At 36.7% G+C, this 144,179-nt stretch overlaps 11 protein-coding genes across 20 annotated transcripts in view; 6 read left to right on the forward strand and 5 right to left on the reverse strand.

Annotated features, from left to right (window-relative positions):
- Positions 1-5,676: 5,676 nt before the first annotated feature.
- Positions 5,677-39,534, reverse strand: LOC113111675 (neurotrypsin). Its single transcript, XM_026276656.1, has 14 exons — positions 39,152-39,534; positions 35,692-35,734; positions 28,806-29,048; positions 26,852-26,990; positions 26,256-26,434; positions 23,599-23,746; positions 20,461-20,639; positions 18,531-18,672; positions 17,899-18,110; positions 12,089-12,230; positions 11,653-11,934; positions 10,536-10,658; positions 9,460-9,740; positions 5,677-8,439 (listed from the first exon to the last, which is right to left on the reverse strand). The coding sequence occupies exons 1-14, from the start codon at positions 39,209-39,211 to the stop codon at positions 8,105-8,107; spliced, it is 2,508 nt and encodes an 835-aa protein (XP_026132441.1). The 5' UTR covers positions 39,212-39,534; the 3' UTR covers positions 5,677-8,104.
- Positions 14,926-16,562, forward strand: LOC113111676 (cannabinoid receptor 2). The gene has a single exon (XM_026276657.1). It carries the CDS (start codon positions 15,113-15,115, stop codon positions 16,055-16,057), a length of 945 nt encoding a protein of 314 aa, XP_026132442.1. The 5' UTR covers positions 14,926-15,112; the 3' UTR covers positions 16,058-16,562.
- A 4,932-nt stretch (positions 39,535-44,466) lies between the features above and the next one.
- Positions 44,467-48,081, forward strand: LOC113111677 (uncharacterized). Its single transcript, XM_026276658.1, has 4 exons — positions 44,467-44,624; positions 45,776-46,484; positions 46,819-46,948; positions 47,040-48,081. The coding sequence occupies exons 2-4, from the start codon at positions 45,845-45,847 to the stop codon at positions 47,449-47,451; spliced, it is 1,182 nt and encodes a 393-aa protein (XP_026132443.1). The 5' UTR covers positions 44,467-44,624; positions 45,776-45,844; the 3' UTR covers positions 47,452-48,081.
- Positions 48,082-48,829: 748 nt separating this feature from the next.
- LOC113112218 (rap1 GTPase-GDP dissociation stimulator 1) lies at positions 48,830-53,847 on the forward strand. Its single transcript, XM_026277652.1, has 5 exons — positions 48,830-49,149; positions 49,222-49,326; positions 50,771-50,893; positions 51,164-51,289; positions 52,698-53,847. Exons 1-5 carry the CDS (start codon positions 49,104-49,106, stop codon positions 53,171-53,173), a joined length of 876 nt encoding a protein of 291 aa, XP_026133437.1. The 5' UTR covers positions 48,830-49,103; the 3' UTR covers positions 53,174-53,847.
- Positions 53,848-59,273: 5,426 nt separating this feature from the next.
- Positions 59,274-67,097, forward strand: LOC113111678 (GRIN2-like protein). Of its 5 annotated transcripts, XR_003293345.1 has the most exons (4): positions 59,274-59,493; positions 60,248-60,437; positions 62,889-62,985; positions 63,241-64,446. XR_003293345.1 is itself a non-coding variant. In XM_026276663.1 (3 exons), the coding sequence occupies exon 3, from the start codon at positions 64,497-64,499 to the stop codon at positions 65,892-65,894; it is 1,398 nt and encodes a 465-aa protein (XP_026132448.1). In that variant the 5' UTR covers positions 60,325-60,437; positions 62,889-62,985; positions 64,484-64,496; the 3' UTR covers positions 65,895-67,097. The 5 variants fall into 5 exon arrangements, 4 of the variants coding, with proteins under 4 accessions (XP_026132448.1, XP_026132446.1, XP_026132444.1 ...); XM_026276663.1 differs by lacking the exons at positions 59,274-59,493; positions 63,241-64,446 and adding an exon at positions 64,484-67,097 and having other exon boundaries at positions 60,325-60,437; XM_026276661.1 differs by lacking the exons at positions 59,274-59,493; positions 60,248-60,437; positions 63,241-64,446 and adding an exon at positions 64,487-67,097 and having other exon boundaries at positions 61,370-62,985.
- A 2,473-nt stretch (positions 67,098-69,570) lies between these two features.
- On the forward strand, positions 69,571-72,316 carry zgc:112285 (serine protease). The gene is made up of 6 exons (XM_026276664.1): positions 69,571-69,711; positions 69,953-70,062; positions 70,145-70,239; positions 70,382-70,662; positions 70,937-71,100; positions 71,199-72,316. The coding sequence occupies exons 1-6, from the start codon at positions 69,591-69,593 to the stop codon at positions 71,376-71,378; spliced, it is 951 nt and encodes a 316-aa protein (XP_026132449.1). The 5' UTR covers positions 69,571-69,590; the 3' UTR covers positions 71,379-72,316.
- Positions 72,317-72,482: 166 nt separating this feature from the next.
- Positions 72,483-75,615, reverse strand: timm23a (translocase of inner mitochondrial membrane 23 homolog a (yeast)). The gene is made up of 7 exons (XM_026276665.1): positions 75,244-75,615; positions 75,053-75,111; positions 74,053-74,146; positions 73,886-73,970; positions 73,288-73,346; positions 73,065-73,175; positions 72,483-72,965 (listed from the first exon to the last, which is right to left on the reverse strand). Exons 1-7 carry the CDS (start codon positions 75,347-75,349, stop codon positions 72,853-72,855), a joined length of 627 nt encoding a protein of 208 aa, XP_026132450.1. The 5' UTR covers positions 75,350-75,615; the 3' UTR covers positions 72,483-72,852.
- A 6,339-nt stretch (positions 75,616-81,954) lies between these two features.
- Positions 81,955-113,410, reverse strand: qki2 (QKI, KH domain containing, RNA binding 2). Of its 5 annotated transcripts, none has more exons than XR_003293346.1 (8): positions 112,685-113,405; positions 103,299-103,441; positions 97,757-97,873; positions 93,682-93,825; positions 89,830-89,917; positions 88,778-89,068; positions 87,709-88,525; positions 81,955-84,328 (listed from the first exon to the last, which is right to left on the reverse strand). XR_003293346.1 is itself a non-coding variant. In XM_026276668.1 (8 exons), exons 1-8 carry the CDS (start codon positions 112,824-112,826, stop codon positions 84,312-84,314), a joined length of 1,014 nt encoding a protein of 337 aa, XP_026132453.1. In that variant the 5' UTR covers positions 112,827-113,410; the 3' UTR covers positions 81,955-84,311. The 5 variants fall into 5 exon arrangements, 4 of the variants coding, with proteins under 4 accessions (XP_026132453.1, XP_026132451.1, XP_026132455.1 ...); XM_026276668.1 differs by having other exon boundaries at positions 87,709-87,783; positions 88,778-89,065; positions 112,685-113,410; XM_026276666.1 differs by having other exon boundaries at positions 87,709-87,783; positions 112,685-113,407.
- A 19,006-nt stretch (positions 113,411-132,416) lies between these two features.
- On the reverse strand, positions 132,417-137,359 carry prph2a (peripherin 2a (retinal degeneration, slow)). The gene is made up of 3 exons (XM_026276671.1): positions 136,094-137,359; positions 135,042-135,288; positions 132,417-133,935 (listed from the first exon to the last, which is right to left on the reverse strand). Exons 1-3 carry the CDS (start codon positions 136,672-136,674, stop codon positions 133,726-133,728), a joined length of 1,038 nt encoding a protein of 345 aa, XP_026132456.1. The 5' UTR covers positions 136,675-137,359; the 3' UTR covers positions 132,417-133,725.
- Positions 137,360-138,203: 844 nt separating this feature from the next.
- Positions 138,204-139,502, reverse strand: tbcc (tubulin folding cofactor C). Its single transcript, XM_026276672.1, has one exon. It carries the CDS (start codon positions 139,484-139,486, stop codon positions 138,380-138,382), a length of 1,107 nt encoding a protein of 368 aa, XP_026132457.1. The 5' UTR covers positions 139,487-139,502; the 3' UTR covers positions 138,204-138,379.
- A 1,580-nt stretch (positions 139,503-141,082) lies between these two features.
- The window catches only part of bicral (BICRA like chromatin remodeling complex associated protein), a 10,443-nt gene continuing 7,346 nt past the window's right edge, over positions 141,083-144,179 (forward strand). The window contains exons 1-3 of one of the 2 annotated variants that reach the window (XM_026276673.1): positions 141,083-141,525; positions 143,988-144,033; positions 144,126-144,174. In XM_026276673.1, the coding sequence (XP_026132458.1) occupies positions 141,435-141,525; positions 143,988-144,033; positions 144,126-144,174 (186 nt within the window). In that variant the 5' untranslated portion in view covers positions 141,083-141,434. Of the gene's footprint in view, positions 141,526-141,547; positions 141,799-143,987; positions 144,034-144,125; positions 144,175-144,179 lie in introns of those variants that run through there. The other variant, XM_026276674.1, reaches the window with a different exon arrangement.

Genomic DNA, 144,179 nt, shown 5'->3' on the forward strand with positions numbered 1-144,179 from the left:
CTATTTTAGTGAATGTGTGTTAGTTTTAATGCTCCGAGTATAAGGTTGTTAGCTTAGCAACATAATGCTACATTCACACAATTACTTAATTACTGAACAACAACCAAGGGATGCTACTCACAGCTGTTCACATTGTCCATAGAATTATGTATTTCTATGGCAAAGCTAATAACAGCAAAATTTATCTTTTCATTTGAGTAGACAAAACAACAATATCAGTAAATATCTAATTTTACAAATGCAATGCCTTATTAAATAGTATATTTACTGGGACATTAGATATTATTTAAATCATTTACTAGCAGAATTAAGCTGCATTTTGTTATTTTATTTTTTTTATTATTATTTCAACATTATTAACAAGTCAATTATACAAATTATTAAACGGATACATGATGAAATAATTGCTTAACAACATTATTTGTATTTTAATTACAAAATTTACAAGTTTTAATCTTATAATTGCAGTAAGACGTGAAGTGAACACACCTAAACTTCCAGGTGCTTTGGGTACAAATAGATACTTGAGGAAACATGTGCGATTAAGGACAGATGACTATTCAACTAGTCATCCACACAACTCACAGGCCAACCCATTTTGACTGTACATAGTTTTGCACGTCCCTAACCTATATGAAAGCAATGAGAAGAAAAACAAGACAAAGAGCCACAGGAATGAGTACAGGCAGAAAAATGAAAATCCAACAAACCCAAAAAATCTATGGATTTCCCAGCAAATAAGGCCTCCTTTCAAGCGGACTCTTTCATGTCAGAGAGAATAGTTGGACCGGGTTGATGAAATGAAAGGACAAAAGCAAATACAAGAGCGAGAGAGAGCGGGAGAGAGTTGGAGGAAAAAGCACAGCACATTTTCCATTTTCCTCTGCAAGTAAAAAAGCACATGAATTATGGATGCGAGCAAGCCAACAGTGCGAGAATTTGATCCCTGACCAGACAGCTCTTGGCTCCCCGTGGAGCAGTCTGTCACCCTCCCCCCCACCGGCTTCTTCAACGTTACTACCATCCATTCCTAACTTCCTTCTCGGAGGGAGAGCGGCAACTCTCGGCTTGCAGACTTAGAGACTTCTGCCTGGGGACAGGACATGCTCAACTGGGAGACTTGAAGACACTACCTCTGCCTTCCTTCACGCACTCTATTGTTAGCATCCTGATCCTAGTTTAAACGGAGCTGACATTTTCACCTGTTGGTTTAAATGTGAATGTTCCCACATAGATGCTCATGATGTCTCTATCATGAGGGGTTTACAGCTCTGATAAAGAGACAAAAGGATTATTTGAGAGCAAAAGAAGTACCTTCAGCCATTTACAGAGCACAAATGTCATGGCTATAACTACAAGTTAAGAAATCCATGGTCAGATTTATAATGAAATGTCATATCTTACAGAAAACAACAGGCAACTAAAATCCAGACCGGACCTTATGGGTGATTTCCCTATTGTTTGTCATTTTCTAAACAGATCATACTGTAACTCAAACTATCAGTGTGTTTATTCATATTTTAAGTGTTATACTGATAGCCCTAAGATACAGATAGAGGCTCTGCTCCAAACCTAGCTGCCTTGCTGTCTATAGCCTAAGGCAGCATCCTAACTGAAATCGATCAGTTTGGATCCATTAATCAGTTAGGATCCGATTGAACCAAAAGTATTATATTTTGAACAGAATGCATTATAATTTAAAATTAAAGTTCTGAATTCCATAGCGCTTATACATTCAGTAGTACTACTAATACATGGCACTGTATCAAAAAATAAATGTGTTACATTAAGCAAACCGTGAATGCATTCACAGATTCTAAATATTTTACTATCAATATTACAGATCAATGTTTCCTCCACGTTTTAAACAGACATGACCTTTCCAACGCCACGGCTCAGCAACTCATTTATCATTCTAGAATTTATCTACTTCCTCACTTGAAATAAGATTTTGCTTGATCATTCATGTGCTCGGAACCCATAATTATGTTTTAACTCCACTTGAAAGGCACAAATGCAACAAAACACGTTGCAAAGCTAACAACACGAAAGTACAAATACATAGCAACAATTATTGGGTAAAAGAGACTATTTTGTATCCAAAATTACATATAACTATATTTACGATCAACATTTGTCTTGCTTTGTCCACAATCACAGATTTGTGTGCGGAGCATGTGCATTGTAACAAAGCCTTATCTGTACATTATGGTAATTCAGTGAATTCAACTGCCTTTTAGGCCTTTAAGAACAGAGAAGCAGAACCCAACAAAACGTCTTACAGTTAATAAATTCAAAACAAAATCAGTACTCTGTGACTCATAGAGCAACTCATTCGTTGTGAACTGAAGGAACGTTTTATAGGTATTGGTTGGGACTGCAACCAGCCATTGCAGCATTCTAAACCACAAACAGAACGCCAACACGCCAGCCCCCTTATAAAACCAACTCTGAAACAGTAATGAAAAAGCATTGCATAAATTCTAAACTATGGAACAACCAAATGACAATAGAACACTAAAAACTATTAGCAGACAATTGGTCCATTGTGGGTGCTACACCACTGCATATGAATTAATTTGACAAAACACAAACAAACGAACCACATTTTGTTTAGTTCCATTAAATATAGCAATTATTTATTAAGCATTCAGTATTATGTGTGCATGAAAGTGCATTACAAATAAGGTCATTTACTAATTTATAAGAGTGCGTGCATGTGTAACTGTGTGTAACGTGCATCCAGGGTATGACAGATTGAAGGAGGTGGTTGTCGTGAGCAGATAAGGTAGGTCTATTTACACAGTAAGCACGTAAACAGGTTTGGCTCCACTTTTATTGAGCACTGATTGAGCTCCTCATGAAGCAAAATGAAACCTACTAGCAACAATGTTTAATCATATCTGACTCATCAAGGACATCAATGAGGCACTCAATGACTTGTATTCATCTTCAGCTGTCTGACCAGCACTCATTGGGTTCCACAGTGGAGTGAGAGGCATTAATAGGTTCATTTCAAAGGAGGCGGAAGATCTTTTATTATTCTCTTCTCCTACTTCAAAAGCTGCCGAATGTAATTACTGAGTCGAAGCTAAAACGTCAAAAAAAAAAAAAACGACTTTCATAATTTCATTTCAAATGTGCCATCACTCCACCAGCAACAGTAGTCATTTCTTTCAAAACTTAGGTCTTTTGTGTCTTTCCTCTCTAGATTCACCCAACATTTCATTTTTATATGGAACCACGAATATCTTATCAACAGTACATTATATGAGACTTCATTTTCATTTGACTCATAATTTATAGCGCAGATTCACAGAAATCAATGTGCTTGGATGCACAGCCAGTGAACCTATCTAGGCGAAAACAGATGCTTTCCTAATCATACAGTCCAGCTATTCCCTCAAAACATAGAACTTTAAGAAGCATCTCAAAAGCAAACAGGCCTTGTACTCTGAAATATATAATTTAACTGATATTCTTATGTCAGAATGACAGTAAATATCAACCTCATCTGCACACCTCCCTATTTTTGCTCTAAAACATATCTGATGTGCATAACAAAAACAAAAACACATCAAGAAAAAACTTCCCACACACCTTGGCAGAATGTCACAGATTGCACGCAGACAATAACTCAAAAACAAAACAATTCCAGCCTGTACAAGTCATGCTTTAGAACAAAGAAATATCAACAGGTTTGTTTGTAATTGGAATTAGATGGAAATGACTGCAAACAAAGGGCTGTTGATTGACCGATAATTGGTTTGAACTATATATTGTAACCGATATCGAACCAATAGCAGTTCTTTTACTTTGGGCATTATATGCTCATTCTCTAAATAAGACCACCAACAATGGCATTTACAGGCAAAAATAACTTAATACATTATTTGTGGATAAATAAGCTGCAATTTTAACAACATTCATTCTCAAACAAAAATCTGTAGCTTAATAATTGGCATTAGAGCGAAACAATAATGAAAATTTGCTAACATTTAGATCACAAAACAGTAATTATTATATCATTTATCAAATTAATATATATATTTATTTAGTATTCTACTCATCATTACTGTCAAAAAGTAAAAATCAGTTTATTGGACACTTAACTAAATATAAAAATAATTGTTAAACGATCAAATAAATCTGTCAATCTGTGCTACAAACCATAATAAAAAACCTTCCCCTACATAAATGTGCTACAGCCTCTTCGTTTCCATTTTTAATTTATAAAAGCTCAATACAAACTATACAAATAGAAAACAACCCCATTTAAATGGCCATTTAAACATTTTGACAGGTCTCTCCTCTATCTTGTTCTGACAAGAATGTGGTCTCAAGGAAACAGAGGTGGAAACATTACAACTTTCCAAATAATAGCACCGCTTTTTCTTTAATCTACAAACAATTACATACCCAGTTGTTATTCGAACATGTCACGCAACACTCTAGTCCTCATGCATTGCTTCAGGCTGAAAGCGAGTTGTTCCTGCATCTGTCGGACTGCCACATTGCAACTGAAGTCAACGCCAAACCAGTGTGTTTGTGTATGTGTGTGTATGTGTGTGTGTGTTTCGAGAGAGAGGAAACAGATCTACACTTCGCACATGCAATACAGCACTCATCACGCATCCGCTTACCTTGTTTTTAAATGGCCACTACGAGAGCGGTCGTGAAAATCCGAATCAACTGAACGCCACAGAAAGAACTTTGATGTCTCGTGAGCGCATCCTGCGCCGCTCGCGCTGCTCCGCCATCTTCAGCCCGCGCCGAATGCGCGAGAGCAGCTGACGGGCGCGCGGGGAGGTTCTTCAAAACAGCCCAAAGTTCTGAGCTCCTCCATCCATGCACTACACCCCGTGATGGTGTACTGCCTACCAGCTGTTTTTACAGAATGACCAGGTGATTTTTTTAAATGAAACATTCTATCTGATGAATAATGTGTTTAGGTAATACATTAAAACAATTAAATAAATCGATTATTATTAACTTATCGATATATATTAATAAAACGATTACATATAAGTATAGATGTTTAATGTTATATATTATATAATGATTAGCCCACATATTAAATTTAGGTATGCTACTCTTAAAAAATATTTTTGTCCAGTCAGATGCTGTCAGTAATGCGCAATACCACCTGCAAACCAATCACCAAGTACAAAATCATGATTCATAGCTGTGATAACTAAATCCAAAAGTGCAAAATTACTGAATAAATACATTAAAAAAGGTAAGTATTATTATTACTATTATTATTATTAGAAAAATGACCAAATTAGGCTGAGCTAGCATCAGCTATTCATTGTTAGAGTCTTTTTACATTTTTTCCGAGTGACATAGGCACAGCTCATTAAAAAAAAAAAAAATAGGCTAGGTAAATTTGGATTACAGTATAAACCAGACAAAGGTTAAAACTAACAGACTCATATTGCTTTATGGCAAAGATTATTTAATTTTTTTTTCATCAATATATTTATTATGTGCCAAACAGCCAAAAAGAAAAGAAAAAAAGGCATTTTTGCAGCACAAACCAGTGGTAGCCTATAATATCTTATTATTATAATCAAATTCTAATTGTAATCCATTTCAAATATAGCAAATAATTTTCAAAGATGTATTTCTAATAAATATAAATAATAAAACCATGTGAAGCAATAGAATGCCACAAGAAGAGGTCACTTTATTTTGGCACTTGTCACAGATGAAAATATTCAAAGCTTTGTTTTTTTTTTTTGTTTTTTTTTTACAGAAAATCAAAGACTTGGTAATGATTGAGAACATCAACATACAAACAGATGCTTGCATGACATGCAACATACATCAGCCCTCTCCAGTGTGTCAGGAAGATGAGCTCCTTATCACGGCCCTTGATGAAGAATCCCAAAGCTCTGATGCAGGGATTGGCCATTTTAAGTAGTCTTCTGAGAGGCCAGTGTAATTTGCTTTTAAAATGGCTTTTGAAGATCTAAGCAGGCACCATCCAAAACACAGAAAGAAGTCAGTCTTTAGAGAGGAGGAGCACTCAGTTCAGTCCAGTTTGCATTTAATACATCTCCGCAATGTACCTATAAATAAATAAATAAAAAAGTGCTTTGAGATCTAAACCAAACCATTTTTTTTTCTTGAGAATCCACTTTGAATGTGTAGGCCTAATGGTTTTATAGCAATATAATGCTGTAGAAGTATGCAGGCCCATCGGAAGGCATGGTTCCTCTAACATTAAGAACATATGAATAATATATGCCTGTTAACTAATTTAGCAGGCAATACCAGGTTATTAGAAGAATTTGTAAGACAATATGCATTAATACTGAAGTAGGCTGAATATATTTTTTTTATGTTAAGAACTGGCTTTTATTTTAAATCTTGCAGTAAACTGAGTCAGTGTTTTAGGGAGCGATTCTTATTTTTGGCATCAATAGAGCAAAGTTTTAGCCAGTGAGATATACCTAAGTCATGATTTTTTTTTTTAAATGTCATAATACTTTTGCCCCAGCCATTTATATTTTACACAACTAGAAATAGTTTGAGTCCAAATGTGCAATTATTTTAAAAAAAAACTTGATTTACAAATTTGAATGTATTTGAAGCACTTGCCTTTTACATTTTCTGCCATGCATCATCATCATCTGTTATGTCACTTCCTATTTACATTTGCATATTGCCTTTCCTAATGACCAGTTTTAAAGAGCCCTTTTTACTAACATTTTTCTCTGCAGGGGAAATACTAAAATCTACCATTATTTGCATGAATATCACTGAAATTCTGTTCTGAAATTTTGATGAAGAAACAGTCAGAAGGGGTTTAAAATATGGAACAGACTGAATAATCTTTTCTAGATTCCTTTCTGCACAGAACAGATCTGAGAAAAAGAAAAGAAAACACAATATCGCCACCCACTGGATGAAAACACACAATTCACAGAACAAAGTACAGGAACAGTAAGAGATGCGACAAAATAAAATCTCATTAAGCTGACTGTCAAACAAAATATAGTCACTGTCCCAAACTTGTTATTTCTATGCATTAGAAATGAAAAACTCCTCGATTTTATCCCTTGCACAGACAAAACCCATTATCAATTGTTATACTGCATTTACATAAAGACACACATTGTATTGTAAATCACCATGACAAATAAGAGAAAAGTCACATTAAATGATTCACTATTATGAATATAAAATGCCATTTATGCCCTAAAACTTCTACTAAGTCTGAGACAAAACAAAACAACATATTGAGTCATTTATCTTAAGAACTGTGTGCATCAGCACTGATACAGAGCGTACTTGGTAAACCAATGCATCAAATAACATGATTTACTGTACATGATTAAAAATCAAAACTTCTAACTGCATTAGATGTATGACACACATAGAAGACACACGGCTTTAAAGATCACTTCGACTGTTGCTATCTAAAAAACCTAAGCGATTCATTTTATTTGGCTAATCCACAACACTAATAATGTTTCCTCGAAGATTAGAGGTGCAGTTCAAGCCTTCTGTTAAATAAGGATAGTAGAGGAATCCATTCCATTTCTTCCACCACCACAGAATAAGGAATAAACCTGCTTTCGCAGAGCTTATGCTACCATTCTCTACCCTGCAGAAGGCCTGGGCAGCTGCATCGAATGGCTTTTAAATACAATACATACATTGACATGCACTGAAGCCTCTGGACGGCACTACAAACATTTTAAATGCACATTAAAATCACACTCTTTTAAAGAGCCAGTTCACCTGAAAATGAAAATCCTATCATTGTTTAATCATCCTCACACGAGTTTGGAACTAAAAGATGACAGAATTTTGAGGTGAACTGTCCATTTACCATCACACTGGTCGTAGTATATTGTCCTACATGAATGAGACCTTCACAGATTCAGTCTGCGAGTATGGAAAGATCCTAATCTCTAAATGTTAAAGACATTAAATTGAATTGTACGGATAGAATACAGAGGAATTAAGATCCAGGGTGTTGAAAGCTTATAGCAGGTGTCAAAAGCTCTCAGGATCTTGTTTTTCTGTCATTGAGTCTTGGTTCTCTGAAGCATGATGGGGAGGGTGGTTTTCAGAGAAAGTGGTTGGAGCTTCAGTGCTGGAGAGGGGCGGTGCTGTGCGTCACCTGTTCGATCCAGGGCAGGTAACGGCTGACGCGTGAATACACACCTGGGTAAGAGGGGTCACCGCAGCCGTGACCCCAGGAAATGACCCCTGTCAGTACCCAGCGCCCTCCCTCGCCCTGACACACTAGCGGACCCCCGCTGTCACCCTGGCAGCTGTCAGCATGCTTTCTGAGGTCAGATGTCATACTGCCGGCACACAGCATGTCGTGGCTAGTGAAACGCTCGCCGTAACGCTTCTTACATTGCCATGAGGGCAGAAGAGGAACCCAGGCCTGAAGAAGAGTGCTGGGATGCTCAGTGTCTGAAAAATAAGCGAAAAACCGAAAAGGTGAAACAACATTTGCAATCCATTTAAAGGGACAGCTGCTCAAAAATTATATTTCTGTCCCAGTGTTGTTCCAAACCTATATGATTTTATGCGGAACCTATATGATTTTTCTGGAACACAGAAAAACTATCTCTATTATAACTTCAAAATGTAACTAATAAAATGTTAAAATAAAAAAAAAATCTTTAGATTAATATGGAATGAAATTTTCATATGTTTTTGAATGAAGTCTTTTATGCTTACCAAGGCTGCAAAGATTTGGTCATAAATACAGTAAAAACAGTAATGTTGTTAAATAATACTATAATAATAAATAAATAAAAACTGTTATTATATATAATATTTTGTAAAAAAAAAAAAAAAAAAAGGCAAATATGTATTTTCAGCAGCCATTTATTCCAGTCTTTAGTCTTCCAGTCTTGGATTTGGTACTTAAGAAACATTTCTTGATTCAGGATTCATATTTTCCAGGTTTCTTTGTTGAATAGAAATTTAAATGTACAGCTTAAATTTGAAATAAAAATCTTTTGTAACATTTGATCAGTTTAATGTGTCTTCAAAAAAAATCTTATTGGCCTAAACCATCGTACATTAGTTTATCACAGTTTCCATAAAAATATTATGCAGCAAAAACTATTTTTAAAATGGCAAATAATAAGACATTTTTCTTAAGCTCCAAATCAACATATTAGAATGATTTCTGAAGGATCATGTAACACTGAAGACTGAGAATTCAGCTTTGCCATCACAAAAACAAATTAAATGTAAAAATGTATTTAAACAGAACACGGGTCTTTTCAATTGTAATAATATTTCAAAACATTGCTGTTTTTACTGTATTCAAATAAATGCAGCCTTGGAGAACATAAGAGACTTCTTTTAAAAAAACATTAAAACATCTTAAAGATTTGAAAAGTCTGAATGATATTTTATATAAATTAACGTATATATATAGAATTAAAAAAATTTATGCAAAATTGTGGCCAACATTACCTGTCATTCCCCAGCCAGTGATGACACATGACGCCGGTCTCTTGCCCCACTTACTACCAGGTGCAGGCAGACAGGCGGCGTTAGTGTGAGGGTTAAAGGACACGCACTTCCCCTCGGAGCCCTTCAGTCGGATCAGAGCCACATCATGCTCCCAGCTCTCCGTTCGGTACTTCCTGTGCACTTCTATACGCTCTGGAGAGAGCACACGTTCAAAATCATCCTGCTCCTTCGTGTGATAGTCCCCGAGCTTCACCACATACCGTGAAGCATCACTTCCAAACCTGTAGAATCAAGACATTCATTCATATTGCAGAAGATGCACCACTATTTCATTCAACCCACTGCTAATTTAATTAAGTGTTACTTTAGTGTTGATTTACAGGAGCTGTCTCATGCTAATTATTCCAAAACTGAGCACGACTGCTGCATCATTACAGAGCAATGATTTGATCATTAACGTTCAAAATTGTGAAGTCTCTTACACCCACTAAGGCTTTTTTTATAATATTTGATTAAAAATACAGAATACAGAAATTAGTAATATTGTGAAACATTAAAGCAATTTCTATTTTAATATATTTTAAAATGTAATTCATCCCTATGATGAAATATTCAGCATCACTCCAGTCTTTTGTGTCAACTGATCTTTAATAAATCAGTCTAATATACTGATTTCCTTAACATTTCTTATTATAAAACGTTTCTTATACGACTTTTTAGAAATACCAGACTTTTTTAAACATTAAACATGTCTATACTGACAATTTTGATCAATTGAATTTGTCTTAGATGAATAAAAGTATTAATTTATTTCGAATATAAAAACACAGTAATTATTAGATAATTAAAGCTTCAATAAGTTTTCTAATTTAAATTAAAAGTAAATGTATTTGTGCCAGATGGCATCTGGAAGACATGTACACAGTTCACAGTGCTTCTAAATTGGCCTCTCTTTTTTGTGCTGTCTGTAATTTCAGTTCAATGTCAGTAAAAAATGATTATGAAGTCGGAGGTAGCTGAGGAGCCTATAGGTGTAGCAGCCAACAGCACTGGTGTCCAGCAGGTGTCTCTCTTACCGTTTGAAGCAGTGCGCTGCAGTGAGCAGCCAGCAGGAGTTGATGAGAGTGGCTCCACACAGAGGCTGATTCCCTTTAGATTGAGATCTGAGCCACAGGGACGCCTGCCAGGGCCACTCACCCCTGTGGGGTATACATATGCACATAAACATACACATAGAGACACACACACAATGGATGAGGTGGAGAAAGAGAAAATAAGTTTATAATTGATCTGAAGTAAAAGAACAGTTTTATACAACTGAGGGAAAAGTACAGTGTTAACACTGAATTTTAGCAATCAAAGAACTTATGAATAATTCGAAAGTAAATCATGTACATTTTGAGATACTTATAAATTTTTTGCTTAATATTTAGAAATAACAGTCAAAGTAGGCTATTTCTAGATCTAAAGAAGTCTGTGGCACAATTTCAAAAGCTATTTAAACACTATCATAGAATTTATGGATCTGGCGTTTATATGGAGTTAACTTCTATTTTATTAGGTTTTCGTAATTTTGTTGTTTTTATTAGTGCTTTATTTAAGTTGAAGTTTCTGTTAAATATTTCTATTTAGTGTTATATTTGGTACTTCAGCTTATTCCAGTTTGTTGCCAAATCAACAATTTTAGTTTTTCTTATTTTAATATTTATATTTCAACTTTATTTCAATTACCAAAATCTATTTTTTAATAGTTTTAGATTTGGTTTATCATAATAACACTGCTATGGCATGAGTTTGATGTGCGATCTGTTTAATTGACCAATGTGCGCTGTGATTTTTATTTTCTTGTAAATTAACAATATTTGTTTTACAAGACAATACTATTTAAAAAAAACTTGAAAAATGTAAAAATGTTTAATGTGTAACTTTATGTTTATTTGTAATTATTTGTGAAATTTACTAGCGATTTCTGAGTGAAAGTATTTTCTTCAGAGTGGGGGTCTCTGGAAAGCTTTTCAAATTATTTATATTCTAATTATAATTACAGTCATTTTAATAAATTCACTGGCTTGAACTAGTATACCTCTTAAATTAAGCATGACCTTTACATTATATGCAATGCAATAAAATAAATGTCCACAACATGTGTTCAAGAACTGATTGAACCGCAGTAACATTTAGATGACTGCTAACCTGAGAGATTTATATCCTCCCACAATCCTCTTGCTGCGTCTCTCAGCGCCGGCTCTCAAACCGCAGGTGTGTGTGCCCACCACTGCTATGTCAGCCTCTGGCTCCGGCAAATAATCACACACTACACCTGCATCCTGTCCATGCTTACAAGCGTGGCTGTCTTGTCCTTTAGAAGGGCACTCTCCGAGAAACGACTCCTTCCCAGTGCACCTCACGTTGGTCAGATGAATGGTCCCCTTCCCTGCTCCGAAATAACCCATCGGTCGTGCTTTTGACACCCCACTGCCACAAAGAGTAAAAAAAACACATTCAAAGAATTTTCTTCTATTCATCTATCTGCATTCAATGTGCTAGAGAAATAATAAATCATATTCCACAGTACTAATGAGATGCTTCTGAGCTATTTTGAGTTAAAATGGCACAAACGGATCCGTACGTGAATCCGAGCTGTCTGCAGACGACGGCAGCATTGACATCATTCCAGCCATGATCACAGACGCTGCCCCACTCTCCGTTAAGAAACACCTCCACTCTGCCTTCTTTTCTATTGTCTCCACCTGCCAGTCGCACCAGAGGCCCTGAAACCACAGAAAAGCAAGCAAAATAGAGAACAGAGCTTGGAATTTGTCACGTGGAGTACTGTGCATGTTCAGAAATAAATGTAAACCTAAAAAAAAAAAAATTATAAAGTTTTTCAGTAGTAATTTTCCTTATAAGCTAATTATAATGCAGGCAGTTACACAGAATGAACTGGAAGACATGAATGATTTAAGAAATTTGGTGTGATTGCAGACAATGAAATGTATTTTGTTTCAGACAAAAGAAGCACATCCTCCTCAGTCTTGTATAATGTATTAGGAGTAAAAGAAACAGGCACAGTTACTAGCAGTGTAGCTTAAACCACAACATGACATGTGGGCACATGCTTTTAACAGTCAGTGAAAAGGCTGAACCTCAAAATAACGTTTCTATTTTTAGAACGAACAGTAAGCATTTCATAGCATCAAATGAACATGAAATCAAAATAAACCTTTAATTATTTATATTCTTAATACACATTTATGTTCTTATTGTACATAACTCATCAGCGCACGTTACAGAAATTTCATTTTCAGTTATTGCCTTGAATATCTGTTATTTTATAACCCCTCCCTCCGTTCAATCTCTAATATGTAACATCCCATCTGTTACAATTCAAGCAACTCCTAATGGATAAAAGGCCTGCACTACAATACTTTCATTAAATACTGCATCCTAATTCACTCAGAAATGTTGCATGATGAAAGTATATTGGGTTGTGCATGTCTTTTCATGTAATGTTAAAATCAAATAAAAGAAACACATAAGTAACATAGCCTAACGTGGTTGTCAGCAGCAAAGAGTAAGGCATCATGTCAACAACCACACTAACCACAGATCTGCCACTTGTAAAAAAAACTAAAAAAAAAACATCAACCTACTTTAAAGCTTCTATCAGAGAGGAAATGAATTAGTCAACAGCTAAGAATGTATATGTCATGGAACAAGATACTAACTAATACTAACATGAAAAAGATTGTTGAAAAAACAAACTGAAATAAAATAAAAAATGTCAAAATAACGGAAAAACTCCAATTAAACAAACAGTTACTGAAACCAACCTGTCACTGGGGTTTAGACAAATTGTACAAAATCATATGAGTGAGGTCGTATGAATTCATACAATTTTGTACAAATTAGCAACCTTGTAATATAACAATTTTGCCATTATTGGTATCAATGTGCTCGGCATGACCCAAAGAATATATTGAGACCAGTTCTATTACAATAGCCCAATTTATTCAAACGTTATTAGCATTTTGGTCAATTTCTTTTAAAATTGTATAAATTTTCCTTCTGTGCCTTATGGATCAAAAGTTATTAGCATAAACATGAGTGAAAGTTTGGACTTTGTGTAGTGAAAGTAGTGGCGCTAGACAGTATGAGTTAGAGTCTCCAAATTTGCTATTTTTAAAGGGGTCATATGATGCACATGTCTATGTCATTAAGTGAAAATATTTACGTAATGCCGGCCAGATGTTCACGCAAAAAAAGAAGGCATGGTTTCAGTAGCCGCAGTTAGTGTTGAAGCAGCCATGTCTGGGAGACGCTGTGTGTATTTAGGCAAAAGCAAAAACACTTTATTTGGCCTTCCGATAGTAGATCCGTAATAATCTTTAGGATTACTTAACACATTATATGGACGACCGTTTCGGGAACCTTGGAGAGGAGGTAATTCTGACTTCGCGATGACAATCTGCCGCTTCTGAATCAGCTACTGTATATTTCGTTATTAGTTTAAATATTTGCTATTAAATGTTAAAATGCAGAGTTTTGCGCGTTGTGTGTGTGTGTGTGAGAGAGAGAGAGAGTCAGCTGTCTTAACCGTCCGTGGCTTTTGTACTGCAAACACCACGAGCTGAGCTTCATCACTGTGTCTGTCACGCGACTCTGTTCCTCGTCAGAAGAAAGGACTTTAAAGAAAACAACACGTTTGAGAGAGGTGTTGAGAGAGGTTAGTACATTCCATAACATTTACATATAATAATATATAATATATTTTATTCTTAGCTGACTAATTAATTTACTTTCTGATGAAAGTACAATCTTCATATTACTATTATAATTATTATTATTACATCTATCACATGTATTATTATTATTATTCATTGCTGTCACTGTTGTTAAGGCAGTTAGTTAGACTTTAAACTTTGTAGATATTTGCCCTCTAAAGGAAATGGAAAACCATAAAGGAAATGGAAAAAGATCTGATCTGCACAAATCTGCAATTTGTAAAAAAAAAAAAAAAAAAGAAGAAAAAACACTCAACCTGTTTTTGTAGCCGATGGGTTTGTACAGCTTCTGTGTATTAGGTTCGGTTTTGTTTTTCTTTTTAACGTGCTGGGTTAAATGTGACAACAGACCACACAAGGAAGAAGAACAATTCATAACAGATTCATACGGGTGAGTAAAACATAAAAAAAGAAAAGAAAAAACTACAAGACCCTGGACCACAAAACCAGTCTTTAGTCAATGGGGTATTTTTGTAGCAATACAAAAAATACATTGCATGGGTCAAAATTATAGACTTTTCTTTTATACCAATATCAAGTAAATTAAGTAAATGAAGGATATTAAGTAAAGATTAAGTAAAGATGTTCCATTAAGATATTTTTTACATTTCATACTATAAATATATTAAAACTTCATTTTGATTAGTAATACGCATTGCTAGGAACCTCATTTGGACAACTTTAAAAGCGATTTTCTCTTTTGTTTTTGGCACCCTCAGATTGTTTCTCGCCAAATACTGTCCTTATTTATCCAGCTTTCAGATGATGTATAAAAAGACTCTTATGACTGGTTTTGTGGGCCATGGTTACAATTGTGAAAATCTATAATGATATAATATACTGTATTTTCACAGACTTCCATCATTAAAATGATGAATATTTCCTGCAAAAATGTCTACACTGTGCTGAACAGCACAGAGAAGGTGGCCATTGGCACCATCTGTCTGGTGATCGCACCTCTCAGTCTCCTGGTCAATGTGCTCGTTCTGGTTGTCATAGTATGCTCTAGGAACCTGCGGCGACATCCGTCGTACCTGTTTATGGGCAGCTTGGCATTGGCTGACACAATTGCTTGCTGCTGTTACACCATCAGCTTCCTGGATTTCCACCTTTTTAAACCGGAAGACTCCTTTCACAAAACAGCTTATCTGTTTAAGCTGGGTGGCGTGACCATGGCGTTTACAGGATCTGTTGGAAGCCTGCTAGTGATGGCAGCTGACCGCTATCATGCCATATACAAGGTTTCCACCTACAAGGTGCTGCTGACATGTAAAAGAGCCTTGGTGTGTATTGGGACATTATGGGTCGTGGCTGCCCTCATTTCCTTCCTTCCTCTGATGGGCTGGAGTTGTCAGACTTGTCAATCATGCTCCAAACTCTTTCCTTATGTGGATCGTTACTATCTAGCATTCTTTGCTAGTCTTGTGTTGGTGGTGATCATCCTCATACTGCTAGCTTATGCTCTGATTGTGTGGTTGGCCCACAAACATGAAGCCAACATGTCCGCTGAACATCCAGAGGGAGCACGCATGCGTTTGGACATCCATTTGGCAAAGACTTTTGGATGCGTTATGTTGATTCTGTTAGTGTGTTGGCTGCCTGTCCTTTCCTTCATGATGACAGATGTAGTTCTGACAGAGCTTTCAAAATCACAAAAAAGGGCATTTGCTTTCTGCAGTACTCTATGTCTGCTGAACTCGGGAATCAACCCATTGTTGTACACCCTGCGCTGTCGTGAGCTACGTGTAGCGCTTATATCATTGTTAGAGGGTTTGAGGAGATGCAAGGGTTGTAGTTCACCAGCTAGTAACTAAGGCCATGTCCACACAAACGTGGGTATTTTCAAAACATAGCTTTTTCAATGCCGTTTGCCTGTTTGTCCACATGCAGATGCATCACATTTTTTTAAAACTGCCAGGGTGGATGGAGATTTTATTTATTTTTAAACGGAAGGAAAAACTCTGTTTATAAAATAACCCGTGTTGGATTGGACATGGCCTAATACTAATCTGTTTAATTTAACAACATCTGGCTAACGAACATAAGTGTTAGCTCCTCCTAGTGTTGCTTTCTAAACAACAACAGAGTTGTCAACACATTCTCTGTTTTCAGTTATCATTTCTTACTTACATTTTGATTAAATATTGAGAAAAATTTAATATAATGACCACTGTGTATTCTGCTTTCTGTGCATTTCATTTCTATCTGTAAAAAAGAGGTAACAAGGAAGCGGTCTGGGGATTGACAAATTCTGCATGATTTTATCATTTAATTTATTTTTTTTAATGAGTAAATGTTTACTTTGAAGCCTGTTTCTGCCTTCTGAGAAAAAATAAATTCTTATTAGTTAACTCATTAATGAGTTAATTGAGAGTCTAGAATAAGAAAGAGTTTTTGAGGTATACATTTACATTTTGAGACAAATAGAGGTGATTATTGTGAGATATAAAATCTCAATTGCGATGTTTGCATTTATGATGTATTATAATGATGTTAAATAAAGATGTTTTTATGACAAATAAAGATTTTTCAAGTTTGTTTTTTCTATACCATTCACAAGTTTGGAGGTGGTAAGATTTTAAAAGTTATCAAAAATACAGTAAAAACAGTAATATTATAAAATATTACAATTTAAAATAAAATGTTCTTTGGTAATATATTTTCAAATGTAATTTATTTCTGTGATTAAAAAAAATCTAATAATTAAGCAGCTATTGTGTCACATGATCAAGAAACATTTATTATTTTTATCAGTGTTGAAAAAAGTTCTGCAGCTTAATATTTCTTGTGGAAATGGTGACACATTTTTTTCAGGATTCTTGATGAGTGTAAAGTTCAAAACAATGGCATTTATCTGAAATCTTTTGTAACATTCTAAATATCTCAAATATCATTTTTGACTAATTTAATGTTACCCTGCTGAATGAACCCTTTGATAGAAGGATACTAGTGTAAAAAGTTGCATTTACAAGAAAAACTCATAATTGTGATATGTAAAGTCTATTAAAGCAAAGTGACAATTAAAGTACCTTTTTATTCTTTCCCATCAATGGCAGTAATGTTCTTTATCATATAAAAAGTCATTTAAACAAAAAGCTAACTTTTTTAGATTTAATAAAATCATGAATTTTGACATGGTTTATTATCTTTCAATGCTTAGATGAACATTATAAGCAACTATAACTACACAGCCACACACATCTTGATGAATCTTGCCATATGAACTTAAGATTTCAAACATACCTATTCAAACATACTCAAAATGTCATGGACTGGGAGCAAAAAGAGTAGTGATGTTATATGATAATGGAGTTTAGATTGAAATTGTGTTTGTTTAGTGGGGTAAAAATCATGTTTCTCTAATGTTACACCGTCAAATGTCAAAGGTAGCATTGTGGATGCCAAGGGCTACACAATTCTTTATTGAAATTCAAATGGAAGTTTTTATCAATAAAGGCAAGCGCTTGAGAAACAACAATGGCTGCGTTTATTCCTGGCCTCTGTCAACAAGTGACATTTAGATCCCCTCTGAATTTCAGAAAGGGTAAAATCGGTGCACACAGAGAAGTCTATCAGCAAAATGAATCTGCGCCTAACACTAAGCCTTACTCACACACACTGACGCATATGTTGGTGTGTGTTGAAAATATCTTACCAGTACTTTCTGGAGCCAGTGGGACCTCATTGTTTTCTACCCTGTGGCAGCGTATTCCAACATCTTCGCTATGAGAGCAATCGTGTCGACCCCACACACTATGTTTACACTCAAGCAAAGAGCTCTCGCTCCCCTCACACTCCACATCGTCCAGCAGAATCAGCCCTGCTCCTTCTCCAAACGCGCCAGCGGAGGCGACCTCCGCACCGCCCCTACATGGACACACACACACTCATGATAAATTCCCAATAACATAAAGCCACTTTAAATTCTTCCGCAAAATACTTAATGTATACATATAGATCCCATAGAGACACTCATACGCCCCCACATTGGGCTCTACTATTGTGTAGGACACTTCTATGTGAATTTGATTACTAAATCCCTGCAGCCAGTTGCAAAACAAACCCCTTTAAGCTAAAGTTTGATCTATTCTCTGCGGAGAACTGTAACTGTCACATGCACAAATCTTGTCAATTTTAGCAGACTGTTTTCTGAACTTTCTATTCATCAAAGAATCTTGAAAAAAAACTATCACCAAAAATTCTATTTTTTCTGACATATCATTCTTCAGTTTTAAGTAATATATCTAATGTATATACACAACTACCGACAGGATGAAAGAATAGCACCTGAATCCCAGCTGTCTGCAGACCACCTGTGCATGCTGCTCCGTCCAGCTGTCATCACACACCGTGCCCCAGTCCCCGGAGTGATATACTTCCAGACGACCTTCCCATGGGTTATCACCATCTACCAGTCTCACCACGCCATCTGAATGCATATGCAAACACAAACGATATACACACATTTTCTCTCACAGTTTCTCTATTGCCAATGGAAGTAGTAACTGAAACAAAGTATTATGTTATCCTGAAGGACTTTATTTTTCCATAAAACCTGCTTGCTGTAAATCCTAAACAAAATTATAAACACTTTTGTTTTGCCCTAATTTTTCATGAGCTGAACTCAAATATATAATACTTTTTCTATGTTCACAAAAGGCCTATTTCTCTCAAATATTGTTCACAAATCTGTCTAAATCTGTGTCAGTGAGCAATTCTCCTTTGCCGAGATAATCCATCCACCTCACAGGTGTGGCATATCAAGACGCTGATTAGACAGCATGATTATTGCACAGGTGTGCCTTAGGCTGGTCACAATAAAAGGCCACTCTAAAATGTGCAGTTTTACTGTTTTGGGGGTTCTGGGAGGGGGTCCAAAAATCAGTCAGTATCTGGTGTGACCAACATTTACCTCACACAGTGCAACGCATCTTCTTCGCAAAGAGTTGATCAGGTTGTTGATTGTGGCCTGTGGAATGTTGGTCCACTCCTCTTCAATGGCTGTGCGAAGTTGCTGGATACTGGCAGGAACTGGAACAGTCCAGAGCTTCCCAAACATGCTCAATGGGTAACATGTCCGGTGAGTATGCTGGCCATGCAAGAACTGGGATGTTTTCAGCTTCCAGGAATTGAGTACAGATCATTGCAACATGGGGCGATGCATTAACAAGCTGCATCATGAGGTGATAGTCGTGTATGAATGGCACAACATGGGGCCTTAGGATCTCATCACGGCATCTCTGTGCATTCAAAATGCAATCAATAAAATGCACCTGCATTCGTTGTCCATAACATACGCCTGCCCATACCATAACCTGACCGCCAATGAGACCCCGATGATGAGCATGCAGATGAGCTTCCCTGAGACAGTTTCTGACCGTTTGTGCAGAAAGTATTTGGTTATGCAAACCGATTGTTGCAGCAGCTGTCCGGGTGGCTAGTCTCGGACGATCTTGGAGGTAAAGATGCTGGATGAGGAGATCCTGCACTGGTGTGGTTACATGGGGTCTGCGGTTGTGAGGCCGGTTGGATGTACTGCAATATTCTCTGAAACGCCTTTGGAGACGGCTTATGGTAGAGAAATGAATATTCAGTTCACAGGCAACAGCTCTGGTGGACATTCCTGCAGTTGGCATGCCAACTGCACACTCCCTCAAAACTTGCAACATCTGTGGCATTGTGCTGTGTGATGCACATTTTAGAGTGGCCTTTTACAGTGGCCAGCCTAAGGTACACCTGTGCAATAATCATGCTGTCTAATCAGCATCTTGATATGCCACACCTGTGAGGTGGATGTATTATCTCGGCAAAGGAGAAGTGCTCATTAACACAGATTTAGACAGATTTGTGGACAATATTTGAGAGAAATAGGCCTTTTGTGAACATAGAAAAAGTCTTAGATCTTTTAGTTCAGCTCATGAAAAATGGGGACAAAAACAAAAGTGTTGCATTTATAATTCTGTTCAGTGTACATGTCTACTTACCAGATAAATAATAAGTGGACATGAAATATTGATTAGAGTCAATATAATTATTTTTTAATGTGAGAACACAGAGAACAAGGAGTGATACATAATGCAGAAAACTGTTTGCTAGGGAAAACTAACTTTATTAGGGTAAATGTCACAGAATATTGTGAAAGACCAATCAGATTCAGGTATTCCAAAGAACTGAGGCTGTCATGTTTGTATGTGTGTGTCTGTGTATAGAATGAGACCTGTATAGGGATTGCATGACACCCCAGCATCTTCCATATGGTCACAGTTGTGTTGTTCCCATCCACTGTGACGGCACTCATCCAGAGATAGCTCATTGCCTGTGCACTGTACTGCATCCAACTGGATCGCCCCACTGCCCTGCCCGAAATGTGCCCATGACCAGGCTTTAGGGATGCCCCTGGACACACGCAAAGACATACAGTATATACAGTCAGAGGAGATATAAGTGCCCTGTAAAGTGGACCTTTGTCATCTTAAGTACGATTCAAATCCAAAGAGAGCAAACATGTTCAGTCCGAAGGGTACTGCAACAACATAGGGGATAAGGGAACATCAATAATTCATAGGAAATGGAGAAATGTACCCACCAGTTATTGCACATCACCCTGAAACCACAAAAAAGCTTTACCAAAATAAATGCAGTGAAATCCCAACTCATTTCTCAATTAGTTTAATTAGTCAAGATTATTGAGCCAGAGCCGGATTATCCATAAGGGCACTTGGGCCAGTGCCCAGGGGCACCAACCATTCACAACAACTAAGGGGGCACCACATGACTCAAGCTTTAAAAATATTTTTCGTAAATTGTTTTATTATTAACTTGAAATTCTTAAAAGACCATACATAACTTGTTTATGAACACTAACTTAGCAACAATAATAATTATAATAATAAATTATAAAAAATAAATATTACATGACCACTATCAGTCAGTCCCCCCCTTCCGTCCCTGTCAGAGTTGAGTTGGTCCACAACAAGTACGCGCAAATGTGTCATTTTTTTAACGGCTACAGAAAATGAATCAAAATGGACAGACGTCAATGGAGTGGTTTTGCAAAAAGAAGGTTAAAGAAAGACAAGGATGCTAGACGTTTAGCTACAATTAAAAATGTTGCTGGGAGCGAAAGTTTTTTTTTAAAACGAGTGAAGAATGAGCTCAGGACGACAATAAGACAGAAGCGATTGACTGCACTGTCGCTTGCTCTCCCTGTTTACCATTGAAGTTAAAGTTAAAACATTACCGTCTACAGCCGCGAGAGGGCGAAGAGCAAAGAAGCAATCTGCATATATGCAAAAAGTCTCTGAGAAACACTGCTTCTGTTATGAATATTATTCAATATTTTTATTTGAAGGTCATATTGAAATTAATGCAGTTATTAAAGTAGTTAGCATAAGCGCAGCTAACACTAATATAATGAGCATTAGAATTAAGTATAACATATATGTAAATAGATTAACTATTTAATGCTCCTATAATTTTTATTAGGGTAAAAAAAAAAACAGGAGGACATGATATTTACTATTTTTACACACCAGAGGCTTTTAAATTAATTGTGAATCTAAAATGCGTGTGTTAGAAAATTTACAAATGGTTAACATTGTTTGTGTCATGTCAGTCCGAAAAGCAGTTCTGGGCTTTTTTATTTATTTTTTATCTAACTTAGATATTATTCTTTGCTGAATAGCTCTAGAAGGTTAACAAAAGCCCTTTACAATTAAATATGTACACAGTTTGGATTAAATGAAAGTATAGCATGTTTTTGTGTTGTGCTTTGGTACCGAAATTGGTACCAAGAACAGTGGATTTTCACTGGTATTGATACCGAATACTGAAATGCACGCTTAATAAACAAACTCCAAAATGATCCAAAATGCAGCAGCTAGAGTTCTTACTAGAACCAGGAAGTATGACCATATTAGCCCAATTCTGTCAACACTGTACTGGCACCATATTAAACATTGTATAGATTTCAAAATCTTGCTAATTACTTATAAAGCCCTGAATGTTTTAGCACCTCAGTACTTGAGCAAGCTCTTATCGTATTATAATCCTCCACATCCGCTGCGCTTCCAAAACTCTGGTAATTTGATAATACCTATAATATCAAAATCAACTGCGGCGGGAGATCCTTTTCCTATTTAGTGCCTAAACTCTGGAATAATCCACCTAACTCTGTTCAGGAGGCAGACACACTCTGTCAGTTTAAATCTAGATTAAAGACCCATCTCTTTAACCTGTCTTACACATAACACACTTACACATTTCTATAATTCAAATCCATTAAAGTATTGTTAGGTTGCATTAATTAGCTCAACCGGATACACAAACATTTCCCATAACACTGATGTACTTGTCACATCGTAAGAAGAATGTTGCCTCTGGTTTGCTAAGCTGGGGGAACCTTAATTTCCAACGATACTGTCGACTTGATTGCACATATACTATTTAACCTTAACTGAGTTGGTCAATAACAACACTGAATTCTGAAAATTGAGTGTTTACTGTTGTCCTTCGCCACTGACACACTATTTTCCTATTTGGTACTATAAAGATACCAGTGTTACATCCTACTCTTTTTTCAAGAAACGCAACTGGGATTTTTACAGACCCTAGACAGTCATAACCCTCAATTTAACATCTTATCAGAAATACAGTGCCTTTTTGCTGAACTCTGTCCCCATCACTGTTGTAGGTCATTAGGACCAACAAAGAGCTCAGGGTGCGCAGCATCTGCTGGCCTCACTAACACCTCTTCAGCAGCAGCCTTAATCTTAAACTTCCCAGGTGGTCTCCCATCCAGGTGCTGACCAGCCTTAACCCCCTTTTTATCATCGGAGGAAATTCAGGAGGCCCTGGGAATGACTGAGTACAGTATCACACAAAGAAATACACAGATAATGCTTACAACAGATTCGGTTTGAAAGCTAAGATGTTCTAACTATAACCGACAAACACATTATTCAGTTGCTTTAATGCTGCAGTAACTGAAGTCATGCATATCATCTCTGCAGCAGTGGCGCGAGGCTGCGCTCATGTGCCATCTCACAGTCTTTATTCTCTACAACTGTTACATTGACATGATAGAGATGGTGTATGAGAGCAAAAAATACAACAGCGCAAAATAAATAATTCAATCGTCCTCTCATCGAGATAAGAGCACTCAGGAACGAAAATACGTCACAAGAGACAAAATGTGCTACTGGTTCTTTAAAACCTTGCCAAGATATTTGCAAAAGGCATTTTAGAAAACATAGGAGTTAAAAGTATGATGTATTACTCTGAAACCATCCACTGTATATTTATGACAGGGTGTGTACAATGAGTATTTGATGTATTAGTTCTACATTGGACTCACCCCAGTCCGAGCTGCCTGCAGACCACCTCAGCATCCATGTCATCCCACTGATCATCGCAAATGGTCCCCCAGCGCCCATCATGGAAGACCTCAACTCGTCCCTCAAAGTCCTCCTCCCCACCGACCAACCGCAGCGGTGGTCCATTACCTGATCAAGCAAACCAGGAATCATGACCCAAAGCCACAAACACATCAATAAATGTAGTGACAACCAAAATGTACTGCATGCAATACTCTCTCTCTCTCTCTCTCTCTCTCTCACTCTCTGTGTGTGTGAGATAATCCAACAGTTTTTAACTAGTGGGTTGCAGGTATTCTCTAATAGGGCCATAGATGGCAGTGGAAAAACGTATGCAAATACAACTAACCATATAATTATGAAAATAAAAGTATTATTATTACTGTATATTTTTTGACTGTATTTTCAATCAAATATATTCACTCTTAATGAGTGCAAGGTACTCCTTTGAAAAACATTTAGAAATCTTACTCACCTCCAGACATTTTGAACAAAAGTGTAAGTGTATTTGCATATTGTTGGTTTCTATGCAATTATATAATTTTAATCATTATAATTATGTACAATGAACAATTGGTAATGTGTTGGCTCCTCAAAACCACGCACTACAATCAGATACATGCACAGTTGCTGCTAATATTTCATATATGAAAATAATAATTCATATCAGGAACACATTATATGCAGCCATTTTTTCAGTTGAAGGACTATTATACATAATTTGCTGTCCTGGTAACCCAGCACAGTGCACATCTGTCCATGTGTCCTCAGATTGTGTCTTCAATAAAGCTCTCAGCAGGCAATCACGAGTTCAGACGCCATTAATTTGCTTTTTAACCTCTTTTCTTGTTTTTTTCCCCCATTTGTTACTTTCTACAAAAGAAAGTATGGCTCCTTTGATTCCACCAAAGAAAGTATAAGCCCCCACTGAAATGTTTCATTAAAATTTCTAATCTCAGTAAGCACCAATTTAATAAGTCAATATGAATTGACAATATAAGCAGCAATAACGGCAATTCAAAGATAACATAAAATCATCCTCATGATGTTCCATCACACACCCTGTGGTTTTCTGTCCTAGTATTCATGTAGATTAGACATACTCAAATGATGTCGCTCGAGGGCCACTTTTAGAAAATGCAGAGTGAGAAGGGAATAAATAATAATGGCTTTAGAGTAAAATGTGCAGAAATAGACAATTACATGTCACAAGTCATGAGCAGATCCAGACACTTTTTTAGATCTTCAATGCTGTTTTAGGGCAAGGTGGCCCAGTAATGTTGTTGTGCTAATTTTTGTGTGTTGTTGTGTTAGTTATTTGTGTTGTGCTAATTTTGTTGTGTTGAGTCTTGTTTCCAGTGTTTTTTTGCCTTATTTGTAGTGTTGCAGCTTATTTCTTTTGTGTTATGCTAATTTTGTTGTGTTCCGGTTTGTTTCCATTGTGTTGATTTGTTTTGTGGTGGCTTGATCCTTTGTGTTGTACTAATTTAGCTTTGTTGCAGCTTATTTCTGTTGTGTTGTGCTAATTTAGTTGTGTTGCAGCTTTTTTCTGTTGTGTTGTGCTAATTTTGTGTGCTCCGGCTTGTTTCCATTGTGTTGATTTGTTTTGTGGCGGCTTGATCCTTTGTGTTGTGCTAATTTAGCTTTGTTGCAGCTTATTTCTGTTGTGTTATGCTAATTTTGTTGTGCTCCGGCTTGTTTCCATTGTGTTGATTTGTTTTGTGGTGGCTTGATCCTTTGTGTTGTACTAATTTAGCTTTGTTGCAGCTTATTTCTGTTGTGTTGTGCTAATTTAGTTGTGTTGCAGCTTTTTTCTGTTGTGTTGTGCTAATTTTGTTGTGCTCCGGCTTGTTTCCATTGTGTTGATTTGTTTTGTGGCGGCTTGATCCTTTGTGTTGTGCTAATTTAGCTTTGTTGCAGCTTATTTCTGTTGTGTTGTGCTAATTTCATTGTGGTGAGGCTCGTTTCCATTGTGCTGTGCCAATTTAGTTGTGCTGCAGCTTGTTTCTATTGTGTTGTGGAGATTGCGTTGTGTTTTGCACTACTGGGCCACTGTAAAAATCTGTGGAATTGTTTTGAATAGTCCACTTGAATCATCATTTGTATAGAGCTGAGAATAGTCTACTCATATCAGCAGCTGAAAGCATAAGACAAAATTAAGGGGATTTGTTTATAGAATTTTATCAATCAATGATTGCATTATTTTGATACTGTAATGCTTTACGTCAAGATTATAAAAAAAAGAGTAATTGAACATCTAAAACTGCAAATGAATGTAATTTAATTAGCAGGTTTTAAACCCAGTCTGCACTGCAAGCAAGCAACGAGGTGCAGCGCGAAACATCATGAAACAAGTCGCTCACATTATAAGCACTTGTAGACAGCTTTGTTGATTATAATGGGAGCAATCTTAGTTGCGTATTGCGGCATTCACTTAGGATGCAGACACAGAGGCGGAAACTGAATTCTAGAAACCAGACTTGAAATAACCCTGATGATCTCTGTAAGCTATTTAAAATAACTGTTTCTGTTTCACAGCAGCTCAATGGTTTTGCGAGGGCATCTAGATGCAGGAGTGTTTATTTCACGTGTCACTTAAAAGGTCATTAGCTTCACTCTCACAGAAAAGCACACTGACCTTCAGGTGGTGCGCACACCACTCCGGCCTCGTTTCCATGGTTACAGTCACTCGTAACAAACTTCCTGCTCCTGCACTCCAGCAGGGATTTCTCATCACCGCGGCAGCCGAGGCGGGCGTAGTGAAAAAGCCCGGAGCCGGGGCCAAAATATGAGTGCTGGAGAGCCGTGCCAATCTCACTACAACAAACAGAAAGAAATATTAAGAAGTTATCTCCTTCACTATTCAGAGACGTGAGGCTTCCCACTCACTTTGAGATGATTTAACAAAGGCTAAATCAAAAATAGATATAGTAAAAATTAAGACACTGTGAATTTTAATGAATCGCTGAAATGTAACCCTGCTTTGACCACACTGAGAGCCACAGATCCATAAATATCAGAAATATCAAAAATCTGATCTGATACTCACAGACTGTCAAATAAAGTAAGGTTGAATTTGATCAATTGAATTACATTACTAATTACTCAAATGAATTGCAAATAAAAACATAATTCAAACATCACCCTGTGTTTCAGTCGAAGCATCATTATTCACATTCTCTTTATACTAAATTAATATTTCAAATTGACAGCCCTTATTAGAAATAACCGTACCTCAGTCCAAGCTGTCGGCAAACCACACTGGCATCCCGGTCTGTCCAGTGTGTGTCACAAACCGACCCCCACTGGCCATTCAGGTAGACCTCCAGTCGCCCACTCTTTGAGGATGAACCTCCCGCTAACCTTACTGCTCCTGAACAAGTGTGAGATAAATACATATGTCTTAAGTGTCAGTTTTTTTTTAATTGAGATTTATACATCATCTGCATGCTGAATAAATAAGCTTTTCATTGATGTATGGTTTATTAGGACTGGACAATATTTGGCTGAGATATCGGAGGGTGCAAAAAATATAAATATTGAGAAAATCCCCTTTGAAGTTGTCCAGACGAAGTTTTTAGCAATGCATATTACTAATCAAAAATTAAGTTTTGATATTTGTACGACTGGAAATGTACAAAATATCTTCATGAAACATGATTATTACTCATGATTTTTAGCATAAAAGAAAATTTTTGACCCATACAATGTATTTTTGGCTATTGCTACAAATATACCCAGCGACTTAAGACTTATTATTAAGCTGTTGTTCTCAGTGATTCTTTTTAGCTTACTGATATCTGTATGAATGAGGTCAAGGTGGTTGCTTACAGCACTGGTCCAATAGACCACTTCCAAGAAAACCCCTAAATAAACTTATTTACAACCAGCATTCTTATCTCCTCACTATTTTCTAAATCTGACTAAGGATTAACTGTAAATTATAAAATCTTACTGAAAAGACAAGGTCAGTTTTTATATTCTTTACAGGAAGTATAGCAAAAATTGTGAGATTTTGATATTTTTTTATTTATAAAACTAACCAAAATGCATGGTTCGTTCTGTATTTATATATCATTTTATCTTTCTGAGAACTGAATTTGAACATGGAAATTAACAGTACATCTTCTTTACAGAGATGAACCATACAGTTTTATTAGGGGTGCAATTAGTTTCTCAGATCATTAGCATAAGCTCCTAAAATCAGAGGAAAATTATGATCCAAAACTTTGTTCTCATCAATTTATTCATGCCTCTAATCCCAGCCCTAAACCTAACAGTAATACGCGATTGGTTGATAACAAGAACAGAATGTTGATCCAGGAGCATGTCCTACTTAACAGTCACAGTCGCCCTTTGTCTCAACTGCAAGCCAAGATGCTTTTTACACAAGCTTCTTCTTTCTTTACGAATAAACCTTTTCTAATTTTCCTGAGATATACAGTATACAGAATATTCTTTACAAGAATGTCAACCATTGATTTCTAAATATAAAGTTGATGCAAAACATTCTTCCAAGAGATGGAAAAGAAAGTAGGACAACAGTACACAAAGAGGTATTAGATCACATATTTATCATCTGTATATTCTAACATCTAAGGCTGTCGTCCCACTAGCTGATTTTCAGTCATAAGCGCCTGTGTTTCTCTCTCTGCGGGAAGCGTTAACAGCCCCAGAGATTCAACTCCCTGATGAGTTAATGGATCTGACCCAAACTTTTTTCTCAGCAGACGCAAAGCCGCATATTGCAAACACTGAATGTGTTTTTCTAGAATTCTCAGACACTAAAATGAATAAAATAAAACAGTGAGGGTTGTTTATTGAATGTACTTTTTTTTTTCACGGACGCTGTACATGAATAATCTGCAGCGAAACCTGAAGGGATTCAAACGCTAGAATTGAAATGCTGTTACTTCTGTTGATATTTTGGCGAGTTTCACATTGATTTGCCAAAACAATCTATGACAGGAAACTGTAGATTGCTCTTCATACCAAAGATTATCAGTGATTGTGATAGATCTCACAGAGAAAATTTATAAAAATGAAATAAAATAAAAGCTGCTTTGACTTGGCAAGTGGGATGCCGCCTTAAGGAATATTATAAAACAATGATATGATACAAAATACTTTTTGAATTAACTCACTAGTTGAACATAGCAGACTTTTAATGAAACACCGTAGTACTCACCTTGGTGGCAGTCGCAGTAGGCCCAACCAATGGCCCCTGAGCTCTGTCTGAAAAAGCACCATGGGTTGGACTCACGGTCAGGATTTCGACAAAAATTGTGCTCTCCAAGACCCCTGCCTGGATACTGCTGCATGTAATCTGGGAATTCGGTCCACTTTAGACAGGGTGAACCCGAGTCGGTCTGAGAAACGGTGCCATTGTAATAACCCAGCTCAGTGAAGCCCTCGGAGCAGGACAGAGGAACTGAGGGCGGGAGAAAAAAGATTTTATACTGTGCATAAATCCGATTTATATTTTTAATCCCATCTTTTAGGCTGACTGTTCACACTGGCATTTTTCAAGTGATGATGTCTGATTCATTTATTCAGACGGTGGTCAATATCTAGTGTATCTACATCTACAGTGAGTCAGCAGGATGCCAAGATAATTTCTCATTCAACAACCAAAAAGAAACAGTCAGTGTGGAAATAAAACAACAGAAAAAAGGGAAAATCTTGTTGTACAATTAAATGTATTCAAAACCACTGATTCCACTCATTCACTGCTCACAATAAAGTGAATGTTATATTATTATACACTTAATTATATATATATATATATATATATATATATATATATATATATATATATATATATAAATTTTTTCTTTTTTCTTTTTTTTTACCCTATTTTAGGATGAATGAACTTCTTAATGAAAAAAGACTTGTATTGTATTTCATGTGTTTTTCCTGGTCAGACTGAAAAAAAAAACAGACCCCTGTCTACCAAAGTAACAAAACATACTGCCAGTGAAAAAAACAAAAAACAAATGTCAATCTGAAAAGCTCTATGTCTGATTTATTTAGCAAATTTTGTGACATTTGAAGAAGTAACTGTTAGTCTGCATGCATGCATGCAAAACAAAATTTAAGTTTAGTTCCAAGAGTGCTCACTATCTACCAAAACCCCCTTTTGTCATTAAAGTCCAAAATAATAATCCCTGTTGTATAAATTGCCAATCAGCTGCAGATCCAGCCTTTCAATATGGCTTTTCTGCCAGTATCTTGTATCTAACTGCGGCCCTTTTGTTTATCTCTCCGAAACACTCAACTAGGCTTCTACATCGCCTCCAAAGCCATGAGCACTGATTCCTCACAGCCCTGGGCCGGACAGTTAAAAGAGAGAGAAAGTGGACATCTGGATCCCTCTTTCAACCTCCTTTTCCAGCATAAAGGACGAGGGATAAAACAAGGATAATGGTTCCCATAATGTTTGCAAAATGCTAAAATGGAAAATTCTCTTAACGTATTCTCTAACGTTTGCGTCACCAAGAAGAAATGCTTTTTTTTAAAACTGCAAAACTTTTGAATGTTCAGAAAACATTCTGAAATAATGAAATAAATAATCCATTTCACGTTACTTTCTAAAAAATGCTGGGTTGTTTCAACCCAATGTTGTGTCAATGGACTGACCTAGCTGTTGGGTTACATTTTTACATTACATTTTTAACCCAAAGGCTAGGTTAGTCCATATTTGATACAAAGTTGGGTTGAAAAACCCAACATTTCTTTTAGAGTGTACAGCTGGTTAAGCCCATTTGCAAGACTATATACACCAATCACTATGTCACTGTGTTTCTGCATACGCACTGTCTCAAATTTGAGATTAAATTATTATTTTCTACAACACAATACAAATTTGATTGACAGTATGCAGTCCAAGCAGGAGGTTCTTTTAAGGGATGCATCAACACATGCATTTTGGACAACCTCTAAACGTGAAGAGGTATAACTCTGAATATAAAGAGAATAAGGAACCACAGTGAACAAAACTAAAATTATCACAAGGCTTTATACGCAGATAGACATCTGCTATGGCTAGCAATTATACTGTCACTTACAACAAGTCCCAGCAGGTACAAACTGACAAGCTTCCAGTGACAAGTAATTTGTCTGTCCAATCTGAAAGAAAAATTTCTGTGTGGCATGGCACAATCACAGCCAAATTAGGTATATTTGATGTTTAATATAGACCAGGATTTTTGAAACAATGAGATTTCATTGTGGGCAGGGCTACTCAACAATGCAAAAAAATAAATAAATAAAATAAACTAATTTTTATATAGCTGTTATTTTCTCAATGCATCGTGTTCAAAGAAGAGTTTATTACACCCCCCCCCCCCCCAGTGAGCAGCTAAATGCAGCAGTGAAAAGAAAAATCACTAAGATGATATTTAAGCACATAAGGAAAAAAGAAGAATAAATGATTGTAAAAGTCCTCACATGATTATGCCTGGATCGTTCATACAGTAGCAGGATGGAAAATCAGAGCTGGTCTTCTTCCAGAATTCAAACTCGATTATGTTAACTCAATTTTGGGGTTGTAGCACAGTGAAAATCAGGATCAAATTGCATTTCTCCCATAACAACATCATACACGCTGTGAATGGCTAGATAATGTATCGGAAAGATAATTAGTGGAGCTCTTCTAAACTTTTGAACAGTGTGAACAACTTCACTTTGCTGAAGGGGGCCTTGAGCATTTGAGTTTAGCACTGTGCTGATGCATCTCTCGCCGGATGACTGAACACACAGTGGAGAAGAGAGCAAAACTATGGGAAGCACTCATAGAGAGTTTAGATGGTGAGTTCCATATGGACTGTGAAATGCTGCAGACATTGCACAAAAAAGCCTCTGAGAGATGTCAGCACATTTTCCATGTTTGTGTGCAATTTTTGAGGAACTTTGTTGTGAGTTGGACCCAAAGACAGTCAGGGAAGGATGGAGAGGCTGTGATCTTTTGCTTCTCGTAATCCCCACAATTCCTTAATCCCAGAATCCAGCACTACATGACTCAGCAGAATGTCATTCCCAGCCTGTCACCAGAAAGCCCTGTAGATATGAAGGGTCCTCAACCTTCCATTTGCCTTTGAAAACACATCACTGACAGTAAAAAGAACAGGCTGTTAATCACAGTCACGGCTGGCACGTTTGCAGTCTTCGTTGTCTGCATACTCATACGACTGCACTTTCTGAGCCAGGCAGTCTGCATTCAAGCGATATCAGAAAAACATACATTACCAAGGAACAGTGCGTGTAAGAGCAGCAGTAGATTGATGTCTCCATCTGCAAGCTCAGACAGAGCCACTGCAATCAGGGCAGAGCTGAATTAGACATATTAAAACAGGATGACAGAGAGCGCTCTCAGAAAGAGTTGTGCCAACCTCAGGGAAATCGTTCTTTGCGTTTCTGCTTAATTGGATGCATAAAGATGTGTGGGCAGGAAAAGCCATAATGCTGTCGATAAAGTGTCTGGAACAAACTGAAAAATATTTCACCGGTAGAAAGAGAGTGCCACAGAATAAAAAAAATCCATTTGATGGCTCTTTACATTCATTTTCATTTTAATTATTTTGTCTTATTTTACAGTAAAGTATCTAAATGTCCTTTAAAACAAGTTTTATTTACTTGAAGCAAAATTGTGTCAGATAATCAGATTGGTTCTCAAAGAATATTTCTTTAATTAAGGTTATTTTCTTAACCCATCTTGTTTTAAGCATAATTTATATTAAAAAAAAAAAAAAAAAAAAAAACTTTGGGGTTGGTAAGATTTGTCATGTTTTTGAAAGATAAATAAAATTTAAAAACATGATTCTATCTTCAGAAATCATTGTAAATATGCAGAACTGGTGCTCAAGACATGTTTCTAAATATTATCAATGCTGAAAACAGCGGTTTAATATTGTAATTGTAATACATTTCTTCCAAGATCCTTTGATCTAATTTATCTTTATTTTTATCACGTAAATAGAAATTAGACCATAAATGTAATCTATTAAAGTTATTTCCTATTTTTTATAAACATTAAAATCATCTTCATTTATGTTGCTCCCTTTGTTGGTTATGATGCCGTTTTAATGTGATGACATTAAGAAACATTTGATGTTATTGACTTGCAGCCTGCACAATAGGTGCCATTTCTGACACTGTTTTTAGAACATGTGGGGCATTTTTATGCTTTTTGTTCTTTTTTACAACCCCCTGGTCATGATAAACTGACATTATATCGAAATCTCCATTATGATTCTTTAAAAACCATTCTTCAACAGAAAGAAACAACATTACGGGTTTGGAACGATATAAGGATGAGTAAATAATGATAGCATTAACTATCCCTTTAGGACTGATATATTCGTCTGACATTTAAATCCTTTCATAAAATGGAACAGAGAAGATAGACATCTTCTGCATGATGGAATAGTACATTTGGTGATAAAAAGAAGCAGAGAGAATTTTAACAGGAATGACAGAGAAGGTCAGGGTAATAAAATAGTGTAAAAGAGAAGAGTCAGAGCATCAGGACCAGCACCAGGAGCCAGCAATGCTTACTCAGCAAAGGCTCAGACATTTCGATCCCATTCCATTACGGTGCAAGAAAAAATGGCTGATCCCCACGTGTTAATGATTCCTACAACATGGAAAAGGTTGGGGGAAGGGAAACAATGGGGAATCAGAGAGAGAGATGCATGTAGGATGCATGCTATACCATGGGTCTGATAATGCAACACATCCAGCTCACTCACAAACAGCCATTCCTTGAAAGATCAACACTTGTGAGATCATCTTATACCGACATTCATCTTCTTTCTAAACCAAAAACACACAGATCTGACATAAGGTGAGGGATGAAACATCAAAGCTGTTTGGGAAAGCAAAGACTGGCACAGATGCACGGAAGAGGAAGACGGGCTGAGAGAGTCTTTTCTGTGATGTTTTAATGCTTTTTTCTAAAAGAATTATTTAAAATAAGACCTTATGTGTCAACTATCAAAATTGAAGGACATAAGTGATTCAATCAAAGCTTGGACAACACCAAGATGTCTTCCATCCACAGAGAATTTCAATTCCATTGCACAACAAAAAACTATTTTAAAAGCAAACATCAAGCCTACAGGCAATCAAATCTAAATGATCAGATAAAAGCTTAGATATAATAGAACTTTTATACAATACGCAGTTAAGAGTGGGTGCAAAAATAAGCAAAGGAAATCACTTGAAATAAGAAGAAGAAAAATAAATAACGCAGGGCATTGTATTAAAAGCTGTCTGGCTGGGATTCATTCACCTTCAGCCACTGACAGCCTCTGTGCTGCTCCGAGCTAATGGAAGCACACTGGCAGAACGAATGGCAGCAGAAATCAAGCAATTTACGCAAAGCATCCGTACGGTGTACTTGGACACACACGCTCTCAACTCTGCACCATAGGAGAGCTCATTCTCCCTCCCCAAATAATCCATTTCCCCACCACAATGAATATTTGATACGGTTCACATAACGTGCTTTGGCATGTTAAGCGACTGTGAGAGCAGATGCATGGTGGGGCACCAATGGGTGACAGGAAGCGACATGAGTGCATCAGGGTATTCACATTAGCATTGGCAGGTGTTTTTTTGCAAAATAAAACAGAAATGTGGTCTCTTATGGCAACTGCATGTACAAAGCTTCAGACATTCTGTGTTGCATAACAAAGACCCTGCATGCAATCATTGCACATTGTGTCGTAGGATATCAAAATAACTTTCTTTATTTGGTCCAAGCATCTCCAACCACCACTGTGGCACGTTTCCTATAGATCTAGGTAGCAATCTAACCACGTAACTTTCAAGGGAACTATAAAATCATAAGCTGACCCATTTCTTTTGATGTATGAGGGATGCTTCTGGCACAGTTTATGTTTTCATTGAGAAGTGAAAACCAAATCGCTCAATCTAAGCCCTTTCCATTGCCGGCACCATAAAGCCGTCTGATTGGTTGGTCCAGGCCAGGCTGTTTATCTGTCTTGATGCAGAGACATCAAAGCGCTGACAGTCATTAGCACTCTGGGATTGGTACTAAGGAATTTCACACTGTCAAAGTATATGAGAATGAGATGAGGGAGAAATCTGACAGAGTTCAGAAAGATGGGACACCAACATAGGGCGAATGCCCTTATTAACCAGCCACACTGGTGATATCCAGCGACCAGCGCACAGTGATGTGGTATAAATGTCAAAATTTAGACCTCTAGGGGAATTTATGAATTATTTATATAAGACAACCCATCGCAAATCCATCTCATTGGCTTATTACGAACACAGGCAGAATTGATAAAATAAGATATACTAGAATGTAACCCTTAACAAGTATTTGTTTTTAATTTTTCATGCATCTCTGTAAATGCATGAAAGTCTATGTTATCTTTAAAGAGCATGAAATGAACATTTTGTTGCTTTCGGTACTTCAAAGCCATTTACAGTGCATGCTAGTGTACTCTTAGAAGAGGATGAAAGTGAACTTTAGATGATATTCGCTTTTAAATTCTTTAAAAGTCTTTCTTTTCTGGGAAATTCAACCAAAATATTGATGACTCATGTTTTTCAGACTGTTGAGATTTTTGTCAATAAATGTTCTCTAAAAAGAGAATGTCTCTCTTCCTAATAACACCTGAACCTGAACCTGAACATAGCTTTGATAGCTGAAGCAAGCCCTTCAAGAAAAAAATATTCCTTTATAAAAATACATCAAATGTTAAAATGGCACACTATATTCTCAAATACATATCTATCACAAAAGGCGTTTAAGCAAAATGTGGAGTTATTTTTGTACTATGCTTGTACTAAATTAACTCACAATGCTTTATGATATACACTTAAACGTATTAATTTAGCATATAGATTTATGCAAAGCAAATGACCTTACACTGCATACACCAGACAATTTATTAATTTGTTTCCATTTTTTCCATGCATTTGTGACCACCTTTGAATGTGCTATGAGTGATGAAAAATGTTTTGGATCCTGTATAAGAAAATAATGTTAATCCAGGTGAAAATGGGATCTAAAACAGAGAGGACTCGTATTGACTCACCTGTATTCTGCACTGCATTCAGATAGCTGTCATCACCATTCACCTGCAGGGAGGGAAAAGGGGAAACGAGTTCAAATGCAGAAAGCTGACAGAATTATGAACTGATTTGTTCAGAACACTAAAGTGTCTTTCACTGGAAAAGTGAAGTTTTATCTTCTTAGACGCGACACATTTGAACAGCGGAGCGTTCTGTTTCTGCCTACCATTCTGCCTGCCTTCTGACAGGGGAGCATCTGTATCTGTTAATATTTTACCTGTACTATACTGTATATGAAGTGGCTTTAATGGGTGATTTGTTTTTAATTAAAAGAACCATGACAATCATGAAATTAATTTGTTGAAGTTTCTTTAGGAGACCTAATAAATTGCTCAAAATAAAATACATGATCTTCACAGTATTAATTTGATATCACACATGTAGCACTTATTAATATGTGATGAATACACAATTACTCACCCTTACATGCCACTAACAGTTCCACAAACACTTTCACTGCAAACAATGCTAAAACAATATGCTTGCATTGCAGAGGTTCTCAGTTCAGATTCTCAATTATTAATATTGAGCTGAAAAATCAAGCTACCAATACATTAATTAAATCTGGCACTGGTTTGCAAACCATTCAGCTAAAATTTGGGCGGCTGTCAAGGTTGAGTACACCCTAGAAATCTGAGGATTGCTGATAGAGTGTCATTGTGGCAGCAGTAAGGAACTAAAGCTGCTTCTGTGACTTGAAATGCATTGAGCGATTTCAGTGAGCCAGGAAAACGGCTGTAAAGAGTTTTCCAGAACCAATTGGACTCTGTTCTCCCAACTGATTTTTCGCTGAGCATCAGAAACCATAAAGCTTGTAATCCTGAATTTGTCCTAGCACTCATCACTGACCCATACGAATATTTAAACATATCTTTTATAGCGTTATAGTTCTCAAAAAAAAAAAAAAAAAACAGGAAATAGTTCACCTAAAAATACTCATTTTGTTATCATTTACTCACACTCATATCTTTCAAGACTAGTATGATTTTCTTTCTTCTGTGGAACACAAAAGAAGTGATTTTTAGCAGAAAGCCCAAGCATTTTATATATATATAGAATGACAGTGAGTTTTGATGGTTGTCAAGCAATGCTTTCAATACAACATTTTCAGTGACTTAAATTCCAGTCCACTCACAGAGCTATGGCTTCAGAGGACTTCTACAAAATATACAGCATAAGTCGTATAGAGCACTTTTTGAGTTTGAAAGCCTTTTCTTTGCATGGACGAGAGCGATTTTGTTAACCTTCTTTTGTGTTCCAAAACAACAAAACACAATACAGGTTTGGAATAAAATTAATTTTTCATTTTTGAATGAACTATTGCTATGAAGAATCTGAGTTCAAACAGATAAAACTTCACAATAATTCACAAGTTATCAATTAACATCTTGCTAACAGCTGCATGCTTGTAAGAAAAAAAAAATCATTAAGATATTAACTTTAAATCATCACTTCTGGCCAAAATTCCCTAATCCATAATAATGCCTCCTCCAGTGAAAAAGTCCATCCACTGTAGTCCTCTCACATAAGATCTACCCACATACTGTAATTGTCTTAGAACTGTATTCGCTTGTAAACGGTGATATGTTGCATATTCGATCTGATTTAGACAAGACTGCAGAAAGTAATATTATGGATAGAGGATTTGTGGATTATTGTTTTGTTTTAATCAGTCATTTGGACTCCCATTCTGACGGCACCCATTCACTGCAGAAGATCCATTGGTGAGCAACTGATGTAATTGTAAATGTCCCAAGATCTGTTTCCATGAAGAAACAAACTTATCTACATATTGAATGGCATGACGGGGAGTAAATATAAGCAAATTCCCATTTTTAGATGAACTATTCCTTTAAAACCCCCTTTGTTTCTATCCTGCACTGCACAGTCATTTTTCAAACATGTCGGTAGATGAAAACATGCTATTGATTTACTTCATTCATTTATGACCAACAAACTGATCTGGGGATTTAGCATCACCAGCAAAGCTAATTGCATTATAGATAACAAGCTCCAGTTATGCGCTCTGATATTTGTGCTCATATCATCACGCTCAGGTCAGTTACGGCCATAATTGCATATGTCATTCTCATTCCACAGCAGCAACTGAGGCTAGACTGATGCTGCCCTTGCTTATGTTCCTGTCTCTAAAATAGCAAAATATACATTAAAAAAAAAATCCTAGATTTAAACAGAAAACTCCCAATTGGCTGTCCATTTCAAATGACACTTTTATAAGAAACAGTTTGTGGTAATGGAGCATCGCACAGATGAGTGAACATATGACCAGGTGTGTCTTTCTGACAGCTGCAAACACAAGAAGGTACATAACAACCTTTATGTCTGGCCTATAGCATACATCCGATGTACTGCTGTTTTGTATCGCAGGAGTCTAATTGCGAATTGATATAAAATCAATCCGGTGTATGACACCATCTCATGAGCATAGCCCTTCAAAAGATTTGTTGGTGCTGTAAAATTTTCATAATCAAGAGGAGCATAAAGTCTCTAATGGAGCACGGCAGGCATATTACTCATTAATTCCTTCCCATAGTGCTGTTATTTCACCGCCCAAACAGATGTGAAGGTACTCCAGCTCTGTAGTGGAAGTGAACTGAGATGAAGGTATAATTATCTAGCTGTTGAATAACGCTGATGCCTTTCTCTGTAAATGTCTTTATGATATGCAAAAAAAAAAAAAAAGGCATTTAGGAGTGGTTTATACCACAATAAAAATGAAAATCTTGTTCAAAGCATTTATGCTGAATCTTTCACAACTGGTTGTTTCTTTGTCTTCTGTGCTGAACTGAGTTTGGAGACTCCTGAGTGTAAATGGACTATTACCCAAGAAATCAGCCATTCTTTTCAAACAATCCTAATACTGAATTATTCTACACATCCCCTGGAATACCATTATGTGTGTGGGTCAATCATTTTGTTCTAGCACGCTCATCAAACTCATTAGTCTTACAGCAGAATATGGGTCAACGTGTTGTATTTTTGAACCCTTGTGGTTTGCGAGCTCTGACCCTTGTGCATTTACAATGGTAAAAGAAAACAAAAAAGAAGGTTATTGAATAACCACATTTTAACATCTAATAATTCTCCATCTCCATGTTTAACCTGTATCATTTAAGCAACATTTCCTCGCTACAGCATGTCAGATCCTCTGTTAGGGAGGTGGCTTTGCTTGAATCCATTAAACAGCATGTGAGTGTTTTATTGCACAATGACAGATATAAGATGCTGAACTAGATTTGGCCAAAAGGCGGACTTTGAAATCATGCTGCATTAATTTTAGTGGCTGAAAGCAACACAAATGAGTACACGCAAAAAGCAAACATGGTGTTAGCGATTTTAATAAAGCTGTTTAGGTGTATTTATTCCGCGTTATTACTGAACAGCCCTAAAGGCGCATCTTACCTCCAGCAGAACTGAAAACACACCGAGCAGGGCGAACATCCTCCACACTCTTGGATCCATCCCTATCTCCGGCTATGGGTCAGAGTCATTGTCCGGTATTAAAAGCCACCTCCGGAGTAGGGTGTATTCGCGTATGAGCGCTGTTCAAACGGATTGAATGGCAGAATTGCCCGGTCGCCGTTTAAGAGCGTTGGTTTCCAGAGTGAGTGATGTGATTCTCCGTGACCCGCCGTAGGTTGATATATGATGCCTAATCGGTGTTGTGGAGTAGTGTCACGGACGCACACACCCCTCGTAGCGACCCACGCGCAGCGCTACGTCTCCAAGCGCTCACGCACCCCGCGCGCGCCGCACTGACGAACCAGCAGCCAACAAACTGGACGTCACTGCTACCTTAGTGCAGTGCAGCAATAATGATCAATTAAAAATAACATATAACAATTTTTGAAACGTGTCTAAATAAACAGTTATTTTTACGTGGAATAATAGAGAAATATTATTTTTGCCCAACTATATTTTTCGCGAATAGACCTACAGACCGAAATAAGTGAGATTTTCTATTTAAATGTGTTATTTATTTGCTGATTTTTTGTAAATATTCGAGACATTTATTTGCTTAGTGAAAAGGTTTTAAACACCATTTTTTATCATTGTAGTTTGTAAAAGTGTAAAAAGTCACAATGGTTATTACCTTATATACACTTGAGCCATACATTAGTGTGAAAGAAAAAGTGAAAGTGAAAGTGACGTGAAATTCAGGCAAGTATGGTGACCCATACTCAGAATTCGTGCTATGCATTTAACCCATCCGAAGTGCACACACACAGAGCAGTGAACACGAACACACACACACAAACACACACACACACACGGAGCAGTGGGCAGATGAGCAGTTGAGGGTTCGGTGCCTTGCTCAAGGGCACCTAAGTCGTGGTATTGCCGGCCCGAGATTCGAACCCACAACCCTAGGATTAGGAATCAAACTCTCTAGGTGAATGTTGTGAACTAAAATGAGTAACTATTCTCTGATTGTTGTTCAGTGTTGAGTCACGAGTTGTGAGATCATTCAGATCGATTTTGTGAGTCAAATCAATTTCATTGAAAATGTCCAGTTCAGACCATTTGTTTCATCTCTCAACTAAATGTTCCATGGAGGGAGAGCAAGGTTGGATGCTAAGATTTGAGAGAATAGCAACTTACAATATGGCATATATTGTTTGATGAGAAAAAAAGATGTCACAGGGACTGGTGTGTTTGCTCAGAACACCTTTTTTAGTCTTTTTAGGCTTTTAGATATTCCAGGGTTTTATGCATTGAGTTTGTTTGTTCCACTCTTGTATTTTGGTTTCACATTGGGGGTTTCAATCCTAAAGCTTGTCTAATCACTTTGTTAAAGTTAAACGGAATAAAAACCATTATAATTAATAATCCGCTTTGTTAGGAGATTATTTTAAAAGCCCTTTTCCATTTTTGTATTATTCTATGTTTAACCTCTGAATGTGCATAAACATAAGAAAGTTATTTTTCCTCAACAAATGTTTGTTTTACACGCAACAGTAGAGAGGTGAATACGAGGTCTGAATCATCACAAAAGAAAAGACCCGGAGGGATTTTGAATAAAACCAGCGGAGGTAACACTGTAAACTGCAGAAAAGATCTAGAGGGGAGAAAAATAAGACAATTAATTCTTTGTGTGGGTGTTAGACGGGAAAAACAGAAAATCTTCTTCACAAATTTTTATAATTAACATACTCAGTAGTTGAAATACACACCTAAAATGATTTTTTTTTTTTTTTTTTTTTTTTTACTTTCATGGATATTTCCAGAAAACTTAACATCTGAGCAATGTTTCACATGGAAACTATAAGAAAAACAATATTCTACCATATATATATCTATATATATATATATAGATATATATATATAGATATAGATAGATATATTTTACATCCACTCTACAGCCACAGCTAATCATTCTTAAGCATTTATGGGATGGCATGAGTTCAATTACTCGATAAAAACAAATAGAGCAGAGCATAATAGATTTAGCTGCTTCATGTTTGCTCATAATAATAAAGCTACAGCTGGGAAGCCCAGCATGAGTGACCTTCTGCTGGTGGCATGCAAAGTCACCCACAGTCTTCGCACCCACACAAGCATGCATACATTACCCTCTCAATCCTCCCTTTTTCCTACTACACTCATGACCTTATCATTGGCACTGACGTGTTTTACAGTCATGTTATATCTCTGTGCCACAGAGACACCTGCTCCGTGATAATCTGTGTTTGTAATGGGGGAAACAAGCATTTTACTGGTGTACTGCTTTGATGGATGTGGTGTTGTCATGGCAACACAATGGTTAAACTGCCAGCAGTACCTCCAACTCTAACAGCACACTTAAGGATTTTTAAGAGACAATTGTCTTTGTGCTCTCTGTAAAATTGGGTCATGAAGGGGGGTGGAGGATAGAGAAAGTCCCTAAAAGTGCTATTGTCTATAAATGACATTAAAAGGATGATTTTAAAAGAGATGTATGTTTTATCTTGGCAACAAATACATCAGTGAGTCATAGCGCTTTGCAAAGTCTTTCTTCTTTTATACAGCCACGCAAAAATCCATGCACACAGATTTAGACTATCATAACTGTCATTACCCAGAGGCATCAGCTCTCAGTTCCATTAACCCCCTCTAAAGCAGCCAATCCCCACCCAGTTGGTATGGAAACAGATAAGAAAAAAGAAAGGAATCAGACTCTCCTTTTTTCTTCTCCACATACTATTAACAGTTATTACAGTAATAGTTACAAACAAAACAAAAAAAAAACATTTGTTGACCCGTATGTTGTGTATTATGAAGACAAAAGATAATATTTTGAAGAATATTTTTCCAACGATGAAAGTGAATGATGACCTGCGGATCTCATGCACCAAAAAAATGACAAGAATAAAATAAAAGTGCTATATTCCAGATCATGCACATATATGTACGTATTTCATTAAGTCTTATTTGTCATTTTTGAGGCAATTGACAATGACAATGACAGGTCTCCATTTACTTTCATTGTGAAAGTCAAGAGCAGCATATATTTATTTTTAAGTTCCACAGAAAAAAATAAAGTAATATTAGTTTGGAATAAGGATGAATAGTAAACTTTAACAGGTTCTATTTGTTAATATAAACTATGAAAACACTCCTAAAGCATTTAATCTTAGTTTAGATCTTAGTTAATACTTATATCTTAGTTAATAAACTATCAAGATAAAAAGTTGTATCTGTTAATGTTACTTAATGGACCTGAGCTAACATGAACTGACAATGAACAAGCTGTAATTTTATTAATGAATCTTAACAAAGATTAAATACTGTATCTCCTCATTGACAGTTAAAGTGTTACTGGTTGAATAAATCATGATAGCATTTTCATTTTTTTATGAACCATACCTTACAGACAACGAATACAAGTGACAAATCACACCAAAAAGTCAAGCATGAAGGTGAAATATTAGAGTCAGTTATTTATATCAGCTGTCTGGCTTATTTAGACATGTCTGAACTAATACGCCAGTCCTATTGAATCACATTTTGGAGCTTTTTTATATACATTATTAAACTCTGTAATGTTTATTGTCAAATTTAGCATTCAGCACATAAAAAAGAAGACAAACCTTTTGTGTTCTACGTTTATAAATTTAATTTCAAATTCCCAGCATGACACAGACTTCCTTATTCATTTAAATATTTAGAGTTGAATACTTAAACATTCAGGCTTCCTGGCTTGCGCGATCCGTATCCCTCCCCGGAGTTTGGCAGTGGGACAACAGCAGAACGTTTAGCATTGGCTGCCGCAGGCACTCTGGATGCTGTTGTAAAATTGCATTTGAAGTGGCGCATGCTGTCGAAGATGCGAGCAGCCTTATTGAGGCTTCTGTTAATGGAGGATCTCAACAACATTTGCTAATGTACCAAACATCAATCTTGTTTCACATTAAAGAAGTTTAGAATGAGAATGAAACTGATTTGCTCCATTAAGGCTTTGAAATTACCAGTTAAATGTGCTTGAGATATATAGAAAAGGCAGACAGGCAGACAGACAGACAGGCAGACAGACAGACAGACAGACAGACAGACCGACCGACCGACAGACAGACAGATAGATAGATAGATAGATGGCAGAGCACATATATTACAAATGCCCATTCGACTGCATTCTTTTCTGCCGTTTATTCAAAATCTCTTAGCGTTTACTCACAAGAGCACCACAGAGAGCCTTTGTATGCTGATCAAAGAAAAAGAATAAACCCCTCCTTTAAAATAAGCCAAAACATCGGGTTCAAAATTGCATACCAAGTCTTTAATTTGATGCATGTTAAACATGCGAGATTTATGGCTTTGGCATATAAAAAGGCCATAAGTAATGAGTCCTGGCAGACCTTTGATTTATAAGTCAATCTGACGTGACACACTGATGTAGAGGTTGCTGAAGAAGGAGATATTTGTGCTTTTCCAGCACATATTCCATCCGTCTCTCCATCTCTGGTCCCTGTACGCCTCCTGTGCTGACACTTCAGTTGTGACCAATAGATAATGGGCAGATATATGAAATCTGTGTGTCAAGAGACAGCAATAAAAATGGTGAGACACCACCTCTCTTACCATGGAAGCATCTCTAAACAGTTACTCTCATTAATAGCTCCCTTGTCTCCTCTTTCTGTCTGCCACTAGCAAGATTTTCAAGATAATGGGTTTGGCTTTAATAATAAGCACTTAAGACTAATTGTCCAACTAGCTGAAAACGCAAATAAACATTACAGCTTTGGGATGGGCAGCATATAATAAGATCATTAGAGAGGGTGAGCCAAAGCCATTTAAGAAGAAATACCGCCATCTAGTGCAGGAAATTAGTAGTGACCTACATCCTGTGTCCAAGAATTGAGATTTTATAGTTAAATCTATCAAGGAAACAATAAGTGTTGATAAATATACTGTAGTGCAAAGAGGTCACCTATTATTTGAATATTAAACTTTTTTTTACATGGCAAGGAAACAAATACTTAATCCACTGTATGTTTGACTTGATCTTATTTGATCGCATTAATATAATGTATCCAAAAAAGTACATTCCTTTGCTTGTTTTTTTTTTGTTGTTGTTGTTTTTTTTGTCAATAATATTATGTGACACCTGGAAGCTCTTTGTGGAAGCTTTGTTCAAGTCCTACCATTTTAAGCTCCGGACATTCCGCCTTTTCTACGCTGACGTAGCATGACTGACACAGGCCTCAACGAATAAGCGTTTCCAGGGAACATGATTGGCAGCGGCATTGACCAATGAGCGGTCGAGCTGCGGCGGCTATGGCGTCTGCTGATTTGCAACCCGCCGAAACAGGATCGGTGAAGAAGGAGACCTTCGATCGGTTCGCCATGGACTGTTCTAGGATCAGTAAGGTTTAAATACGACTCTAACCATAGAGCGGTAAGTAAGAATACTGTCAGTAACTTGTGTCCGATTCTAGGTTAGTGTTCGTAACCAGAACGGTCCGAATGAATCAGAGGTCTGGAAGCTTTTGAGCACATATTTACGGTGTAATATCACGTTTCAAACATAATGGTGGCTTTGGCCTCTCCTGCTAATTCATCAAAACAACTAGATTATCTTTCCTCGCTAAGTCATCTCTGACTTCAGCACTCGGTTTTATGTATATACATTCTCTCTATGTGAAATAAACTAAACATTATATCACATACACATTCTTTGTCAAACTCAGGTGCTGCAGCACAGTTTTTAACGTTGCTGGATGGTTGTAATACACAAGAGTGTGTAAGAAACATTCACGCGCTCCAAACTACAGCCGCCTCGCGTCGCGTTAACGCTGTCAAAAGACGCGGTCTCCTTAAATACAGCGAGATTTTGTTTGTCTTCTTTATTTGTAAAAAAAATTATGGTAATGCTAAGCAAATTTTGTATAAATAAGAAAATTTGTCAAGTTTAGAATGTTCGGAAACAAGCTGGGAAAAAATATAAACGTGAATTTTGTGGACTGGAAAAAAAGTTCTGCAAATTTAATCATTGTGTATAACGTTACTCAAGTTGTTGTTGTTTTTTTCTTGTTTGTTTGTTTTTTAGAAGTAAAACAAAATCTGGTGTGTATGATATAAATTTGACTTTTATAGTGTATTTTTTATTTTCAAAAATGGTAAATGACATTAGGATATCAATACAGTATATTAAAGAAATTGGGTTTTTTATAAATTACTTTATACATTAATCGTGTGGTCAAACTAAAAGCATGTAGTGTTTTAAAAACTTGTAAAAACTTTATTGTCTGGCAGCTAATATTGTAAAAATGTGATTGAAAATTTTTAAAAAATCTGTTTCATGTGGCACTGAATAAAAAAATCGTAACTTCGTATAAATTCTTAATACCACATAATTAAAAAAAATTTAGCCAAGTGTGGATTTAAAATATATAAATAAAATTCAAATGATAAAATTAAATAATCTGAACTTACTATTTACTTTCCTAATAAATAGTTCATCAAATGTTAGCATTTGTAAACTCATCATAAATTAGAAACATTGTTTCACATGTTTGTTTAACTATACTTATTTAAATTTTTTTGTAGATACAGAATTGTGTTCAAAAGTGGTCATCATTGGTCATCAACAAGCTGGTGCTTGTGAGAGAGAAAAAGATGGATCCGTCTTCAGGCATGCACATGTCTGCTGTTCCCCAGAACAATGAAGTGGTCCACGTCTCTGTCGGTAACCCCATTATAACCATGTATCAGCCGCAACCACAACCTCCAAACATTGCACAAATCATCACACAGCATGTGATACCTCAAGAAGTCTCCTGTCAGGGTATACCGCACACGATCCCATCACACATCCAAATGCCAACTCACATCCAGACTCAGTCACACATCCAGCCTGCTCCACATCTGCAGACTCCACAGCAAGGCCACATGGAAGCACATGCTCATATTCCGACCCAAGACCACGTATCAACACAAGGTCCATCAGAAGGCCAGAGTGCCCCGCCGTCTCAAGATGGTGCAGTAAACTCACTGCAAGTCCCTTTTGCAGAGGTAGCCTCCCTGCTGGACCCTAACATGAAGAGCTCAAAGGCTCGCAAATACCAGATCCATTACAATGAGGTGAAGAGGAGATTGGAACCACCTGAGAAGATGTCTCTCCGATCTCTGGCTGCCTACACGAGAGTGAGTCGCGGTCCGGCTAGTAAGAAAACACTCTTGGAGTCTCTAAATGTCTTTGGTCTGTCACCAAGCACCAATACAGCAGTATCCAGTTCCTTTTCCAAACTAACTGAAGGTACGTCTAGACAATATACTTGGAAAAAGTGTCAAATCAAATCTGTTTAAAAGAATAAAATAAAATAAAAAAGTATTTTTATAGTTTTAATGGCTTTTTGCACATAAAATGAAAGCCATCGGTGTTGTTTTAGACCCCATTTTATGGGGAAATCAGTTGATATATGCTTTAAAATATATTGTTTTGTAGACAAATATATGTCAGACAGGTTTGAAAAAACAATAAATTGTGTAATTTTGGATAAACTATCCCTTTTAACACAACCAGAAATTAATTTAGACAAGGCTAGAGCGAATTCTTTCTACATGACTGCATGAATATTCATTATTTTCAGGTGACACAGCTGCCCTTTGCAAAGACATGAAGGATTTTGCACTGCAATATGTCGATTATGAGAATATGGCGAAACAGCTGCTACCTGAAACAAACCAAGTGCAGCACTGGTCAAAAATCATTGAAACAAGGTAAATTATTAGTAGGGCTCTACAAAGAGCAGTAAATGGTTCTGCTGTGATTCAAAAAGTAATTTTGATAACTTCTCCATTTGTTAAACAGGAATTATCTAGAGGAGATGAGGAAGATTTTTAATGACCCTCTGAATACACGTTTGTTCTCCAATGTTACGCATGGTCTTGGTAACGGCATGATGGAAGTGGCTCTCGATGTGATAGATAACGTCATCGACCGACAAATCCGAATCCTCTCAGGGAACACCGACCCCAAACCCGAACCTCCGGTGAGAAGGATAAGGAAACGCAACCGCAAGCCCAAAGCGGCCACAGAAGACGGCAAACCTAAAGAAAAGGGCAAAAGGGGACGGAAGAAAGGGAAACAGATGTGCATGGATTCTGTTGTTCCTGAGGTTCAACAGTCCTCAGAGATGGAGAGCAGCATGTTAACACTAGTCTCTGTAGGATACGAAACTATTTCTAGTGGACTTAACACCACCAATTCAGGTCTTGTGTAACATCACGTGCCTGAAAGGTGCAGAGAGTCACTGTGAATTCTGAGTGCAAAAAGTTTTTCATAGAAATATTTAGTTTTATATATGTTAGACTTCTCTTATTGTCTCAAGACTGGCTATATATATATATATATATATATATATATATATACATACATACAATTTTCTCACAATCTGGTCAATCAAGAAAATAATGTTCTGAGAGGCTGTTGACAGAGATGTTCTGATTTAAACCAATCATGTATTGCCCTCAACCTTTTGTTTTTCTGTTTGTGGCAAAGAACACATGTACACAGACCATGTATGCTATTAATGTAGCATGCAACAATTTGTTTTTCAAGCACTATGTTGTATTCACAATATCAGTTTCTGTTAGTCTCATTTTAGAATTTGATCTCAGAAGGGTTCTTTGATTCTGTTGTACTTAATCTTACAAACTCTTTGGTTTGCAATTTAGTTTGAGAATGAACATATCTTCTCTTGGACATTGTTTGATTTTTTTTTTTGGACTATTTATTTTCTTTTTCTGTTTTGTGTCCTATATTTAGTGTATGTGAATGACTGTAGCCTGTACTCTGTAAGTTTTGCAGATTGCTCATCATATGCTTGAATTAAAAGCATTACCTTTTTTAAGCAATTTGTATATTTATTACATTTATATTGCTTGCGGAGCGTCCAAACGATCCATTTTAATGCAAGACTGAAATGGATTTATTGCAATAACAATTTCATATAATTAGGGTTAAGGATTTAAGCAAACACTTAACCCTACGTATTAATTTTACGAGTTTTGTATATCTCACATTATTTGCACTATGAGTCATAGATATCTGAAACTATGTAGTTTTATTATTATTATTATTATTTTTACGTGGGCTTCTTGCAGTTTTCATTAAATGACAAAATTTGGAATGAGGGACACAATCCAGAACCTAGAGACACTTTTTTTAATACGATCCAGTAAGTAACATGTAACTATATGTTTATAACCATTCAGAACAGCTTTGCAGCCACATAACATCATATTAGCATTGTAGTGACAGCATTTAGTTGCTGTTATAATTAATCTGTTTTATATGTCCTCTTAAATATGAATAATAGCTAAATGGTTTGTTTTCAATTATGCTCACTTCAACTGCTTTGTAATCTTTTGTATTTTCACAAAAGATTTCCCCACAAAGCAGCTTTTCTGAATCCCTGGAGAGCATGCAGAGAAAATCCTCGCCATGGAATCAGATTTGTAGCTGAGCCGATGATATTGTTTGTCTGTTTGTTGTTCCTCTCTATGTTTGATGTGGGCGTTCTGCAGTTCACAGTGTCACCTACAGGAGTCCTGTCCACTGTGAGGCTTTCATCAGACTGAGGATTTGGAGTGCATTAGTGTAGGTCTGAATCAGAGCAGCTGGTGGAGAGACGGGGATTGAGAGCAAGAAAATAAATGTGTGACGAGGGAGGGAGGAGTTTGTTTCGCAAACATACATGTATATACAACCCGGATGAGAGCAGAAGGAAAGCACACATATATACTGATACAAAGCAAGACATGGAGTTGTGTGAGATTTTAAATCAGAAGCATAGTCTAGACTGCCGTGGTAATCCAGGACACAAGCAGTGCTGAGAACTAAAGAGGTCATCACAACCTCACACACAGACATATGGACAAGATGGGGGCCAGTCGTCCACTACCTAATGAGCCCAAGGGTAAGTAACAACGGCCACAATGGAAAGACTGTCTGAAGGATGTACATTTTGATGTACGTTTTCTATTCTCAGATTCACTAAGTGCTGCAATAGAGGCCATCAGTGTGAGCACAGAACTTGTCGAGGAAGAACTAAAGCCATATTTGGACACAGTACTCAATGTTGCCATAGAAAGAAGTGAGTATTTCATGTTTTTGTTATATTATTTAAGATTTAGATTATTTGTTTGGGACTGGAGAAGTCAAATTCATGGAGACATGCATAGTACTAGTTGAGTGCTTATGTAACAAAAACCAGGCCCTCTGAGCATTATACAGGATGTTGTATTTTGTGACATTTCTTAATATATTAGGCCTTTAAAGAAACTACTTTATAAAGAAACCTTAAACTGTTGTTAATTGTATGTTAGATGCAGAATGTGCCAGCACTTTGAGTGAGTTCTGAAAGCTGCTTAGTGCGTATTGCTATTACACTTTGGCTATACCTGACAGAGACTACTATCATAAGTTATTATGCGTCTCTCTGGAAAACTTGATTTTGAATGGTCAGTTGCTGTCAATATTTGCTGTCATCCTAAGCAAATGGTTTTCCTTGATCCACTTTGCATTAATTTTATTCTCACATGGTCAAATAATATAAAATGTTTTGATGTGTGAAAAGCAGGATAATGTATTATGTACTGAAATGATACAAGACCCTGTGAGGTTTATTTTGGAATAATAAACAAATGACTGTGTGTTATCCCCTTCATATCACAAATCATCCGAGCACAGGTGAGAAACCATAATTAATACATCAGCAAGGATAGTCGTGAGAAGGATACAAAACTGCTGTGGGTTTGAAAACAGAGACGCTCTAATCCGTGTGAAATCTCTGTGAAAGCCATTGAGTGACAGGAACGATTAGCATTTGTACACAAGCAACCAGGTGGCCAGCTGTGAGTGACCTCTGTAGTTTGTGGAAACATCATTTGTTAATCTGTGCGTGTTCACTAAGGACAACTGGATAGGAATGGTCTAGCTATCATGATGTACAGAATTTATCAAAATTAGAGGGATGGGATATATTCATAACTGTTTAAAAGTTTGTTTTCATAAATGAATCCTAGAAAAATGTCACCATTTCCACAAAAATATTTAGCAGCACAACTGTTTTCAACATAATAAGAAATGGCTTTTTCTTAATAAGAAATTACCTTTAATAATATTTATGTGAAATAAATCACATAAAAAAAAACATTAAGTAGTGAATGGTTATAATCATATTTCATCATATTTCATCGTAAAATTAAGGGGGTGGTGTTGGCACAGTGGGTAAGACACATGCCTTTGGTCTGAGAGACCCAGGTTTGAATCCACTGTGAGACACCAATGTGTCCCTGAGCAAGACACTTAACCCCTAGTTGCTCCAGAGGCATGCGACCTCTGGCATATATAGCAATTGTAAGTCGCTTTGGATAAAAGCATCAGATAAATGTAAATATTTCACAATATTATTGTATTACTGTATTTTATATAAAATAAATGCAGCCTAAAAGAGCACAAGACACTTCTTATAAAAATACGATTACTGTACATATTACTCACCCCAAGCTTTGTGTAATGTGTTTTTCCTGTCCTAGAGAAAGGCATATCAGAGCAGGTGGTAGAAAGTGGAATTCTGCCTGTTCTGGTTCAGATTTTAAGAAGAAAGAGCACACTCACTACTCACACTGCCAGACTGGTAGCTGAACTGGCCAGAGACGGTAAGAACAAATGTATATATAATGCACATGTTTGTCGGTGTAGCCCTGTGGTTAAGAATATGGACTGGGTTTTAACCAAAAGGTTGAACTCAAGAGATGATCCATGAACGAGACCTACACCATTACCTCAGGTTGCTTGTGGGTTTGTTTCTCTAATAAGTTGAACTGGATAAACTACAGATTTAGCAAATAATAGGAGCTTGCTAACTTAATACTCATAGTCAAACAGTATTGATTGATTATTGATTCTATAATTCCATCTTTCTTTAGCTCCTGTGAGAGAGCAATGCTTTGAGACGGGCATTGTATCTGCCCTTGTGACCTTACTGCTAAGCCAAGACCAGGACCTTCTCCTTCACGTTAGCCAGGCAATCGGCAGGATTTGCTATGACAGCAGTGAGTGAACCTGTACTTTTACCCTAACCACATGTATGAATGGTGGTACTGATGTGAGAGGAATTAGTCATACTTTTGGATGCTTTCTAAATAGTGATCACATCAAGAGAGATAACACAATCATAGATTTTTAAAGGGGTCTTATGATGCAATGTATTTTGTTCTGGAAGCGAAACTACTTGTTTGGCCTTCCAAAAGAGGACACAACTAGAAATCAGTGGTTAAGTTGTATTTCAACACTGTTCCAGAACAGTCCAACCCAAATATTCAGATGTGTGCTGCACATTTTATGGAGGATGAGGACTGTTTCCTTGACCAGTAGCCTGTGATGCGTCTGTGGCATAACGCCTGTTTCTATTAAGTTGGGCAGTTGCAAGGCCACTCTGGCTTCTGACTCACAGCTCTAAGTACGTTAATTATATTTAAATAATTTGCCAATGATGATTCAAACGCCAGTTTTAAACAGTAGATTAGACGCAATGCATAGGACAGTATAAGTCATTATAATCAGTAATTATGTCCCCACTGGATGCAACAAATGCCTCTTTTATAATGGGTTTTATTGGTTTTGTCTCATCTAGTGATGTCCGGATCGTGAACGAATCTTTCTGTTTAACCGGATCTTCTTAGTGAACCGGTCGAACTAGTTCACCAAATTGAATTAATCGTTTTAAACAGTTCTAGTCTCCAGTATGCACTAATCCACAAATTACTTAGGTTATTCGGTCTATAAACGTGCCTTACACTCCTTCTGACGCAAAGTAAATCAATATCCTGAGTTATTAAGTTACTCCTAACAGAAAATTGACTGAACTGCCAAAAGAAAACGATGATGGGATGTGCACGAACAGAGCAGCTGGACTAAGTGCTGCTGGCCTGGGAGACGGCGTAGTATGTTAGGGGGTATAACATTTCCTTTACACGCTTGAGCCATTTGGCCAATCACAACGCACTGGATAGGTGGCCAATCAGAGCACATCTCGCTTTTTAAGACCGATGTGCCTTGTACAAATCGATTTCAGATTGCGGGGCATAGAGGAACACAATAATATGCATTATGTGAAAAATAATGTGTTTTTTGAACCTTAAACCACATAAACACATTGCATTACACCAAATACACCAAATAATGTTATTTTTAGCAGCATCATATGACCCCTTTAAAGGGATACTTTAACCAAAAGTAAAAATTCTGTCATAAATGTATTTCTTTTTTGTCCATCCAACAAAGCTAAAGGGGTTTCAATGTTATTCTACAAAATGAGGCATGAATTAAAATTTTTAGGTCCAGTATCCCTCTAAAAAATCACAGATTTTCAGGAAGAATAGGAAGCTAAGTAGAGTCTAGCAATCTATATCTTGATGCCCACCCTTGACTTTGGGATTTAAGATATTCTTTTCTTGCCAGACTTGCAGCAGGAGCGATTCCTGAGTCTCGGGGCTGTCCCACGACTGGTGTCGGTTCTTCTGCAGTACAACGAGAACGAGGCACTGCTGAGCTCTTGCCTCCTGGCCCTTTGTAACCTGGCCGACATGGGCGAAGAAGATGGCACCATGCTCTCCTGGGAGGAAGGGGCTTATTTCGGTGAGGGAGAGCGAGTTTTCCGTGGCACCTCACGGTTCTCTTTTGGTTTCTCTTCGGCTGTGATGGTGGTCAGGCTGAAACAGTGGACTAACGGCCAGTACTCCGTGGCAGTAGAAGTGCTTCAAAGGTTCTCCACAATGCTGTGGGGCGCAAAAAACGGCCACCAGACTGAACACCGCTTACCGAACTTTGCTCACCTAGGCAGCTGCCCCAAATTGTATAAAGTTATCAAATGCTCAGTGAAGAACATACCGAGAAAGAGGAATCTGAGGGCAGCAGTGCTTCATACCCTCTTGTGAGACTTCATCGTAGTGCTTTTGGACTGTATGTCTGAGGTGGCCTAGACTGGTGATCTGGTATAAGCCACGTCCCGATATTTAAGGAGCTCATTTCAGCCATTCATAATAAAGAATGGATCTGAAAGCATTAACATAGAATATAATTGCTCTCAGAGGGTACCAATCGAGAGCCAAAATCACAAGCCAGGTCACAAGACATGTTGTGTTCAAGCAATTTAAGTCCTACAGATCTACGCTGGCTGTACATAGAACATGAGAACAGGTGGATGCCGAGCTGCAATCTGCTAGCCTTTCTGAACTCTGTGATTAGTCCATAAGAGGCCTTACAGTAGTGGATTATCCAGACCCAGTGTTCAGAGTGTTTACAGTCTTTGCTTCCAAACACAGTCCAAGTGAAAGCACGCTTAACTAATGAACTACATTTAAGCAGTGTTACACATAATTGGGTTATAAAATTCATTCTGGATTTATAAATGCAAAAAGGTGACGTCTATGAATAATCATGTAAAAAAACCTGCTAAACTGGCCTAAGCCCATAGTCCCAGAAGGGGTTTCACACTGTGTGCAGTGTTCCCACAGACATGCAAAATGTGGGACTATTAAGAGAATATTTATATTATGTGACTAGATCTTGCTTCTGTGTATAGTAAAACTTGCTTCATCACTCTTCAGAAGAGGGTCTGTAAGTGTTTTATTGTTGAATTTTCTCTTATACTCACCAAGGTCAAATATACAGTATTTGTTAAAAAATACAGTAAAAACAATAATATTATGAAATATTATTACAATTGAAAATAACTGTTTCTAATTTTATATATTTTCAAAAGTAATTTATTCTTTTGATGGCAATTTACATCCATCACTCCAGTCTTCAGAAATCATTCTAATATGCTGATTTGGTGCTCAAGAAACATTTCAGGATTATTTGATATACAGAATGTTTAAAAGATCAGCAATTATTTAAAATATACTTTTTGTAGCATTATGTAATATATATATATATATATATATATATATATATATATATATATATATATATATATATATATACAGTACAGACCAAAAGTTTGATACATCATTCAAAGAGTTTTCTTTATTTTTATGACTATGAAAATTGTAGAGTCACGCTTTTTTGTTATATTATTTTTCAGTTTAATGCTTATTATTATTTTAAACTTTACTTATCCCAAACTTTTGGATGGTAGTGTGTCCAATTTGTGAGCAAATTATTCTTTTCAATAAATCAAACCAGTTCACAAATTAGTCTGAACGATTCTGTATCAATCTCTGTGACCCTATATAGGAAAAGAGGATTGAAGAATGGATGGATGGATGCAAATCAATCTGAATCCAAATGTAACAAAAACCGTATCTATTATTCATAAACAAATGGAATGGAAATGGAAATTCATGGGTTAAAGTGTGTAAACCCTGTGGTACAACTGGACTGTATTTTTACCTCCTGCATCAAGTCACACAGTTGTTCTGATGGGCTTTGAGGAGCAAACTGTTATTTAAAATAATGGAATTAAACACAAAGTTCATTCACCAAATGTATGCTATCAATACACCTGTTTTTTTTTGTGTGTTTTTTTTACTTTGTTTAATTCCATTAGATTTTCTGACATCAGTCTTGTACTGAAAAAAAATCACACTTTCACCTTAAAGATAAAGAAAAACCGGCTACGATTGTTTACAAAAAGAGGAGGGAGGTGGCATTGAGTTTGTAGCATGTTGTTTATTGAGGGCTCTGTACTGTGTCAGCGGATCCCAGCAGGTGCCTTTGCCTGACCAACTCCTGTGGTTTGCTGACCATGTTGTTCCAGTGTTCCAGCTCTCTGCCCCACATATACATGAACTGCCCAATGACCACAATGCCCAACAACACTGCCAGTACAGATGCATAGGTATATTATAATGGTGCCTACAAAATAACTGTTATGTCTAAGGCCACTGGTGAATGGGGAATGATATATTTTGTCAAAGAATTTGTAATTACATATGTGACCCTGGACCACAAAACTAGTAGCACAGGAACTGTATATAGCAAAAGCAAACAATAAATTGTATGGGTCAAAAAAAATTGTTTTATTGTAACCAGTCATCCAGTTTAGATCAAATAAATATGGGTATGGTATAATTATAATTATTATTAATCTATTTTTATATATATTCATTTTCATTTTAGTTTAATTTTGTTGTATGTGTTTGTAATTTTTCAAAATATTACTATTTACGTTTGTTTCATTTTTATTCCAGTTTTAGTTATAGCTCAGTTTTTGTTTTTCAATTAGTAATTGTAGTGCAAATTAAAATTAAATCTCTTAGTTACACTAGGTAACATTTCTTAATGTAAGTTTTTCCATCTAATTATATTTCATTTCAAATAACAAAGGTGTTTTTAATAGTAATAATTAATGATAATAACCTTGTTATTTTAAACAGTTTCATTTTGGTTCCCTCTAATATTTTTAATTTAACACAATACTTTGTCGTCTCACATTATTTCTTGGAAATGACTGAATGACACTCTGTGCTGAGCTGCTGGAGCTGTAGGGTCAGGCAGGATGTGTCCAGGTGCAAGGGGAGGAGTCTGAAGGTAAGCCTCTCATTAAAGGATAGATTATTTCCTTTCGCTACAGTGGTCCACTTGTTCCTCACCACCTGAGTATGTATCTTCAGAGAGATGAGCGCACACACCTGTAACATCCATTTTACATTCATGTTAAAGGTGCACAAAGACTGCTTGTCACTGTACTGTATTATTTATTGCTCGGTCTCTCTCCTGCAACACTGTAAACCTCGCACTCGTAGAACAACCACAGTGAGGCAGTGTGGAGGCTGATTGTAGTTCAGAGACACCTGGATGTCACCTTTTTGAAAGAGAAGCTACAACAGCAGCCTCTGTGCAGCTGTGGCCTAATGGTTAGAGAATTTGACTTGTAACCCAAAGGTTGCAGGTTCGAGTCTTGATGCTGGCAGGAGATGTAGGTGGGAGGGAGTGAATGAACAGCGCTCTCTTCCACCCTCAATACCCATGGCTGAAGTACCCTTGAGCGAGGCACTGAACCCTCAATTGCTCCCCGAGTGCTGGATATATAGCTGCTCCGGGTGGGTGTTCACTTCTCACTGCTGTGTGTGTGCTCTTGGATGGGTTTAATGCAGAGCACCAGTTCCGAGTATGGGTTACCATACTTGGCAAATGTCATGCCTTTCTTCTTTTCTTTTCAGTAAAAAGAGCACATTAGTACAGCACTCTTTCCCCAAGTTTTGATTAAAGGTTTACCCTAAAAATTAAAAAGTAGTTGTTTTTTTTTACCCTCATGTCATTTCTGAATGACATGAATGAATGATTTTCTTTCTTCTGTTGCATTATTTTTTGTACATTTTTTATGTTACACAGAATAAATTCACACAGGTTTGGAAAGACATGAAGGTGAGTAAATGATGACAGATTTTTAATGTATGTGTAAGCTATTCCTTTAATATTAGAGTGTCATACTTGATCACTTTCACTGTCCAGATCCCTCCACTGCACTTTGCCTGCTGTGTCCTTCAGTTCAGAATATATGAGTGGGATCAGGAATTGACCAACATATATAATCGACAAATATAAGGACACATAAGACATCTACAATGTTATAAAACATTTCGAATAAAAAAACTTTTACTGAAATAAATGTATTGCCATTTCCTAAAAAATATTACGTTAAAAATTTCCTCATGATTGCAGATTGTTTTATTAATAGTTTGAATACATTTTTATTGCTATATTTTATTTATTTAAGTTTTTGTATTTTTGTGTGTATTTTAGTTCTAGTTAACTATAATAACCTTGTTGAGCACCAAATCAGCATATTAGAATGATTTCTGAAGGATCATGTGACACTGAACACTGGAGTAATGATGAATTCAGCTTTGCTATCACAGAAATAAATAACAATTTTTTAAATATATTTAAATAGACACCATGGAATTTAAATTGAAATAGTATTTCACAGTATTACTGTTTTACTGTATCTGGACAGATGAATGCAGTCTTGTTGAGAATAAGATTAAATATCTTATTAAATAACATTAAATAACATTTCATAAACATAAAAATCAGCAGCTTGTCGCGAACCTGTACTAACCCAGAATATGAGTCATCCCCAGGAATGACTCAGGAAACCTGCTTGCAATGGCCAGTAGATGGAGACATCAACTATGAAATGTCTTCTCTAATTTTAAAAATCAAAGTTTCTCCATTATTTAAAACAAAAATGTTTTTGGAAATAAATTCACATACAAATCAAGAAACAGTTAAATGCACTTGTATTTCCATATAAAGGGGAAGATGATGATGTACCCACATAGAGAGACGAAGGTTGCCCATGTTTATCAGGAGAGACTCTTTACCTGAAACACAAAGATGTCATTGAACTGTGCATGACTACCTTTGGTGTCATCGGTTATCAGTGACATTACCCTGGCAGTGAGCGGGCAGGTTAGCAGCACGGAGCAGAGACACCACCAGCTGCTCTCTCTCCTTCTGATACACAGAGCGAACCACAGACGAACAGCTGAGCCGTTGGGAAGGGCCCATTCACTGGGTTCCTCTGGAAGCTGGTACAGGTCTGGTAATATGCTGCCCAGGGGCAGCCAACCTCAAGAACCACAGAGAGCAGAATGAGAAACAGACAGTAAAAACATTCTCTTTATTCTTTCTTTGTGTCATTGTTTCTGATGCCTAATGCCTATAGAGTCTGACATACTCCCTACTGTCAGAGAGCCTCGCTGGGTGTGCAGAACTGGAAGGAATTCCCATTCCTCAGCATGCACTGTTTCTTTTTTCCTCTTGTATAGTTGAGAAACAAAGAAAAGGAACACTATGTGGTTCTGAGCTGTGAAAATGCAAAGATAAGAATGGGTATATGCACTTAAATCCATATTTCATAGTGAATGCTATAAGAGAGATCAGTGCCAGATGTCACACTTTTAATTAACTAAAATATGATAAAAAAAAAAAAATATATATATATATATATATATATTTATTTTTATATTCTTATATTATTTATTTATTATTATGCTTATTTTGAACTTTATAGATTTTATTATGAACTTTTATATCTATTTATTATATTTATTTTATTTTTGTATTTATATTATTATATGTATTGTTTTTTTACTCTGGCTTATTTACAGATGTCACATATTTTACATTATTAAAATGTGAATTTTTATATCTATTTATAATTTTTATTTATTTTAAATATATTATTTATTTACCCGTTTTTTACAAGTTAAAGTGTATGTCTGCATATAATGTGTATTTTATATCTGCATATAATTTTATTTAGAAATAAAAATAAACAAATAAATAATTCTATAATAAATGCATTTTTATACTTTTCATTGTATTATTTATTTACTTATTACTTATTGTTTGTTTGTATGTTTATTTTCTTAATTACACTTTTATGTCTGCATTTAATGTATATGTACTGTAGATTAAAATGCATAGGATAAACAAACAAACAAACAAATATTTTAGTAAAGTAAAATGTGTGACATATAGCTAATCTCTCTAATACCATGAAGGATTGGCAAAAAAAAAAAAAAAAAATTTACTTAAATGTCTTTGTGCTCACAAAATGTTTTTAGTCCTTGTGACAACTAGTCCCAGGCTCCCTTTACTGCTAAAGAAGCCCAAGAGCTTGAAAAGGATGCATTTATTCAATTTAGTTCACCTTACATTGCAATGACTGTATACAGCTTGTATTCTTGCTATTTCTAGAAAAGCAACAACTGTTTTTTACCCATAGCTGCTGCTCTGTGATGTCTGAAGCACTGGAGCGGTGCATCGTGGGATTGTGGGGGTGGTAGGTATCAGTCCCCTTGAGAGCGTTTGATTTCATCTCTTCCTCCAGTAGATACACTGATAGGCCAAACAGCAACAGGAACAGAAATGCTGCAGACAGTCCACAAGCCAGTGCTACAAGTGGATCTAATGGCACAGACACAAAACAAACTCAGCGGCCAGCCACCCTCCCCTCTCACTCAGTGTTTCATACAACAGAGAACATGGCTTTGCATTAACTAAACCTGCTGTGTGACACCATTGGACAGTCTCTTTCTCTCATGCCTTTTAAAAAGAAGTGTCAAGTGTCTTGTGTCAACACGCTTTAGTGGAGACCTGCATGCAAGAGGTGGAGCACATTGTGTTTTTGCTGCTCAAGAAACACAGTATTTCTATCTAGAGCAGCAACCTGTTTTATACTCTACTGTAATGGGATTTACTGCAGCCACCTGAAGGGTGAACCAGAACTTCCTAACAGGTATTGTAGTCATTAAATACAGCTCATAGTTTAGCAATTAAGTGTGAAATTTAAATAAATCTTGAATATGTTATATAATAATATACTAAATACTTGCTGTGCTTAGACAAGGACTTAAAAAAGGATCTGTACACTAATTAAATGTAAGCAAGCAAGCTTAATGTTATAGTATTATTTTATGGGGAGAAAAGAAATATAAAGATTTGTGCTTTCATTTTAGGATAGATCCATTCTTTAAAACATCTAATTTTGTGCTAAAAGGATGAAAGAATTAAAAATTTTGGGTGAACTGTCCCTTTAAATAAGCTTTTGACATTCACAGTTGTTTCTCAGATAACTACTGGTATCCATAAGCTAAAAGGGAGAGCTTGTAAATATGCATTTAAGCAGCATACTCTCAGAACTGCACATTTTAAGGGCACTTTGCCTCACTGGTCAATAATTGTTCAATTGCACATGAAGATTATTAGTGTACAGGGGTCAACCATCTGCTCAGCAGTGTCTATTAGCATATCACATTAGCACGCACAGAAATACATGTCGCTATGACAGCACTAGACCCTCGTGTCTGGTAAAGTAAAGTAAGCTTCAGTGCAACTAGCACGTAATAACGTGTCTATCACATATTAATATATCTGTGTAAAATAGGTATCAAGGAGAGTTTGTACAACAGTTTCTTTTAATCTACTCACCAGCCATGGATAGCCACAGTTTGTCTAACTCCTAACTGAATAAAATCTCTCTTTCTCTCCAGTAGAGTCGGTGTGAATCTCCAATCCCCGGTTTCTCATTTTGCCCAGAGGCCTTCTCATGGGTCCTCTTCCTGATGTCCCATTGAGAGTAAGCTGTGTCTTCTGACAGCCTGGCCACCCAGCAGCGGGGTACTACAGTCCCCCTGAGGCTTCCCAGGATAGTTAATCAACACCAAACACTGGCTCAAGCAGGTGAATGATATGAGCTCTTCCAATTGCAGTATTTATTTCCAAACAGACACAAAACCTTGATGCAGTCCAGTGTGCTTACAAACTGTGACTATTTACAGGCAATTAGCAAGCTAAAATGACTTCCAAATAAAAGTGGCAATTGCTGAAAGCTATTCTGAAAAGTTTAATTGAACAATGGATGTGACTTCTGTAATATGATTTGATTTCTGTGAATCAGCCACCACCTGGCTCCTGTGGTTTAATAACTACAGATTGAATGTTATGGTGTCTGTACCAGCCTAGTTTGCATTCACTAAGTGTTAATGAATAACTTAATGGAGAACAGGGGATGTTTGTCAAGGGTGCAATCAGGCAACACGTCTGCCGTTCCCACAATACCTCTAAATGTGCTTAACTTGCATAGAGTTTCAAGACATTTGATTGCAATAAAAACAACTGTTATTTACTCTAAACTCATATCTGATACTGTAGTAGTAGAAACCTAACTGAATTGTGTAAAGTCCAATACAATTTGATGTGTCAAAGTAACTAATGTTGGATCTTGGCTAGCAAGAGCTAGCTAGCAAAAGTGCATTTTAGCACCTTAATATTTAGTTCTATGCAAAGAACACAAAAACGTTAATGTGGTCTCTAAACAAATTGATTTAGTAAGCTGTATTTTAGAAACAAACTGAGCAATGAAGTTGAAGTTAAAATATTTAAGAATTTTGTCCCAACTAATTTTCAGTAAACTGAAAAAGCATTAAAATAAAATAATATTTAAGACTATATATTAGACCTTATACAGTATGCATTATATTTCCAGTATTATATCTAATAATAAAACACATCTGTAAGAAGCAATCATCTTATATCATGCACTGAAAGTTAACAATTTAAAGATATAGTTCAACACAAAATTTTGTCATAATTGACCCTTCACAATGACCCTCCTCCTTACTGTTACTATGTCTTACTACGAAGTGGAAAACTTATCGCATAGCAAATGGCAATGGACAATGTGGAGGACAATGACAAGACAGAGCATGTTACTTTCGGTATGAAACAAAGTATCAGCTTTCAAATGTTGTCATTTTTTAAAAGAAATTCAAACAATAAATCTATTTTGTGGCTCTTTAATGTGTCGTGACAGATGGCGGTGGCGCCTCAGTTCAAGTGGCATGTGAACCGATCATCTCTTCCTCTTTACTAGTTATAGAATGAAATAAGCATGAATGAACATCAGAAGGCATCTTGTTTCAACCACAGAAAGACGTCAATATACACCATTTTACAAGTTCAAGTACACTGACGTCAACCTCGTTGATAATCTCCGTCTGGTTTCAACACCTGTCATATGATTGGTCAGATCACCTGTCAATCAAAATCCTTGCATAGTGTGAATTGACTTACTTTCATGACATTCCAGACCTGTGTGACTACTTTCTCGGTGGAAAACACACACATACACACACACAAAACAGATTTTTTTTTGTACATATACTTAAAGTCATTGGGAACCCCAGCATTCTTCAAAATATTTTCTTCTCTGTGTTCTGCAGGAAAAAAAAAAGTCATGCAGATTTGGACCAACAAGATAAATGATAACAGATTTTTCATTTTTGGGTGAACCATCACTTCAAGTTCACTTCAAGGAGTCTATAATATAACATTAAATTAAGGCTTGGCATAAGGGTTTATAATTCCAGTGGAAATACACCTGACACAACTGATTTAATGGATCAACAAATAGACAGCATCTGTGTTATTATGCCAACAAAATGTCGTTACAGCAACTGGTCCCAAATGTCTCGGTAAATAGAGAAAAAAAAATGTTCTGGTTTGTTGAAGGGCGATCAAAAACACAAACATGTAACTTCAGCATGTTTTTGTGTAACCTCTGAACCGGAGTTATTATAGAACAGGTGACCTGCGAGTATATGGACAGGTGAATCAGAAAGATGAGTCACAGACATACATCATAATGATTTCCTGGCACCACAAGCCCTTCTTTCAAAGAGACTGTTTTCATTGTTCCCATGACAACTAAAAAAAAAAAAAAAGATGATGAAAATTCATTGGGTTCCTATTGAGCATGGCTGTTTCTATAGCAACAGGAAGAGAGAGACTGGATGAGTAAGCGGCAGGAGCTATGAGTGTGTGAGAATGAACGTGTGTGTAAGAAAGAATTTATTGTATTGATTTGGAAGGATATATGATTTCCTTTTGTGACATCTCAGTAGTACCTACCTGTACTTCCTCTAAATCCCACTTCTCATCTTTTCACACAATTGTGCCCCCCTCCATTTGGGCATTGAGTGCTCCTTGCCTCCCACCATTTCTGTCTGTGTGTCTTTGCACCTCCTCCCCCCTCCACCGTGGATTTCCTCTCAGAGAAGGAGCGTGTGGTGTGTAATCAGATGACAACGACTGATAATCCAGCAATACACCTACTCTGTCCTGTTCACTTAGAGCGGAGCGAGAGAGCAGGAGTGGAAGAGAGGAAAGAAGTGAAGGAGGCGGGATCCGTCTGGGCAGAGGGGAAGGAGACGAGAGGAGGAAGTGGGAGGTATGTACGTGTGCATGTGTGTGTTTATGTGGAGGGACGGAGGTTGTTGACTTACCTGTGGCCATGAGGGAAACCACAGCTGTGTCTTCGTGAAGCAAATGTTCCTCAGTTTGAAATGAAAGGTCTTGACTGGATCATGTATGTTTGCTAATAGAACCAAAAGGTGAGATCTTTCTTGTTTGATTTTCTTGTAGGGGATGAGAGATTCACTGGAGTGTTTATATTTACGTGTGTGTGTGTGTTTGTGTGTCACAGTCTGGCGCCAGTACAGGTGTGTGGTTGTCTGCAAGGATGGAGGTTAGACTGTGGGTTGAGGTGGAAGAGGAGGGTTAACAGTGAACACCTTGCCTATTATTTTTAGAAGCAGTGGGAAGATAAGTATCATGTTTTCCCATGATAACTGTGGAGAGATAACATCTGTCTTTCTGTTAGAGTTCTGGTCATTTGTACGGGTAATTAATTCATTTGTATGGCTTTATTCTTGTTGTTGTTTTGTAACACTCGACAAATTATGTACTCATTAGTGTTAAATTACTAAAAAAAGTAGTGCAGTAGTGCTACCCTGTAGATACATTTTATGATAGTTTTAATTTTTGTAGCTTTATGTGATGGATGATGAACACTGGTTTTGACAGAACCAAACACCTTTTCTTAAAAAAAAATTCAACTTCTTTGGAGTTCTGCATATGCAGATTCTGTGTGGGCATCCTTGGAAGTTAGATTTATACGGTATGATTCAACAAGCAATCACGAGGACATAAACAGATGGTGATGTCCTAATGATTAAGAATCTGAGCAGACAACACAAAGTTTATTTCTGAGTTTACCCCTGACAATTCAGAAATGCCAGTTTCTTTGGGGTACTTAACCTCTTAAAATGGCAACTCAATGGCAAGTGACCACTACATTGTAAAATACGTACAGTATTGAAGTGTGCCTTGAATAACTGTACAGATTAGTGTGTGAGTGTGTTGTAGTTTGGAGTCAGCAGTATGTGTGTGTTGACAGTAGGGAGTGACAGATCCGAAAGTGTCTCCCCAAAAATCTGCTGGAGTGGCTGAAGTGTGATGTAAACATGAACAGGCCAGACACATTCCCCCATTGCTCTCGAGTTCCTGGAAACAAGAAACACACTCTTACAGGAATGATTTGGAGTCCTTAAAGTATGGCATAGTTTGTACATTTACAGTAAGCATACTGTCCTTATAGGACCATGTGGAGTGGAATCTGTCTGTAATCTGGTCAATCACTCATGGGAGAGATATCTAGGCATCCCCCTGTCCTTTTCACTTTAATCTATGTGCTGTAAGAACAAAAGAAATCTCAGCTTTATTTATCGTAAAAGTAAAGGCTTAAGGGTCATTCAAATTAAATGGATTGCTTAGTAACTAAATAAAGAGGAAAATTTGGTGTGCTTATTTCATCTTAAGAAACTCATAACTGTTTAAAATATGTTCGGATGTGTAAATGTTTATAATTGTATGTCTTTCTTTACCAGTAGTTTATTCACTATGGAGGAAGGACAAAGACCTGCATCTGAGATCTACCTCCCAAGCATCAGTCTTGGATCTGCTGATGGTGAAACAGTGGAGAACCATGAGTTGCCAACAATTTCTTTAACCAAAAGCTCGACAGAAATGGTCAGTGGACCTCCTCAACGAACAGAGCTGGCATGGTACCGTCAGAACTTGCGTAAGTGCGTCAGCAGTGCAGAATGTACTCAAAGGCCTATCAGTATGGGTGGACCATCTTCAGGAGTCCCGGTGAATATTTGTGACCATGAACAGGGGAGCATGTGCAGTGGCAACAGCACCCATGAGACTGTAATCTGGCATGGAGGAGCAGCAAGATCCTGGAGTTTCATGGAGGACTCGCCCAGAAGGTTTCCAACGCACGATCCTCTCTTGGGGCAAAATCAGGTCCATAGTGGTGTGAAGTGTGTGCCACACACACCTTACACAAATAGAGATTTAGGGATGAAGGGTCTGATGTGCAGGGAGGGATGTTGTTCATGTTGTGGACCTGCAGAGAATCTGAAAGAGTGCAGCTGTTGCAGAGTTCATTGTAGAATGAGTTCTTCGGGTCTGAGCAACAACTTCACACCACAGGGAGCGAATACAGAAGACCATGCTCAGAGCAACTGTGAAAGTCATCATTTCACTGCATGCCACAGATCTACCTGTTCTGGTCACATGCTGAACACTGCCTGTTTAAGAAATACTTGCAATGTTGTTCCATGCTCTGGACATTTGATATCACGGCCACCTTGTGCAGGAAGCCCTTGTGCAGGACAAAGATCACTGCTCCATTCAGGCTTGCTCGGTTTCCCACCACTTGTGTCCTCAGTCAGTGAGACCAGACTTGACAGCCGCAGTACAGGCCAGTGCTGCGGATCTGAGTTTAGGGGGCAGAACTCTTCTTGCCTTCGACTAGACAGAACAGGCCTGACTGGTTTTAACAGGACAGTCAAAGATGCCACTACCATGACATCTGATCATATGCTCAGAGATGTTGGTGTGCAAACCGTGTCTGATTCCCTTGCTTCCCCTCTTTCTCATGTATTTCCTGAAATTAGTTTAAGAGCGGATCCTATTTCAGACACACTTTCGGAGCACATGTGTCATAAGACCCCAGTGAAGGAGGTGGAATGGGATGCTGAGGGTATGACATGGGAAGTGTATGGTGCAGCTGTGGACCCTGAAGAGCTTGGCCTAGCAATTCAAAGGCATCTGGAACTTCAGATCAAAGAGACTGCAGCTGCGGCAGCTGCGGCTGCTCAAACGCAAGACTCCACGGACAATGACAGCAGCCTAGCATTGCAGCCCAGGCGACGGAAGAAGAGTGAAGGCATTATAAGAACACTGCGCAGTTCAGCATGTTGCTCTAACCCCAGTACTGTGGGAGACTAAGGTGATCATCGAAGGGCTGGATATTGCCTTTTCAGTTTGTGGATGCCTAGGTTAGGTAAAGAAAGGTTTAGGCTTTTCCTGGAAGGTGGAAATGGATACAGAATGGCCCTTGGCATATATATTTATTAAGCTAAAGAAAATTGTCCTTAAATTAAATCTCTATATATTCCAAAGCTGTGTCTGCTTAGTTGATGCTATTAAAGCTCCACTATTGGTTAGGTAGAGCAGTGATGTTCAGAGATAAATAGCAAGCTAGCATTGCATAGAGCTACCATATAAAGTTTACATATAATGGGGAGTTTCTACCTTACTTCATACATGACCTTTTAGATTCCCCTTTTGGCCCAAAATACCAAAATAAAGATTTTGGTGAGCACTGAGTATTTTCATTTATTAAAATGCTATTTAAAGGTTAAAATGTCTGGTTGTACTTGTTGGATTTTGTCAAGCAAACAGCAGATTACTGAACATTAGCTATGGGGTATACATTAAAAAAATACACCCTGAAGGGCTCCCTGGAGCATGATCTGAGGTGTACTTCTAATTATTATACATGCTAACCCTCAAATCATGATGGATTTCGATTTCTTTGTATTCTGGTCTCACAGATTCATGGTGTTAAACCCTTTGTAGTCAATGATAATCAACCAGTAGTAAATGGCAGAGTTTTCAGCTTAAATGGTTTAAAAAAAAAATCTTCATTTTTTTTTCACAGATTCTGTGGCTGCAGAAATATAATTTACAAAAACTATCAATTTACAACAATGTATGTTGTTACTGAATTCACTGATCTTGATGCAAATGGTGATTGGTCCAGTGTCGGTTTGCCTGCTGGATTAGAGTGGGCTCAAGGCCAAAATCAATCCACAGAGCTAAAAATATGAATGCTCATGAGGTTTGTGGGTGTGTAAAGCTAGGTTCTTATCAAACCTACTGATGATTAGCAAATATAGACTCAAGGTCATTGTTCCTGCACTTATATACTGTAGTACATTAGGAGCTAAAACTAAGTCCCAGTCCTGGTTGTATGCTCAGGGACAATCTCAGTCAATTCAAAAAGTAAAACATGTACATTTTGATTTTGTTGCCAAAACTCGACATTGATTTTATTTTTTTATTTTTAATCTTTCCACTATTTTCATGTCATGATTTAGTAATGAAGAATATTTTGTGGTTGCGTTCTATTTAGAAAAGTGTAAAGACCCAGAAAAGTATGGCCATTTTCACATCATTTTACATATTCATAAATATTTTCTGTTATATAATATTGTTAATGTTTATAGTTTGTTCATTATAATGTTAAAATATTAAAGTTAAAATGGTTCAAATCACATTCAGTTTAATGTATGTCATGATCACGTGCTCTATCATTACTATCTTATTCAGAATCAGTCTCAGATTTTATGAAAGTTAGGGATTGTATTTAGAGTAATATCTGTCAATAATGTTTAGATTATATTCATTTAAATAGCATGACACCTATTGTTGGTAAGTAAATGTGTATCCAGAATCTCTGACCAAACCGACAGTATGTGCTGCACAAACTGCTTTTGTTTTTCTTTGCCAAAGCAATCTTTTTTTGGACCAGAGCATTGTGATTTAACATAATATAGATATTACTGGATCAACACCTTACAGTATGACGAAAACAAGCTTTATATAGGCTTTCTACAGCAAAAACTACACTAACGTGTTTTAATATTGAAATACTGAATGTCTTGAAAAATGTACGAGCAACAATAAAACGTTTGGTAAACAATGTTCTGTGTCTGTTATTTTAAAACAGTACGGTTAGACTTGTTTGCCATAAGACAATGGGATTTCTCATTGGCTCACTGGCAGTGGCATTTCTCTTTGTTTTTGAAGGACATAGACAAAGAGAGGGGCATGAGAACATGTCAGAAGGTCCTGCTAAACTACTAAACTGTGTTCCAGTAGATCGCCCTGGACATTTCCATGGCTCTTTCATTGTAATTTTGACCAATTGGATGAGCAGGCACATTCCCTGGTATTGACTGCCCCTGAGCAGGTGCTCCCTTCTATTTTGTTTTGTTTTTCCTTGTTGTGCCATATTTCAGAGTTTGGAGTAAATACAACAGGTGAGCAAGGACACATCATAAACAATCATTTTAAAAATACATTCAGTCTGAATACTTTCACATGCATATAGTCATTAACATCTCAGCATCTCCTGTCTTCAAATCTTCTCCACTAAAAGAAAAAACCTTAGTAAGATTTCACAGGCACTGTTGCATAGTTGTATTCTGACTCTTATGCCCTCTGCTGGTAACATGAGAGACGAATTCACACAGCACTTAAAGGGGCCCTATTATGCTTTTTCACTTTTTCAACTTTAGTTAGTCTGTAATGTTGCTGTTTGAGAATTAAAAAGATATGCAGTGTTACAAAGTTCAAAGTCCACTTCAAAAGGAGATATTTTATCTAACAGAAATCACTTAAAAAACTACAACGAATGAGTCGTTTGGACTACAATGCATATTTTCCGGGATTTGTGATATCACAAATGCCAACCAATGGGAAAAAACCTTGTTGAGCTACACTAGAGAAGGCAATGAGTGTTATCACTATGTCAGAGACACGCTAGCTTTCCCAAGGCAGACGAACTTAGAGAGGTTGCAATCATCCGGGTTTAAATCGCGCTCAAATTGATTTGATTTTGATGCAATATTTAAACTGAAGTTCACAGGCAGCTATGGTAAAGGGCATGTCATTTCCGGACCAGGCGCTAAGTGTTGACAATCACAACACACACTGGCCCAGCTAACCAATCACAGCACATTTAGTATTTCAGAAGGCAGGCCTTCATTTTATACAGTAACTATTCGAGCCGTTCATGCCAGACTGGAGAGGTGTCGCAATAATGTAAAATATATGAAAAATATAGTGTTTTTTGAGCAACCTAGAATGACAGCCTCTTCTAGTACACACCGAAAACAAAATAAAAGAGCACAATAGGAGCCCTTTAAATCACTATAATGTATAAACCTTTGGTCCTTTCCTATCTTGTACTCTTAAATAAGCTCTGAGTAAGAATAATTGTAAAACTTATTATGGAAATACAATGGTTTGTAGTGGTTTAATGTTGAGTTGAGAAGCTAAGTATAGGTATAATCACCACTGTGCCCTTGATCAAGACTTTGAATGCCACGTTGCTCTTAGGGGATTGTTGCTGTAAAGAGTGGACTGTACTGTAACTCACTTTGGATAAATGAGTGCTTACTGAAAACAAGTTCTGGTAATCTTTAATGAAATTATTATTTAAATGACACAGATCAGTCATGATCTTTTTAATTATTTATCAGGGTTTTCCCTGGGGCCCTGCAAGGTTTCAGTAAGCAACAGAAGGTCACATGAAGGTCAGCTCCTTTCCTCATCCAAACAGCATGGCGTGACTATAAGGAGTCTACTGGCAATCTATTCTGGGCGAGTTGTTTTGCAAAGTGGCAAGGGACGGTCTGTAGCTGAAAGTGCTGATGGGACTCCCATGATCCCATGGGGCCAGCTTGTTCCGAAAACCCTCGGCTACCCCACCAGAACAATCCAGGATTGGGAGGGGTATTGTCAACGTGCTTTGTCCCAAAGACAGGGGCGTGGAGTGCACAAAGGATGGGCCCTGCCCCAGGCATAGTATAAATGGGTAATCTCCGATGTGCAACACACAGTTTACTGTAGATCATGGCAGTAAGAAGCCTATTTTTTCCACTGTTGCTAATGCTGCTGGGTCTGGCGCTGGACAGAGCCTCCACCCATGCATTCAACCCCAGTCGCCTTCAACAGCACAAAGTCCTCCACCTCGGTGAGAAACTAAATGAAAGCTGACCACTGGCATCTTTCAAGTGGATTACAAGTGTTGAAAAACTGAATTTATACTTCTTTCTATGTCTTTCTCAAAGATCCAAATATGGATTTCCTTTCCTTCTTTCCTCTCCTGGTACAACACCTTTCATTTGCTAATCCCTTCATAAATCCTGTGCACCTTGTGTTTGCTTGTCTACATAATTGAACTGATATTAACGTAAGTGTTGTTCTGTCCTTAGACTGGCCGAAGGACTGTGGCCTGGCTCATTTCAAACCAAACACAGTGGAACGTATTGTGTCGGGCAACGAAGCAAGACCCCACTCCTGGCCTTGGCAAGTCTCACTGCAGGTAAATTGCACTTGACATTACACAGAACATCTCAAGGTGCAACATAAGAGGAAGTCACTTAAGCTGGTATCTATTTTTATAGGTTCGTCCTAGAGGCAGTAAACATTATGTTCCTGTGTGTGGAGGGACTCTGATCCATAAGAACTGGGTTCTTACTGCTGCTCACTGCTTCCAGAAGTAAGGCAAATCACCAGTAGAGGCAGAACTTGCTTAAATTTATACAGGACAATGCTCTCCCCTCAATGCTTTCCCCTTTAGGTGCTGAAAAACATAAACATCTGTGTGTTACGTTCCTCTCTTTGTGCTTTTCACTGCCTAGGGGGAAAGCAGAGGATGCTAGTAGCTGGCGTATCGTTTTGGGTAAGCATCAACTGAAAAGAGCTGAGTCCGCCGAGCGTATTTTTCCAGTGAAGAGGATCTACAGGCATGAGCACTTTCGTTATCCAGCCCACAGTGAGCTGGACTATGACATCGCATTGGTTAAAGCTGCCACGGACATCCAAACCAGTAACTTCATCCGCTATGCCTGCCTGCCGCGCAAGCAGATCAACCTTAAACCAGGGCACTACTGTTGGGTGACTGGCTGGGGCGACACACGAGGTAAAATCTACATTATACGCCTTTGACCTTCATGTATTAAAATTTGAATCTTTTGTGAAAGCTGGGTCTTTAAATATGATAGCTGGATTATTTATTAAAAACATTTGACTGAAGAGTGTTCTGTAATAGCGTACCCAACTGAGCATGCCTCCCTGAGGCAAAAACAGTAGTATTTTAATGTTTTATTGATATCATTGAGTTTACTAAGGGACTTGATCCACTTATCCCACTTAGAATATAGGTTTGGCATCTCTTCTTCCTCTGTGAATCTTAGGTGGAAAAGAAAATGTGTCACTTGCTGAGGCTCTGAACCAAGCACGGCTCCCAATCATTGACTATAAGACCTGCCGGCAGAAGAAGTTCTGGGGTGACCGCGTGAGGGACTCCATGATTTGTGCTGGCTTCCGAGATACAGAGGGGACCCCAGCCGCATGCCAAGTGAGAAGACAGTTTCATGGGAAAATTCATCAAAGTGCCCCTTCTTCAACTCAACTTCAACTATTCATCTACATTCTGTGTGGCTCTTCTTCTTGTAGGGTGACTCTGGTGGCCCTCTGCTGTGCCAGGAGGGGCGTGACCGCTGGGAGGTGCACGGCATCGTGAGCTTCGGTCCTATCGGATGCACAGTGGAGAACAAGCCCAGCGTCTTCACTCGCACCGCTGCCTACATCCCATGGATAGAGGCCACACGCATCAGGGACTTCTTCTTGCACTAAGTTCCAACCTCAAAGAATTCCTTGTCCACATTTGTAGGCACAGGAAGGGTCATAATTTCAAGATTTAATGCCATGTCCCAGATCTGGGTCCGGCCCATGGACCTGCTCATCCATTTGTGGTCCGTGCGCTGGTAGCTGGTGTGCAGCATCACAACCAGCAGCCACCAAGTTAGGGTAGTTTGCACCAGTTTGTGGGTCATTTCTCCGCTATGCATGTGAGATGGGCTTCGCTGTAGAACATGAACTGCAAAGTTTTAACTGCTTTCAGCTAAATCACACTGATCTCCACCTTGTGTTCGACAAGCCAAGAAACATCTGTAAAACAAGTCCTGGCTATTCAACTTTACACTCATCAGTCCAGTTGGCCTTGTTTTTTTTCTGTAGAGGACTGGCACATACATTTGCCCTTTCATGGGCAGTCCAACGTTCAGTTCCTAAGGTGCTTTGACGGTCAACGTCAAGTAGTGATAGGAAATTTCACCTGTTGTGGGAGACAGTCTCCCTTAAGAACACTCTAACTGCAGTGGTTTTCACTGAACAGTGCAGGTAATTTCCAAATTTAAACCGCTACAAGGAATTTATCCATTTAAATTCCATAAATTACTTCTCTTTAATCTATATGATCATTATTTTGAGAGGGAGCTTGAATTATTTTATCACTTAAACTATGCATCTATCACTCACAATTATTCAAACTACAGGGAGAGTTTAGGTTATTGGTATAATTAATGCTTAAATGATAGGATGAGTATCCAATGGTTGTCCTGGTTGAGAAATATCACTGAAAGGATTTGTTTTTAATGCTTTCATCTGAAAATATGACAATGTGTGCATATCGTAACATACAAGCACATGATCATTCATTCTGGAATATTAGAATTATGATTCATTTGTACTCATTGACTGTTGAAATAAAGGTTGACCTGCTTACAAATAAACCATACTGTGTATAAAAAAAAAAACTTTTAAAATAATTATTTGTTTTTATATTATATTTAGAACTATGTGAATACAGAATAGTGTACCATTCATGCACAACACACAGAAATTCTGCATCAACTACATTATTTTAATATCCCTAAAATGCAAATGAAGAGTCTCAAACAGTGGAAACTTGTATTTAATTTTTTTACGGTTTTAGAGAGGAAGCAGCCAGTTTAGTCTGCACAGACAAAATACATCAGTCCAGAATGAGAACAGATAAAACCTCATGATTAAAGGATACAGAGTTCCTGCAACTTGCACCTAAAAAGACATGTACAGTACCAGCAAATGCACAGTCCACCAAGTAATCTAGTGGCACTCTGGCTCTTCCATTTAAATATTACACTTAATGTAACTGAAGAAGTCTGTACACGTGTGGTGGTCCACAGGTTTCATAAAGAAGAAAAGGATGCATCTCCAAAAGGGGGTCATAACATTAAGAATGGGCTCAGAGTCAAAATAAGTCCATGGTTTGAGCTCTCAGTTATCCTCAGTAACGTGAAGGTGATGTCCCCTTCAAGTGATCCCAGTTGCTGTAAAGAGCATACAGGCCTGACATGGCTAAACCAACGAGACCTCCTCTGGCAGCTCCTTTGAGTCCAGCTGTACAAAATAAATGTACATTTTTATCAATAAATACAATAAACATTCTGTTCATAACTTTAAATCAGTGATGGCAATGATATTGTCCCTTTTTCTCACCCGTGGATTTAAAAAGCATCCCTGTTAATGTTCCGGCTGCCACTGTGTTCAGGTCATCCTCTGCACCCCTGGCCTTCTCAATGGCCACACCGAAAACACTATACAAAAGAGCTGTTGAGAAAAGGAAAACCAACAATTTATTATGAATAAGTTTCTACAATTAATTATGCAACAGATGTGATATTCTTTTGCACAAGCTGTTTGGATTCAATGCAATTCTTACCCACAGATCCTAGAGTGTTGGCCCATGATGCACCTTGTCGTGTGACCATGTTCAAAATTCTGAACATATCAAAGGTCAGTGTTAAAGTCGAAGTGTGGGTAATAAACAATGGATAAACAGTTTCAGTTTGTCAAAACAAATATAACTTAACTTTTTTTTTTTTTTTATGGAAACACCGAAACTGAAATTCATTTTTAATTTTACCAAAAACAGAACAACAACAAAAAGAGGATTGAGTAATTAAATTCAAAAGAGTAGCCGCCTCTATAGGCAAACAAATCATACTTATTAATATTCCAGCAGCATTTCTGGTCAAAGTGAAGTTTATCTGTAGTTGCTTATCCAAAATATGTGTGAAAAGTAAATGCTGACAAACATATCATTGCAGAAGTGCTACCTAACGAAATGTGTCAATGATTTCGGACAAATATTTTCAGTTTCTGGATAAAATGCATAAAAATGCATTGCATCGAATTGGTCATAAGCTGCATCACATCAACATTATATTAGTGACTGAAATTCAAAAAAATCCTTTATGAGTTATCTATAGACTAACTTATCATTTCAAATCAAAGTTTATAAAGGAACAGACTCTTACTGGACATTTCTGGGTTTTGACCATGGCATGTCTCTAGTTTCTGTCAGGCCCATACGGAGACCATTAAGTGTCCCAAATGCTGCGCCTTCAAAGAAATAAACAACCGTTAAAATGGGCGATGATTAAAGACAAAGGCTGATCAAAGCTTGTAGAGTGACAGGCCTCACCTGTTATACAGCATCCCCCGATGGTGAAGAAGGCCAGCTCAAAGCGACCACGGGTTTTATTTGCCCCAGTGGGCAAGATAAACTCATCATTGTCCTAAGAAAAGACAAAGAAGAAAAACATCATAAAATAAGTTTTTGGTACGACAGCAATCTTGTATAAACAAGAAAACACAATATGTGACCCTGGACCACAAAACCAGTCATAAGTAGCACAGGTATGTTTGTAGCAATAGCCAACAACACAGTGTATGGGTGTAAATTATTTATTTTTATTTTATGGCAAAAATCATTAACACATTAAGTAAATGTTCCATGAAGGTATTTGTTAAATTTACTATTGTAAATATATCAAAACTTAATTTTGATTAGTACTATGCATTGCTAAGAAATTCATTTGGTCAACTTTAAAGGTGATTTTCTCAATAATTCAATTTTTCTTTCTTTTTGCACCCTCAGATTCCATTTTCAAATAGTTGTATGTATCTCGGACAAATATTGTCTGATCCTAACAAACCACACATCAATGGAAAGATATTTACTCAGCTTCCAATGATGTATAAATCTTAGGTTTTTTTTTTTTTTTTTTAAAGACCCTTATGACGGGTTTAGTGGTCCCAGGGTCACATATAAATCACAATAGTACACATTAAAGAATGGCTAAACTAATAAATGCAGATCTGAATTAAAATGCAAAATCATATTCTCAGGAAAACAAGAATATTTTTCAAAAATGTCAGGTATTGTAAAAATTTGCAATTTATTTATTACAGTTAGTAGTCAAAACAATTCTTCTGATCTTTTTGTACAGTATGTTAACACCTTTTGTTTTGTTTTACCATTAATCAAGCTAATATTGTGACATCGTTCGTACCCATTATTTCAGTCAATGTATCCTCTAACATAAGTTTAACTTTGCCAATTCATACGACAGGCTCATTTCTATCACAGAAAAGCTTTAAATAGGCCTGAACTGTGACTTTGTGGTATTACAGAAACTCACCTGCACAAGGTAACGAGGGTCAACATTGAGGTAAGGCGAGAGAGGACTCATACCAGTCACTTAAAATGACAGAAAACACCCATTATACATTATAAGAAATGAACAAATAACGTTACTCACAATATCTAATTTGACTGTATAATCTGAATCAGACTCTTAAAGTAAGTAAATATTAGCCACACAACACTTACATGGGACTCCTGCGAGCTCAGTATTTGAATACTCAGGGGTTCCTCCACCGAGAAGGCTCCCGAGCCCACCTTTAAACCCTCCTGATGCCGGTGTGTTATTATCCATGTCTTAAGAGATGATACAGATGAAGATGAGACTTCTTCCTAACCGACACGCGTTCAAATTGACGGAGGTTAACGAATAATAACGATTTGCTTTATCGACGGCGTTGTGTTGTATATCGTCTGTTGAAAATTCCACAGAGATGTCACTGTGCTGAGTTGTCAATTGTTGAGGTTCGATAATTAGAGAGTTTTCAGTCTCTGACCGAGAAATTCTGTATCTCTGACCTCCACATGCCGCTCTGCCGTAAAGTGACAGGACACAGCTGACGTAACACTGTCGTAAAATGACTCGAGTGATGGCTGAATATATAATAAAATATATATATATATATATATATATATATATATATATATATATATATATATATATATATATATATATATATATATATATATATATATATATATATATTACATACAAAAATAAACAAATATTAGTTTGCTGAAATAAGCTATCTGCTATCGATATGAAAAGTGTGTGATCTCGTTCTGAGGTTAATGGTCTTTGACAGACTTCAACGGACCTGACAGTTGATTACACAGCATTTTGCGACCGTCAGTGTTTCGTTGGGAAAGGGATTTTTTTTCATAACAAGAAAGATCTAACGTACAAACTAAAGTAACTTCCTGGGAGTAAAACGAAAGTAAACATGTTGCTGTCAGATACGCTGTCTGTATTTGCCATTTGCAGTAGCGGAAATAAACGTTAATGTTAATATTAATATTAAGTGAGTTTATAAGAAAAAAATAGCATTGAAAACATTAAAATCAACGGAAGATCAACAACTAAAAACATGAAATTGTAAGCTACAGTAAACTACAGAAACAGGACAGGGATCTGTAATCATTCGTAATAATAAAATAAAAACTAATTATAAAATAAGTAAATTAAAAATAAATAATGATTTATTTATTCATTTATTTAAATGCTGCTGTTATGATATCCTCTTCTTTATTTAAAGATACTTTGGTATGTGATTTTAATTCTATAGGTAAATGTAACATTTATTTCATTTAAATTATTCAGTTTAAAGTAATTAGACCATGTTTGATATAGTTGAAGAAAATGTTTTAAATGTAAAAAAAATTCCCTGAACCTATGACACCAGTGATAATGCTTTCCCACTAGATGGCAGACGAGGACAATGTTTTTTAAGTTTCTGGTGGAGTATTATGAATCTATTATGAGTTGTTTTCTTTTTCTTTTTGTTTTCTTTCTTTCTTTCTTTTCTTAAACGTTTTTTCTTTTTCTTTTCAACTGATTTGTTAGTTTGTGTGTGTAGGGGGGGGGGGGGGGGGGGGCATGTCCCATGACGCATGCTTTAAAGCTCAAATTGTTGTTTACCACCATAAAGGTGTAAAGGTATGTTCTGATCTTCGCATGAGATTTAAGAGGAATTCGCTGTGTGGGATGGTGCTGAAGCAGAATTCTATCACCACAGCTATTTATTTATTTTTTTATGTCTCTTTCTTTTCCACCCCTTGAGGTGGAGCAATAACGTTTGCCATTGTTGTCATTCTGTGAGCTCAGACTTCCTGGCATCCACACTAAATTACCCAGGGCTTTCTGTGGGAGCAGAAATGGCTCACTGTTCCCCAACAAAAAGACTATTCACAGTCAGTGGAAGAACTCCTATGGACAGCCCACAGTGCTGAAGAGAACCAGAGACAGCCGAATAGAGACAGGCACCCCAAGGACTGGGAAATGGCTGTGATGTCATAATGGATTTATCTCAAAGAATATCTTTTAAACACTTATGTTTTATCTTCATGCTTTGTTATCGTCCTTAGATTCAGAGTTTTTGTGTCAAAACTCAAAAACAACAACATTTAGTACACACAAAAAAACTCCAGAAGGACCCCAAAGGGGGTGTGTTACCATGGAGATATGAAAGCTGCCAGAGGCTCTGTTTCTTAAACTAGTTTAAAAGAGATGAGAGGGGAGGACAAGAGGGGTCCTCTGAACCTTTCAGATGAAGACTTTAAAGCCATCATGCTTGTTTCATAAAGAGGGAAACAACAAGCATAGCACATTATTGTTACTTGCTGTTCAAAATTCAAACATATCTTATATATTTGTGTGTGTGAGCACAAATTTCATCAAATTAATTTTTTGATGTTTTTGAAAGAAGTCTTACTCATCAAGGCTGCATTAATTTGATCAAAACAGTTGAAGTAATAATATTGTGTAATATGTTTTTTTTTTTATACCTAAATTTTTCAGGAATCTGAATGGATGAATGCATTTATTTAAAATATATTTTTTTTAAACTAAAAGACATTAAGAAATTGTATTCAGCAAGGATACACAAATATTAAATATAAAAAATGGTTTCAACATAAATTATAATGTTTATAGAGCACTAAATCAGTAAGTTTGAGAATAATTTCTGAAGGATTGGACTAATGGACACTGGAGTAACCTGATGAAAATTCAGATTTGCCATCACAGGAATAAACTACATTTATATATATTGTGAAATTTTATTGCAATAAATATATATATATATATATATATATATATATATATATATATATATATATATATATATATGCGCAAAAATGAACATTTTGGCATCGTTTACTCCCCCTCAGATAGTTTTAAACCTGTATGAGTTTCTTTCTTATATTGAACATTAAAGAAGATATTTTGAAGAATGCTGATAATCAAATACTTGATTGTCCCCATTGCTTTCCATATATTTATTTTCCTACTATGGAAGTCAATGGGGACCAACAACTGCTGGGTTCTTTAACATTCCTCAAAATATCTTCTTTTGTAAGAAACAAACTTACAGGTTTGGAACGACATGAGGGTAGTAAATAAAATAAAAGTTTTAAAGCCATCACGATTCTCACAAGCATGGAACATACTGTTGCTGTCTGAGATTCATACAACAGATGTAAAAATAAAATCACATGGATCAATGGCTTATGACCTAGTGGCATTTTGAAGTGAGGTCCTCTGCACGTTAATCTTCAATTTATTTAAGGCACAAACAGTACTAAATAGTGTTCTACTTTGTTATGCTTTGATGTTACGGTCAAATGTAACTTGACAGACTCCTGGAAGATTCACTGTGCTTCAAACAAGAGTTAAACAGAATCACCTGTTTTAAGTTTTGAGTCCACACAAACTCAACAGCTCCCCTTTAATGTGGATTTGCTTCGTTAAAGCCCAGCTGACACTCGCAACAGATTTACGTAAGCCTTATAATATCCCAGATACAAAGTAAAATCCAAGAGCCACAGTTGTCCCTTGGCTTAGCTCTTGTCATTTCAAGCTCCCCGTTATTCTCTGGCAGTGCTTTAGGACTTTGGCTTGGCTGTGAATGTTCTCCACTGCGGCCTGCCAAGTTCTGCTGTCCTCTCCCACCAGTCTGGGCAGCGTCCAGCCTTGTGGAGCCAGAGTGGGGGGCCAGGACTGAGCCAGACCCCAGGCCCCATCCTCTGAGAGCAGACAGGAAGGGCGGAGGGACCCCACAGAACGAGAGGAAGACGAATGGGAACACCTATGGAAGACAGAGAAGCATCCTACAAGTTCAAACGCACTGTGTGTGTCTAAAAATCGAGTAAACTCGGATCCTGTACATCTATACTTGGAAAACCTATTGAATGAAACCGAAGCGAAACAGCGCCCTGCTGTGCGACTCTGCTATAGCGTAACATCTGTCTGTGGCATCCTGTTTAATTTGCTCAGTCCTTTATATGCACCCCACCATCCCCACTTCTGACATTTCTCAGATCTTTAGCTATGAATAGAAACAATTACACAAGCTAGGTAAACAGCGATGATTTCCTCTCTTACATAAGCATTGATGGATGTGTCAGTGGAAACGGTTCTTTAATAGAGCAGAAGGAAGCGTTCCTTGAGATTTGTTCTGTCCGAGCCCTTTGGGAGGACATTCCCCACCCTCTCCATATCCTCATGCTGGACATGTCTTTGTGGTCATTGTTTAAGATCAAGTGTGGTTCGTTTCCTAGAAGACCTGCGCTTGTGCTGAAACTCCCCTTGCTTCAACAGAACTGATGAAACCAGCTTCCCTGATTTCAAATGTTCAAACATAAACCTGAATATTTATTGCAGTATATATATATATATATATATATATATAGAAAGAGAGAGAGAGAGAGAGAGAGAGAGAAATAAACCTTTTTCTCAATTCATTTTTCTACGAGGAGTCTGTCGCCTCTTCCTCAATCTCTCAGGGCTTAGCTTGCTATTGGCATCCAATAAGATCAGTAGTTGACAAGGAAGGAAGGAAGGAAGGAAAGAGGGAAGTAAAGGGTTCTATTTGCGTTTGGAAAGTTGGGACAGAGAGTTCTGAGTTTGTTGGGTATAGAGGTTTTAAAGGTCATTGCAGCCTCCGAGGGGGAAGTCAGAGTGCGAGTCAACAGAGGATACTGTGTCTCTCTCTCTTAACAGTAACTTACCCATTTCATCTTTCCTCTTTGGCCCTCAGCTGAAACCGTTATCCATTCCACTCTTACTGCTGCATTACGCTCCATTACATTGGATAGTGTGTGCTGTGTGCTTGTGTTTTTGTGAATGTAAGCAGCACTGTGAATTAAGGATAGGCGGGGACATCAGAAAATGAACAAGACAGGAAATTGAGGTTTTAATTGCAGGTTAGAGATAGAGAGAGGACGGCGAAGGAATGATTACCTAACATAGCAGCTAATAATTTGGAGAGGCAGGAACCATTAAATACAAAATGCGTGGTGTTTAATGAACAGTTTGCCTTCTGTGGGGAGCGAATTAATCACACTTTCTCCTTTTCCATCCATTTCACTTTCTCCCTCTCAGTGCCATTCCATTTTTTCATTTTGTATGTGTGTGTGTGTTTGTGTGTATGCTATAAAAGGAGCAGTCCACCCTTAAATGAAAATCTTGCCATTAGGACTAGGCTACTCACCTTACTGTCTTCCCCTTTTTCTGGTGCCATTTTTCAGTGACCATGCACATTTTTAAGCTCCAAAAATGAAAAATGGTTACATTGTGCTTTGTAGCCTACATCAAGTCTTCTTTATCTATGATCGCTTATGTTTAATGAACAGACTTACATGCAATTTTTTTTTTCTTCAGTGGGATTTGTGTAGTCACTTTTATCAATTGTGCAGCATGCATGTGAAACATCGTTCATAGAGGTTACTTTTCTCCATGTGGTTAAATTTGAGCAAAATCTGCATAGGGTGTGTCAGGGTGATGAATGATTTAAAATACTTAAAAAAAATTTCACTGAGATAAATCTGAAAATCAGTTAAAAAAATTATTATTTGGAGCTGTTTTGAATAGTTGAATCAATTCACTCAGTTCACTGACTTACAAGTAAATACATTTTATTCTGTTCCTCACAAAAAGATTTATGAAATATATTGCACTAGTTATGAACCACTTTTATGAATGTTAGTCTATTTATTAGTTTTTGGAGTTCAATAGCCATGGGCTCTGTGAATTGTAGTTGGGTGGAAAGTAGCAGCATTAACATTCTTAATACGAATAATTTTAAATGGAACAAGATAAAGAGCATATGAATTCAGAATAAAATGGGGTTGAATTCATGATATTATATTGTTAATTTTGCATGAAATATTCCTATTCCAACACTATCTTCAGTTTTCACCAACTGTGACGGTCACAGATTCACTTCTGTTGCTGTTCTAGTTGGATATGACCAGATTTGTTTAATGCAGGCTATGGTTGGTGACTTTGCTATAAACTGAAAAGGAAACAAAAGCTAGTAACTAGGACTCTTGGGTGCAGTGATGAGGTCTTATGGGAACTAAAAGAGCCTGATTAGCTTTATCAGCTAAACACAGACCATTACACACAACAGCAACTCATTAAAACAATGTGTGAACAGTTAGAAAACTGAAAAACTGTTTTTTAGAAGGTTATTCAGAGTTATCGGCTTTCTTTGGCGACTCCAGTTCCTCTCAACGCTGCACCACGGACAAACAGAAATTGCTATCTTGACCTCTGTGATTTCTCTGAGGATATTCAATGCTCAAATGAGGAAGTGATTTGATACATTTTATAAGCTTGATGTTTGTTACTATAGTTAGCGCTGATGTGCACAGCTGAAAAATATTCAAATTTAGAAGGCATTACTGGATTGACCTCCAGTTATTCTACAAAAGACAGTTATTGCTTCTTTTGTTTTCTTGCACATTCCAGAAAATCTGAGAAGTTTCGCTTACATTGGTTTCAATGGAACCTTTGAAAGACAATTACTGGTGTAATCTGCGGTTACTCTTTTTCTTGACTCTTAGAACTTTCAAAAACAGCTCAACAGATGGTTGTACGATACAAAAACACAGCACACACAATGGAAAATGTTGAGAAATTAAATATAGTAAGACTGTGTGAAATAGAGGTGGGTGTTCGTCCAACTCAAACCACTGTACCATTTCTATAGATTTTTCCACCCCATTATCATCTTGTCACTTTGGTGTTAAATGCAGCTTTGTTCAGTATGATCAATTAAAGAGTAGAGAAGTTTGGACCCAGATCTTCTCCATTATCTACAGCAGACCTGAATCAGATTAGTATGCAGAGTGTTCTGGCACATTTAAAAAGCACAAGAGAAAGAGCGACCAAGTTAGTTTCTTTTTTTAAAACTATGATTTTAATATTTCGCTATTGCTTCTCAGTACAGAGTTTAGTCCAGCATATTTCAGTCAGTAAAACACGCTTTTGCTTAATTTCACACAAATCCTGTTCTAAAGATTCAAAGCAGACAAAAGAAATAGTTGACAGGATTAATGAATAGAAATCAATCATCAAACGTTAGTACAATCGACAAGAAACGATTAATCAAATTATATAACTAGAAATGGTTAAAAGCTTACAATTTACATGAGAAGGCACAGAGGCAAAGCAAGAATGACAAACCCAACACCCCAGCAAATAAAAACCACTTTAAAACTTGCTCAGAGCGAGGCTTGAACCAAATGATATTTTGTTGTTCACATAAGTTTTTCAATTTTCCATCAACTATGCAATTAAATCATCATGGGAAAAATATGTCTCTCATTTCAATTTTTGTGTAATAAGGCATACTGTTCATATCTGGAAATGTGATTTAATGTTATTTCTCACATACAAAATATGATAGAAAAATACATTATAAAATGTTACAATGGTTATAAATAGGACTGTGTGCAGAGAGCTGCTTGGTATTGCAAAAAAAAAAAAAAAAAAAAAAAAAAAATGGCTTTAACAGAGAGTTGCAGTTCATGGGCATATACAATAAACAAACAGTCACTCAAACAATCACCCATAAACACAACACATAATGACACTGTCTAGATTAATACTGCATGGAAAGCAAATACTAAACCAAAAAAACCAAACACACATTAACAAAAAACTCCAGTTTCTAGTCAATCTGACAGGATGAGAGATCCTTGTAAATCCAATTTCCATCCATTAAATGTATTTGCAGGATTTTTATTTAGCAATTTCCAGGTTAATAATAAAAAAAAAAGACATGCAACTGCATCACAGCCTCAGACGTCTAAAAAGTATTGCATTTGCTCTGCATAAATACAAAAGGAGATGCATCTTCTCAAAATCCGATTCTGATAACCAAATCACAAAATGTAATTATCATTTGTTAATACGCTTTTAGTCTTCTTGTTCTTCAGCACTGAAATGGTCTGACATTTTAACTGGAAGACCTGAACTGAAACCGAAGGAAATGTAATAAAACTGAAAATCATTTGCATAGGAAGGTATGGAGAAACGTGACATGTCTGCATACAAACATGCTCTTCTAGTACATTTCAATTCTTCAAAAGGAATAAAATGAGCTCTGTACTAATTAACCCCAAACATTTATAATATTCATCCTGATGAATGGAATAAATGTTTCTTGAGATATAAGCAGACTAAAAATATGGAAATAGTGACCAGTAACTGTTGGTTGCTTCATTGCTGTGTATCAGATGTAGTGATGGATCTACAAACATATTAGAGAGCTTATACATATATATTATCAACTACAAACAGGCTCAATTACCATCTAATGTAGTGTGACAGGGTAAAACTCTATCATTACTTGTAAATAAAAATGAGAAACTGCACATAAAAAATGTTTTTTGAGTAACGCCTGCAACATTGTTCTGTACACCTCTTGTTTTCATGAATAAAGAGGAATTGAACAGAAATACCTGATATGTTGGCATATAACACATTGATGGACATTCATACTTATTCATAATTGATGATTTTGTGTAAAATAAGGCACTGGTTTGTTTTTTTTATTATATAAAAAAAGACACTGTTTTGGTCTCAAAAATGTTGTCTTGTGTTCATCACATTTTGACAATAATGCTTCGTTTTTTTAATACAAAAAAGATGACCTTTGAAAAATATATATTCGTTTCCTGTGCAGCACCCTCGTATCAAAAAGATATCAGTCGATGTTCAGTGTTTGCACACTTGCTCACTTTTCGACAGCTCTCTGAAGAAAACGCTGGTAGGCAAGCATGGCTTTTACATCCCTTATGGACATTTGGACCGATAAATCGGTTTTAAAATAACTCTTCAGGATGGCATGAGAACTGCAGTGCACAAACTTGTTATATAGAATATTATGCTTAATTGTTATTAAACCAACAAAGATTTGTTTATTCAGTGTGTGTATGTGAAAGGCTAACAGTAGGATTTCAGGTGTCTCCCAGACAGCGTTATTGCTTTATGACACTTCAGTGCAGGCTGGGAAGCCCAGGTCACCTGACCAAGGAGGTCCTCAGTTTGAGAAGGGGAGCGATTCTGTTCTGCGGGTGGTGGCGTGGGGCCATCACGGCTTCTCGGCTGTGTTAAGTGAATTAAAGCTGCTTCTGGGCTCACCAGCAGGCCGCCAAAACATAGAAGCGAAGGACGAGAGCCAGAGAACTGGTCAGCAGGCAGGCAATGGTCAGGTCATCATTGGGTGAAGAGTTCAGAGGGTCATTGGTTAGTTGCCAGTGGCGGCTGGGTTGTTAGAGAAAAATCAAAATCAAAAATGGACAGACAGAGGGGAAACGAAAAAAAATAAAAGGACACAAAAAGGACACAAAAGAAAAAAAGATAGAGAAGGAGATTAGTTTCAGCTAGTGACGGTTGGATGACAATATGACATTACTAATTCCAGCTACTGTAAGAGAAAAACTGCTCAACGTCTACGTTAACACAGCAAAATCATGAGAGCCTCATGATTTCACTCCAGAACCCATCTCCCAGGTGAAAATGGTTAAAGAAGCAAAGAGGCAAATCAATTATAGAGACATTACGAATTAAACTAACAGCACTTAATAGTTAGTAGCAGTCAACAGAGTTTGGGTATTTGGAAAAACCGACATCAAGATGTAAAAGGGCATCAATCCTGGATTAAAAGATGCACATTTTTAGAGGAACGATCCTCTGACTGCTATTAAGCATTAGAGTGCTGCTTCAATACAAAGCCACAAAGCTGCTAGTGATAATGATATGGATTCATGAGTAGTTACAGAGATGTGACGAGAGAGAAGTAAAACCAGAGAGTCACACGCTAAATCAAAAGATTTCTAGACAGTACAAAACGTTTGGTGGGTTTTTTAACTCAACTTTTATTGCCTTTAAAATTGGACTATTTGCAAAAATACAGAACGCTAATCCAACAAGAATGATCCGAAAGCATATCAGGCTGAAATTTAGGGCTACAACAACACAAGAAAACAATTAGAAAGACAAATCTACTTGTTTTCGCAAACCTATAACAGTGTAGCAAGACGGTCATAAATACGACATCCTAAAAACAAAATGTACCCCTTATGGAAAAAATAAAATAAAGAAACAACATGACATGGATCACTAATGTGCATTAGTATAAATTCCCTATTCATTTACAAATACAATAGAATTTCATAAATGTTCTTGTTTTATAGTTCAACATATTGCTTTCATAAACTCATCTTAAAAAGATCACAGACGATAACTGTTCTTTTCCATACATTTGACACAAAATTCAAAAGAAGCTTACTGCAAACCAACAAACAAGAAACAAACCAACCAAAAATGGAAATATTTCTTCAGTTCAGCTGTTGTTCTTGTGCTAACAGGCGGAAACAGTGTGTGACCGTCCTGCTTTGATAAACATCCTAACATCTCATGAGGTTTTGCCGTTTAGTTTTTTTCTTGTTTCACTTTGCTCTGTCTGAGTATCGCAGACTAGGAGCTGGTGATTTAAAATCTTCAGTGCAAAATACTTGTGCCATATTTTTATGATGAGGAATTTCTTGGATGGGGAGTTCAAGGGATCATAAGCACATTATAATGCTCGGATTATGCACCGAGCATAAGAAACTATTTTCAAAGGGCTGTGCATATGACGACTTACACTCTCAAACAAGTCCTAACCTTCATAATTGTCTAGCCTGTCTTGTGTGACACTGTCCAAGCCGGGTGCTTGGAATATTTCATCCAATGCCTTTGATTCAAGGCTGTTTTCCAAGCTGAGGAATCTTAACAAATTCTCAGAGATCTTTCTGAGGCTGTGGGCAGTAAGCCACACGAGACAGATTGGACTTTTTGTGCAATTTCACAATTGTTATGCATTAAACTGGTCAGTTGTATTGGTCTATTAAATGATGACATGTTAAAGTCTTATGGGTGTGAAATTCACTTACATTGATCAGTAGATTCTCACGTTTTTTCAGGAGTCATAGTTATTATATGTACAGTTTTGGCACATCCACGAGTTTGTAATATGAGTTTAAATCGGTTTCATTACAGCGGACTTTAGAAGCAGGCACTGTAATTCCCTTAGATCCAGTTTATTTCCATTTAAGGCATTTGAAAGATTTTGAGATGAATATGCTCAATGACCCTGGCCAAAAATGATAACTTTTAACTTAAACGACAACTGATCTACACATAAAAATTGCAGTAAAATGGTATAAATAAAATATGTCAAATGAGAAAAAGATTCCAAACAGTACACGCACTCAAGATTATGAACAAAAAAATCTGGATTTGCAGAAGTCAAAGTATCTTCTGTAATGAGTTACAGCTTATAACAGGCCTGAAATAAAACAGTATTACAATTCATATGTTTAAGTATGCATCTGTATCATAAATTGGGGATAACCAGCATTGCACCACCTTCTCAACTTTATGTATGCTGGTCTGGCCAGGCTGAACCATAAATAAGACGATTGTTTTATTATATCAGATGAGACCGATTAAAATAGAGTTCTATTATTCAGAAAGTAAAAACTTTGAAAGCTGCCGAAACAATGTTTCAATGGATCAGAATGGGAGAGTAGATTTAAATGGGACACTTATGTACTTAAGCGACACAAAATTATCTGAAAATACACAAAAACTGAGAAAGGATATCAAAGGAATGACAAATGAAGGAATAAACAGAAGCAAACGAACAGGTGAGCTCCATTACCCTTCATTGACTAGGAGCCTGAAGGCCACCACAACGTCATCAGTGTAATGTAGCACAGTGGACAGTCAATTTTGCTCCAAAGCTTCAGGTCATGTTTGTCTCAATATACAACGCATTTAAGTGCTGAAGTTATCAGATCAAACTAACGGTCAATTCCAAAACCTGGTGGGTTTCCTACAGAGGCAGTGTTTTTAGGCACCTTCCAATATGAAGGCTTGTTTTACCTCAGTTTAGTCTAAGGTAGCATATAGTATGCATCCTTCACAGAAAAGGCTATTTCAAAATGCATTGTGATGTTGCATTCATGTCATTACTGACAAATACTGATAAAGGAATTGTACACTTGCAACACGCTAACCTCAAACTTGAAATCAAGGTGAGTCTCCTGTGTGGAATGCCACTGATGTTTTGTGTTGGTTATGAAATTGTACATTAACAAGGTTCCATGGCAGTTAGGATGCCGTCTTAGAAGGCAGCTCACTAGATTCTGGAACAGAGCTTCAGTCTCAGAATTTGCAATGTTGTCTGTCATCACAGGATGTTGTAACCTCCTGTAAATCATTTCGAATTTTCTTTTGTAACGGTATTCTAATTTTTTTTAACCTTTGCTTCAGTGACCCCAAGAACATGCTCTAAATATAATACAAGTATGCTGATAACACCTACAGTTTCAATGCATTTCTAGGTTGGCAGGTTTAGTGAGTAAATGAACCCTGCACAGTATGACTGGCATGTACTATACCTGATAACAGCAACACTGAAAGCTCAAATGATGCTTTTTGTTTGGCAGGTTAGAAGTGACTAAAACAATCCCTCTGTTTTCACTGAGTGAGATGCAATGAAAACGAAAGTGTATTCAGCATACTGAAGAAGCTCACACACACACACACACACACATATATACAGAGCACAGTTTGAACACTGGAGCTAAACTAACCTCGTTCTGCGGTCACTACCCTTTGGTAAGGATGGACGCGCATATCCTGCCTTCGTACTTTAGTAGTCACTGCACCTGCTCAGAGCGCAACATTGCCAACAAAACAAGAATTACCAGATTATTCATCAAAATACATTAAAACTACACTTCACACAACATTGTTTCACAAACGAGGCTTGTAAGACCAAATTACAAGGCACACCTTTTCTCCAGGGCCCTGTTATAGTGAAATCACATCATATGTTATTGCCCTTTCTCAATTTCCCAGTAAATTGTGTTGCATTTTAATACACACACACAAATGGTGTTTTTTAATGCTCTTGACTATTTTTTTACAATGACTACAGAGCCCTTGTATTCCTTTCAGCACATTAGATGCCTCAGATAGTATGAATTCACTATTCATAGGCTATTTCATGGAGAAAGTTTTTCACAAGCATGTTATATTAGCAATAATACTGATCGCTGTCTAAATATCTAAGATACAGTTGCATGAAAAACAAATATAGATTACTAAACAAATATAGATTACTTTTCAAACAAAGGAATGTAATCAGGCTTACTTTTCATTATTTATCTGAAAATATACATTTTTAATCTATGAATAAGTCAACAAAACAGTTAAGACCAGTGTAAACATGAGTAGTAATGATCTTTAGTCTTTTGTTTCTTATTAAAATCAGTTTCTTCGTTTGCTCTTTTGTCTGTTTTTTTTGTTCCAAGGCAGCTGAAAAGCAAAGCATTTTTAAAACACGTTTGGGCTGAGGACTGTGTTAAACCCCTGAGCATTACTAGCCTTTTGTCTGGAAAGCCATACCTACAAGGACAAGACAGAATGATGGAGTTAGTCTCCTGGATCTCGGAGCAAAAGAGGACAAATCGTGTCAAGGATGGGCGGTATATTTAAATACAAAAAAAAAACAAATAAAACATGCAAGATAATATATTAAATAAATATTTTATGAAATAAACTACATTATTATTACTAATTTATCATACTACCCAACCTTAACATCAAATTGTGTTAAATGCATAATCTGTAAGACAAACAAATAATCAAATGTCTTACCTAAAACACCACTTGAGTCAATAGGATATTCAAGAATGGAGGTTGGGGCGAGGGTGTAGGGGTAATCGTAGGGTGCATAGATGATGCCTGACTCAGGGGTCTGGGGTACGAGGGCAGGATGGGGCGTGCCCGTGGGCATGATGGCAGAGGTCTGGATCTGCCGGATGAGGGGCATGAGGGTGGGTGCGGCGGGTGCAGGTGTTCGCAGTGCCGCAGTGGGCATCACCGGGGAATGTCCGGTGATGATGCGGGGAGCTTGTGCTGTGGCGGCCAGGGAGAAGGCTAAGGCTGCTAAACAGAACAAGATGCACAAAGATATGGGGATGGGGGGAAATCGAGGGGCTAATCAATCTACCTTGACTTACATTTCAAAAACTAAATATTTTTCACACAAAAATTAATTAGAAATGTGCATTTTAAGTCATCCACATGGACAGTGCTTTCATGGTAACCAAAGAAAAGTTTAGGTTTCTATTATTATCTATTGGATTCAAAAGACTGAAATTATCTACAAAAAAAAACTTGCAAAATATATGTTAAGTGATTTGGACTAAATTAAAGGAACAGTTGACTCAAAGATGAAAATTTGTCATAATTTACTCACCCTCTTGCCCTTCCAAACCTTTTTGGGAGTTTCTTTCTTATGTTGAACACAAAAGGAAATATTGAAGAACAAAACACTTGTTGGTCCCCATTGACTTCCATAGTAAGGAAAGAAATACTATGAGCCCCATCAACTATGTGATCACCAGCATTTTCAAAATATCTTCTTTTATGTTCAACATAAGACAGAAACTCATACAGGTTTGAAACAACATGAGGCTGAGTAAATGATGACAACATTTTTGGGTGAACTATTCCTTTAACTGATGAAAACCAGCTTATAACTTGCAAGTGATGTCAACATAAAGCTAAAAATCTCAAAAGAGATAAGTTGTGTTTAAAAGACAGATAAAATTGTAAAAGAAATGAGTTTTATATAAAGAGATTGATTTTTGAGGGGAAGTGAAACTGCACAAACACAGGTCGATGTTTGATAATGTCATTCTTACGTGACTTGATATTGGCGTCTCTGTAAGTGCCGTTGAGAATGGCCAGCTCCATCAGCTGCATCTTTTTCAAGCTGTCTTCACCTTCGGCCTGCACACACACAGGAAAAAAAGCTGTTAGGAATCATTTAACACTTATTAGCTTCCTTAAAAAGCTCAACTGAAATTTTTTGTCAGCTAAAATGTTCGAGAAGGCAGTGCAGTGGTGCAGGGAAGCTAATGTTTCACACTTGGCAGATGATTTACTCTGCCACTGTTAAAACAAGCTAGGCCCAAGGAGCAGGAGGTTAAAGAAACAGATTACTCTCAACAGCAGGTGCTGGGATCATTCTCCGTTTTCCATCAGCTGAACCTACAAGCTGTTTTCCCCCTTATACAGTTCACTTTCTCTGGAGTGGACACCGTTTTTATGATGAAGTGGTCCATATGAACCAATGGTTCTCAAGCAGGGGGCCTTCAGCACACCTCAAAGTGTTAAACAGCTTTATGCTTCTCTCTGAAAACAGTCGAGCTCCTAAAGGAATGATGTGGGCGGAGCTTAAGAGTCACGAGTATGCGCAGCTTTTGCCAAGCGATCGTCTGCAAATTGTGATGACAACATAAACAAAGTGGGGACTAAAACTTTCTTAGCTTAAATTAACTATGGCTAACAAGTTACTGAATTAATCACATTGATGGCCGTGCTTTTGCTCTCACTCTGGTTGATGTGTACATGTGCTCTTCCTGGAGAAGTGCCCCTACTAGAAATCCCACCCTTTATGGCCAAACGTGAAAATAACTTTCTGAGACTTATATGAACCCTGAAGGAGTATCTTCGGCACAGAAATACTTCATACATCCAACTGGCTTTTTGGGACTTTGGTCATATTTAACATGAGAATCAAACTTTTTAAGAGTGTGAATAAGTCAGAATACATGAAATAGTATTAGACTATTCCACAGTCTTGAAAAACCTGTATATACGAGGTAGCCTAATTTTTTAAAGGTATTTATAGACCTGGAAAGTCCATGTAAAAAACTTAACAAATATATAATGATATATTTATTTACATATTTAAAATTTACCTTTTTTTTGTTATACCAAGCAAGCTCTCAAAAAATTATCATGAAGTAATTTTGATTATCAGGCAGTAATTTAGTAATTTCTTCTTATTATTGATCTTATCCAGTAAAATCATAAACAACTGGGCAAGTTATGAGGCCTATGAATAATGTAGACTACAGGAGGCTTTGGAGACAAAAAGTTCAAACACACACTGATCTAAACCACTGTATATCTCCTAGTGATTTATCTGTGGATGTAATAGATGTAAATGCACTGGGTTAACAGCAACAGTGTAAAAATGTAAGCACAAAAGAGAGAAAAGATCAACAACTAAGTTTGGATTTTCATCAAGCTCCCAGACAGTTCAGAGCAGGTCAGGGAGGGGCACGGCAGACAGTCCACAGAACAACATGAACTATGTCAGCAAGCAGAGAAGCGAAAGAAAAGCGGGGCTTTTCAAACAAGGATCAGTGTGTGTATAGGTGTGTGTGTGTCTGCCAGCCAAATGACTGAAGCTAGTGAATATCAGCCCATAGGTCAGACTATGTGTTAGGGAAAATATATTTAAACATTTATAATAATTCTATTGTTTAAGGATTTGTTGAATTTGACAACAACAGCATGAAATTAGTTTATTCTAGTGAACTTCACATCTTTCCCTTTAGCTTTAAGAAGTAATATTGGTGGGGAAAAAGTAGTACAAAAACCTGTTTATAACTGTATGTGCTGTATGTAAATTATCTTTTTATATACTGGCATTACACAATGAATGATTTAGAAAAAAAGTAAAAAAATAAAATTAAATAAATAAAAAATCTCACACACACACATCTAGCTTAAGTTTAGTCACCATTCAATTTAGTAATGAAACAATATTAGAACAGAAAGACTCCTGATTCTATTCTCTGAGGGGGAAAGATGTCTTCTGAATATTTTGGGAATTGAGCTGGAAAACAAACACTACAAGAATGTTTTACTACACTTTATTATTTTGTAAAATAATAATGGTGAAAGGAGTGCAGGACATTGACTAGACTAGAATAAATTCAAAATAAATATAAAAACATTTTCTTTAGACATCATTCTATTACAAAAAGTTATTTCTCAAGAGGTTTGAACAAGTAGGCAATGACCAGAAAAAAGTGGAATACTCTTCCCCTGGATGGTTTGATGAAGACAAACACAACCGCAGTGGGTTTACCTTCAAGACCAGAGCTTCCTGGAGTAAACAGTGCTAAACTTTCTAAAGAGCTTATTCCCCTTTCAGGATTCCATTGCAGAGAAAGGGCACAACTGTCAATCAAGGATCAGTGCATCCCAAGAGGGTTACCATGGTAGCACCACAGGGAGTCCAGAAGCCCTCTCTCTTAGACAGAGGAGAAGGGATTGCAATCCACAATTACACAAATTTTCCAATTTCCCCACGCTACTAACTCTATTATGCTTTCTACGGTAAACAGCCTTGTTCACAATAAGAAATACCACATTTATATACAAATACAACATTTAGACTTTTTTGAAGTTGTTTTCATTCCATTTGTATAGCGCTTTTCACGATACAAATCGTTGCAAAACAACTTTAAAGAAAATTATGTTTCTACAATATATTTAATTAAAGCTTATCAGTGGTGACCGTCAGTTAAAAGTACATATTGCAGAAATGTACGGAAAATCAATTAAAGACGTAATCAAACAGACGATGAACACTATTAACAGCTATTATTATTTCAGCTTCATTTTAATTAATGTTTCAGTAGCAGTTTTAGTTTGTTAACAATTACAACATTGATTCGCAACCCATTTTATATCTGTAATCATGTCACATATTTCAGAACGAAATGGAACAATAAATAAGATAATATATAATTCATTTTTCATTCTTGTTGAATACCAGTAAAATGGGTTACACAGAATAAAAAAAAATGTAGGGCTGGACTATATTTTATCAAACATTTATTGACTGCAATATGTCTCCATGACGGATTAAAAATAAAAAAACAAGTGGCGACGACTTTGTAATGTCAGATGAAACAAAATCAGGACAAGTAAACTGTATAAACAAATAGGTTTAATAGTTGTAAACTTTACATTTTAGTTAAAAATACTAAAAACTCTAAAATAGCAAATTGTTCTTCTTGACATTTTAATGGTTTCTGCAAAGATTAGATAACTCTGATGTAAGAATATTGCTATATTTCTATGTCTAGCTTCATAGCTATATTGCAATGGAAAAAAAAAGAAAAAACATTGTGGAAAACACTACAGAAAAAGAACAATTCTCTCAATCTCACTAGGCTTCTAATGGCATTTCCTTCTAACCTGCTGTCACTTCCTTAAGACCTAAAGGTTAATTGGCATTCAGCTCTGTGTCCCAGAGCAATGTTGAGACTTCCATTTGTCCCCTGTGGGTTTTTTTCTGAGTCTTGACCCTTCAGTCCTGTGCTCCTCATTAATTTATAAGCAAAGGTAATTAAGCCTAGTAAAAAAGTGCCTGTGGTGCTCACCTTTGCACATCTGGAGTCATGTGTGCTCAATGGCTCCAGGGTTATACTCAAGAAGGAAAGCAACCCTGTTATCTGCTCCCTGCTCACATCTACCTGTCTGAGGATGCAGAGCGACTAGCGAGGAAACAGAAGACCTGATCTTTCAATTATGTGTGTTTTCCTTATAGTACCATTTATCAGTGCCTAAGCAAATTTTCCATAAGTCTTGTTTGTTGAGGTGAATCAATCTGATTTTGCCACTCGACACTTAAAAAAAAATAGTCTCGAAGAATACAGACAGAGATCAAAGACAAACAAATCACTCACCGCAGGGACTAGGAGTTTCTTGACCTCCTCCACGGCTCTCTTGAGTTTGATCTCAGCACGGTTCTGAGAGTCTTCCACAGTGATGAGGACATGCAGGTCTTCGTTCAGGTGTTCCCAGTTGGGCTTTCCTCTGTTTTGCTCTTCCTGTTCACGGAAAACAGAAGAAATGTTTGCAAACCAGGGATGTGCCCCAACTCAATTCCTGAATTTGAACTGAGACATCAAAGAAGAGGCAGAATTGCAATTTGAATAGTTTACTTTGAAGAAAGTAAAATTAAATTAAATTCATAAATTTTTGGTAACACTTAAGAATAAGGTTCCATTAGTTAATGTTGTTGTTAATTGTTAGTTCATGCTAATTCACAGTCCATTTACTAATGTTAACAAGCACAAATCTGATTTGAATAATGCAGTGGTAAATGTTGAAATTAACATTAAGATCAATAAATGCTGTAGAAGGATTGTTCTTGCCTAGTTCATGTTAACTAAAGCATTTAACTAACATTAACTAATGGAACCTTATTCTAAAGTGTTACCCATTTTTTTAAGTAAAAAACCAATATTAGAGATAGACAAACCAATAGATAGATAGACCGAATGATAGGGAGATAGGGAGAATGATAAATAGAACGATAGAACAATAGATAGATAGAACAATAGATAGAATGATAGATGTCAAACTCATGAACTGCAAGAGAGGCAATTCTTTAATTTTGAATTTAGCAGAAACTAATTTCAGGTATATTTGGCCACTACAGTTAAGTTGATAGCTAGTTAATGCAACACCTACTGTACTATAAATAAAAATCCAGAGGTGTTTTTGAGTCTAAACAGGATTTTAAAATGACAAAAAGGCTAAGAATAAAGAGACGGACAGTCAGAGAGGAGACAGGAAATGACGTTGAGAGAGTGCTGGGTGGGATTGGGAAATTACTGTAACTTGGGTCGCCCACATACGTGCCACTTGAAGACATGTCAAAGCACGTGCACAACCTGCCAGGCCACATTTCCAACAAGTATTCTCCAGGGACATGTATAAGACTGTGGATTGACTGAGTGTTTAGACCACTTCCTGTTACTACCCGGCACTCCAGTTTCCATGGAAACTTTTCTAGACTCTTATTTGCAGCTCCACACAGAAATAAACCTACAACACCAACAGGCATGTAGCAACAGTTAGCCTGGAGACAAGTGACTGTCAGTTTATCTCAGGGTTCAGACTGCTAACAGCAGTGACGAGCCGGTTGCCATAGAAATGGGGCGTTCGGGCCCAAGCATTAAGCGTTATTTGAATGCATTGTCTCCAGCTGGGTTTTTCATCACAGCGGGGCTTATGTTTACGACGCAGAGCTCAGGCCTTCAGAACAATCAATTACTGCGAAAACTCGCTTGCCGCCTTCTGAGGTTCCCGCTTCAAGCAATCACAAACATTGCCTTGGCCTCAAGGGTAAAGTTTGAATGAGAGAAACAAAGACACAGACGCCCTAGCCACATCCTTGACCGGGGGACGTCAGTCTCAGATCACAGTTGGTGGCGTTGTATTTGCTAATAAGTGGCTGCCACCTCCTCAAAATAGAGTAATTAGATGATCAAATTTGTGCATCCAATAAGGCTGCAGTCTTGCGCACAGCTGGTTGTGTGCTAATAATAACAGTGATTTTGACTCTGAAACAGTCTAAGCAGCAGCACAATGTATAGAGGTCTTGGTCTGGCCTACTTTGGTGGGCAGGCAATTTTGTACACAACACAGCAAAGTGAGAAAAGTTGCTTGCATGATGCCTTTAACTATAACAGCTATGTAAAAGGTCAATCCAACACAAGCTATAAATTACAAAAAGTGCATGATTTCAGAAAGGTTTCTTAGGATATGTACACCTATTTGTACACAAACATCCTCCAAACTCAGAATCCCTATTTCATTTCTAACCATTAAATGCATGAACCTTTTGCACAGCATAAACAAGCTATTTCATCATGTGGTATTATAAACATAGCAGATTGCTATAGGAAAAATTGACATAAAGCTATGTCATCATTTACTCAACCTCATGGGTTTCGAAATCAGTATGTCTTCCTTCTGTGGAATATGAAAGGAGTTATTAATAGGAGAACATCAAAGTTGCTCTTTTGAAAGTGAACGCTGACCATGAGATTTTCAGTGAATAACTTAAATTTCAGTGTGGAGAACATAAATGTTATGTTTCTCACATAAGGTTATGAAATGGCTTGAAACATAGCATACAAGTCATATGCACTACTTAAATTAACTTTATGTTGCTTTTTTGCATGCTTTGGGAGACTGACGGTGTTTGGCCCCTATCCACTTTTTTTATTGTACAGAAAAGAACAGCTAGGACATTCTGCCAAGTTTCTCTTTTTGTGTTCCACAACAAAATGGTGAGTACAAAAACTAAAATGTAATGTTATGGAAAATCTAACCTTATAATTCTAATAGCACCTTTCACAGACCAGAAACCTAACCCTATTCTGTGTTTATTCCAGGAAATGTGACAGTAAATTCAATTTAGGCAAAGAGAATAGATGCAGATGGCATCTCCATTTGACGCCTGACTTGTTTGCCCCTGGCTGTAACTTTTCTTATTTCTCACTGTTGCTTGATTGCCATAATTTTTCACGGGATTTATGCACAAGTTTCTCACTGCTGTCACAGTAGTTTCAGTGTCACAGAAATTAAGTTTGCAGAACACTACAGGGCTTGATGGTTTCACAATCTAACGTTAATTTTCGCACGATGTTCAAAAGCACTCTTTACAGATTTAATTTTGACATGCTATTATGACAGGAGCATTTTGAAAAGCATAAGCCTAGTGGCTGCTGTCAGAAAACAATTATGTCAAACTTGAGAAAACGGCTGAGGTTTAAACTTTCGATTTCAATTGTCTGTTCTGAGCTTCCTAAATGTGCAACACCTCTTCTGGCTAAGAATGCTGAGCCACCAGTCTGTTTTTCTGTCTTGACCAGAGAAACAGCCTTTATAAGCATCTCTGGTGTGGTAGACATAGGTTTTGCAATACAGTGAAGAATGGCGCTTTGCATGAGGCATCTTGGTTAATTGTGTTCCATTAATTCCCATCAATCTGAATCTCATCAACGCCTCTAACCCAATATATTACTGTGTTCTCTTAATATTTCATTTGCATGATTGTGTAGGCAGTAGAAGTTGTGCTGTGAGGAATAAACACAGATGGCATATCCTCAAAAGTCTTAAACAGATAAAAATTTTGATTTCTATTATGCAAAAAGGAGACATTTGTCTCCTGATGTGTTTGTGGAAACAGGACTGAACTCAAGACAGTAGTTCGTAGTTGCTAATGTCTATATACCAGATTAAAAGCAAGTAGTCGGACATCAAATATCATTACAAGGCATAGATTTCATTAAAACAAATCAGTCTTCAGTAGCATAATTTGTTCTGTTCTTGTTTTTGTTGGTTTAGAGTATTGAGCTACAGTCTAAAAACTTGGACTAAATAGTGTAGGATGAGACAAGGAAGTGAAACAGTATTCTTTGAGCTTGAAAAACAGAGCATTCTCCTTCCTCTAATAGCACTCATTTTCATTTTAATGCGAGTCATTTTTCCTCTGTGTCAGGCAGCCTTGGAGGCAGGCAGATCATCTTCCTCAGTTGTACAGTGGGGAAGGCCATGCAGGCTCTGTCAGGAATTCCATTAAAATGGAATCGCCTGGATTTTGTCTCTTTCCATTTGGCATCTATTAGTTATGTGCTGGCGCAAAGGCAGTATATGGTCTTCCTCGCTAAAAAAACATGCAATAAAAATATAGCCAAAAAGCACTTAAATTTTATATTGAAAGAAAAGAAAAACAAAGGGATCCTACACCACTCATCCAAACAAACAATGAATAAAATGAAAATTTAAACATGCAAAGGAATCAAAAGACACAAAACAGTAAAAAAGGACAGCAAAAAAGAAGGGAAAAGCAAAATATATTAAATAGGAGAAAATATAAATAATAAAGGAAGGAAATGAAAAGAATATAGTAAAAAAAAAAAAAACTTAAAGTTAAAGCAATAAAGTAAATCAAAAACGTCTTACCTTCTTCTTGTCTCTCATGGAGCCTTTGCCTCGCACCATGATCTTGCAGCCCGTCTCTGCCTCCAGTTGTTTGGCTGTCAGACCTCGGGGACCCAGGATTCTTCCCACAAAATTGAACTGAGGAAACATCAAAATGTAGAGATGTTTTTTTAAGTGGAAAACAACTGCATTTCACACATCTGGTATGAGCATCCCAGTGCTAAAAATCTGACACGGATCTGAAATCATTTGAGTTGCACTTTCGATGTGACAGAACATTGTGTTTTATTCATTTTATATGTGCATAGTTCTGAGATTTTTAATCACTGTTCAATTTAGTTAAGAGATGCGGAGGCAGCCACAATCACATCCTCAAGGTTAAAAGCACAGACCATCATCCCCTCAGCTAATTGTTTTGCCATTTGGAAGCTTTGGCATAGCTTTATGTTATCTGCAGCATGGTAACATAGTTGTATTATTCAATCAAAGGGACTTTGAAAACCCTGGCAGAATGTTTGGAATGTCTAATCCCCGTTTATTGAAAGGGGAACATCTAGAGACCAAATGCAATTTTGGAATGTATCATTTGCCACGGGGAAGCCTTAACCATGCTCCACCCTGTTCCTGTACTGATACAATCACATGGAACAAATTTAACCTAACAAAGGGGTCAAAGAGTCACATAAAACACAAATACCTATACCAACATTGTAACTTATGGTGCAGTGCTTGACTGCTTTTGGTCCAATGCAAATTCATGTTTCAATTAACATGATTCTGGCTTTAAAAGTCAACAAAACAACCATTTACTGGAAAATATTTTCCAAACCCAAGTTAATTTTAAATTCCTTTCAATTTAGACGTGACCAAAAGTGGAGATGTCTGAATGGTTAATTTGTTTACTCCGTAATAGAACCGTAAATTTCCACTGATTTCTACTCTCAATAAAACCCTTAAGACATTATAAATGATATTTTGTAGCATTTGAGTATGAAAACCACCAGTCAAGCAAACTGAATGATCTGTTGAGCTTTGACTCCACCCGTGGTGTGATTTATTGTGCTGTCCCTTTAAAAGTCGCAAGCCCAGGACATTGTGCTTTTTGGCGTTTGGGGCCTGTGGCTGCGCTACTCTTTCAGGATTTAACCTTATCTGTCACAATGGGTTGAGTGATAAGCCAGGCAGCTGAATCTCTCTCAGTGTCACAATGCATTCTCTTCCTTTTAAAGCTCATGCCTTCTCAGGCCGCTCACAGCTGCTGGGGGTTGTTGGCCCTCTGTGCTGTATATTTAGAGATGAGCTCATCAGACTACTGTGTACTGTGGATGGCACTGGCAAAGTCTGTATGTCTGTCTGTGTTACTGTAGTTTATACTTGTTTGTAGGCAAAGCTTGTGCAATTGCTAAACTTCGTTGTCAGTCTAGATGTTTCTGGCTACCTTCCTGTCATTCTGATTGGTAAGCTGTGTAACATTGAGATTACTGCTGCTCTATGTAACTGCACAAACAACTGAAGGGACTGATAGTATATCATTTCCAAATAAAATTTCCACTGATTACCAGGTGATGCTGATTAAGGCTGCAAAGTGTGTAATTTTCTGTGAATCACAAGATTTGTATCTGATTTCAAGCAAATCAGACAGTATTTCTCATTTCACAAAAGAATGGAATGTTTCTTGAAGGGAGAACACCAAAAATAAACAAAAAATTAAGGGCCAGAAAAGGCGGAATGACTTTTGTGTTTTTAGTCACTAATTTTATAAGTTGACATCAGAAAAAAAAAACACTACAGTTTTTTAGTATTTAAGTCTATTATGCTCACCAGGATTGCCTTTTGTTTGATCAAAAACCCAATAAAAATTGTAATATGATCACAGAGTGATAATGAAATATTATCACAATTTAAATGTTTTAATTTTTCACAATTTTTAAATGCACTTTATTCCTGTGGTGGCAAAGCCTTCTAGTCTTATTATTAACAATGTTGAAAACAGTTATGCTGCTTAATTTTTTTATTTTTTTATTTTGTCTTTGATGAATAGAATGTTTAAATTAAGAACAATTAATTTGTAATCGAAATATTTTGTAACTTTGAACAATTCAATGCATCCTTGCTAAATAAATGCAGCATTTTCTTAAATAAAAACTTTCCATAAAGGATAATTCACCCAAGATGTATATAACATATAAACACAAATTAAGATTTTTTTGAAAATTTGTGTACATCTGAGACGACGTATGGTTGAGAAAATGAGGAGAGAATTTCTATTCTTCTCTTTGGGTGGACTATTCTTTTTTTTTTTTAAACAAATTATGTAAACGCTGTCCTTTTTCTTTTGCTTTCTAACAAGTTTAAGAACTTCATCTAAAGTGTGTGGCTCTCGATGAACAACAATGAAGTACCGGAAAAACCTCATTACCAGTCGACAGCTAGAGTGAAAAGAGTGGGAAGAGGATGACAGACTGAGGCGGCGGCCTCAGAATCACTCTGAACAGTCTTTACATAGAGACAGTGAGAGCATGCAGAATGGAAAACTAATCATCATAGTCCACCCCTCTCATCGCTTCGTCAAAGTCCACATTTGTTTTCACATAGACTTTGAAAGCAGGGATAATGCTCTACATCATTCTCTCCAAAAGGCGATAGAGGACATAAAGGCCAGTGACCTGCATGTCTCTCCCCCACACTTGGCACGGATGGTGGGATGGTGGTAACCCTGACAGGTACCTGCAGGATTATCGGAAATCTGCTTCTATTACAGGGGAGCAAACTCACTCTTAAAACAAGCCTGATGATTGATGGCTGCAAATAAGATAAGGATTTGTTGTGCCCTCAACTGATCTATCAAAATGACCATCACAAAGTGTAACGAGGAAACACAAGGTGGAGGCAATCTAACAGTATCTTGCATTATAATTTTTTACACTATCGGTATCTTCCAATCTTACATTACTTTTTAAATGTAAACATTAGGTATTCTGACATCTGCACACTGGATCTGGACAATTGAATTTGAAAGTAATTGATTCATGGTAACTCTAGCTGTTTGACAAAGTAATGTCAAAATAACAGTCAGTAGGTATTACTGACTGTTACTGATAGTCAGTAAGTTACTGATAGTCTTGAAATCATCAATAAAAATGGTAGAAATTGAGAAATCTGTATTACATTGAAATATATGCCACTATTTCATAGTAAACGCATTTTTGTAGTTTGGTATTATTAGTCATGTAGAAAACTAATCAAATCTACCATTTTTTGGAAGAGTAGCCAGTGAAAATATTGGCAGGGCAATTAAAGATCTGAATAGGGCAGAAAAATCCTTATTGTTGAGAATATTGCTCGTGAAAAAAGACCTACTGGTGCTGGCAGTGCGCAGTTACAAATGACTTTGTTGCTTTATGAAGTTTGTGACCTCAATAAGTCACTCAACAATGGGAAATTCTGAGCAGGTTGTCAAAATGTATAACATTTTAATACACTAGACAGCAGATACCAGTTCAGAAGTTCCTGTGTGTTGTCATCTATCAGGTTAATCTATTCAAAAGCTTTTCTGCCTTCAAAATGCGTTTACTTGATGCAAGAACAGCATCAGAATGAGATGTATTGCATTCTAGAGCTTCCAATTTCTTCTACATACTTTTAAAACAAGTTAATTTCACACATTTGTGCAAGTGCTGTAGGTTGGGATTCGTCCTGATATAGAAGACAATGCACAGAGGCTAATTATAACTAAACGAGAGATAATAGAGAAGCCTGTTATGCACCTCTCATTCAAACTTGATTAACCCTGACCCTACTATCACTCTCATCAGCTCTTTAAGACATGAGAAACGTGAGAGTTGTCAGCCAGAAACACTCTTCCATCTACTAACTGTCTCCTTAAACACAGCCTCAATGCTAAAGACTGTCAAAATAAACAGGACACTGAAAATGTACATCCCAACACTTTGCTCAGATGACATACAAACGTTTCAGGTTGGGCTCCTCTCGTAATCCACTCTCAGGCCTGATGACTGTTTCTGCATTAATTACGTTTTTTGAGAATCGTATGAAAGCTGCCCTTGTATACAGGATTCAACAGTCATGATGCATTCAAATAAGATGCACAATCTGGCTGAGAGTCAAACAATGCATAGACTCACAGTATTAAGCAATATTTACCATGCTAATTATTGTCTTTTGATCACTGCTGTCCTGGCAGAGACGAGTTAATTGGATCAGTCTGCTGCAGGATTATCACGCTCCCCTGAGTATACATCTAAGGTAAGACTATCAAAATGTAAAACAACCAAATATTAGTCATAAGTCATACAGCACGTAAAATTGCAGTTTCTGAACCCCCTTTCAAACTGCGATTCCAGCAAATACACGGGTTAAGTTTTCCGGCAATTGTTCCCGGGTCGCTATATTTTGCACTTTCACACTGCCAGTGATTACCCGTTTACACACAACCCGTAAAGATCCCGTAACAACACATGACATCAGGGCGTGACGTGTAATGTACGAGTCGAAAACGTTAGGCACGTTATACTTTCACTGAAGCTGGCGAACAATCTTGGCGTCAGCGCGGAAAGTGAGGAACTAACCGATCTCTGCTTCATTACAGTTAGCACATATTTTTTCTGTCACGAACGTTGATCTTCCTTCAAAACAGCCGGTAAAAGAGTCGCGCGATAACGTGCATCATCACTACGACACGGCATTAGATCTGGTTTTTGTTCACACAGCGCTCGTCCCGGGATTGAACCCAGCAATGTTCAATGCCGGAATCAATTTCACAGAATTTCACAGAAATTAACAGCAGTGTGAAAGGGGCTTGATAGGGTTGGGCCGACAGATGGCATTGTGATTACGATTGTTGTCGTGTGGCGCCGCACTGTATCAGCTAAAGAATTCTACACTGGACGCAACAAAGCGCCAGTTGAAAATCATTTGAAATTTCTGTCAGCAAGTCATAAATAGAATGCGGAAGCAGTTTACTGTCAGAGATTTGTGGTGTCACGCCACATCCAATGAGTGGATGAGTTCTGTTGACATATTATAATGAATCTCTATTATAGATCAGTGGTTTTATAGTATTTTGTCATGCCACTCGCATCCGGTGGAGACACTGTGTTAGGAATCATTAGTTGTTTTCCCTTATTAGGATTCACACTTTGGGCACATGCCCTGATGTCATCATCCATCGTGATGTTTCACTGTAGACATCGCCCAACCTTAGTTTCTGACTGTACATTATTATTCCAGTAACACCATGAATGCAATGATTATTTTAAGATACTAATCTGCTGTAAAAACAGCTTTCTTGACCTCAATGTTGTGTGCATACATGACTAAACTTGTTCTTCTTATCAATAAATCACCTGCTTTACCCACAGAAACATGCCTGCACTGATGGAGATTCAACTGTGAACTACTGCTCAACAGTCTATGAGTTGAAGAAAAACATGGGAAGCATTTGAGACACATTTGGGAACACAAATTAAATCTATCCAGTAGTCTTAGTAAGTGACAACAAAAGGATTAAACTATTTTGGAAAGGTGCTGAAGTAATACTTACATCTGGATATTCTTTGACAGGCACGTAGAGTTTCTCTTGGAGTTGTGCAATGGGCCCCACAGCATCCGGGAGCTCGGAAGTCCTTTTATCTGTGCTGCCGTTCAGAGTGTCATTGTACATGTCCTTCCGTACCCGTCCAATTTCTGTCAAACAGACATGTTAAAAACTCAATTATATAAAGGAACTCTGAATTAAAACCTGGATAGAGATTATATATAAAGCCATATTTAAAAATTAAAATGATGCCATCATTTACTCACTCTTATGTCATTCCAAACCTTTATATGTTCATTTCATTTGTGGATGATAGAAGAAAATATTTAGAAAAATGTAATTCAATGCAAAATAGAAGTTAATGTGTACCAAAGTTTTTTGGGTACAAAATATGCTTGCGGGCTTGGAAAGGCATGAGGTTGAGTAAATGACAGAATTTGTATGTTTGGGCGAACTATCCATTTAAGGTTTAACATCTGAGAGAGGAAACTTCAACCAAGATCCTGACAAATGTTTCACTTTCTTTGAAAAACGGTATTATCTACACAAACAATGCAGTTTTCCACATAGCTTGATCCATAAAAGTCATTCCCTTTATCTTTAAAAACACAGAATAGACGTACTTGCTGTTATAAATGACTTGCAGAAGTTTTGAAGAGTTCATGCAGCTACTTAATTCAAAAACAACTCCTAAAAGGCATGAGAGCCCAGCCAGCCATGGAGGAACTAGCGCACCATGATGTGCATTCACAAAGAGTGAATCAGACACCAGCCTTTTGAATGCTCGTCGGTCCAAACAGAGGAATTCCAAAGAGACCAGCTTAAAAGACTGAAGCAATAATTATTATTTAACAAAAGCTCTTTGGAGGATATTGGGAAGAAGCAGCACTATATTAGAATGGATTTACACTGATGTACAATATGGTTCAAAATGACAACATCAAAGCACGGCCCAGGCCTGCAGATTAAAATGACCTAAATATAACCCTGAGCGGAGTCAGTCGTAGCCTGCTGGGCTCCCATAGGATCCTCCCAGAGCAAAGCCGAGAACCTCAACAAGATCTCATAAGCAATAACTCAACAGTACTCAACAGGCTCTGGTCCTCTGAATTCCACTGACAACACAACTCAGTCCTGAAGATCGAACAGGATTGTTTTCAATGTCTCTCATATGTCTTACATTAGTGAATGCAAGCATGTAATGTAAGAACACTTACACTCAAATACATGCAATACATGCTCTTACCATGTGTTCGATTCCAACAGCATTTTCTGATTTACGATGTTTTAAATAAATCCCAACTGGTTACACCAGGACCGGTTTCGTCTGCCAATATGCTATCATTCAGAACGGAGCTGATAAAATAAACCCTCGGAGTGAAATCAGCAATACGAGGTCCCACAAAGAAGCACAAATCCAAACATCAGCTCAAACTGCTCAAAGCCGATTCATTTACACATTCTGGCACTTACACATGAGAAATATAATTGGTCACTTTACATTATGTGTTGAAAGGAGATTAAACAGCGAGTCAGAAGTTTATACTGGGTTTTGTGTGACTCTATGGCTTAACATTCCAACGGTCTCAAAACTTTGGACTAAGCATGACTTATCCCATGAGTAACAAGGGCTGGGCGATATATAAAATATTCACAATTATTCTGCTGCCAATATTAAACAAGCAATATTGTGATTATCACAAATTTCATGGTTTTTATTCATCTGTTAAAGCTATAAGGATAGCTCTTCCAAAAATAGAAATTGTGCCAAGATTTACTCCCCCTCATAAGACTTCTGTTGATCTTTTTTAATATACATTACCAAACATATTAAACGCCATGGCTGCTTGATGAACAAGAACAAATCACACTTGTTCTCATGAGGGTGAATAAATAATGACCGAATTTTCATTTCGTGGTGAATCATTCAGAAGCATAAATTCAGACGCAAAAATGACTTTATATAAATGGAGAATAAATATAGAAAGATTCAACTGTTTATAGCATTACACACAAATGTTCAAAGAAGTCTCTGAATGCTATTTTCATCAATTTTTACATTAATAAAAATATTTTTGCATATTGCAAATTAAAATGAATACTGACATTAAAATAAATTTTCCTTGAGTCCATTTAGTAAAATTCAATTTGAAAACACCTAATTTTTTGGATCTGCTTACAGAACATATACATAAATAAACAGAATTTTTTTAAATAAACAAAATAAACACTACAGTCTGTTTAAAACATCCCCTGAAGAACAGCTGAGATGACATAAGACATATAATTTTCCACCCCCAGTTTAGCTGTCATTAGCACAGCCTTCAAGTGCACTAAAAACAAACAGACTGGTCAACACTGGAAAACCACTACATAGATATACAGTGAGATAGTCCTTCCAACTGCTGCTGTAGACCATCATTTACATGTGTGTGTGACACAGAGAGAGAGAGAGAGAGAGAGAGAGAGAGAGAGAGAGAAAGAGAGAGAGCGAGCACAAGACGACTCTGATTACAGTTTGTGTTTGTCTACTGTCAACTGAATCGAGCTAACCAATACTACAGTATGATACAGTTGGTCTGGTATGACAGCAAGCGAGCAATGGCTACATCACTGAGACATAAATATCACCTCCATAATGCTAGCTGCGCTCCTGCATTTTAAACACAGTGCTACAGACTTTACAGACTTATTTACTAATGACACACTGGCATGCGTCCGGCTTAAATTACTTCTTCCGACACCTTTAGTATTTTTCACAGTTTTAGTGTCAGCCACGGGAAGTTTGTGCCTATATCAACTTCAAACGGGCAAATTTGGATGCAGTTTTTAGACTTTTTGAAACCGTTTAAAAGAAAGAACTGGAAATCAGAGATATGTGCTGGCAGAAAAACAAGCGTGATTTAATGTGAGATGTCAGACACATTCCTTGGTCGTTTAGCGAACAAAACTGTTGTTGCCTGCGAGAGCTGGCGGTCTCCAGACCTTGCTGGACACTGCATAAAGACAAAGCGGTTACTCAACCAAACACTGCTTCACAGTATGTGCCATTACATAAGGCTTGAAAAGATGAGTGCACATACACACAGACACACAAATTCATATAAAAGACAGAATAGGAAATTATTATAAAAACTATACACAAAACATTTATGAAAAATTGTTATCAACCAAGTAATTCCCATTTCTAAATGAAAGAATGTGACCAGTTTCGACAAAATAAATAAATAAACAGCAATTTTCTACATTGATAAGAACAATAAATGTTCCTGGAGCACCAAAGCAGCATATTAGAATGATTTCTGAAGGATCACATGACCCAGAAGATTGGAGTAAGTCTTCACAGAAATCAAATAAATTAAATTTTAATTATTATATTAATGCATATGTTAATTAGTATATTAATACATATATCCATAATATATATTTACTCATGCCTAGATTGACTTCATCATCATACAAATGTATAGTTTTCTTTCCTGCAGTTATAAGTTGCCACTGATGAGTCTTAAATAAAAACTAATTATTCATATTTTACGTACCATTTCACAGTAAAGTGTACGTCATGCAACGGAGAGTATTAAGACTTTGGAACAGAACAGATCTGTCATACAGAGACAGTGAAGTTGGCCATCTGTGGCAGTGTGGGAGAGATGAGAGACGCTGAGAAGAACAGAGGAAACGTGATAAAGAAAGGTAAAAAAAATAAATAAATAAAAGATAGAAAAGGTTGCAAGAGGGATGAAAGAGTAGACGGCAAACAGTGAACCATCTGGATAGACGTCTACTGCCAGGAAACTGTCCGACTTCTCCACACACCACAGTTACTGCAATTGTCAGGCTGTTAGTGACAGTGTAAAAATAAATGTGTACAACAAGATTTCCCTTTGCTCTGACAATATATCTTCAAACTGAATGCCTTCTTCAGACCAAATACCTGTGCTGAAAGCAAATCCATTTAAACTGCAACAGTTTTTTTTTTTAACCAATAACTTATGACATCCCCATTTTTAAGCAAAAAAATATCATTATTTAATAATCCTAATGTTTCAGGCTCATAAACTGTTATTTGGTCTGGAATACATAAGAGTTTATGAGAGCTCTTCACATATACAATACTTAATTCAATTCATTAACTTCTACTAAGCAAAGCTGCATTTATTAAACAAAACAAAAATATAATAATCATTTGATCTTTCCTGTCACTTTTCATTAATTTAATGCATCCTTGCTGAGTAAAACTGACCCCAAATGACTGAGCCATAGCATATATCTCAAAAACATCAAAAATGATAGAATAAAAGTAGTCTATATGATTAATTTACTATATTCCAGTTATTTTAAACAAAATGATAACATGACAAACCGACTCAAATTTAAATAATTTGCCTTCTGTCATAACTATAAAACAAACATGGTGCCAAGTTTGATGTCAATAATGTTTGGATATGTGATGCGCCGCAAAAGCCAATAATGTCATCGATATCCAAAAGGCATTATATTTCACATAAAAGCTACAGCGGATGGCAGGTTTATTAGATAATAAATACAAAAAATTAATCTGTTTATCAAAATGACTAGAAAAGCAGGATTTGGAACAACATCGGTTGAGCAAATGACAGATTTGTCCTTTAAGGTCGTCCTGATTCTCCTGGCAATCAGAAAATTAGAATGCAGCATGTGCTTATCACTCTGATTGGAGCTATACAACATCATGATGTGTTTGTGATGGTCAGCACTAACGTACTGGTGATTGGATGATTGCTGATTGCATTTAGGCTGAAAGAGATTGTCTGTTGGTGTCAAGAAGACTACTGCGGGCAAACTGGCAGTTAAGGGTGAGATAAAGATTGAGTATTTACAGCTGCAAGCAAAGCTGTCTGGGAAGAGCAGGAGACTGATGAGATCACTGACACGCTCGATAATCAACATTTATCTTATCAAAGAAACCGCTAAAGGGAGACAAAGAAAAATTAGACACACAGGGACAACTGAAAAGCACCTACACAAACACAGAAGACATGAGGACTGACACAGAGGCACGAGATGTGACCTGAAAATAACATCATAACTGCTATACTTCATAGCTCCAGGCACATCTGTCTGCCACTGCGTAACAAAGCAGTTTTATTCAGAAAGGCCACTGTGAAAAAAGTGAGTTATCTAAACATTATTAAAACAAACTCTTATTGTTTGAGATTCAAAGCCAGATGTGTTGTATCCCTTTGTGGACCAGTATTTATTTAGCTTTACTCTGGGAATGAAATCAGTTGAGGCCAATTATGACTGTTATTCCACCAAAAAAAAAAAGGGTTTTGTAATCAAAGTGTAAAAACTTTTGCCTCTAAAATGACACTTCCCTTTTCGGTGGATATCACAAAAGATTGTTAATTTTAAACCAACTGTCTATATAGAAACCAATACACGGATGGATGAAATTATGTCCTGTCCTACATTATTTCTCACTAAATATCATTTTTTACTGATTTTTTTATTTATTTATTTATTTATTTTAATAATTTTTACTGATGTCATGGCTTAGACCTAAATGTGTAAAATTCTGTAATGACAAAATTTCAATGGATGATATATGTTTTTGTTTATGTTTTTGAAAGAAGTCTCTTAAGCCCACCCATGCTGCAATAATTTGATCAGAATGTAAATACATACAAATCAGCAATATTGTGATATCTTACAATATAAAATAACTGCTTAATATTTTAATATTATTTAAAAATTAAATAAAAAAGTACTCCTGTGATGTAAAATCTGATTATTAAGCATTACGTGTCACATGATCCTTCAGAAATCATTCTAATAAGCTGATGTGCTGCTCAAGAACATTTATTATCAATGTTGAAAACCATTCTTATGATAAATTACCAGGATACTTTGTTGAATAGAAAGTAAAAAAAGGCATTTATTTGACAGATTTTTTTGTCTTTACTCTCACTTTAAATGGAAGCATAGATATAAAATATGAATTTAATAAAACATTTTCTGATTCCATAAAAAGGTTTCTGATGCTAAATATAATAATAAATAGTATGACGCCCCGACATAGCTTTTCATGCGGTTAAACTGAGCTCAGCCCATTTCATTGACCTGTTCCCTATGGAGAAGTGTTTCAGAAGAATTATTTTAGTGCATATTAGTTTTGCAACATCTGTCCTGACTCAACTTTGCAGAAATTGGAGGGAAACTGTCTAGCTGGTGGTGTCCTCGACCCGTGCCCATTCTGTATCTCGCTCTGTCTGCGTCACGGGATCTTACTAAGGAGGTAATAGCTTAATGCATTGAAAATCAAAGAGCATTGATGTCACATGTATTCTGAGATGAAAGGGTCATTTAACTACACTCACTCAGACTTTCAGGACAACATGTATATAAATCATTATGTTAAATAACAGAGAAATGGACACAATTATATGTGTAAAGTGATTAAATGTTTCCTAGAGCACACATTCATACCCGATACTCTCTCTCTCACACACACACACAAACACTTATGTGGAACATTGAGCAACTCTAACAGTCATGAAGTGGTGACAGATTCATGAAGAACCGTGTGATCATTGTATGTGCCCTTGTCACGGTCATATGATGCATATAGGTCAGAGTGGTGTCCCTTCATTGCTCATGTGGCAGTCTATGTTTGAAAGGGGTTACCAGAACCATGCTTTACTCTTTAACCAAGTAGACCACAATGTGATTGTGAGGACAATCAAAGGTCAAGACACCGCTGAGAATTCTAACTTTCCTAACACATTTGCCTGGAGCAACTTTCACCCCTTTAGGAAATACATGACACTGTGGAGGCATTTAGAAAACTACAGATTTACTGATTACTGATTTAAGTGGCAGTCTTCAATACAAGCATAAAGAAAGATAACCCCTAAAAATAACAATGTTTAAGGCAAATTCCATAAGATAAAAACTTTAAGCCAAGTGGTATGCAAAAACACAATAAACATTTTGTTTAAGTGAACCCTGTAATTTAACGCATTTAATTTAATTGTTTATTTGACATTTACTGATAGAAAATACATTAAAATATTTTCAATTATAGGAACCACAAAGTTAATTTTATACATATTTAGTTTCAATATTTGTTTAATGTTTATTGATAAAAAAATAGAACCAAAGAAACAATTTCCTTAAATTTATTGTAAGCATTCAAGTTTATTTTATAAATGTTGTCTATTTAATTTCAATCAAGGGGTTTAAACTTCATTTAGAAAAATTACAGGAAAAAAATTTATAAAAAACCTTATGATATGATGATGAGGGAAAAAAAACATACAATATTTGACCTTCTGGGGTTGATGATATGCTGAAGGTTAATCACCTGCTTTGGTGGACCACTTTTTCGGCCTTATTTTGCACCCTATTATTGAAAGTGCCTCCAACAATAACATTTGTGAAATGCGGCTAACAATCCCAATATTATTTATCCTAGGCAATAATAAAAGGCAACAGAACAGTTTCAGTAAAAAGAACAGAAAAGCACATTTTGCAACAACTTCACTGCTAGGTCCCCCTGGGGCTCTGTAGTCCCGTTTATATCTAACTCAAATAAGGAAAAGCCAGTGTTTTCAAAGAGAGGTTCAACATTGCTTCTGGATCCTCTCCCAGATATTTTTCTTCCATGATGGCTTAATTACTCAAATAATTCAATAAGCAGCATACCAGCAGAATATTTGTTCCTTAGAGGGAACACAAAAGAAGTGTGAAGAAAAGAGCAGTACTTGGAAAACACATGCTGGAGATTTACAAAACCTGGAAACAATAATACAGCACCATATATATCAAATATTATGCGTAATGGCTTGTATTCATTTAAAACACTACATATACAATACACACAATTAAAACTATATAAACAACTGGAACTGTAAGCATGCTGACCTGCAAGTAAAAAGAAAAAATCCAAAAGAACATTTGAAACTGCAGACACAAATGAGTTCTCTGGCATCATAAAACACACTGGGTGTGAAAAGAAAAAGTACCCTACAAATGCGCAAGCAAAATACCAAGCTTATTATATAGTAACCTCTTTACAATAACCTGACAGAACTGGGATCCTCATACAAGGAAAATATATGATACAATAAAGCTGTACAAAAGGCAGTGGGTGATTTGGAACCCCTGTAATAATGAGAGGAAATCTAGATCAAAGAAATTCTACCTGTTTTTCAGCTAATCAACATTTTAGGAGCTCCATCTAGTTTTCAATATGCTTGAATAAAGAGAACAAGCAAGGCTAAATTAGCTCTAAACATAGGAGCTGAAAAACCCAGGCTTAGGGAGGTTATTTATGACACACATTTCAATATGCCACAAGCTATTAGTGAGTTATGATGAATCTAGATTCAGTGTCCTAAACAACCAGACAGATTGAATTCACTCTAAAAATGGATTGTAAAATACTGTGGATATATAAATCTAACAGACCACCCTTCTCTCCATAAAAGTATTGCAGTGGTAGCCTTTATATTATTACATGGGGTTATCAGCAATAAATTGTGAATGAAAAAAGCCACAGCTATGGGGCTGTATGATTAGAATGTGAAGGAGAAAGAGAGAAGTGATTCTGTTATCAGGTCCTCAGCTTCCTCTGCGTTCTCAGAGGAAAACTGCTGGTTACATGCGTTCTGCAGCATTTAAATGTGTTAACAGTGCATCAATAGGCCTAAGCAAACATGTTCTTTCATCGTGAACAAATCATTCCCATTTACTGACTCGTATATTTATTTTGACAGCTTTCCTGGCTTATTAGCCTATATATTGAGTAAACCACAGGCCAACAGAATTTGAGCACAGTTGTAAAAAAGTATTTCATTGGTTGGACTAACTGAAAGAACACAACCTCTTCATTGAATGAGTGAGGGGGTCTCAGTCACAAGAAACAGAGGAAGAGCACGAATAAATTATGAATATGTAGAAATGACTTTTTGTCTATATAATATAATAATGTCATTTCCAGCTTAAATTTGTTTTATTGTCTTCTATAGTAAACACATATGACGTTTAAACACAAAAGTCTGTAGTCTAGATTATTAAACGCACATTTTAAAAAAGGATCATAAGATTTGCTTCAGTCCTCAAAGACTCGATGTTAACAACGAATCAGTGAGTGAAAGATTCAAAGACTCGCTCACTCACTCACTAAATGACTCCCACTTGTCGCCACCAACCGGCATAATAATGTAGCAATTTTGTAATCGATTTAATTTTCACTGGGATGACAATTTTTTTTAAAAAATATATTATTAACAAACTCCAAGAAACAAAAAAAATTATAATAATAATAAAAACACCAACATATCTAGGATAAATCTAAAGGCACCCACAGTTCTTACGAACCCAAATCAAGTGTGTAGAACTCTCACCTTCATCTAACAGTCGCTCGAGATGGTTGAAGATACCACAGAAGTTTGGCAGGCTGCTCATCATTTTCTTGTCGTTCATGAGCTGCATCAGATAATCAGGAGTCGGCTTAGGCTTCTCCTTCGTTTCCATTTCCCCAACCATGTTTAATACCCTTCAAAAAGGCGTTAAAATTCGGAAAAACACGACAACCCCCTAAAAAAGTAAAGAAAAAGAAAAGCAAACGGAGGGGTTTGCTATGTTTTCCCTGTTTTATTCCAAAGTCCTGCCCCGATGTAGCTACTTTTCAAACGCAATGTTGAAACTTTGCATCACCCCCAATCATCAGTTTTTACAAAAACAACAACTAACTTAATGACTCAGTTAACCAAAGGAATCTACGCGAAAGTGCTTATTTGTTTGTAGAGTGTTTGCCGTCAAATAACTCCAAAAACTGCCGCATGCCCGCTGAGATTTGTGCGTCTGTCCTCTTCTACAGAAAACGTTTTATCGCCACCAAACGTTTCTCCCCAGAACTTTCCACAGACCGTCGACGTCGTTCAGAGCACTTGAATAACGGTTTTAAAGCAGGGCAGTGTTCACTTGTAGGCTCTGTCTCTCGCGCAGTGTTAACTCCTTTAGTTGCGCCTGATGTTTCTGTGTTCAGAGCAGTTCTCTCCCAAAGCTGTCTGTCACATGATCATGATCAACCCTACACTGCTCAACATTGCCATCGCACGGAGCCTTTCTCCCTCTCTCCCTCTCACACACAAACTTGTACACATATACTCCCATAGACGTGTTGTTTCAAAGTCAATGATTTGTACAGATTCTAAATAAACGATAATATGCAAACATTCGATTCAAAACGTTATAGTTCTGCCTACTGAAATCTGAAACTTGTGTGACAACTATAGCCACTGTCTAACCCTAAACCTTACTATATTTACATTTTCTGACTTTCAGCTATTGTAAAACAAATGTGCACACCCAATAATTCTGAAGCAATGATATGAAGAAAAAAAGAAAGTGCGGTATTTGTTTGCATTCCAATGCATTACTAAATATTTAAACATGGACCGTCTTACAGATAAGAATATCTTAGAGGAAGCATGGTGGATATCTTGGTTTTATAATCAACTTTGACTAGACCAGTGTCTGTATTTCACTGTGTTATAAGTGTGCATTTTACATGTTCAAATCCAGCTTTTAAGCAGGTTTTATTTCTGAAAGTGGTGCAAATGCATTGGTTTTGAGAAACAGGAGGGAGGGGAATGAAAGGGCTTGGAGGAACAGGAAAAGTTTTCAGAAATTCTTGCGGCCCTCCTTCTTCCTCTGTGAAGTGGGCAGCATTCTTATGCAGATAGACACAGACTCTAGCTATTGCTCTCACAACAGCTAAAGGCCAGAGAGAGGCCCTCCTGTAGGGAGCGGTTTGTTGATAAAATGCTGACCTAGGATCAGATTTGTGCCATGTTTTAAGCAACCAAGGTAAGTGCAAGGGGAAAACTGATCCAAAAACAGGAGAAAAAGACTTGTTGAAGTTCTCTGCATTCATACTGGGTTCTGTCTCCAAATGTTCCTACTGCCTTTGGAATTGTACTCTGAGTGAGCTTGCAGGGTCAGCGTCGGTTAGCAATCTAAACCTTGCACACAATGCAAAACATATTTTCTTGATCAGCACATTGTTTTCAGTAAATATAAAAAATAAAAAAAATCAGTAAAGATGAATTTACTTGAGACAAAATATTTACAAAATATATAATAAATATTATATTTATATATATATATATATATATATATATATATATATATTACAATTTTTATTATTTTAAGCATTAAGCTTTATCAAAATGCATTAAGCATTATCAAAATGCATTTATATAATAGTATTTTCTGTCTTGTTTTAATCATAAAATCCAACAAAATTTAGTGATTATGCTTACAATAATATACATGTATATTAAATTGTTATTTATAACAAATAAAGTAATTAATTTAAAACAAGCCGGAAAATGGCATTATAAAAATTTTTTATTTATTTATTTATTTTTTGGCACAGAGAGGATGTTTTTTCATGTTCAAAGAAAACTATTTTAATAATGGACTAGATTTTTTTATGGATAACACGGGTTGGTGCTAAAACATTTACTTTTATTTTTACAAAACTCCAGGAACAACTTCTACATGATATATCACTGATATTTCAGTGGCCAGGCGATTCCTCAAGGATGCTGTGTGGCCCTTTCTCCCCTTATTTTTCACTATAGGGAATCTGATTGGTGCTAATTTGTCAGGCCGTGGAGATGAAAGTGAGGATGGTATTAGTCTGGGCATCAAGGGATTGGAATGGAGGCTATTTAGCATGGGAGTCAGACAATCCCCAGGGCCTCCCATCACCACAGCACAACCGTTAAATAAATAGAGAAGTAATTAACAGACTATTGAGAGAACAGACCATTTCATTACTGCACCTTCTTCTGATAGCGAGAGTGAAAACAGTTTGCTATAGACAAAGCCATTGAGATGTATTGACAAAAGAATATGTGAAAATCTCAGAGGAAACGCACACAATAGTCATTTGATTGACAACTCATTAAGATGGATTATTATAGGCTTTGAGCAAAACAAAGAATAAGCATTTCATTTTCTTTGTGGAAAGTTGAAAAAACAAGACAGACGTATTATTCTGATGTGCACACTACACGTGCTTTCTTTTAGACCATATCCTTTTTGAACAGAGGACCTGTTTTCTTCTAAGAAATCATTGGCCGCAATCACTAAATGTAACTGAAATGTGGAATTTCATCACTAAACAGAAGTACAAAACAATTATTTTTTTCATTCTTATCTCCCATTGGTTGTACAAAGAGACAGCATCCACTGAGTTGAATAATATAACTGCAAACTTTACCTTTAAATTTATCAAGAAACAGAAGTTGACAATCATTTATTCCCTTTTATGATGCATGTATCACTGAGTGAAATGGCTTCTGGAGCTAAAATAAAATAGGGGAAATTTGCTGAAAATTTACGGACCATCAGGTCATCCCAGATGTAGAAGAGTCTTTTTCTTTATCAGAACAGGTTTGATAAACAGAGTTACATTTACTGCTCACCAGTGAGTGAATGGATGCCGTCAGAACAAGAGTCTGATCAGACAGCTGATATGAACATCACAATATTCCACAACTCAACTCCAGTCTATCAGTTGACATATTTTGAAGTGTAAAATGTGCATGTAATAAAGAAATTCATAATTTGAGGCGTTTTAACTTTAAACCTTTGGGTCCAAATACCATAACATATAATAATGCTTCCTCTGGTTAAAAAAAAAAAAAAAAAGAAAAAAAATATTTAAAACAGTTCATCTCCTCTCATATGCAAATCCAAAATGTCTTAATGATGAATTTGTTTTGTTGTTGCAGCTTTTCACTTACAATACATTAATTTATGGAGTGAAGTCACATAGATTACTTGTGGGTAATTGTGATATTTTAATCAACTGTATGGACTTTCATTCTGACGGCACCCATTCACTGCAGAGGATCCATTGTTCAACAAATGTGATTTAATGCTAAAGTTGTCCAAATCTGTTCTATTGAAGAAACAATCTACATCTAAGAACATTTTTAGCATATTTTAATTTTTGGTGAACTGTTCCTTTAAGAGCACTGCAATCTGACAAGAAAACCATTTGAAAGCTTTATTTTGGTCATAAGACAAATGGCATTGTTGTTAAACAGACACAAGGATCCTCTGCACCTGTTTTTCTTTCATGTGTAAACAGGCTGGCAGTTACTTGTGACATGGCGATGAGAGTGTGTGTCCCACTTGTGTGATTATGTTAAACAATGTTTGTTCACTGTGTGTTTGTGAAGAGCTCTATATATTTGCAAGTTTGCATGTGTGTTTGGGTATGAATGTATGCTCATATAACAATTATGCCATTGTACATATGCATCTAGTTTGTGTGTAACCACTTTAAGAATGCTGTACATCTGGGAATGTACATTGTGTATGACATGGTGAATGATGCATGTTTTACCAATGGGTCTTTGTGTAGTAACAAAGGTTGGTTTGTAGTCTGTCACTACTCTGCAATACACTGAGTGGAGGATGAGAATGAACATGCTTTGTTTACGATATTTGTTATGATGAATATCTAGAGACTACTAAGTGTCTCTCCCATGTCATAGCATACATACCAAAGCCAAGAAGGAGTTAAACAGACAACTGTATCTGCTTTTGGCCTTGTGCATGCATGGGGTTCTGTCAACAAGCCAAACAAGCTTTACATTCAGCATGAAGCCTGGGTCAGTTAAAAGGTCAAAGTTTAGTTCATGCTTAGGCATCATGAATGTGTCCTCTGACATTCCATTATGCATCCCATGACAGAATTATCCATGTAAAACAAAAGAATATGGTACACTAAGACATGGCTCAAGCTATAAAGATATTTGTTATGCACTGTGAATTCATTGTGTTGTATTTATTATGTTCTAGATATTTTTTCAACCATATTTAGTTAATTATGAACTGTATATACACACTATATCTTTCAAAAGTTTGGGGTCGATTGCATTTTTGATTTATATCTTAGTCTTATGCTTTATTTTTTGACCAAAATATTAAAAACAGTTATATTGTGAAATATTATTATAATTGAAAATAACATTATATATTTTAAGATGTTATTTATTCCTGTGATGGCAAAGCTGAATTTTCAGGAGCAAACTCTGTACTCCGTACTATTTTTGAATAGTAGTGTATTTATATAAATTGTATATATAATTATTTTTAAATGTGCATTAAAGAAAAGTATAAGCTCCAAAGTAATTGTAATTAAGTCACATTGGCAAGAAAGTGACAGGCAAAACTGTAAGTGTAAATTTAAACTGTATGCGACAAGAATTCTGCGAGCTGCTGCCCACATAAATAACACTGAATTTTTATCTCTTTATCCTTATTTAGATCATTTTAAAATGTCTCATTTCAGACAGATCAAGACTGTGTCAAGCATACATCTCCTAAACGAGTATTTGAGTCATAAGTCGTTAATACATTTCATATCATCAAAATCCTTTCTGCATCACTGCAATTTATATGTGGCCAGGCATTTTAGCAGATATTCTTGAGACTACCTCCAGTGAGGCAGCCCACCTTAGCCCACCAGCTGCCCATCACCTGTCACTCAAAAAAAAAAAAAAAAAACGGCTGGAGGTTCTAACTATTGAGAGACCATGGTGTGCCCAATTTGTTGCTCCATTTGAAGAATGTTTTTGAATTTTGGTCAGCTTGAGATAAAAACCACAAACACCAATACCTTAAAAGTTCCTTAAAAATGAAGGCAGTGACCTCTGGGGTCACTTATTTCCTCAACCTTATCTACTGGAACATTACGAATTAAAACAAAAGCAAAGGATTTTTGTTTGCTCTATGCTCATGTTTAGGGAAAATATGCAGAATAACGTGGCATGAAATTAAACATGCTAAAATGTGTTAAGCACAGTATTAGACTTTTACTGGCAGCTGAAATCATAATAAAATTACCTAGAAATAATTATAAAAATATATATTTTTTTATATTTACCAACAATACAATTTAGTTGCAATGACCACTGCAATTCAACATTTTGGTGAATGTGATACTGGGAGAAATATCAAGTGAATAAAAACTTAAAAAGAACTGGATGTTTTTAAAATAGATTTTTTGCAACAATGTACATTTATTTTTTTGATCAAGTTAACGCATCCTTACTATTCTTACTGACCCCAACATTGTTAAAGAGTGCTGTGTGTGTGTGTGTGTGTGTGTGCAAACAAAAACTATTTATATTTATATATATTTAAAAAAACGTCAAAGCTTTCTATGGCACACATATGGGCCTGATCATGCTCACTGTTTGAAAGAATTGCATCAGAAATTACATGTAATTTTCTGATACATCACATTTTTTCCCCCCGTTTTCTGATGCACGAATTACGAAACTATTATCTTCTGATGCTGAGAATGCATTAGTGTTTTAACAACACTGAATAATACAGCGCCACCAAACTCATTTCTCTCCCTGGGTTACATAGTCCCCTCCACAACAGCTATTTTAGCTCTATTCCTCCCCCTCATCGCCCCTTTTCATTCTCTCTCTGGTTGTGTTCTTTGTGCACAAAATCATTGGTATTCACTAATAAAGACCTCAGAGACATAATGCAGGAGACATAGCCCCGTTACAGAAATAGATTTATTGCTAATCCATTATGCATAGTGGGCAATGTAACATATCTGATGCGCTGGCTCACAGCGGGAGGAGAAAGAGGGTTTAAGTGCATCCAACATTAGGCTGGAAAACTGGAGAGCAGAGGAAGCCACAGGCATCACAACATGCAACCCTGCAAGTAGATGAGCAGTCCTGGCCTCCAACCACACCTGCTGCCACTTCATTTCTTCTTCTCTTTCTCTCAATAAAAAGGAAAGTTGGCTCAAGGCAAAAAGATGCCCTGAGGTGACTCTTGAAACCACATGTAGCCCCTAAATGCTAATAGACAAGGAAAGAAGCCAGACGGTATGGAAATGGATGTACTGGTGTGAGGCTATGGGGATGATCCAATTCAGCAAAAAAAAAAAAATCACACGTTCATTCAATATGTGTGGCTTTCCTTATTTATAATTTATTTTAAAAGAGACAGATAAATGAGTTAGATGAATGGCTAATTTCTATTTCGGCAGTTCCTTTGCTTTATGTTATTAGTCTGAAAATATAGATAAAAATATAGTAGATAAAAAAACATATACAGCTCAGTTAAATATAATTACGATGATGAAAGCATAATAGTGTCATTATAGTTAAGAAAGGACAGAACCTTAGCTTCACACGGATTTAAACATTCAACAAAATATAAACAATTCATATTTCAGGCTTTGGTGGTCAATCGCTGCATTCTTTTTATTGTTATAAAATAAACTCTCTTTTCAGTCCATTTATATGTTTTTCTCACTATGACTAATCTCTGTTTGATCAGGCACAAAGTTTGCTTTCATCTGCTTGTGTTTTAGTGTGTATGAAAGAAAATATGAAACATGAAAATGGTGTTTAGATGCTTTCAGGCAACTGAAACCTCAATGACTCATATCATGTTGACTGCATTGGTTAATTTACATGAACTTTACAAGAGGGGACATCCACTAAAGTGTTGCCAGCATCATAACAATTACGGTTGATTTATGGGCAACAGAGGGAGATCAATATGTTCTAGTTGACACCTTGGGCACCGGGCCGGGGGACAGTTGAGCGCTATAGATAGGACTTTGTAAAGCCCTTCACATCACCACCTTACCTCCGCTGCATGTCGCACATGCCCCAAAGTCCTGGAGCCCTTGTCACAAATCCAAACGAGAGACAGTTGGCTGTTAATGGGGGGGGCTGGGAGGGTGAGACAGCCATGGCCGACCAAGATATGTGTCAGAGACAGACATGATTACAGGAATATATGGGCTTGTTTTTCCACTGGTTGATCCAAGCAGATATAACACAGATTCAAGGAGAGATACAGTCATGCATAGTCTCTCTTTGGACTGAGAAAGTCCAGAGAGCACATCTGTGGTATCCAAGTCTTTCACATTGATGACAGGTACACGATCAATGGATGTGATGAGGTCAGATATCTATTCCAGAGCTTGGTTCAGTTCCATAATGCCAATCGGTGAGGGTCTGAAGGACAGAAAGTCAGTGGTTCATTGTTTTTAAAAGCTAAGCACTGGAGTGACTTCATAAATTGAGCTAGCAGCCTATGTGATGTCATCACCACAGCTGCCTACGGATTGATCTGTCAGTTCAAATCACTCGTCACACTGTACCAGATGAACAACATCTATATGACTGCATCAGAAAATACTGATGAAATATTTTGAAAGACTTATGATTTAGTACACAAGATCTTAAAGCAGGTCTTAAAGGGACAGTTCACTCAAAAAAAAAGAAAAAAAAGAAGAAAATTCAATCATAATTTATTTATCATCATGTTTTTCCATACTCGTATCTATCCTGCTAATGATTGTACACTTCATATGTCCAGATCTTCTAGTCTGTGATGTTGATAAAGAAAAGCTTGCTTAAATCTAAAACCCCACCAGCACTGTGAGGCAGGTTAGCTTAAAAATTCAGCACACAAAGAATTATTAGATTGTGTCAAAAGTTCTGTCACTGTGCATAAAATAAAAGAGATGTATTTATTTGTTTATGCATTTGTTCAGAGAGACTTCGGGGGCCTGGAGTGAAATGTCTCAGCATGAAGCAACTGACTCTCAAGAGTTATAAAACAGACTTGAAGGGTTTGAAATGGATCCAGTTCAGACTTTTTCCTCCAGCGACCAACATTAAAAACAAACATAGAAAGAAAATAAAAGCCAGATTTTATAGCTTCATCTGAAACAGTTGTCATCTCTGTTGGCCTGCACAGTAAACGGCATTTACTACCAAAAAATAAAAATTGTTTTTTGCAACATAACACATTAGGGAATCGTGTGAGGCATGCTTCTTAGAAACCATAGTTTATTTTTATTTTTTTCAACAGTTACAAAACCCATACTTTCTAAGTAAGTATTAGTACAGTGTGTGGTCAAATCTATCTTCTCTAAAGCCAAATAAAAGTAAATGTGTCATCTAATAGGATAAGGATCACAGAGCTTTCACTCTATAGAAGGAAATGTGCTGTGTTTATCTTCACACACCTGGAATTGTCTTCAAAGTTGTCCAGTTTAGTAACAAAAGAAACTGGATCAAGAGCCTGTGTTCAGTGCATTCTTAGCAAATCCTCTTTTCTATCTTTCTCTCAGGAATGGGGTGTTGCACATTACACACACATTGAAGGAAATATCTCTGGCTCCACTACGTCATGGCCATCTGCTTTAGTCAGATTCTCTCCGGTCTGATTTCACTCAGTTTACATTTAATGTCAGCACACAAAACAAGTATGGGGATTGCAGCACAGCCCAAGGCATAACATGGCCAGTTCCCCCACATCATAAAATGCTGGGTGGGGACGTACTTTATATGTTTATGATTGCTTCAACCATACTTTCTAATGAAAAACACATGGTACTGTTTTACTATATCTCTGTAAAATCAAGAGAAACAAGTGTAGACAGAGTAAAATGAAGTTCAGTAATCAAATAAATCATAAATAGTACATTATAAATAGCGACTCGTAAATACTGTCTCGAGATATATAAGCGCAGACATGTGATATACTGATATTACATTTGGACCAGACACTTAAAGAGGAAGCACTCACACAAATGGGAGGAAATGGAAGGACTGGGAACTGTGTGTAGATAATGAATAAGACATGATGGAACTCGTGGGATTTGAAAGACTGATGGTCCATCTGAATTTGCTTTACTGCTGAGAGCATGTTTTATTGAAAGATTCAAGACTGCTTTTCTCCTCTGTGACACGCATCCCCGAGGTCATTAATGTCTGATCTGGTGTGACTAAAAGTGTTCTTGAAGAGCCATAAGTGTGGCTTTATTAGGAATTATTATCCACAGGGTTGTTGGAATTTGTTTTGGAGAACGGGTCGGGAGTTCATGAAGTGCACAACTCCTTATTCGGAAACCCCAACAAATAACAGACAATAAAGAAGAGATTTACGGTTATTCATAAACTTTGTTTGCCACACACATCCATTCATAAGTTTGAGGTGAGTAAAAATACTAAGCAAAACACCTCTAAACCATTGAGCAAAACAACAGTTTTCAACATTGATAATAATAAATGTACCAAATCAGTGTTTTAGAATGGTTTCGGAAGGATTACGTGACACTGAAGATTGGAGAAATGGCTGCTAAAAATTCAGCAGGGAAATCAAAAAACTTTTTGAATATTTTTAAACATTTGAAAATCTTTGTAAATTGTAATAACATTTCACAATATTACTGTTTTTACTGTATCATAAGAATCCTGCCTTGGTGAGTATAAGAGACTTTCCAAAAAAAAAAGCAAAAAAATCTTATGGATCCCAAATTGTCGACAGTCAACACTTAATATAGTAACTAATTAATATAATGTAATGTAATGTAATGTAATATAATAAAATAGATTATAGATTTATAAAATGATTATAAAAGATTGCGATGTGTCAACTAGACACCTGAAACAAGCCTTTTTTAAGGAGGTCTACAATACTTAGAGAACGTGTTTTAGCTTAGAACTGTTACACAGACAAGCTGCTTACCAGACAGATCCATTTAAAAAATAAACTGAAACTGAAACTTGTGCCACATACTCGGATAACCATTTATTGGCCAGATCAGAGACACAATCGGTATTATTCTTTGAAAACAAGTTATCAAACATATTGTGTGTTAGACAAGCTTTTACTGGTCAAAAACAACCGAACCCTGCAGTGAGGTTAAACAAAGAATTGCATTTTCATTTCATGAGGGGTTAGTTGTCAGCGACTCAGATGTAGTGCCCAACCTTTAGAAAGACATGAGTCATAAAACTCAGAATCTTCCAAAGAGCAAATGTCACAGCCCACAGTAATTCAGACTTGGCTCATTTCTGCTGCACAGTGTTCTGTCAGTCTGTTATACTGAGAACCTCTCGTTCCAGAGCTTGTTACTGGATACTGCGAATGCTCACATGGTTCAAACAAGCAGACTTCCTCATTGTGAAGTTCCCGCCAATAATAAATACTGTGACAGTAAATTGTGATCTGCCTTGAAAACGAACTGTTACATGCCAATAACTGTTGCATGATTTTTTAGTAGTCTTGTGTCATTTTCAGAGGCATTCCTTTCAAGCACATTGTGTTCAGATGGAATGTGCCCAATTTTGTAAGCAACCTCTGTGCTACAGCACAAAGATACTGGAAAAAGGTTAAATGGGGCTTGATTTAATAAGACGGATCATTTTTAATCCCACCCTTCTTTTTATGGTAAAAAAGCGGTTTAGAATTCTTCGGTATTGACATTCTATTGCTGCGCTAACATATATGTGCCCATGTTTTTACATGAATGTGTCCATGCACTGCCCTGCCTTTGTCCAGTCAAACTCAATGTGTCTCATTGAGTCCAAATGTATACTTCTATTGTGGCCTCTAAGACAAATATGTAGCATCGTGACTGCTCCTCCACCCCCAGTGCAGGCAACCCAGCACATAGCACTGGTTCACAAACAATCAAGTGTCCATTGACCAGCCAAGGACAACAGTGGTCTTATGTGCTCAATGGGCGTTTGGACGTACAAGGAGGGTTAATGTGGTGACATGGTTTGTCATCGCCAGCTGGTATGGTGGGGATGTGAGGGCGAAGATGACCCATTGTTCTTGCACCACCAGAACAATTGCACATTTCAGAGGGCAACACTGTCTTTGAGAGACAGCGCACCCCCTGATTGCAATGAGGGACTGACTGCATGTGATGCAAGAGTAAGCAGTTTGCAGTTATCATCTGTTGTTAGTTATTTTTTGGAATTTTATCTTCTCTCTCTCTATCTATCTATCTATCTATCTATCTATCTATCTATCTATCTATATATAGAGTGGGGAAAATATTTATTTGATCCATTGCTGATTTTGTAAGTTTGCCCACTTACAAAAAAATAAATAGCCTGCAATTTTTATTGTAGGTTTATTTTAACGTATAGAGATAGAATACCAACCCAAAAATCAAGAAAGAAAAAAGAAAAACACATTATATAAAGGTTAGAAATTGATTTGCATTTCAGTGAGTGAAATAAGTATTTGATCCCCAAGCAAAACATGACTTAGCACTTGGTGCAGAAACCCTTGTTGGCAAGCACAGAGGTAAGATGTTTTTTTTATAGTTGGTCACCAGGTTTGCACACATCTAAGGATGGATTTTAGTCCACTCCTCTTTACAGATTCTCTCTAAATACTTAAGGTTTCTTGGCTGTCATTTGGCAACTCGAAGATTCAGCTCCCTCCACAGATTTTCTATGGGATTGAGGTCTGGAGACAGGCTGGGCCACTCCATGACCTTAATGTGCTTCTTCTTGAGCCACTCCTTTGTTGCCTCTGTGGTATGTGTCTGGTCTTTGTAATGCTCGAAGACCCATCCATGACATATCTTCAGTGTTTTGACTGAGGGAAGGAGGTTCTTGTTTAAGATTTTACAGACCATAGCCCTGTCCATTTGCCTCTTAATGCGGTGAAGTCGTCCTGCCCCAAAACATAATGTTTCCACCTCCATGCTTGACTGTAGGGATGGTGTTCTTGGGGTCATAGTCAGCATTTCTCTCCTTCCAAACACGAGTCCAGTTAATGCCAAAGAGCTCAATTTTGGTCTCATCTGACCATAGCACTTTCTCCCAAGCCTTCTCTGAAACTCTTTAATCATGTTCATTGGCAAACTTTGAATGGGCCTGTACATGTGCCTTCTTTAGCAGGGGGACCTTGCGTCCACTGCAGGATTTCAGTCCATTGTGGTGTAGAGTGTTACAAATGTTTTGCTTGGTGACTGTGGTCCCAGCTGCCTTAAAGGGATACTCCACCCCACAGTGAAAATTTTGTCATTAATCACTTACTCCCATGTCATTCAAAACCTGTAAAAGGTTCACCTTCAGAAAAACAATTTAAGATATTTTGGAGGAAAATCAGGAAGCTTGTGACTGTCCCATACAATCTAGTCTCTGACAATCTCTGTCACTCTTTGGTCTTACCCGTGATGGTGGGAGAGGTTGGAATGGAAGATACAGATTGTGTGGACAGGTGTCTTATTCACCTAACGAGCTGACATTAGGAGTAACTTCTTAAAGTGGCAGGACTAATCTGTGTTTCTCATGGGCACATAACCAGTCTGTGGGAGCCAGAATTCTTGTAGGTTGGTAGGGAAATTAAATACTTATTTCACTCATTGAAATGCAAATCAATCTCTAACTTTAATATAATGTGTTTTTTTGGATTTTTTGGTTGGTATTCTGTCTCTATCCATTCAAATAAACCTACCATAAAAATTACAGACCCTTTCTTTGTAAGTGGGCAAACTGACAAAATCAGCAGGGGATCAAATAAATATTTCCCCCACTGTATATAAAATGAAAACAGCTGTCTGAATTGTAATAATATTTCATAAAATCACAGCTTTGGTGAGCATAAGACACTTCTTTAAAAAAAAAAAAAAAAAGTTAAAGCATACATAGGCCTACTGTTATGAAATACAAGAAAGCAGGAAGTGTTAAAGCATCACATACAGTCACAGTCCTTCCCCCCACAACATGTACATCATACTAAACAGGCAAGTTTGGATCAATGTTTTCTATTAATGCTCTGTACTCTCCAGCTCAAGGCCTTTTATTTTTATTGTCTAAAGAATATGCTCACTTTTATTCCCCTTCCACATTAGCTTTTAAAACTCTCAAATGATAAAAAGGAAACTTGAGAAAATTGATTTTCAGATAAAGCTGTGTTGTGCTGCTTGAGATTGTCCCTCAGAGATGTGTGCGACGGAGACTGTCATTAAGCTCTGTACAGTAACACACACACACACACACTTCTAAAACAGCCTTTACCAAACAGATATTTGACAATAATGGAGAATACGCTCCTCTATATTTTATTGACAGTTACATTTGCCTGTTATTGCATGTCACATCACTACACAATGTTTTAAATAAGCGGTACTTTGCTATAAAGTTTCCAGGCTTCTTTTCTTTTTTTGCACCTTGCTTGTTCAAATTTGATTTTTTTTTATTTTATCTAATGGAATGTTCTGATGAAACGAGCATCATTAGAATGCATTAAATTCCCACTTGAAGAAAATGTCAGAATTGTCCATGCGAAGATTGGAACTCTATAAATGAATACTCAAGTTGTTTGTCCTTGCCCATTAAACATTCAATAATTAAATCATAAATGAAACGAATAAAGCTTATCATTATGTAACCAAAAACTGTACCTCACTAAATTAATAAATACATTAACCAATAGGGCTGTTGTTTGAATAAATAAGGCTAAACAACCAAAAAAATCTATATATTTTAACTAACAACACAAATTTATGTTTATTATAAAATAAAATTTAATAAAATAATGTTTATACAATCTTCTATGAAGTGTTGGATGACTAAATAACACTACAACTTGGCCCTGCATCTAACTAAATAAGTTAGTAAAATATTATTAATTCTTAATAATCTAAAATTATGATATAGACCCTAGAAATGTTTTAATAGCTATTGTGGATAATAAAAGTATTTTGATATAAACAGTCTTCCTTGTATGCTATTTTCTCTCCCCTGAGAAAGCTGTTGTCTTATACTCTTTGTCTAACACCTCTCCTTCTCACCTTAATCCAGTTTACACAGATAGAAATAGTTTTCTTGGCAATCTAATATGTGATATGTGTGGAGGAGTCAGACTTAAAGCCTGTCATTGTGAATGATTGAGCGCTATTAGAATGAGTCAATAGTTGATGTGTGTTTAAGAGTTTAAGTGAAATACATTAAACTCTTCTGTTTCTGCATGACAATAGAAAGAAGAGGGCAAAAAAAGTCTCGTCAAGCTCACTTAGGTGATCTGGTTTTGGCACTAACATTGGATTCGGGGGTTGAACGTGAATTACCCTCTAATGTTTCTATATCTCGTGCTATATCTAGATAGACTGATGACAGAATGAACAATATTTGTTTTTCTCTGCTTGTCAATTCTCTCTTCCAGGTCCTATTGATAAAGACAAACTGGCATAAAATAGTTAAATAAGGCTATTGTGGGTTAATTACAATTGCGACAGTTGCAACATAAATATTCTTTATGTTTGTTTTAGTTTAAACATATATATGGACAGACTGAAAAATATTTGTTTTAGTAAAGTATTTATTATAATTGTAGGTAAAAATGAATGAATGAATGAATGAATGAATGAATGAATAGTTGGAATGACTTTGAATCAGAACGGGGGAGATGTGATGAGATGGGCTTTTGGAAGCAAAAGTGAAAGTCTCTGTCAACTTACCTTTCATATACACTATCAAAACCTAATTATACCTTTAAGCTCTACTACCCCTGCAAAGAGAACAAAAAGACCCAACATCTACTCAAGGAACCCTTACTTCAGCATAACTTGACACGCTAATGGCTCCAAGACTGATTAAAGACAGCCCAAGCCCATAAGAGCCTTTCACCTTCACTGGAGGGCATTCAGACAGAAAATATATATAAAAAAACTTGCCTGAAAAAAAGAAGAAGAAGTGGGTAGAGTCGCCTGTGTTTTAAACTATAAAAGCTACCACGGTCTCCTGACAGACCCCCAGTCATCAAAGCTAAGCTGGCGGCCATGTTGTAAATCACATCTTTCCCTACAGACTTCACCATCTTAGCTGTTTAATCCTGATCTCAGAGGGGCAACATTCAGCAGTATAATAAAAGACAATACATTCTCTCCTCTATCCACAGTTTAACCTGCCCTCCAACAATGAAGCTGCATCTACAAAGAACCTCTCCTTCTTCACTTCAATGCGTCCATCCATCTCTCCCTTTCTCAGTCCCCAGCGTGTTTTTGTCATTCGCGGTCTCCTTGAAGGCATTTATCACCGGGTCACGTAGAATGAGAGCAACCCTGGACTCAGGCCAAGCACAGAGCACAGAGGGGTGAGAGAAACGTCTGGGGTCACGACTGTGTAAGTGTTTGATCATCATGAGATCTTTCTGCTTTTTACCATAGGTATATTGTTAAAATCGAATTATATGTGACAGATATTTTTGTTGAGAAGTTATTGGGTTTGCATACAAGGATCACATGGGTGTAACTTGTCTGTATTTTGATAGAATAGAGTCTCTGTCGATATGCGTCACGTCAGTAAATGCTGCCCCCACGAGGATGATTATGTTAATGTCTCATTCATTTCTCATGAGACACTTAAAGGTACACTGTTTTTAAAAAGTTCTACAAATTACAAGTAGTACTTTGCAGGAAAAATATGTTGAAATAATGTACACTCACACTTCAGTAATATATGAATACTCTAGTCATATATAGCAAATGTATTATACTACATCTAGCCAATCACCTCATTGGAGAAAACATCTTGAGATCACATGACCAGTCAAAATTTCCTTTATCTTGATAACGTTCCTGTTTATATTTGATAATGTTTTCGCTTGTGAAACAAAGAAATTGTAGCTGACTGAGCCCATTTTTGCAAAACCACAAAAGGCTAACACATATTGCAATCAATCAACTGTTGAACCACAATATATATATATATATATTGTGGTTCAACAGTATCATATATAGCAATATGATGATATTGAAATAAAATGAAATGTAAAAACAAAAAAAAAAACTACTAGTTTTAATAAACATTTTCTTTTAAATCACTGCTAGAGGAACCACATCAATTGTGTATTTGGACGTCTGTCTCAAAACCTTACAGTTATTGAGACATATCCATTTACAACTTACCTGAGTCAACCAGCCCCAACTCTCTTGTTTATGAAAGGTCAACATGATATACTGAATATTTCAGTCTTTTCAGGTTCTTATACTGTGCAGTATTTTATTTTAAACCAGAATATTGAAATAAAGCTCACACCTGCCGTGAAATGTCTACTCTGTTAGGAATACGTTAGCTCACTATTTGAGCAAATGAAGGCAGGTAAACAAAGCACTGCCCTCTACTGGTGACAAGTGGATAAAGATGTTTTGGATCAGTTGTTCCTTCCTGTACATTTATTTTTACCAACGATGCATCCGAATTTTCTCGAGGTGTGTGAATTAGTTTTAAGAGAATGAAACCTTTTCTTATTAACTTATTTTTAATATAATCGTATAAATGTATAACAGAGAAATTATAGCTTCAAGCTACACATGAGATTAAAACAACACGTGAACATTAATAATCACCACTGAATGTTTGTATTAACTTCTGACTGCGATCCAATGTGGACATTGGTCAAATTATGAGCCAGAAATATATTGTTTGTAGACTAGCATTTTAGAAGAATTGTATGGGGAAGATAGGCTATGCAACTTATGTGGGGCATGAAAAAGTAATAGTGTAAATAATTACTGTTAACAGAGACTAATAAGTAAAGTAATAATATTACTTTTGAAAGGAGTAGATAAAGGAGTAATATATTAAATTTATCGAGTAACTAGCCACTGCTGCTGATTAACGACCAATAACTCTTGAGCTGATTATTTTAAGTGAATTAAAAACCTGCAGGAGACCGGAGTAGTTTGATTCCTGAAAAAAATAAAATAAATGAATTGGAATGCCGATTCTTTGAACAATTAGCTGCGAGTTTTCATTATTGTTATTTTCTGAATGTAAATGAAGAAGGCCTTGTGGCCATGCCATTATTAGTCTGTCAGCCATCAGACTCTCAGAGTCAGACATTACTGATGAGGCTGTAAAAGGCCAAAAACACAGAGAACCGGAGTCCTCGGTCTTATTAACTGTCAGTTAGTGCGAGCTATTTTATGAAGAAAGAATAACTGCCAGGAGAGTTGTCCTAAAAGAAAAGTTTGTCCAAAAGTTTTAATTTCGTCATCATTTAGCCTACTCACTTTCATGTTGTTCCACAGGCTTATGTTGTTATTTTCCCTATGTGACAGAAAAATATTATAAAATATATTTTCAGAAGACTCTGAATATGGTTGACAGTAGGCTCGCAAATATGAAAACATTTAATGAATCAATAAGACTTATTGTTTTTTAACTTATCAATTCAATGCCTTATTCATAACACATGAAAATTATGCTACATTTGTCGCCATCTACTGGGGTAAATATGCAATAGGAAGAAATAGTCACTGAATAAGTCACTGGCATGAATCAATCTCCTCATCACTAATGGTAAAACAAAAATCTTCTTTTGTAAAGAGTAAATAATGGCAGATTTTTCATTTCTGAGTACACTATTAGGCCTGCTGTAAAGCAGATCATAATGCAAATCATGTTGAAGCAGTTGAAGTGGGTGAACATCGGTGGTATAATGGCCACTGAGTGTGAGAGTGGGTGGCTGTATATGATTCTGTGTAGAAGGAGCTCAGTCTTGCCTGAAGATGTTTGCAAAAGATGGATCGAGAGATGAGGCAATTTTCCAGCTGAGAGGAACAGAGAGAGAAGCTCAAATCCCCGGAGAGAGAACAGACAATCCATCACAAAAGTCAAAAAGGTTTTGTAGTGTTTGCAGATATGTCATTCAGTCTGAGAAACAAATGAAACTTATAGAGTCGATACCGTGGTGATAAGGATTATTGAGGACATACATTAAAGAACACACCAACAGATGGCAGTGTTTATCTGAGATTTAAATCGATTGTTTAGGTTTAATGAAGTGTTTATGCTGGTTGGTCTAGTTCTGTCATTGACTCCTACTGGTTGACTCTAAGAAATAGGATTTAAAAATAGGACAGTGTACAAATCTTTTGAGTTTATACACTCTTTAAAGGTGACGTGTGAGATTTCTGCCCTACTGTTTTATGAAAAGTACATATTTGATATGAACGTGCAAAAAATTATGACAAATTAATTAGTCATTATTGAGATTCAACTAAATAGGCTAAATGTGTGTTTGGGATAGGAGACAATCTCTTTTAATATCTAAGTAAATTACCAATTTTCATCTAAGAATAATCCGAATGAGTCAAACCATTTATAATTCAAATAAATTTAATAAAGCAACAATTTGTAAGAATTAACATAATTATTTGCTGTAAATAATCTACTAAGGGGAAAAAATGATATTGCATGCCCTCAATTAAAAGTTTCAAGTCAATTTCCAATTATGTACTGAAGATTTATTATATTAATTCACCTGACATGCACAGATGCATCTTCTCCTTTGTCGACAGTTTTTAAACTGCAAATTGTTCTGACAGTTAAACCACTTATAGTGTATTTGTCACTATTGTGTCTGAACTGCATATAAAGAAATATATATGTCTTCTCCACTATATTTCGTCACATAATCCCACGTTATGATGATATGTGACCCAAGTTACAGCTATAAGCTATGCCATTACAGCTATAAGATCACTTTCTTTGTTATTATAAAGCTAACTGGGAATCAGCACTTGCATGGTGTCCCCTTTTCCCAAAAATCCTGTGATCTAAAGGAAAATATGGTGGAAAAGAGAAGTGCACAGTTTGGATTGACACATACTGTACCTGCTCAAGGACTTTCTGTCTCCTACACTGCTTGATACTCTTCACCGGATATACAGCAGCAGTCCAGGTCACCTGCCAAGAAGTTAAGCTGAGCACACTCAAAAGCAGCTTACTGTCTTTATCAGATCATCTGTGTTTATGTGCTCGTCGGCAAACTAAAATACCTAAAGAAAGTTCCCCTCTTTACTGCCTTCCCATTTTCCAAAGTATTTCAGCCTTAAATGCGGTTTCATTCCTAAAAGCATAAAATTGTAATGTTTAGTGTGGGTAACTTCTCAATTTTCAGGCTTAGGCAACAATTAAATCAACATTTATGTGGCTATATATATAAACTCCTATTTAGCTAGGTACTTCACTTTTTAAATACAAACCAAAAACTGTCCATATGGTGAAACTCACTATTCAGTTCACTGCCATAGGGTATGCACGACAAACACCATGTGAAAGAAATAATCACATAATTCTCTGCTGATTATTGGATAAGGCAAACCTCCCACAGAGCTCCCAGAATGCCCTGCTCTTTGATCTCAGCAAATGACTGGACAACAGAAATCATATGACTGGACCATAGAAATCAAATGACTGGACAACAGAAATCAATGACTAGACACTAGAAATCTGCATGTTTGTACAATTAAACAAGTTTTATTCACAATGACAAATACTACACACCAAACACCATTCTAATAATCTCAACATCTCTTACAAGTAATCTTACGAGTGTTTTTACAAAAAGAAAAGTAGATTATTAAATAATTCTACGCTATTTACATGGACACATAATTAGAATTTAAATAAAATAATTACAAAAAAATTACAGGTTTGTGCATAGAGTTTCAGTCTCTGGCCTCGTCCGTTTCTTGGAGTAATTGTGCGGATGTAAAAGCACAGGAGCTCCCAGCAATGCAGAAGTCACAGGACAGGGTTTAGCTGCCAAGCTGTCTCCTCAACTCCAGGGGCTTTCTCAAGCATCCCCTCACCCTGTACCTGGCTCTCCCTCTGTATCGTAGCACATATAGGGGCCTCAAATGTTGCTATTCTCCTAAACCTGCAAAATCAGCCTCTTCTTTTAGTGCTCATGAAATCATGTGTTATCTGATGCTGAACACAGCAGTGTACTCATCATCAGGCAGGTCAGAAAAATATATGTAATTTTTTTTTTATATACCCTTTCCCAATTCACAATCACAGTCCTCAGAAATATAACTTTTATTTATTTTTTTAATATAAAAATTACTTTAAAATAAAACAGACATCTAACTTCTTGTCTCTTTATCCATCTGTCAAAAGTATGTGCACTCTCATTGCACACATTTCATATCTAAATCCACAAGGGTGAAAAAAAACCCTGTCTAGCTTTTTTAAAAGGTGATTTAAAAAGTGTTTTCTTTTAATTTGTCATACCTGTCATATGACAGATGGTGTTGTTTACTCCTAATAAATAGAAGGACTCACTGTACTGAGGCTAGTTTCCATATTTATATCTATATTCCAAATCCCTGACTAGCCATTCTTAGGTTGAATATCAACTTAAATATGGAATAAAATATAACTATAAAATTACAAAGTAAATAGTCAAAGTCAAAGGGTGAAGCAAAGCTGGCAAAAATAAATGTAGATCTATTTTATTTTAAGCCACTCTTTACAAGCCAATAATTTTTTTATATTAATAAGTTTGTTTGTTGTTGTTGTTTTGGGTGGGTGGGTAATTTCACCATAATATGGAATTCTAATATACTAATTTAATTACAGGAAAGTGTCTGCCTGACAAAAGTTTGTATTTAAATTTTTTCCCCTTCACCAGTTCCTCATTAATTGGCTTTGTCTACACTTTGCGTCGTGTGAGTGATATAGTTACAGTTTTAGACTGTGTCCCACAGCTCTCTACCTCAGGTAGGTGTCCCAAAATTTTGGTGGGCAGGGCTCGCTCAGCTCACAGTGGCAACAGCCTCTTCATTTGCCCCCTCGTCCACTTGACTGCCTTTGCCCATGGCCTTCATCTTAGCCATGATGTCGGTGAAGGTCTCTTTGACGGTCTTCTCCAGGATCCAGCCCTCGCTCTCACTCTCAGGGTCTTCTGGGTTAACCAGTGTAGACAGAGAGGTGTTTACATACTGAAGTCCAATCATTACAGCGATCTAAAGCAAAACATGAAAGAAATGTTTTTTTCTTTAATCAAATGTATTAAATGTTCTACATTTCCAGTGGGTGATTTGAAATCACCTTTTCCAAGAAAGCAAGATTTAGCTCCACCCCACAGATAAGAACCTTTGATCCATGTGAGTCCTCAGTGTCACCACACCATCTCACACTCCTAATCTCCACCACAACTAGTTCAAGGTCTTGTTGTTTCTACTGCATGTCATAAGTCTGGCAGATTTAGTTCAAAACAATATATTTTTTAAACTTTATTTTACAGTATGTGTACTAACATGTACTTATAGTGTACTTACATTGTATTTATCTAAGAAAGTTCTGGTAAAACAAGGTAACTACATGGGGTAGGGTTTAGGTTTTAGGGGAAGGTTCAGGGTTAGTAATTAGTTATTACATAGTTATTGTAATTACTATAATAAGTACATAGTATGCAAATGAGGAACAGGACTGTAAAATATAGTGTTACCATTTTTTTATTATTTTCATTGAGTCTCAAATTTATAAACAAACTATGGGTAAAATTGTTATTGAATTATTTTCAATGTATTATTTTAAATGTATATATTAGGTAAAAAATAAAATAATTTACCAATCTTTCAGATCAGGTAAAAAGAGTCCCTTATAGCCACTGATTCCTCAAACATGTAGTTTAATTTATCCTAGAATGTCAATCAATATTTCAGTATTACTTCAAGGTAGTCAAACACTGTATTATATTTTAAGCAATGTAGCTGTTTTCCATGATTGTGCCATGTTAGGTGATTGATTGATGGAACAAGTCTCCCCTCGGTGAAAATGGTATGATTACATAAGAGAGTTTAAATCCTCCCCAAATGTGCAGCCAAAATAATTTGTATTTATTATTTACCTTATTAGAAGTAGACAACAAAACACCTTGTAATGGTAGGATTTGAACTGTTTAAAGGTTTAAGTGTCAGACAAAATGTACCTTAAGTACTGATCAGAGATCAGTTTGACCTTTATATCACAATCTATTATTCTATTAAGATCGGAAGAACGTAATGTATGTGATTAAAGTCTGATCCTGGATCAGCACATTACGATTTTTCAAAGCTTAACATCTTACTTGCAAGAGAGTGACCATAAGCACAAGTATCCCAATAGTGTTCATCATTCCACCATAGTAGGACACCAGAGCATCTCGGCAGCCACGTTTCCAGATGTTTAGATCTTCGGTGTAGTGGTCATAGCTGTAATGAGCTGAGTTGTTGGTTATTTGCTGTTGGATGCAGGGTCGTGGAGAGCTAGGGTTGCAGCAGCTGAAGGGAACTCCATCCATTAAGTATTTTCCATCCACATTGCTGCTGATTCGGCTAAAGACAAACATTTTTGCAGACATGCTTCAGTTTATTACTAACATATATCTTGTTAAATTTCAGGATGCATTTGACAAGTATGACTCAAATGTACAGTAAATTAAAAACAACATTTACAAAGCACTGTGTGAATGTTTCATTTGACATCAATTATCATTTCAAAACAAAATAAATGATATAGGCATTTCTCAGCCAGAAATTAAAAAAATAAAAATAAAAAAGGCAACATCCAATAAAACAATAAAACTTAAAGAAAATACTGCATCGTAACTTCAATGTTATTTATTATCAATTAAATAAAATGTATATAAATGAATTTAATTAATATAGCTCATTTAAGCAACATAGAAAACTTTTCATTGACTTTATAGGTTAGATGTTAAACATCAAAAGCCATTAAATAATTATTTGATATTAATGCACGAGCATTCGGCTCGTAATTTCAATGTCTATTCCAAGCCAATCTAGCAGGTATTCAACTGATTGAAAGGGACAGTAAGCTCTGGGGGCAAGAAAATGTGATCCAAGAAGATTAGCGGATAAATCTAAACTGGCTAACATTCCTGATACCACTTACACTGCAAATTGACCCCTGCGAATCACCGATTCTCTCCTCTTACTGTAAATTTCTAAATAATTTTGTAAAAATAACACACTATTTTTTATAGTTTAAAAAGTTTTAAGTATCTTAAATGACATTTCTCTCAACCTGAATGTCTAAAATATGTAATAAAGACATAAAGAAAGATAAAACTATGTTTACATTTAAGTGTGACATCCATTAAGAAAAAACCCCACTCACTCTTTGACTTCCTTGGAGCTGAAGTCCAGGTACCGGTTGCTCACCCACTGGATCTCGAACCAATCTTTGTAGTTGTTGTTGCCACAGCAGCGAAACTCCATTTGCATGAGATCCAGAGTTCTCTTCATGTAGCAGCGTCCTGGTGTATCAGTGTCCTTGTAGTACTTCATTCCATTTTTCAGGCCCTCAGCAAGTGTGAACTCTAGAGGAATGCGCATGGCAAAACACATCACCGCTGTGACAATGAGGAGGAAGTTGAAGAACAAACAACAAATGAGAAAGGGCTTCAAAACGGTCTTCCATTTCACAAACTTGGTGGAGTCGAGCGAGTCGTAGCAGATTTTGCCCCCAGAGGCATTGAGAAAACATGCCAAAAGACCCACACCAATTAGAATGTTGGGTACAAAATGACTCTCATTGTTGTCCATAAGTTCGCTTCTCTTGCGCAGTTCAATTTTAAAGAAAAGGCCCATGCTGAAGACCAGCACTCCGGCCATAATGGAAAACCAGTACATGAGCCATAGCATCTGGGCCAGCTTCACCCGTTTCTTCAGGTCAAACTTTACTTTCATTAGAGCCATGATGATCCACTAGTTAAAGTCCAAATAAAAGTCCAAGAAAACTATTTTCAGAGTTCGGTGATCTCCAAAGACAGCAGTGCAATGTAGCTTACAGAAGTTGAACGTTGAAAGTACGTTCAAGGCGCAATGTGTAATCCATTCCAGTAAAGCGAGAACTTGTTAGCTACTTTCATGATGATCTTCGCACCCATAATAGACTAAGTCCAACTCAGATTCTTCTAAAGGCAAACACCAATGTAATACATTATCTTTACGATCTTAAAACTGGATTTTCATCTCAATAATTAAAACAGCAGTGTCCTCAGGTAGTGACGCAAATATCGGTGTCCCTCTATCTGCAAAAGGAGGACAAAAGCCAAGGATCCAAATGATTAAACACAAAGTTACTGTACGTCATCCTAAACCCAGCTAATCACCCTCATCCCATTTACAGAAATCCCTGGCCAGTAGATGAGCCTATCTGTAAGCTGCTGCCGTGGCGTGTGATTGGCTTGATTGGTCACATGGTATGAATGGGATAACCACAGAGACACCAAAAAACCAGGAGGCTAAGGCTTAAGACCACTACACTTCTACTTCCAGGGTCTTTGAGTTCATGACAGACACGCCACTGTTTGAGAGCATCTCTACATTTCTCGAGGTTGAAATATTCATGGAACTGATGGCAGTCAAAACCCTAACATTTTACAGTTTGTTAACATTAGTTAATGCATTAACTAACGTGAACTAAGAATTAGGAATATAAATTCTACAATGTTTATTAGTCCTTGTTAATGTTAGTTAACACAATTATTTAGTGCATGAATTAACATTAAAAGATATGATGATTTTAAGAATTTATTAATGTTGAAATTAACATTAATGAATTCTTAAATATTAAAAGTCTAGAAGTATCGTTAAACAATGAAAGCATGTTAACTAATTTAGTCAATTTTACCCACAAAACAAATAGTAAAAAAAAAAAACTTCATATTCAGATAATGATTATACTTGTATAAAAGACTACAGGGTCACATTATACACTGTATTAGAGAACCCAAATATAACAGACCACTTCTTACAATTCCATTTAAGAAAACTGTTATCATTTTTTAATTATTAAATGAAAATCTCATCTGTATGCATTATTTTGGATATAATATACAAAAGCACCAAAATTAATAACTGTATAGCATTTTTTTTTCCAACTTTTATGTTGAAAGATTGAAAAAATTGTTACCAAATAAATGTTTATTTTTTCAGGTTAATCTACGAAAACATTTCTGAACAATAGTAACAGAATTAAAAGGATTTCACCCAAAAATGAGAAATGTCAACATTCACTCAACCTCAAGTCATTCCAAACCTGAATAGTTGTAGTCAAATAGTTGTATTATATTATATTGACTTCTGCAGGTTTGGAGTGACATGATGAGGGTGACAGAAATTTCATTTTAGGGTGAATTATACCTTTAACATTGATTTTATTTAGTGATTATGATTATTAAATACATAGACTGAAGTGCAAGTGAATCACAAATAAACACAAATGCGATAAAAACAGACTTTATTATTTGCTTACACAGCCTTCTATTAATGTATTTTTTATTAAGCAAACCAGTTAATTGGCAAGCAGGAATTCTAGAACATTCTATGTTTACAAGATTTCAATTTTAGCATCATATTGACTGAGCAGTCACACAATAATGCAATCAGATCATTATTGTTAGGATGCTTGTTCCACAACATCCCAACTACATTTTCTCTCAGTCTCAGGAATGACAGTCCAGTTGGGTGAAGGTGTGCCAGCTGCAAGCCAATTGAAATCATCCACCTCTGTCCAGTTATTCCTGTTCGGATCAAGTCCAGCCACTGTGAAATGATCATGAATCCCTGGATAAGTCCATGTGAATGGGGCAAACCGCACCCCATGACAGTCCTCTATAATTGCCCGGCTGGTCACGTGCAGGTATATCTGAGTGGCAGTGGTGTTATGGGTGCGCAGCTGCTGACAGGGGAATACTAAAGTGCTGTCAGTGCACTGGTCTACAAAAACAGAGCTGGACACCGGCCCGGAGAGGATCTCGCAGCCGCGGACATTCTTGATGTGCAAGGTGCTCGGACAGCCATAAAGCCTGACTTTACAGTTTGTCAGATGAGATAACAGAACATCTCGTTGCTGGATCTCCTCAGCTTGTTTGATTAAGACTTGACTGTCAGCATTAGAGAATCCACACTGATATACAGAGACAGAAGCATCCACCACTACAATACCAGCTGCATCAGATGCAGACTTCTCTGTTGTTTGTTGAACTGGTGCAGGCTGCTTACTTGCCTCGGTGTTCCTGGATCTAAAGGCGAACTTCTTTTTAGGCAACAGCTCATCTCTTTTCTCAGCAAGAGTGCTCTGGAGCTTCTGCAGGGATGCTTGCGCCTGTCTTATTTCATACTGCGTTAGAAACATAATGCTGTCACTGAGGAACTTCTGGAGCTGTTGAATTTTCAAAGTGGCCTCTTCCAGTGTTTTTGCGGATTTTTGGCGGTCATTATCTTTACAGCTGGAGAGCATCTCCTCGACTGCTGTCCTCTCAGCATTAAAGGTGGACGTGAAGAACTCGCTCTTCTCTTCCGTCACGCTCTGGCTCTCCTTGACGTTTCTCCGGCGCTCTACCTCCTCCAGCCTCGCCTGATCCCTTCGTAAAACACGTTCGGGAACTCTGACAGCTGTATTTTTATCTCCGTCATCATTCCCCATATTAACTTCCACTCCCAGCGCCGCCATGTAGTTTCTCCTGGTTTCTCTAAACAGGCGTGGTGAGCGCACGTTGATCATGTGACCACTCGTCAAAGTGTGCTTATCAATGATTGGACTAAGAATCAGCACCGTTAGTTACGCGGCGTTCTATTGGTGCATTAAATGCTCACGTTCATAATAAACTTATGACTATTTTCCCATACATAATTTAAACGGAATAAAATGATTTATTACTTTAATTAGACGTCTTCTGTCATATTCATTTCAATTGGTTATTGATTTTTATTTGATATGAAATGTATTTTACAGCAAGTTTATAAAACAATTGTTGATGTATTTCTTTTTAGAATTGCAAGATGACTTGACTGTATTATTGTTATTATATCCCTTACAGTTTATATTGATTATCTGTTTAATTTTGTACATGGTCAGTGTATGCATGGTAAACAAAAATCATACCAGCAGGGTTATTATTATATTTTGCATTTTAATTTATATTTTATCTAGTTTTACATAAATAGTTTAGTTTTATATAGTTTATACAGTTAGGCACATCAACCATAACTCCTTAAAAAACAGCTAGAAGCCTTGGGGTTATGATTGATGATCTGCTGACTTTTTCAGACCACATTGCTTAAACGATCCGATCCTGCGGATTTGTTTTAATCAGCATCAAGAAGATCAAGCCCTTTCTTTCGGAACATGCTACACAACTCCTTGTTCAAGCTCTTGTTCTGTCTAGGCTGGACTACTGCAATGCCCTCTTGGCAGGTCTTCCAGCCAATTCTATCAAACCTTTACAATTAATTCAGAACGCGGCAGCAAGATTAATTTATAATGACCCAAAAAAAATACACATCACACCTCTGTTTATCAGTTTGCACTGGCTTCCAATAGCTGCTCGCATAAAATTCAATGCATTGATGTTTGCCTACAAAACTACCACTGGCTCTGCACCCATTTACCTAAATTTGTTACTTCAGACTTATTTGCCCTCTAGATGCTTGCATTCTGCAAGTGAACGTCGCTTGATAGTGCCATCCCAAAGAAGCACAAAATCACTTTTACGGACTTTTAAATGTAATGTTCCCTCCTGGTGGAATGACCTTCCCTACTCAATCCGAGCAGCTGAGTCCTTAGCCATCTTCAAGAATCAGCTTAAAACCCATCCATTCCATTTTTATTTGACCCTCTAACACTCACTATTCTAGTTCTAATCTTAAAAAAAAAAAATCTAACTACCTTTCTAATCTTTTTGTGTTCTATTTTCTTTTCATTTATTATGCAATTGTATGTGTGTGTGTGTGTGTATGTATAAAGACCTCTAACACCAGCTTTCTCTATTCTTTTTTTTTATTCTGTTTTCTTTTTATTATATTATTTAAAATCCCATGCTACGTGTACTGTGTTAACCTAACTGATACTTGTTATAGCACATTTATATCATTGCTCTTTTTGTTGTTTTTGATTGCTTCCACTGTCCTCAATCTGTAAGTCGGTTTGGATAAAAGCGTCTGCTAAATGAATAAATGTAAATGTAATATTTTTTTAAGTATATTTTTCATTTTTTTGATTAGTTCATTGTCTATTTTTAGTACTTAAAATAAAATAAATAAATTATCAATACATTTGTCGATTTTTATTTTAGTTTGTAATGTTTTAATAATTTTCGTTATTGATAACATTAAAAGCCTCGCTGTGGCAACAAACTCCATTATTTTACACACTCAGATAAAGGACCAAAGAATCCAGTGAGGTATTGTTTATTATGTATGGTTCTGGTTGACACCTGTGGGTGACGTGTGGCCTCAGGACACAAAGGTGTGGTCGTTGAGGATTTCCCGCCCCCTGTTACAAACACTGATATTATATTAATTTATTCATGTCAGGTATTTTGGGTGATTAATCAAAACAACAGATTTAACTTGTATTGTTGCGGAAGAAACCTCAATAGTAAACAAATAGTATAACAGATCCCTTTTCGTTGAAGTACAGAGCCCTAAGGAGTGTAGTGCACTATGTAGTGATGCTGCCTTCTGCTGGAGCTCCCCCGCTCCGGTGGCCCGTGCAGAGATGGCGAGGAAACCCCGTGGACACGGCACTGCTTTTTCATGACGGTGAGTTTCCCCTTTGAGTGTATTATAATTTTGTGATAAAAATTTCAAGGAAAAAACACACACAACCTCCTTCCTCCCCTTCCTTCGGGGAGGGAATAGCAAGCGTGGAGAGAAACATCTATCTGAGACTGAGCAGCAAGAACAGTGAGGGGAAATATATATGAGTAGGAGAGGGAGAAAGAAGAAGAAGGAGGAGGAGGAGGAGGAGGAGGGGGAGCAAATTAAAAGTTGCCAAATGGAGATATTGGGTTTCAAGAAGGAGTTAAGACAGGAGTAAGGGTTTGCTTCTTATTCAAGTCGTCTTTATGTGATGCAAATTCAAATAAATATGTATGTTTCGCCAACGATTGTTTCTCCGTTCGGTTTTTGCTCGACGAATTTAGCCGTTTTTTAATAACGTTAGTTAGGTGCGGGGGAACGTCCACAACGTCAAGAAGGCCATCATCAACTCTAAGCACGAAGACCGATTAGAGTTAGCTTGATGGTCCGCTTTTACCCCCTTCTTAAAAAATACGACGTCCGTGCGGGTGTGAAACGAGGCGTCCGAAGCCGAACACGGGTTTCTTCGAGCCGTCTGTCCCGCTCGCGCTCCTCGGCGGTCACAGATGCGCAAATACGTTTTCAGATGAGCATTTGCGACTCAACGAGCCTCTCCAGCCTCTGTCTATTTATGGACAAAGTCCCTTTGTGTTTGTAGCTGTTACTTTCAGCGAGATTAAGGCGGGTTTTGTGCGTCCTGTCCTTGCGCCATGGAGATCCCTTTAGTTAGTCCTCCCTTCCACCGTTTGACAAGTGAATCAGTAAAACGCGTCGCATTGCTTCAACAGGGTTTTACTGTGTATTTTGAGGGGTTGCTGGTTTTCTACGTGTCTCTTTTCCGCCCCTTTGACTTAACAGGCAAAGAGGACAGATGGTTTTTTTTCTGTTAGAGAGGAAGAAAAAAAATAATTCATCTCCTCCCTCATTTGGCTTGCTAACTTGACTACAGCCTAAACGTTTACAAGTGTTAAATATATATCTCACATTTAGTACATCGTTTAGTTTATAAAACCCGTTTTTGTATGTATAAGAATGATTTTTGTATATATTTTGAAGTCGATATGTAACGTTAAAAGGGCCGGATTAATCTGTCATACTTATTTTTTCTTTGTCCAGATTGCCCTACACGGATGTTGCTAGCTTAGTCTTGCTAGTTAGAAAATGTTACAAGTTTTAAATATAAATAGCATATATAATATCTTAATATTAAGCAGCTATTATTGATTAATCTTATTATTCGTTCGAATCCATTTATAACCTCTATAGACTGTTCAATCATTGAGTTTATTTTGTCAGTTCCTGTGTGTATGTTAAATTATGAAATAAAGGCTAACATTTTGGATTTCTGCAAGCTCATTAAGCTGTTTTTAACACGTCCTTCAGAAAATATAAAAGAGAAAAACATACACATCGAACGCTGTTCAAACATGTAATCACTTTGGAAAAACACAAACAACGAATTTCATTCCCTCACTAGTCTTAACCATAAAGTGTGTTATAAAACATTATCAGAAGCTTGTGAAGTCAGTGAACAACTGGCCAATGTTTCACCCATCCCCCACGTCGCTAATTCTTTTTTCACATTTCCACAAGTGCATTTTCAAGTTGTTCACATTCCTATGGTAATTTACAAAGAAATACGATCTGAAATTAAAGTCGAATAGCATTATACCACTGCACAAGTACTCTGCGTCATAATGTCTTTTGTCTGTGGGCTGTTGCGAGCAGTGGCGCAGTTTCAATCGCCTGCCTCCATTTTGAAGTCTACAGGCTGCAGCAAAGAAAACAGCCTTCTTTCTGTCACACAATTGACTTATGAATTTGTAAATATAGAAATCATATTCGTATTTAAATACAATGACTATGTATATCATACAGTTTTACTGTTTATGTGTTTGGTGGAATGTCAAAACAGTTTATTACTGTTTAGTACACAGTAATAATTAGTAACGTGCTATCTTTTTTGTTTGTTTTATATTTATTCTTCTTTGGAAATAGAATGATGTCAGAGGGGGCCACATCATGCATTACTTAAACATTTTAAATTATTCATTCACTTGTTTTTCACATTTTTTTGTGTTAACATTGTTATCATAGATTGGCTTATTAATATATCTAATATATTACTGTACCTGAATTTAATATTATACATTCATTCGCAACCTAGGCTTGAAATGACAAACTATACCTGAGAATGTTCATTGACAAACTGGGGTTCCTGACAGATTACATAGTTTTGATTTTTGTTTAGAACATTATACATGCTACATTTATTGGATCCTTCGGATGTAGGCTATTTAGAACAAATTCATACACAAATTATATATTAGCGTAGTCAAAGTCATGGCTGAGTTAAAATTTAAGGAACCTGTACTTTACCGAGTCCATTAAAAAATCTCTAAATCTGTAATTACTGTACACAGGTGTCATGGATGATGAAGACGACCGACGTCTTCTGGATTTTATAGGGTAAGCAGCATTACAATTTGATAATTACACCTTTTTACCCATCATATGTAACAAATACATTTTCCTGAACTGTTTAATGTTTTTTTTTGCAGAGATGTGCAAGCATTGAATGAGTATCTTCATGGTTCAAATAGTAAATCTGTAAG

Source organism: Carassius auratus, chromosome 12 (assembly GCF_003368295.1).
Source record: "Carassius auratus strain Wakin chromosome 12, ASM336829v1, whole genome shotgun sequence".
NCBI classification, from domain to species: Eukaryota; Metazoa; Chordata; class Actinopteri; order Cypriniformes; family Cyprinidae; genus Carassius; species Carassius auratus.

Coding starts and splice junctions, on each gene's coding strand:
- prph2a (XM_026276671.1), bottom strand. CDS start 136,674: ATGGCTCTAATGAAAGTAAAGTTTGACCTGAAGAAACGGGTGAAGCTG. Junction 135,289..136,093: donor AGCTCCAAGGAAGTCAAAGA/GTGAGTGGGGTT, acceptor GTTTGTCTTTAG/CCGAATCAGCAGCAATGTGG. Junction 133,936..135,041: donor TTATGGTCACTCTCTTGCAA/GTAAGATGTTAA, acceptor GTTTTGCTTTAG/ATCGCTGTAATGATTGGACT.
- LOC113111677 (XM_026276658.1), top strand. CDS start 45,845: ATGGATCCGTCTTCAGGCATGCACATGTCTGCTGTTCCCCAGAACAAT. Junction 46,485..46,818: donor CTTTTCCAAACTAACTGAAG/GTACGTCTAGAC, acceptor CATTATTTTCAG/GTGACACAGCTGCCCTTTGC. Junction 46,949..47,039: donor TCAAAAATCATTGAAACAAG/GTAAATTATTAG, acceptor TTTGTTAAACAG/GAATTATCTAGAGGAGATGA.
- LOC113111676 (XM_026276657.1), top strand. CDS start 15,113: ATGATGAATATTTCCTGCAAAAATGTCTACACTGTGCTGAACAGCACA.
- qki2 (XM_026276666.1), bottom strand. CDS start 112,826: ATGGTTGGGGAAATGGAAACGAAGGAGAAGCCTAAGCCGACTCCTGAT. Junction 89,069..89,829: donor AGACGCCAATATCAAGTCAC/GTAAGAATGACA, acceptor TGTTCTGTTTAG/CAGCCTTAGCCTTCTCCCTG. Junction 87,784..88,777: donor TGACTCAAGTGGTGTTTTAG/GTAAGACATTTG, acceptor CGCTCTGAGCAG/GTGCAGTGACTACTAAAGTA.
- timm23a (XM_026276665.1), bottom strand. CDS start 75,349: ATGGATAATAACACACCGGCATCAGGAGGGTTTAAAGGTGGGCTCGGG. Junction 74,147..75,052: donor ACCCTCGTTACCTTGTGCAG/GTGAGTTTCTGT, acceptor GTCTTTTCTTAG/GACAATGATGAGTTTATCTT. Junction 73,347..73,885: donor TCAAAACCCAGAAATGTCCA/GTAAGAGTCTGT, acceptor TGATATGTTCAG/AATTTTGAACATGGTCACAC.
- zgc:112285 (XM_026276664.1), top strand. CDS start 69,591: ATGGCAGTAAGAAGCCTATTTTTTCCACTGTTGCTAATGCTGCTGGGT. Junction 69,712..69,952: donor GCACAAAGTCCTCCACCTCG/GTGAGAAACTAA, acceptor TTCTGTCCTTAG/ACTGGCCGAAGGACTGTGGC. Junction 71,101..71,198: donor GGACCCCAGCCGCATGCCAA/GTGAGAAGACAG, acceptor TTCTTCTTGTAG/GGTGACTCTGGTGGCCCTCT.
- tbcc (XM_026276672.1), bottom strand. CDS start 139,486: ATGATCAACGTGCGCTCACCACGCCTGTTTAGAGAAACCAGGAGAAAC.
- LOC113112218 (XM_026277652.1), top strand. CDS start 49,104: ATGGACAAGATGGGGGCCAGTCGTCCACTACCTAATGAGCCCAAGG. Junction 49,327..50,770: donor CAATGTTGCCATAGAAAGAA/GTGAGTATTTCA, acceptor TTCCTGTCCTAG/AGAAAGGCATATCAGAGCAG. Junction 50,894..51,163: donor AGCTGAACTGGCCAGAGACG/GTAAGAACAAAT, acceptor ATCTTTCTTTAG/CTCCTGTGAGAGAGCAATGC.
- LOC113111678 (XM_026276659.1), top strand. CDS start 62,837: ATGACAACGACTGATAATCCAGCAATACACCTACTCTGTCCTGTTCAC. Junction 62,986..64,483: donor ACGAGAGGAGGAAGTGGGAG/GTATGTACGTGT, acceptor TTTCTTTACCAG/TAGTTTATTCACTATGGAGG.
- LOC113111675 (XM_026276656.1), bottom strand. CDS start 39,211: ATGGATCCAAGAGTGTGGAGGATGTTCGCCCTGCTCGGTGTGTTTTCA. Junction 26,435..26,851: donor TGCCGACAGCTTGGACTGAG/GTACGGTTATTT, acceptor TGTTTGTTGTAG/TGAGATTGGCACGGCTCTCC. Junction 11,935..12,088: donor TGCAGACAGCTCGGATTCAC/GTACGGATCCGT, acceptor TCTTTGTGGCAG/TGGGGTGTCAAAAGCACGAC.